The 136,768-nt window shown below is 50.0% G+C and overlaps 8 protein-coding genes across 14 annotated transcripts; 5 read left to right on the forward strand and 3 right to left on the reverse strand.

The window, feature by feature from the left end:
- Nucleotides 1-7,376: 7,376 nt before the first annotated feature.
- On the forward strand, nucleotides 7,377-30,749 carry EVPL (envoplakin). 2 transcript variants are annotated; one of them, XM_040081672.2, is made up of 22 exons: nucleotides 7,377-7,539; nucleotides 13,309-13,408; nucleotides 13,850-14,004; nucleotides 14,674-14,797; nucleotides 15,461-15,586; nucleotides 15,893-15,931; nucleotides 16,669-16,830; nucleotides 17,393-17,500; nucleotides 18,146-18,241; nucleotides 18,479-18,604; nucleotides 19,476-19,622; nucleotides 19,767-19,921; nucleotides 21,199-21,296; nucleotides 21,849-22,030; nucleotides 22,761-22,939; nucleotides 23,350-23,488; nucleotides 24,072-24,265; nucleotides 24,603-24,753; nucleotides 25,335-25,418; nucleotides 25,504-25,614; nucleotides 26,232-26,324; nucleotides 27,091-30,749. In XM_040081672.2, exons 1-22 carry the CDS (start codon nucleotides 7,466-7,468, stop codon nucleotides 30,538-30,540), a joined length of 6,093 nt encoding a protein of 2,030 aa, XP_039937606.1. In that variant the 5' UTR covers nucleotides 7,377-7,465; the 3' UTR covers nucleotides 30,541-30,749. The 2 variants fall into 2 exon arrangements, with proteins under 2 accessions (XP_039937606.1, XP_039937607.1); XM_040081673.1 differs by lacking the exon at nucleotides 7,377-7,539 and adding an exon at nucleotides 9,313-9,365 and having other exon boundaries at nucleotides 27,091-30,743.
- Nucleotides 30,750-33,257: 2,508 nt separating this feature from the next.
- On the reverse strand, nucleotides 33,258-66,299 carry LOC120760931 (uncharacterized). 2 transcript variants are annotated; one of them, XR_005703511.2, is made up of 2 exons: nucleotides 63,552-66,299; nucleotides 33,258-37,314 (listed from the first exon to the last, which is right to left on the reverse strand). XR_005703511.2 is itself a non-coding variant. In XM_040081712.2 (2 exons), the coding sequence occupies exons 1-2, from the start codon at nucleotides 66,257-66,259 to the stop codon at nucleotides 37,872-37,874; spliced, it is 1,818 nt and encodes a 605-aa protein (XP_039937646.1). In that variant the 5' UTR covers nucleotides 66,260-66,299; the 3' UTR covers nucleotides 33,258-37,871. The 2 variants fall into 2 exon arrangements, 1 of the variants encoding a protein (XP_039937646.1); XM_040081712.2 differs by having other exon boundaries at nucleotides 33,258-37,919; nucleotides 64,490-66,299.
- Nucleotides 66,300-67,909: 1,610 nt separating this feature from the next.
- On the reverse strand, nucleotides 67,910-72,791 carry CDK3 (cyclin dependent kinase 3). Of its 2 annotated transcripts, XM_040081335.2 has the most exons (7): nucleotides 72,632-72,791; nucleotides 71,655-71,732; nucleotides 71,192-71,312; nucleotides 70,528-70,698; nucleotides 70,012-70,113; nucleotides 69,166-69,369; nucleotides 67,910-68,769 (listed from the first exon to the last, which is right to left on the reverse strand). In XM_040081335.2, exons 1-7 carry the CDS (start codon nucleotides 72,757-72,759, stop codon nucleotides 68,644-68,646), a joined length of 930 nt encoding a protein of 309 aa, XP_039937269.1. In that variant the 5' UTR covers nucleotides 72,760-72,791; the 3' UTR covers nucleotides 67,910-68,643. The 2 variants fall into 2 exon arrangements, with proteins under 2 accessions (XP_039937269.1, XP_039937270.1); XM_040081336.1 differs by lacking the exon at nucleotides 70,528-70,698 and having other exon boundaries at nucleotides 67,916-68,769.
- Nucleotides 72,792-74,078: 1,287 nt separating this feature from the next.
- On the reverse strand, nucleotides 74,079-78,309 carry TEN1 (TEN1 subunit of CST complex). 2 transcript variants are annotated; one of them, XM_040081339.2, is made up of 4 exons: nucleotides 78,260-78,309; nucleotides 76,433-76,535; nucleotides 76,152-76,309; nucleotides 74,079-74,921 (listed from the first exon to the last, which is right to left on the reverse strand). In XM_040081339.2, the coding sequence occupies exons 2-4, from the start codon at nucleotides 76,516-76,518 to the stop codon at nucleotides 74,782-74,784; spliced, it is 384 nt and encodes a 127-aa protein (XP_039937273.1). In that variant the 5' UTR covers nucleotides 76,519-76,535; nucleotides 78,260-78,309; the 3' UTR covers nucleotides 74,079-74,781. The 2 variants fall into 2 exon arrangements, with proteins under 2 accessions (XP_039937273.1, XP_039937274.1); XM_040081340.2 differs by lacking the exon at nucleotides 78,260-78,309 and adding an exon at nucleotides 77,970-78,201.
- Nucleotides 78,310-78,357: 48 nt separating this feature from the next.
- ACOX1 (acyl-CoA oxidase 1) lies at nucleotides 78,358-99,822 on the forward strand. Of its 2 annotated transcripts, none has more exons than XM_040081337.2 (14): nucleotides 78,358-78,551; nucleotides 79,604-79,763; nucleotides 88,890-89,050; nucleotides 90,772-90,879; nucleotides 91,365-91,484; nucleotides 92,613-92,728; nucleotides 92,927-93,096; nucleotides 93,400-93,562; nucleotides 94,267-94,457; nucleotides 95,059-95,238; nucleotides 95,837-95,942; nucleotides 96,028-96,171; nucleotides 96,954-97,160; nucleotides 98,082-99,822. In XM_040081337.2, the coding sequence occupies exons 1-14, from the start codon at nucleotides 78,437-78,439 to the stop codon at nucleotides 98,130-98,132; spliced, it is 1,992 nt and encodes a 663-aa protein (XP_039937271.1). In that variant the 5' UTR covers nucleotides 78,358-78,436; the 3' UTR covers nucleotides 98,133-99,822. The 2 variants fall into 2 exon arrangements, with proteins under 2 accessions (XP_039937271.1, XP_039937272.1); XM_040081338.2 differs by lacking the exon at nucleotides 88,890-89,050 and adding an exon at nucleotides 85,168-85,328 and having other exon boundaries at nucleotides 78,377-78,551.
- Nucleotides 99,823-100,883: 1,061 nt separating this feature from the next.
- On the forward strand, nucleotides 100,884-106,268 carry MRPL38 (mitochondrial ribosomal protein L38). The gene is made up of 9 exons (XM_040082060.2): nucleotides 100,884-100,962; nucleotides 102,123-102,302; nucleotides 102,856-102,984; nucleotides 103,069-103,277; nucleotides 103,606-103,678; nucleotides 104,383-104,428; nucleotides 104,755-104,913; nucleotides 105,261-105,397; nucleotides 105,682-106,268. The coding sequence occupies exons 1-9, from the start codon at nucleotides 100,896-100,898 to the stop codon at nucleotides 105,816-105,818; spliced, it is 1,137 nt and encodes a 378-aa protein (XP_039937994.1). The 5' UTR covers nucleotides 100,884-100,895; the 3' UTR covers nucleotides 105,819-106,268.
- Nucleotides 106,269-107,943: 1,675 nt separating this feature from the next.
- On the forward strand, nucleotides 107,944-123,317 carry LOC120761121 (uncharacterized). Its single transcript, XM_040082024.2, has 12 exons — nucleotides 107,944-108,483; nucleotides 109,078-109,173; nucleotides 109,245-109,478; nucleotides 109,754-109,925; nucleotides 110,196-110,336; nucleotides 111,438-111,965; nucleotides 113,731-114,578; nucleotides 116,286-116,381; nucleotides 116,907-117,137; nucleotides 117,687-117,882; nucleotides 118,568-118,642; nucleotides 119,783-123,317. The coding sequence occupies exons 1-12, from the start codon at nucleotides 108,037-108,039 to the stop codon at nucleotides 120,406-120,408; spliced, it is 3,690 nt and encodes a 1,229-aa protein (XP_039937958.1). The 5' UTR covers nucleotides 107,944-108,036; the 3' UTR covers nucleotides 120,409-123,317.
- Nucleotides 123,318-124,946: 1,629 nt separating this feature from the next.
- WBP2 (WW domain binding protein 2) lies at nucleotides 124,947-132,808 on the forward strand. Of its 2 annotated transcripts, none has more exons than XM_040082062.1 (8): nucleotides 124,947-125,073; nucleotides 126,776-126,884; nucleotides 127,390-127,525; nucleotides 129,100-129,192; nucleotides 129,407-129,523; nucleotides 129,736-129,858; nucleotides 130,957-131,033; nucleotides 131,215-132,808. In XM_040082062.1, the coding sequence occupies exons 2-8, from the start codon at nucleotides 126,783-126,785 to the stop codon at nucleotides 131,266-131,268; spliced, it is 702 nt and encodes a 233-aa protein (XP_039937996.1). In that variant the 5' UTR covers nucleotides 124,947-125,073; nucleotides 126,776-126,782; the 3' UTR covers nucleotides 131,269-132,808. The 2 variants fall into 2 exon arrangements, with proteins under 2 accessions (XP_039937996.1, XP_039937995.1); XM_040082061.1 differs by having other exon boundaries at nucleotides 124,947-125,068.
- The last annotated feature ends 3,960 nt before the right edge of the window (nucleotides 132,809-136,768 follow it).

Consider the following 136,768-nt stretch of genomic DNA (forward strand, 5'->3'; position numbering starts at 1 on the left):
GGGGAATGGGAAGACCCTGTCCAACTGCAGTGGGAGTAGAATTCATTCTTGGGAGCAGATGGATCTGCTGAGGGGTTTCTGTGCCCTCTCACAGCTCTTGTCATCTGTCCTGTCAGCACCGGTACCCTGTGGGCAGCAGCCGCGGTGTAATTGAGGTGTTTGCTCACTTAAGGAGCAGTTGATTTGATACTGACTGTGGCTGCTCCTCTTTCTCCAGGATGGGATTGCTGTTTCCAAACAAGAGCAGCTGGAGATCGGTTTTCCTGCCAAAGAAAAGCCCTCTGTGACCCGGCTGGGAGGGAGGGATGCTCGGTGGGATCCCGGCAGGAGAGGGCTGGGAGCAGCGCCAGCTCTGCCCGCTCCTCCCTCGCTGCTCGGCAAGTGCTGGGACTGCAGCTGCCCGTCCAGCCCGGCTGGGAGCCCGGGGTCTCTGCCCGGTCCCTCACCTCCCCTCAGCCCCGGCAGGGCTCGGTGACCCCGCAGGCTCCAGCGGGACGCACCCACAGCCAGGCTCGTGTTGGGCTCCGGCGTCTGCGGCTCACCCAAACCACGCCGAGGGTGAGCAGGTTTGAGAAATGCAGCCCCTCCCTGCCCCTCTCCCTTTGGGTGAGGTGTCCTGAGCCTGACTTGGCTGCTTTTGTGTCTGAGCAGGGGCTCGGTCCCGCAAAGCCACGGCGTGACAGCTACTGTCACTTGGCTCTCGGGGAAGCCGATCACGATGAGGTTTGGGTGGGGACAAAGCAGGGAAGTCCTTGCTCGGGAGCATCCACCTCCGGAGTGTGCTCATTCCCTGTGTTTGCTTTGGGGATTTTGTGACCAGCAGCGCCCTGCTCAGTGCTCGGTTCCAGCGTTAGAGCGGAGCCCAAGTGCAAACTCCGTGTGGGAGGGAGGAGGCTGTGTCCATCCCCAGCCCTTCCCTGGGCTGCTGCAAGGGACCTGTGGTGAAAACCTTCCCACGCCTGGTCTAAAAAGCAGTAATGGCTCAGAGAGGGAGGTTTAAAACCACTTTCAAAGGGTGTCATGTACGTGTCTGTTGTTCACGGGCAGCCCTGGGCTCAGCTTTCACGTTCCCCGGTGCCATCCATTCAAATCCAGCCCCAGGTCTGAGCGTGCACTTGGCATTCCCAGGCACTGCCACAGTGGGATCTCCATCAAACTCTTCCACTGCTGAGCACCTGAGGTGCTGCTATTAAGGTCAAAATTCTCGCTCTGGAAATGATCTTGTCCCTGCCTCGCTGGGCTGCAGGACGTTGCTGGCCGTGCACAGCACAGACACGGCGCTCTGCCCCAGGCTCACACGCCGTGCATGAGGATTAGTGACTCCCCTCCCTGCCCGTGGTCAGTCTCGGGAGCAATGCCGGGGCTGTGGTGCCTGGTGCCCGAATGACTAAAGAGCAGCATCAAAGCCTCTGAATTACCTTCAGTGCTTGCCTTTTTCCACAGAAGCAGGAGAACGTCTAATTTTCTCTGAGCATCAAATTAAGTCAGGGAAGGTGAGGCCTGGCCACACAGAATTAGCTGTGGCAGACACATTCATCCTGCTCTGGTCCCTGCCTGTGACACAGAAGCACTTGCTGCTGAGTCAGGCAACAGCAGCTCACAAATGGAGCTTTGCAGGAGGTTTATGTGTGATTTGAGGAGCATCTGGGGCTCTGGGCTGGAACCTGCAGATTGCAGTATGAGCTCCCTTGGCTCAAAGGCTCAGAGGCTGCTGCACCCTCTGCCCTCACAGATGGGTTGGAAGGTGTTTTTGCAGGAGCTGTCACCATTCTGTCCCCTGCCTGGAAGGGTTTGTCTCCTCTCCCTGACAGCCCTGTGGTGCAAGCAGAGCCCTCCCATGAGCTGGGTTTGTTTTGGAGGGTGTCTGAAAGCACGATCCTTCCTAGCTGGTGTGAGCACCCTCCTTCCTAAGGGACTCCAGGTCTTGCTGGATGGATGCTCCTGCCTGGGCCCTTCTTCTCTGAACACCTGCTGCTTCAGCCAGCTCTTTGTGTTGAGGTTGTTCTCCCAAGCAGGAACATCAGTGAGCTGTTCAAGCACGTGTTTCAGTGGGGCACCACCTGCAATACACCATCCTGCAGGTATTTTGCACATTGCAGGGCCTTTGCCTTGCACCTGAGTGTGGAGAGCAGACCTGCCCTGGTGTTTAACTTTCCATCATCCCAACACGGGCTGGCTGCCTGGTGCTTTATCCTGGCATTTGCAGGGGATGGTTCCTTCTCCAGGGCGCTCCCGTTTGGGCTCCAAAAGCTCTGATCTCCCACCCTGATTCCATGAGTTCCTTCTCTAGCTGTGCCATGTGTGTGGAGGTGCCTCTCCAGGCAGGTGTTTAATTACCTCATTGCCTCGTTAATGATCTAGGACACATCTTGTTCAGATCCAATCGCTCTGTTTGGGAGCAGCTCCCTTCAGCCGTGTCACCGGATAAGAAAGCCAAATGTGCAGGCTGCATCCTGTAAGTTATAAGCAAGTTTTCCAGACAAAGTGTCCTGAGAATCTGCCATTAGTGAATTTATTTAGTGCTATTACAGCCTTGCTAATCCTCTGGGGAGAGGAAAATTAGGCTAACGCGTTGACTGCTGCAGGGAATTGCGCTGATGTCCTGCTCGTTAGCTCTGGGGCTTGAACTCAAGAGGAGCTGCGGGATGCTGGAATGAGCCCGGAGAAGCCGTGGGGTGGGAAGCAGACAGATCCTTTTGATGTCTGAAGGGGATGAGTAGTCCACAACAGCCTTGGGACTGGGCTGTTAAGGAGATGGCGTAGTGGGAATCTCTCTGTATTTAGAAAGATCCAAAGGAGCAGGACAAGAGCTGCCCATTTGTGCTGTGCTGGATTGGGCCACCTCTGGTTTCTGGGGAAAGATCCCTTGGAGCTGAGCTGGCTCTGCCGACCCTGGCTGAGCCTGCCCCAACCTGGGGAGCTTTTTAATGGGTCTTAATTCCACCTGCAGGGAGGAGTCCTGGGGCTTTTGCACTTCCCCTCTGCTTATCAGTTGGCAAAGATAAGGTAAAGCAAAACAAGGTTTGAGGACCCAGTAATTTTAGACTCCAGAAAATCAAGTGTCCTATTATCCCAATGGTGAGGCAGTTATTCCAGCTAGGCTGTTCTGAGGCTCTGGAGATTCACTTTGGCTTGTGGAGTATGAAAACTGCTCCAGAAGGGGGGAAAAGGCTGGAATGGGAGTTGTATGAAAAGGTGCCGTCCTTGGTGAGTGCCAGGCAAGCAGAAGCTGATGAGAGTGTGGGACCAGGCTCTGCTTCCTCCCAGGGTGGTGTCTGAGGGCCCTGATTTCACACTCCACTGTTCTCCCTGGCTTTGGAGACACTCAGGAGGGTTTCCCTGTGGCTGAGGTCAGCTGAAGAGTCACAGGCTGTCTCCAGCTGCAAAGAGCAGGTATCCTTTGTAAGCCTTGGCCTGGCTGCCTGTACCTGCTGGTCCTGTTGCCAAACAAACATCTCCACAGAGCAGAGCATCCCTCGTGGATGCAGAGGGGTGCACACCTGGGGGTGCTGCTGGTGAGACGGGCCCTTGGTTTTATTAGGTGTAAATATGGGTCATCATGAGCAGGGACCTTACAGGTCCTTACAGGGTGAGGAAATGCACAAGCTGCTTTTCCACAGGTATTTTATAAACAGCTCCAGGCTGTTTCCAGATGCCAAACAATCGGAGACCAAACCCCAACCACGCTCTGCATCTGTGCTCACTGGTGGTTCCTGTGTTTCTCCTCCTATTTCCCAATGGAAGTATTATTTTATTTGTTGTAAAGATCCTCTTTTTACTCTGCTGTGGTACCCACTTCTGTGTAGAGTCATTCAGGACGTTAAAAGTGACGTTTCCCCTGCAGTGTCTGGCCAGAAGCAGCTCTGGGTGGTGTGATGACACAGGAGGTTTATACAGTGCTTTGATTTTCTTGCATCACGTCCCAAGGGGGTGAGCTCAAGAATGAAAAAGTTCAAAAGCAAGGAGGTGGAAAGAAAACTGATCCGGAGGAATGGTGTTCAGGAGGGGAGAGGCACAGGGGAGGCAAGTTCGTTGTCATCCAAGAAGGCAAATGGTCTTCACAGGTAAATCATTTATGGGCCATGTTCACCTGCCGTGCCCTCTGTAAAAACCCAGCAGAGAGGCCAAGCTGATAATGATGGCGTGCCATCCTCCAGCCTCTACCAATCTCTTATGAAAGGTTAGCCCAGGATGGTTTCTGAAATCGTCCTGCCCGGAAATGTTCTGTGCTCACCGAGGTCCTCTAGGCAGCTGTGCCTGCTATCTGTCCCTGCAGGCAACTCAGCTGTGTGAGCAGCAAAAGGCAGCTGCTGATTGTGTGAGTGCCCTGTAAAACCAGGCATCTGCATCCTGGCACAGCTCCCAGCCGTGGGGATGAATCCTGTCCTGGAAAACGAATGAAGTGATTGTGCTGTGACTCCCCAGAGCACCTCCTGTTCTGTCTGGAGCCCTGCAGGAACAGCCAGCCCCAGGTGTATTCCCCCAGGAGATGCATCACAGCCCCCAAACAGAGCTGCAGCCCAGCTGGGAATGTGTCTGGGCAAGGAACAACCTACTCTGAGATCGGCTTTGCCCCTGGATCAGTGTTTCCAGGCTGGAACAACTGGGATGAAAAGAAGGCTGCCCACCCCTGCCCCATCTCCCGTGGGGACAGCAGCTCTGCCAGCTGTGGCAGGAGGGAGCTTAGTCCCCATTGCAGCACGGAGTGATCCTGCTGGAGGTGGAGCTGGGATGGGGCTGCCAGGCTGGAGGGGTCTGGAGAAGGGGAGCCCTGGCAGTGTGTCGGGATGATCTCCCAGACCCGTGCTCGGGTCTCCAGCTGCACGGGGGCAGGGAGATCCTGCCCAGGTCCCAGTGCCAGGTGCAGCTGTGTGGGTAGCTGTGCTGGAGAACTGGTTGAACTGGTCTCTTTGCCTGTTGTTTCATGCAGGGTCTGGGTTAACCACGGTGCTCTGCCCTGGCACAGCTCGGGCCAGCCTGGGCAGAACCCGCGGAGGATCTGGAAGTGACCTGGGCTGAATCCAGCAGTGCCTGTCCCAAGTGTGAGGATCTGTCATCCCTGAGGATTCTTGCAGCCACTTCCCCTTCCCCTGAGCAGATCTTGGTGTCCATCACAGAGCAGGGGAGGCCGAGCTGGCGGCAGCAGAACATTCCTCGTGTGCCACAGGTGTTGGGCAGCAGCAGAAACTTCTGGGCTGGGTGCTGTGCCGGGGCTGCTGGGCTGGTGAGACCCCTCACCCCAGAGCCATCCTCTGGCTTCCCCTGCCAGCCTTTCCTCCTGAGGCTGGGATGGGGCTTTGCTGAGGGCTGGGCAAGCCCTGCTCTCCGAGGATGAGCAGGCAGCCAGGAGCTGCCCCTCACATGGACTCTGCCTGTCCTCCTCCCCTGTCTGGCTGAGCGAGGGAGAGGCAGCTCCAGGCAGGCTGGGTGCTCAGCATCACTCCTAGACTCGGGCTCAGCACCAGGCAGGAGCTGGCCTCGCTTCCCAGCCCGTGCCTCATGTGGTCTGTGAGCAGCCAGGTGCCTGCCAAGGACGCTGCTCTCCTCCCAGGGATTATCCCGGTGTTTGTCTGTCCGTCTGTGTGGCACAGAGGCCGCTGCTGCCTGCCAGGGCGTGTGTCTGTGTGTGCACAGGGCTGACAGCAAGGACTGTTGCCTCTGGAGCACTCTGTCTTTCCGAGGGCTCGTGGCCAGGGGAAGGATCACAGCTTGTCACACAGAGGAGAGGGAGGGGCTGTCTTGGAGCTGTGCAGGTGAGGAGCCCCAGCAGGCTCCGGGGTGATGGATGGCTTGGGAAGCAGGCTGTCCGAGGGCTGTCTTGGTATGTGCTTAGTTTACTCTTGATGCTAATTCTTAGAACTTCCTCCACGTGCCAGGGGCTGTTTTCCAGGGGATTACAGGCAGTTGATCTTGTCCAATTTAGTTTCCTTTGAATCTCCAGGGAGCCAATCCCCTCCTGGGCCATGCAAACAGCAGCTCCCCACGGAAGAGCTTGTCCCATGCTCTGGGTACAAAATCAGGCCTGTGTGGAATCAGATGCTTTCAGCTCTCATCCCTGGCAAGGCTTTGGGTCACCTGGAGCCTTTGGATGCCAATGACAGGGACTGGCTCTGGTCTGGGGGAGCTCCTGGGGCTTCCAGCAGCTCTGGCCAGAGAGCAGGGATGTCAATGGCAAAGGAGTGATCTTTCAGCAACCACTTTCCCTCCTGTCTGTGTCTTTCCCTCTCTCCTGAGAAAAGTGTGATTTAAGTTCAAAGAGGACAAAGTGGTGGCCCAGGAAGGGACAATGGACCCTGAGCCTTTTCCTCTGGTCCTGGGCTGTCCTTGGACCACACAAAAGAGGTGAAGAACAACCACAAACTTCTGTTGGCATCACTGGTGTCTCACTGGTGCTTATGTGGGGGCTGTGACCCCCATCTTCTCCTGTCCCCTTCCTCCTCCATCCTCTGCCCTCCCTCCCTGGCCCTGCACTGGGTAAGATCCCGTGGTGCTGAGGGATCCAGGCTGGATCAGCCTGAAACACGGGGTTCCTGCTCTGTGGGGACCTTTGTACTTGGCTTTGTCTGAAAGCTGGGAGCCAGCCCTGGCTGTGTTAGGGAGAGCGGTGGGGCTGGGCAGCTCAGCCTGGGTGGGCACCGCAGGAGCCGCAGCGATGCCAGGGTGCTGCTGAGCTTACGGGGAACCACCTGGGACTCTGCAAGAGAGGGGAAAGAGCTGCCCAGAGGCAAAGCCTGGTCTAAGGTCTTGTATAGACAGGGTGCCTGGGCAGAGCCTCAGACACAGATCTTTGGGTCTGGATTTTTTCCAGAGCCCGAATCCCGGTGGCTGAGGCTCCTGGGATGCTGTGCTGCAGCTGCTGACTTTCTCTCTGTGTTTTCCTAGGAGCCAGGGCCACCTTGTGCTGAGCCTGGGCCAAAAGTTTGCCCAGGCTGCAAAATAACATCGCGTTCTGAGAATTGCTGATTCCCAAAGTGCTGCTGCCACCTTGGAAAACGCTTGGTTGGCTTTGTCTGTGGGGATTCTGCTTTTTCTGTAGCATTATAAACATGCAAAGAGATGCTTTAAAATGTGCTTCAGTGGCTGCAGTGCACTCCCTCCAAGTTGTGTTCCCAAGTTTTCCTCCCTGCAAAGTGCTCTCTGTCCCTCTGCTGGGAAGCTGCAGCTCGGCTGCGGCTCTGTGAGCCCGAGCGCTCTCCGAGCCAGGGCGAGGTCTCCCGTTCTCCCTCTGGGGCTCTGCTCTTTCCACCCTAAACTGGTTTTTCGAGTCATTTTTTCAGAAGTGCCTCCATCTCTGCTGCTGCTGCTCACCTGCGTTCGGGGAGGAGCCTCCCAGGAGCTGCTCTTTACTGCTCCGCCGACCGTCCCTCCCCGAGTCCCGTCCTTCCATCCCGACAGACCGGAGCAGGGAGCCGGGAGCCAGCCACGACCGTGCGGACCCCGGGACAGCAGCTGGGACCTGGCCAACATGTTCAAGGGGGTGAGCAAAAGCTCCCCGAGCAGAAATTCCCCCAGCAGAGGTTCCCCTGTCAAACCGAGCAAGTAAGTGTGACCCCGCTCCTCTGCCTGTGCTGTGTGACCCGCGGGGAGGACAAGGGATGGGTGATCCGTGCCTTTAACCCACCCTGAGCGCCATCCCTCCGTGGAGCAGCAGAAGGTTGGGGGTTGCTGGCAGGTGATACCAAAAGGCTCTGCCTGGCTGATATTCTGGTCTTTGGTGGGCTTTGTGCTCCTTCCCAGAAGTGTCCTGCAGCGCCTGGGATGTGCGGCGCCTGGGATGTGCTCAGAGCTGTGGCCATTGAGCAGGGAGGTGCAAAAAGCCCCTTTTGGGCAGGTAGGAGCAGGATAAAAGCAGTCTCTGCGCTTGGGCAGAGCGGGGTCTGCTCCATGGTGGAGCAGATCCCAGCCTGGGTCTGAGATCCTGGGATTCCCTGGCGGTGTGAGGCTGGTGCGATGCTGCCCCGGGATCCCTGGGGCGGGATGCTGCGTGCCGCTGCTCAGGTGGAGGTGCGTGAGGATGGCTTTGCTGGGGGCTGCTCTCACCCAGCCTGGGTCTCTGCAGGTCCAATCGCTGAGTTTGCCTCTCTCAGACCTGCCTGGAACGACCTGGTCTGCTGGAAGGTGTCCTGCCCATGGAAGTGGATCTGTAAGGTCCCTTCCAGCCTCTGTGATTCTATGAAGAGATTCCCTCAGTTCTGTGTGATGTTTCCCTAGGATCAGGGAGCCCTCTGGGAGGGAATGTTCCTGCAGGGAGATCCCATCCCTCCCTCCAGCTGCTCTTGTTAACTCGGGATTATTTTCCACCTTCCTCAGCAGTTTTGCATATTGGCTGATTCCGTGGGAATTCTCTGCCCTGCCATGGTTGGAAGTTGCCAGGAAGGTTGTGCTGAGGAGAAGGGCACACAGGGTGAAAGGGGTTTCTGGCCACATCTGGGACCACCAGCAGCAGCCCAGGACAGTGTTTGTGTGCGTGTGTGGACACCTGGGTGGTCACAACACGGTGCTGGCTCCCAGATGTGCTGTTTTAGGGGCCAAACCCCAGGTCAGCCAGCACCACGGAGGTGAGGGGTGGCTGGGCAGGGCAGCAGGGGCTGGGCACGAGGTGACCCCACAAGGGCTGGGGCAGCCTGGGGGGATGTGGGAGCTGGACCCCTGCCATGGGATGCTTTGTGGAGCTGAGCACGCACAAACTCATCTCAAAGGCAGGTCTGGGGGCTCTCTGAACACCAGGCTTTGCCTGGGGCCTGGCTGCTGTGAGGCACCTCCCCAGCAGCCTGGGAGCTGTGTCAGGCTCTGGTTTATTCTGCCTTGCTAATGCAATCTCTCCACCTTCCCAGCCAGCTTCCAAAGCAGCCTGGGGATTTCTCAGGACCCTGCAGAGGGTTTGGGCAGGCTCTCCCCCGGCATGAACCTCTCAGAATAACTGGAGCTGCATCCCAGCAAGACCTCACAGCTCTTCCCCATGGAGGCTGGAGCCAGGGGCGCAGCGATTACCGAGCTAGTTGTGCTTGTTTCAGGAGGCACCAACCATCAGACACAACCTAATTCGCTTGGCCATGGCCTGGGGCTTGGTCAGTGCCCAAAGTAGCTGAGAAAATGAAGGTGGATGAGTTGTCTTGGGAGCAGCCACCAGCACACGCTCTGCAGATGGCCCCAAGAAAGTGTTGGTGGCCCACAGCTGCTCGTGGTGGCCCCAAGGCCAGAGCCTCAGCAGCTGAGTTTCCCTGTCTCCAGGGTTCATAATTAGCAGCTGGACCCCCACAGAGGGCTCTTGTTCCCTGGGGCTGTGCTGTTGAGCCTCCTGGCTGTCAGGGCCCTTTGCTGTCTGCACTTGGTGGGTGCATCCCAGGGAGGAACAGCAAGCACAGGTTTGTCCTCGAGGAGCATCCTGGATGCGCCCTGCTCTAGGTGCAGGCACTGTGGGGCTGAAAGGGAAAACTCCTGAGAAGGTGGAATTGAATTGGATCTGGCTGGACTGGCTGTGCCTGGGTGTGATTTTAACAAAGCCTGTGGGTGGTTTGGGAGGTGGATGGCAAGTCGTCTCCTGGGATTTAAGTGTCTCCTGGGATTGATTGCTGCTTCTTCCACCACCTCCCTCTGCTTCTCCCCAGTCAGCGTGGAGCAGTGTGGACCCTGGGGACAGGCAGGGGCTCGGGGACTGACCCAGCACTGGCAGGGGGTCAGCAGTGGTCTGCTGGGATCTGCTGGCAAATCAAAATGTGCCAGGACCTCTCCGTGTGTTGGAGCAAACAGACCCAGCTTTGGGCCCTGTGGCCACGAAGCAAAGTGGGGAAGGGACAGAGGGCTCAGGGACTGCAGTGGGTGCTGCTGTGGTCCTGCCCAAAGTGCCCTGGCAGGAGTGACCAGGGGTGGGGGACAGTCCTGCTGCTGCTGAGAGACGCCGTCCCTTGTGTGCAGCTGGCCTGTCCAGGAGGCAGAAAGTGGTACGAGGAATGAACCAATTAATAATGATAATGATGGTGCTGTGCCTCTCCTAGGCATGAGATAGCCCTAGGGAGGAGGCTGACCTGGCTGCTGAGGAGGAGGAGCATTGCCAGCCTTGCCCTCAGCCGTCCCAGGACTGTGGCTGTACCACACTCTGTGTGTGGAGCTGGACCCGAATTTCGGGAGGCTGAGGGGTGTCCAACGTGAGCTTGTGGCTGCCCATATCCCACCTGATGCCAGGCTGCCTCTTTGCAGCCCACGTGTCAGCACATTCACCCTGAAATGCAGGGTCCAGCTCTGGCTGAGTGAGAGCTCCTGCCCAGGGGCAGCAGGAGTGGGGCAGGGATGAGCAGGGGGACACCCCGAGGAGGGACAGTGATGCTGTCACCATGGGCTGTGTGGCCGGGTGTTTGCACAGACTCCTCTCAGCACAGCCCTGCTGCTCCTGAGATGATGTTCTCCAGGAATCATCCCCTCTTCCCTGAAAATCGGGCTGTTGGCAGCAGCATCCTGGTCTCCAGCCTCCGGTGCCCTGTGCAGCACGGGCTGGGCTGGGCTGAGTCCCTGTGACCAGGAGGTTGCTGACACCTCTTCAGCCCACAGTTTTGTTGTGGTTCAGCCTAAACAAAGCAGATTCCTGTGCCCAGCCTTAGGAACTAAGGGATGGAGTGTCCCAGTGTTTCCTTTAACCAGAAAGGGAGTGCCAGCAGGAATCAACAGCATTCTGTTGGTGATCCACCATCCCTGGGGAGGATGGATCCTCACTTCTCCCCTCTTGGAGCCGCACAGTTATCCACAGCCACATGACGAACGGGATGGGCTCGAGCAGGACACCCCATCCACTCTCCTCAGGCAGGAGCTGATTTCAGCCAGACCTCCTGGGGGGACGATGCTGCTCCCGGCGCCCTGGGAGAGGCTCTGTCCCCCGGGACAGCGGCCAGCCCAGCCCGTGACTCACATTCTCCTCCCTGCGCAGAGAGCCCGGGCAGGAAATTTGGGTGGTGCTCAAGTATTTGCTCATGGGACACCACCTCATTCCAGGCGTGTCAGGGATGATTGTGCAACCACCTGGGGAGAGGGAACCTCTGAGATCTTCCAGCCTGCTGCACGCTCAGGCTCACAGGGACCGAGTGCTGCTCCCATCCACGCTGCCGTGCATCTCCCTGAGCACTGCAGTTCACACCAGGAAAAGGCACGGATGGAGCAGGAGAGACGATTAACGGGGTGTAAAACACAGGTTGTAACAGGGAATGATGCTTTGATGGTGATGGATGCTCTACCTGGGCTCCACAGTCCCTGGAATTAGACCCTGCAGAAGGGGCGCTGCCGCAGCACGGCAGCCCCTCTCACTTTGCTGATGTGCGTTCCAGGCAGCAAATCTGGAGCGTGGCTGGGAGATGCTGCCAGCCCCAAACCTCCTGAGAGGGCAGCTGAGAGCTGCTTTGTGCAGGCCCACGCTTGGGAAATTAAAAACAAGGGAGGAGCAGGGGAAAGGGGACAGGAGGATGCTGTGAGCAGGATTGCTGGGGCTGTGCCTCCTCTGGAGCCACACGGGCTGTGCTCAGTGTGGGCTGATCTCACTTCAAACAGGAGCTGTGGCATCTGAGTGCTTGGCTTGGGGTGACCGAGTGCCCCCTGACACGTTACAGTCACTTGGGGCTGTAATAAATGAACGTCCCAGCCTCCGTTCCAGCCTTTGGGATGAGCTGTGGAACAGCTGGAGCTGGAGCAATGACACAGCCATTAAGGGAATCATTTCCCCATGTCCTGTGTGGATTCAGGGGCTGGGAAGGAAAGCACCTGGCTAAAGGGCAGACGTGGTGGCTCTGCTGCAGGACGTCACCTTTCTCCCACCTTCTTCTTCCACCCAAGAGGCACCAACCTGCCCTGAGGAAGTGTCCCCCCACTCCAGCTGACCCCCAGTGATGTCCCATTGCTGCTGCTCAAACTCTTTCCTCCTGGTCTCAGATCCCAGCACATAATGCTCTCAGCCTTGGCTGAACTTTGTCCCATCAGCAGCGTTCCGAGGGCTCTGTCCCTGCGTGATGCCATCACTCCACACCCTCCTGCCTCTGCCCACATCCTGGCAGGGCTGTGCTCTCCCTGCCTGCAGGGCAGGGCCAGCGCTGTCCTCAGGGGCAGATGCTGTTAGAAACAGGACACCAGGACAAAGGTGGCACCGAGGTTTGTGCTTCCTTGTCCGCAGGGAGCGTTGGGAACCGTCCCACGCCTGGCTGCAGGCTCTGCATCCAGCTGTTCAGCAGGGGAGCTCCTTCCCAGGGGGGCCGGTGGGATAAGGGCTGTGATGGCACCATTGGTTGTGTGGTGGCACTGAGGTGACAGCAGTGGGGAGTGGTGTGTCAGGAACCTTCAGGGAAGCCTCTCTGGGGAAAGGAGGTCAGGTAGGTGTGCCATGGCCTTGGGAGATTGGGGTCTTGGAATCATAGGATATCCTGAGTTGGAAGGGACCCACCAGGATCATCAAGTCCAACTCCTGGTCCTGTGCAGGTCACCCCAAGAATCCCACCATGTACCAAGAACATTGTCCAAACATTCCTTGAGCTCAGGCTCAGTGCTGTAACCAGCTCCCTGAGGAGCCTGTTCAGTGCCTCAGCACCCTCTGGGTACAAAACCTTTTCCTGATATCCAGCCTAAACCTACCCTGACTCAGCTTCACGTTGTTCCCCAAGCTCTGAAAACACCACAACAGCCTACAGCACCCAGAGGAGCCTGTGGCCTGCACAGCAAGTCCTTGTCCCCTGCAGCCCAGTCTTGGGGTGGCACTGGGCTCTCCAGTGTCTCAATGGGCCCAGCTGTGGAGAGCTTCATGTGGGATGGGATGGCAGCTCTGGGTTGGGCTGAAGGGCCACCTGTGCCAGCAGCCGAGGGCAGGCACCCAGGGAAGCACCTCCAAACAGGGTGAGCACGTTGTGCTGCCTCTGCAGGGTGCTCCCCTGGCCTCCAGCTGTCTGTGGCTTTGGGTCTTCCCACCCCAGATGCGGTGTTGGTGCTTTTGGGAACCCTACAGCAGGTTTTTTTCCCCCCCTTTTCTTTTTTCCCTATTGTTTTTCCCCCTCTGTTTTTTTTAATCCACACAAAGCTTTGAGCCTCTGCAGCAAGGAGTTGTGCAGAAGGGCTGGGTGGTGTGCAAAATCCCAGCGCCACTCGCTCTGAACGCACCAGCCAGGCTCTGACCACTCGTGTGCGTCCGTGCCCGTGGCCACGGCTCAGACTCTTTCTTGAGAGACCCAAGAGTGGGCGTGGGGGAAAGGGTCGAAGCACCAGGCCTGGGGCAGGTCCTGGGCAGTGATGGAGGGGCTGAGCTTTGCTCTACCCACCCCCCTGCTTTGCTCTTCCCTCTCTCAGGTCCTCCACAAACGAGCTGGCCGTGCTCATCTCCCGCATGCAGACAAATGCTGACCAGGTGGAGAAGGACATCCTGGAGACTCAGTCCAGGCTCAAGCAGGTCAGTCGTGGCAGGAGGGGGTGGGAGGTGAAAGGCTTTGCCTAGAAAAGCAGCGTCTAGGACAATAGGTCAGGTGTCTGTGCACGCTGCTGCGGGTTTGGGGGCTGACTCGAGGCTGGGGAGGAACAGACACCCCAGAGAGCCTCCCAGCCCCTGGGGCTGCATCCCAAGGCCTCCCAGATTCTTTCTGCTCAGTGCCTCAGGCTCTGCAACAGCCAGGGCTGTCTCACCCATGGCAGCACAGCCCTGTGCCTCCCAGAGGCTGCCAGCCTGGCCCACAAAGCCCCTGGGAGGGAGCTGGAGCTGGAGCAGGGGGCTGAGTTCCAGGGCTACTCTGTGGTTGTTGTGGGGAGGACCCAGAGCCTCTGTGCTGGCCAAGGGAAGTGTTGTGATGTCCGTGTGGTCCAACCAGGCTTCTTCCTCTGTCTGCCTGGCCTCCAGGATTCCAGCAATCACCAGAAGAACAAGGCTTTTGAGTTCCAGACAGAGAATGCCAGGAACCTAAAGGAAGCTGAGACGCTGCTGAAGGATCTCTTCCTGGATGTGGACCGCGCCAAGAGGCTGAAACACCCACAAGCTCCTGAGATAGAGAAAGAGTGAGTCCAGTGCCGGGAATGGAGGGCACTGAGCAATCGGGAACCTCCTCAGGACGCAGGATGAACTCCAGTCCTTGCCATGAGTGCTACTTCCACTCTTCTCCCCACAGAGTTTAGCCTTAAAATCATCTATTCTGCCAATTTATTATAAAGATACGGTATGCAGAGTGGATGCCAGAGTGACTGCCCAAGAGGCCCCAGTCTTTTGGGAGCCCCTATAAAGGTACTAGAAAAATGCAGAGCTAAACTGTGGCCTCACTCTCAGGGCAGACTCCCTTTTCTCCACCCTCCCTACAATAAATACCTTTAATTTGGGCCAAGCACAGAGTCAGAGGTGGCTGTTGGAGTGGGAGAAGAGCTTCAGTTGGCCTTTGGTGCTTTGCTCCCCTTCACTTCCAGCCCTTCTATGTAGAAATCAGGAGGGAAGTTTCCTAGTGGGAAGGGACAGCCCTGACCTCCCTGCAGCATCCTCCTGGTTAGCAATTCCTGAGACATCCCTGACGATGGAGAGCAGCAGGACAAGTGCTGAGCGCTGCTGAAGGAGGCCAGTGCCGCAAAGGGACAGCAAAGTACCCTGGGTGTTGCGAGCGAAATTTGGGCTCCCCAAGGCCCACCTTGGTTCTGCTGCTCCCCAGCTGACACAGGGCCCTGTGCCTTTCCCCTTGGCAGCATCCAGCAGCTCCATGACCGCGTGACACAGCTGTGTGCAGAGTACCGGGCCCTCTATGAGCAGCTGAACATCCCCGAGGTGGGGCCCAGGGTGGACTGGGCCAGGATCCTGGACCAGAAGATGGTAACAGCGGCTGGGTTTGGATGTCATCTCCCATCTCCTGCCAGGCCAGATAATGCTCAATGTTGTCTGTAGGGCTGTGCCAGCCACTGCGTACTCAGCACAAGGCAGGGGTGTTGGAGGTGGTGGGAATAATTCAGTGGCTCTTGGTGGAAGACAGACTCTCCTCCTGCCTCTTAAAACCCTCTGGAGCACCCTCTGAATTAACCTCTTCAAATTAAGGGTTACCAGAGGGGGATCAGGTAGAGAGTCCTGCTGTGGGATGAAAGGATGGAGCAGGTGAGGTTTCCTAGGATTTTACAGCCCTACCTTTCAGGGTTTCACGCTGCAAGGTTTGGGTATGTGGAGTGCCCAGATTGGAGACAGTTTGGATTCCCCTGAGAGCTGGATGGCAATGAAGTGCATCCCATGCACGGCACCATGGGCAGGGGCTGCCTCAGCTCAAGTCTCTAGCCCAGGGTTACAGGGTCTGGTTGTCTTTGCCCCTGCGTATGGCTGGGGAAAAAGCAACCAACAGCAATAATGGGAAACAACTAAAAAATCCCCTCTCTACTCCTGGAGTGCTATCAGACACCAGATCTCTTCATGCCCTGCCAGCACTGCCTGGGGTTTCCCCCTCAACTGAAGCCTTTTGCTTTAGTGTCTGCCCTGACTCCTTTTGCACAGAAACAAGTCGATGCAGGACAGTATGGCCCCGGCATGTCGGAGCTGGAAAAGCAAATAGCTGAGCACAACATCCTCCAGAAGGAGATCGAAGCCTACGGGCTCCAGATCAAGAACCTCCGCTCCGGGGTAAGGCCCCCTCTGTCCTGTCCCCTCCTTGTTCCTGTCCCTGCCCTGGGGACCCTGCTGGCTCTGCTCAGCATCTGGCCGTGTGTCCATCTGCTCCTCGGCACGGTCAACATTCACCCTTGTTCTGCAGATGGTGTGGGGGGCAGGGAGGGGGCTCCTGGATGGTTCCTAAAGCACATTCCATAAATCAGTTCATCAGCATTCACCACATGTTTTGCTAACAGCTCTTCTTTGTCTTTGTCCTTTTTTTTTTTGGTTGTTTTTTTTTTTGTTCACCTCCTTGGTCTTGTCTGTGTTGCAACCCAGGATGTGGCAGATTTGAAAAGCCAGTACAAGGACTTGCTGGTAAGGTTCTTGGTGGTTTTCTGAGCAGATGGGGTCTTACAGCAGAGTAACACCATCCCTGATGGGCAGGGAACACCTAGTTCAGAATAGGAGCTACCCCTGGGCTTGCACAGTAAAGCTGTGTCCCTCCTGTCATTTCCTTCCCTCCTTGGGATAGGTGTAAATGGAAAGAGCTCTTGCTGTCCTCAGGGCAGTGCTGAGGGTGAGATCCATGTCTCTCCTCTTCATGGGTCATGGATCTGCAGTTTCCTTTGTGTCCATGAGCAGAAGGCAGCAGGAAATCCAGCCCAGCCCACACTGCTCCAAATCAGGACTGCAAATGGGGAGGCTCACCCTGGTCCCTAACAAGAGCTCCAGAGAGGAAACGAGCAGCCAGGGCAAAGGAGGTAGTGGCCAGGAAGAAGATCCTGGATTTATCCAGCTGGGCCCATGAAGGTTGATGCTGAAAATGGGATTTGTGTGAGAAATACAGCAGAGCTGGGCCAGCTCTGAGACTGCCCCGGGCACCAGCCCACACCTGGGATTCTGGTTAGACAAACATACCTTGTCTGTGGGGTGGGAAAGGGAACAGCAGCCCCATCAGATAAGAGCCAGTGGTGGCAGATTTCTCACCGAGGTTTCTGGGAAACTCTTGCTGGATGTGCAAACAGGAGTGTGGTCCTGGGGAGGAAGAGGAGGAGGGGAAAGGGACTCCCCAGGCTGAGCACTGACGCTGTCTCTGTCCTGTGTGTGGGCAGAAAGCTTCCATCTGGCGAGGACAGAGCCTTGGCAGCCTCTACCACCACCTCCAGGGCTGCACCAAGGAGCTGGGCTACCTGACAGACCAGCAGACCAAGATCCTGAAGCAGGACTGGAGTGACCAGATGATGGATGTCCAGAGCGTGCGCCGGGAGTATGAGGTGAGCCCCAGCGTGTCCTGGCCATGAAAGGCTGGCCAAGGCTGGCACGTGGGATCTGCAGGGTGCGTCCCAGCACATCCACCACCGGCCCCGAGCATCAGGATCCCCAAAACAGAGGGGGAAGCACGCCCTGGGCCATGCTGGAATTAGGAACGAGCCGCTCTGTGTGACCCCTCCAGCCCCCTGAGCTGGCACGTGGGATTATCCACTTGAGAGCTGTCAGGGAGGATTTCCATGGCCTGGGAGAAGGGAAGGGCCCAGTGCCACATCAGCCTCCATGGCCACAGTACAACACCCAGTGACTGCTGTGTGCTGGGACACAGAAAATGAGAGGGATAATTGCTTAGGAAAATGCTCTTTGGACAAATGCCCTGATGCTTTCTGAGGCTTAAGTGTGTCTCATTTGTTTTAGCTCTGCCTAGGCCCTTCTGTTTTAAAAACAAGCAAACAAGCAAGGATGTCTGCGCTTTGGGAACCTTATCTCTGTTATGTTTGTGCCCTAGGAGAGCACTCTGTGCTCCCTGCGTGCTCTCAAAGTCAGGAAGTTCCTTTTCCCCTCCAGGATTTCAAGTCCAATGAGCTGCTCAGCCAGGAGGAGTTTGTGAACCACCTTCAGGACGATGGGGACAGGATGATCGAGCTGAAGCACCCAGCCATCAAACCTATCCAGGTGGGGAGAGAGGGGCTCTTCCCCAGCCCTGTGGGAGAGTGAGAGTGTTTCTGTGCCTCGAGTGGGGGGTGTCACAGGAGACCCCTTCACCTCTCCCTGCAGTTATGTTACTCTTTCCTTCCACATTGCACTGGCTGCACTGCAGCATCTTTCTGCCTGCCCCAGCCCTACAGGGAAGCTGAGGGAAGTGCAGGGTCTTCACCCTTTGCAAAATTTCCAGGAGACAGCGGCCAGCATCTGTATGCTGGGAGCAGCTCCTGCTCAGGTGCTCACACACGCCAGTGCAGCCACCCTCACGCTGTTAGGGAGTTCCAGCTTTGACATGATGTGACTTCTCCCAAGTGAAAGCAGCTCCCAGCCTCCAAGGCTGTTATCTCCAAGCCTGCAGATGCAGTGCCAGGCTAAGATGGGATCTCAGTCCCCAACACCACTGGAGATGAGACCACTTGAGAAGCGATGGCTGCTGCGTATGAGCCAGGTCCTTCTCGAGGGGTGTCCTCACTCAGGCCCAGCATCAGGCAGTGCCTGGGCACAGCTTTGTCTCTGCTCTCCCTCTGATCTCTGGGACTTGTGAGGAAAGGAGACCTGTGGTGGGGGAGGTAGAACCAGCTGGAACCCACTGAGGTGTGCTGTGTTCCACCACAGGCTCACCAGGAAGCCTTGAAGAACGAGTGGCAGAATTTCCTGAATCTCTGCATTTGCCAAGAGAGCCAGCTGAAAAGTGTGGAGAGCTACAAGAAGGTAAAAAGCAAATTCGTGGGCCATGGCTCTGCAGGTCAGGCCAGAGTAGCAGGCTGGGAAGAGAGACAGCAAAGGGGTGAGGATGGGAGTATCTTGGCTTGCACCTTGTAAAGGTATTTTGGGGAAATTCCCCTCAAAATATAATATTTTAGAGGTGCTGGGAACTGAGAGACCCCACTGGACTTGGAGACAGTAATGTCCCCCCATGCCTGACTGTTCCCCTACCCACACCTCCAGTTCCAGGATGATGCTGAGGCTGTGAGCCGCTCCCTGAAGAAGATGAGCTCTGACCTGGACACCAAATACAGCAAGTTCAACAAAGACAGCCCCGGGGTGGTGTCAGATCTGCTGCTTCAGCTGGAGGTGAGGCCTTCAGGAGGTGGCACCAGCCAGATCTCAGGGCAAATCCAAAGTTAAAAACTCCCCAATAAATGACGGAGGGGAAGGGGAAGAGGTGGGTGAATAATCCTACAGCGATAGCTCGCCCCAGCTCTGTGCTAGGGAGGGGGAAGCCCAGAAGATCCACGCTGCTCACAGTGCCCTGAGATGGCACTGTCCCCACCAGTGACACACAGCCTGGCCCCAAGTCACCATCAGAGTAAAGGAGAAGCGCAGGGAGAAGCCATGTGCTGTCCCTAACATAAGAGACACCTGGATTAGAGGGCCTGCAGAGTGTGAGCCCCTGGCATCCAAGCAGGGAAAGATCCTCCCATCAGCTCAGCACTCTCATGAGCCAAGGGCAAGGGAGAGAATACAGAAATCTGACCTCAGGGGTGAGATGCAGATAGGAAAGGAAGATTTGCCCTGGAGAGAGGGAGGGGACACATTCACCTTGCTATCTTCCCAAGTACAAAACACATTTTGCTCTCAAGAGATGCTGGAATCTTGGTACTTTCTGACACTGGAATGTGTTGTTGGAACATCCACCACCTTGCGGCAGTTGTTCCATTTCTGAAAGGGAAAACTTCTTCAGGATATTTGATATGAAAGCGTGGGTTCACCTAAGGTTAACCCAGGCTGTGTCCTCAAAGGCAGATCAGTGAGCAAAGGAAACTGAGGAGAGTGTTGGCGATGGAAAGGGGAAGAAGGGACATGGAGGGATCGAGAATGGAGAAACTCCCGACTCCACCCCACAAGGACAGATAATCATCCCCAGCATACCTGCTGTAGTGTGACCCTCCCCTTGCTCCTTATCAAACCTGGTAACAACCACTGTCTCCCCTGTTTTGTCTAGAGCGAGGAGAAGGTGTTGAAGCAGGCAGAGAAGAGCATCACTGACCTGAAGAGGAGGAGCAAAGAGATCAGCCCACTGAAACTGCGCAGGACACGTCCCTCTCAGCCCCTCACCCTGGACACCCTCTGTGACTGGGATGCTGGGGAGGTGAGGGCTGGACTAGCAGCACCCTCAGAAGGGATGGAGAACTGGATTTTTCTCTGGTTGCTCCAGATCTTGGCTCCATGGTGTGAGGAACTGTCCTAGGGCCAGAAAGCCAAGCCTTTCACTGGGTTTTGTGTCCTCTCCCAGGTACAGCTCACCAGAGGGGACAAGTACACTCTGAAGGACAACAGCAACCCAGAGATGTGGGTGGTCCAGAGCAGCACTGGCGTGGTCCAGGAGGCACCTTCTGCTTGTTTCTCCATCCCTCCTCCTGATCCTGAGTCCATAGACAAGGTCAACAGGTGAGTGTGCAGCAGAGACCCTGACCCAGAGAGACATTTAGACTCTCTTGGGTCAAAACCAGCCTGATTGCAGGAAACAGCAGCTGGGACAGGCCTCTCTACTATTTAGTGCTAAATCCCTCCTGGAGAAGGATTTTTCCCTGCACCCAGGTATCTCATCCCGGTGTCTACCATTCCTCAACATCCCTGCACACTGCACAGACCTCACTGTCAATGAGTTTTCTGGCAGTCAGTCTTGATTTCTTCACCCAAACACGTGACTCGCATAGGTTTGACTAAATCCATTGCAGAATCAGTCTGGAGCTTGGGACTTGCCAAACAGGACAGAGTTATCTGTGGTATCTCCTCTCAGCCAGCCCCAGCTGGAGACTGAGCAATGCTCCTTCAGCCTGTGTAGGTTTGCTGCCTGCCTGCTCCATCAGCTCCTGCCGTTCCCACAGGATGGGGTGGTGGTGCGGGGAGCTTGGCATTGCCTTTTTAATCATGGCCCCGGGGGGTTGGGTAAATCAGCGCTGCTCAAGTGCCCAGGAGAGGCCACAGCCCAGACTCGGAGCTATGCAGGCGTGCCCAAAGTGGGAGCTTGGGTCCCCAGTGCCGGGGGTGTGATTGCTTCATTGTGTTCCCCAGTGTGTAACCCTCTTCACGCATCCCAGACTGCTGAATCCTTTGGATTTATGGGTTTTGTGAGTATTTTCAAACAGAAATTCAATTCTTCTGCACAGAGGGACAGCCCTCATCTGACAGCAGCCAGGCAAGCTGGGAATTGCTGTTTTTAACACACAGTGTTTAGCTGGAACAGTCCACAGAAAGGATGAGAACTGGTCTGGTCCTTCCTGTTTCCCCTCCTGGTTCCATGAGTCTTTTCTCACCCAGAAATATCTTTCAGTCCTCCCAGCTCTGGCAGACCCCAGCCCCAGTTTCATTAGGTAGGAACCATCCTTACAAGAGAGACGTGGCATTTCTGCAGCAGCCACAGAAGCAGCCACTTGTACTTGTTTCCTGCAAGGCTGCAAAGCACTGCAACCATATGAAATACATTTCCAGCTTTGATAGCTTCTGCTGGGAGGAGGAAACACTGGCTGCTCAAACCAACCAGCTGCTCTTGCTGCTGCTCCCTTTCCTTGGGAGGTCTCCGAGTTACAACAGGCTGCAAGCTCCCAGCCTTTGAGGAAAACTTCCCTTGCCTTTGGGGACACCTCCCCAGCACAGCCCTGCTGTGCAGGGCTCTGTCAGTGCTGTGTCCCTTCCTGGCTGATGATGCCCCTCTCTGCTCACAGGTTGGAAGGGGAACTGAGCACGGTGAAGCAGAGGCGAGCAGCGGTCCAGAGCAGCCTGAGACGCAGCCAGAAGGAGCAGGTCCAGCCCAGCCAGCAAGGTTTGTCACTTGGATAGTCCAGCCCTCTCCAGAGGCAGCTCTGGAAACAGACCACACACCCAAGGGTGGGCAGAGGCACCTGCAGCTCACACACAGACACCTGCAAAGGTCCCTGAGGGAGGATGCCTTCTTCTCCATGGCAAAGAACAGCTGGCAGGATAATCTGAACTCCTGCCTCAGCAATTCACTTAGAGTCTGCTGCCCTTCTCAAGCCTCTGAGACTGACCCCCCAGCTCCATCAACAGCTGGAGGGTACTCAGGATTTCAGGGGGATGTGCCTATCCAGAAACCTTAATTAAACCTGCTTTGTAATCTGGGTGCCTTGCAGTTCTCTTCCCTAGCTGGGGGCTGTGGGATAAGCAGGCAGCCATGGCTAAATCCCAGCCCTGGCTTATCTGTGTTATTCCCACAGCTGTAGTTCAAAGGCTCCCAGCAGAGCCGAGAAGGGAAGTGTCTGCATGGCAGCACTTGGCTTTGTCCCTCCTTTGGGGCTGTGGCTCACCATGGCAGAGCTAAAACCTGGGGATTAACCTAAGGTATGTGCCTCTGCAGCTCTGTCCAGGAGCCCTCCAGCAGTCCAGGATGATCCCCAAGCTGACCGGCTCCTCAGCAGCCTGGATCGTGTTGGCAAGGACCTGGTCCAGGTAGAGAAGGAGGTCTTGAACCGAGTGAGGACTCCTGTGAACTACAGCGACCCTACAGATGACCTTGGCAGGAGGATCAAACAGCAGCAGGTGAGTTGGAGCAGGAGCAGTTGGGTAGAGAGAATTGTGTTATTTATATATATATAGTGTGTTATTTATATATATACACACACATATATATTTTTATATAAATATAGAGAGAGCTGGTGCTCCAAAGGAGAAAACCATGCCGCAGATTTAAGAGTTTCAGGCTGGCTTGAACCCTTGAAATGGGACTAAATGAAACCCTCAGGAAATGCAGGCCCTTCCCTTGGCTCTGGAGCAAGAGGGTCCATTTCAGAGCTGTGGTCCGGGAGCCAGTCTTGGGAATGCTGTCACCCTACACTCTCAAGCCTGTTACAAAGAGACTAAGGGATATAGGGAATTAATCCAAGCTTCATCTCACCTGATGTAATGTCAGTGAGACAGGAAAAGAGGCAGTGCCATGGAGCCCCGCTCCTTTCCTCTGGGTCAAGGTCTGGGTTTTGCACTATTTCAGCTTGTTACATCTTCATCTGTGGGTATTTATCCGGCTCTGGCAGCAGAATGGGCTCAGGCAAGCAGGTTTTTTCCATCTCTGTCTACGTGGATCTCTTTCCCACACCGTGCCACTGCCAGACAGCCGCAGTCTGGATGGGGCTGTGCCCCAAGGGCCAGCTCCTTATGAGAGGGGCACCACACCCTGAGCCCCACAGCCAAATCCGCCCCTGAGGGAAACACATTTCCACAGCAGCACTGTTATGGCTGTGTTGGGTGACTGTGCTTCCATCTGGTGTGCCAGGAAACAACAAAGAAACTTGAGAACCTGGGGGCAGCCAAGGATGCCTTGCAGAAGGAGTGTGAGACCTACCTTTCCAAGAAACCCACCAGCACCTCGGCTTCTCAGCTCCCTGTCACGCTGAATGCCCTCAGGAGCAAATACAACGATGTCAATATGCTCTCCAGCCTGTACAACGAGAAGTGAGTGATGGGGATGAGGGAAGGAAGTGTCCTTGCACATGTGTGCCAACACAGAAGCATGACAGAAAATGCTTTTATCTATATGAGTGTTGGCTGAGGTCCAGCATAGGTTGGAAACCTCCCATCCATCATCAAAGGCACCTCTGAAGGAGTTCTTGTGTGTAATTTGTGAGCAGATTCCCCCACCATGGAAAATCCACCACAATGGGTGTGTGTCCCAGCTCTGCTGTGTGGTGAACTGCAACACATCTGACTTGTGAGCAGCATGACAGGGGTGTGAGTGCACGTTGCTTGTTCTCTGACATGTTGCAGAAGCTCTAATTTTAAGTAAGGTTAAACATCAAAGGGAGAAAAGAAGAACAACGAGGTTTCTATAAACTAACCTTGTCCTTCGTTTTCCTGTTTCCCAGAGCTAAGGCTGCCCTGAACCTGGAGACTCAGATTGAGAACACTGACAAGATTGTCAGCACGTTTGAGGCCAAGCTGGCTCAGGACAGCATCATTCCTGCATCCCCCAATGCCCTGCAGGATCGAGCCAATGACCTGCAGGTAGGGGACATCAGGTTTCTCATTAAAGATGGGAGATCCCTGCGCTCAGGGAGCAATGTGGGAGGAGCTGGATTTATTTGACCACCTTGAGGAACAAATGATGAAGCCATTTTGAGGGCTTGTTCCTTGAAGATTTAATGTTGGTGTTGCAGGCTGACCTGCTCTCACTGGATGGCAAAGCACTCTGTCCCTCTGTCCCTCTGTCCCTCTGCCCCTCTGTCCCTCTGTCCCTTCCCTTTGCAGTCCCTAAAATGTATCCTGTCCCCCTTAGCGTCTGATCTCAGTTGCTCTCCCTTACACCTATCCCTAATCTTTCCAGCTCCCAATCTCCTTGCCCCATCCTTGGCACCCACAGTGACCTGACGTTTTGCCTTCCCCAAAACTTCTCAGTGCACTGTCCAAGCCTCCTTGGTTCCCAGCTTCCCTGGTGAATGAGCCTCACTGCTCCACCTCTCCCACCTTGCACGTCACTCAGAGAGCCTGACCAGCCCCCAGTGCTGCCCAGTCAGTGACACATCAAGGAGAGTGTTGGGGTGTTGCTCTGACTGATGCAAACCCAGGTGTCTGTTTTTCCCCCCTGCAGAAGATGAGGCGGGACCTGGTGGCCCAGGAGGGCTGTGTGCTGAAGCTGAACCGGGGGCTCAAGGACGCTGAGCACAGCTGCAGTGCTGTGCAGAACAACTTCCAGGAGTACTGCCCTGACCTGCCCCGGCAGAAGAGGGAGGTGCAGCTCCTCAACGATCGCTACCACGCCGTGGCAGACCAGCTGGATCAGCGGTGAGGACCTGTGGGGTCATCTCTGCTCTGCTTAGCTAAGGTGGCCTGGGGCAGGGGTCACAGCCCTGAGTGTGCTCTTCATTGCAGGACCCTGATCCCGACCACAGCCCCGTAATACTGAGGACCAGGGGTGTCCTGCTGTGTAGTTGCCTCCTTCCTACTCACAGCACAGGCTTTGAGTTTCCAGAGTTGTGCTCCCCACTCAGTCACCCCCTTGTTTTTGTTGCCCTGGTGTTTGCTGTGGTGATATTTTCACCTTTCACCTTCCTTCCTAGGAACTTGCACACGAATCTTTGTCCTTCCCCTTAACGTTCCTGTCCACTTTTGTGCTGCGCAGAGAGAAGACCCTCAGAAACATCAGCCTCACCTACCAACAGTTCCAAAACTCCAATGAGAACCTGATGTTCTGGATGAACAACCTACCCAAGCACCAAGTGAAGACCACTGATGGGCCAAGCCAGATCAATTACAAGCTGCAGGCACAGAAGGTGTGTTCCAGGGCAAGAATAGCCTGTAACTTTACAGGGGTGGGACAATTTGCTTGTGAACAGCACATGCAAAATAGCACCAGCCAGCTCCTAGTTGTGTGCTCCCCCATCACAGTGCATGAACTAGAGAAGGATTGCAGCCCATGGATGGTGTTACCCAGTGTATCTCACCTTGCTGGGTTTATCTCCAGTGCTGGTGTCCTCATCTGCGCCAGTCACCTCCAGGTTGAAATCTTCCCCATGGAGAGGACACTTTCAGATCCTGAAATACTGCACCTTAGGCTGCATGTTGCATCCAGATCCTCCATTTTTCTCTCCTTGAGCAGACTCCAAGCTCAGACAAGGAGCTGTGGAGGTCTCTGTGTTGGCTGCTATTTATCTTATTCATGATAAATCAGTGTGGGAGGTACTAGGTAAGTTATAGCACTGCTGAGGTACCCTACCCTAAAACCCTGGAGACTCTTCTTAAATGTCCTCCTGTTCCCACTATTCCCTCAGCTGAGCTGATTCTCTAGGCTGCAAGAGAATTACTGGGCAGCTGGATTTCAGTGTGTCCTTAACACCACATGTGTCTCCTGCAGAGGCTGGTGGAGGAGATCCAGAGCAAGGAGCCTGAGAAGAACGCCCTGATCAGGCTGTCCCAGAACGTGCAGTCCACACTCAATGTAAGGATGGGTTTTCTCAGTTATCACTCCCTTAGCATTTCACCCAGGAGATCCCACCTGACTCTCATGTGTCTGCTCTGAACAGGACTATGAGCTTGAAGCAGGCAAATACAGCTCCTCTCTGGACCCCTCCCTGACCGACTCTGCTGCAAAGAGGCTGCGTGTGACCCCCCTGCAGGAGAGCATCCAGGCCCAGGTAAAATGTTAAGATGAAGGCATGGAAACCATTGTACAGCTCATTACCCACGCCCCAAAGTCCTCTGCAAGGCCTCAATCCACTCTTACAGCCACCACTGACCATGGTCCTAATGCCAGAGTCCTCAGGGATCCCTTTGTCCCTGGGGCAAAGCAGCATGTGAGACCCTGAATTAGGGCAGTGCCTGGCACCTTGGTTGAGGCTGCTGATGCTGCCTCCTCACCATGTTGTGCATGAAGATAAAACTCACAGGGTAGATGTGTGGGGAGAGGAAGGAGCCAGAGCTCCTCTGTGCTCTTCCCAGTTACACCCTAGTTCTCCTGCATCACTTTGAGGATTTTGTCAGTTGCTCTCCATCTGTGAATTTGGAAGACTGGACCCTGTGTAGACCTGCAGGCATCTAACAGGCATTCAGATAACAGGGTTATTTGAATAACTCTCCTGCATGAGTCCTTAGACTCTGCGTCTCTCTGAAGAGTCAATGGGAAGACACTAACCCCTAGAACTGTGCCATACACAAAACCCATCCAAGTGAAAGGAGGTGTGGCAGAGTCTGCCACACAACATGGCAGTGTCTGAGGGAGGGCACGAGGCTCTCACCACTCTTTCTTTTGCAGGAAAATGATGTCACCAAGCTCTACATGGAGCTGGCAGCAGAAAATAAACAGCAGCTCAGCCGGCTGGAGTTTGCCAAGAAGATCATTGAGAAGGTACCAGCTTTCAGCTCACTGCAAGATTTGGGTATTCTAGATTGGGGCTCAAATCTGCTCAGCCTGGGGCTCCCCCACCCCTCCCTGGGTCTCCAGATCCAGGTGTGAGGAAGGACAGGAATGGAAACGCCTCTGAGAAAAAGACCACAAAAAACCCACGGTTTCACTGACACTGATCTTGAGTTGTGACCCTCATCACCCCTGGGGGCCTTCAGCTTATTACTGAAGCTGTAGTTTACGCTTGGAAAAAAAAAAAAAAAAGATTAAGGCTTTTAAATCCAGTTCTCTTAGCCATAGCTAATCAACAATCACAGACTGAAATTTTCAGCTTTGTTTGTGGGTGTGGCTGGAATTTAGTGCTCACAACCTTCTGGAAACAATTCAAAGCAATAGGATTTTTAAACGTTTCTAAGGTTTGAACCACCTGTAGGAAAGATCTCAGGACCGGGTGACTTTTAGTGGGTTCAGGAAGCACAAGAGATTAAACTGGAGACTGGCTGTGTTGCTCTCCCTCGGCTGCAGATACAAGAAGGCAGCACAAAGCACTTTTTTGGGCTGCTGCAGCACCTCCATCTCAAGGGGAAGACCCACCAAGTCAGTTGCTTGAGATGATGGGATTGTGTCCTCGCTTTCCATTTACAAACAGCCTTATTTGAAGACTGCCTGAGAATTCTCTGCCAGTTTTTGTCTCCCACCATGCCATGCCATCTAAAAGATCTCTGAGTCACCTTAAAAGTGTGATTTTTTTTTTTTTTTTCCCTTGCAGAAGGAAGTGCATGAGGACATTGAAGCTGTACATGAGCAAACCCAGAAAGCTGAAAACAAAGCCACAAGAAACAGGGAATCTGAGGGGTTGAAATCACAGCTGGAGGAGGAAAGGAGGAAAGTGGCCAGGATTGAAGAGGACCTGGAGGAACACAGAAACAAGCTTCTGATGTTGAAAACTCAGAAGCCCATTGAAAGAGTGGAAGAAAAAGAAGTGATTGAATACTACAGAGACCCACAGGTGGAGAGCAACCTGTCTAGGATGGTGCAGCAGATTGAAGAGGAAGGGAAAAAGAGGCAGCGCCTGCAAGAAGACATTGATGCGATGAGCCGTAAGCTTGCCCAGATGGAAAGCGAGAAGAAGGTCGCTCCTGCCCAGCTCCTCACCAAAGAGATCACAAAAATTGAGAAAGATCCAAGCCTGGATGGCCAAGCAGCCAGTCTTCGTCAGGAGATCAAGCGTCTCCAGGAGGAAAGCTTGGCTGCTGCTTCTGAACTTGAGCAGCATAAGAGGGAGCTGCACATGCTGGAGCGAAAGCAACCCAACATCCGAGAGAAGGTGGTGGTGAAGGAGCTCATCAAACTGGAGAAAAACCCAGAAATGCTGAAGTCTGTTAGGACCCTGCAGTTACAAATTGATGAGGAATCCTTCAAAAGAAAGTCTGCAGAAGAAGCAATAGTGAAAGTGAAGAACAAGATTGCAGAGGTGGAAAGACTGATTGAAACAGCAGAACCCAAAATTATTGTTAAGGAGGTGAAACAGGTAGAGCAGGACCCAGAGTTATTGAAAGAGACTTCCAAGCTTAAAACTCTGATTGAAGAAGAGAGGAACAAGAACTTGATGCTGACAGGTGAGCTGGGAGAGCTGCAGAGCCAGTACAGCATCGCAGAGAAGCAAAAGCCCAGGATAGAGGTGAAAGAGAGGGTCAATGAGATCTTCCTGGTGGACCCTGAAACAGAGCGGCAGATTGCACACCTCAAAAGGGAGCTGCAGGAAGTCACTCTGAAAAGAACAAAGATTGACAGTGAAGTGGAAGAGGCCTTAGCAGAGCTCAAAGTCCTCAGGTCACAAAAACCAGAGGTGGAGCTTAAGGAGGTCATAGAGGAGGTGGTGAAACATGAAAAGAGTCCAGAGATTCTCAGAGAAATTGACAGGCTGAAAGAGCAGCTCAATGAACTTGTGAACACCAATGGCAGGACCCAGGAGCAGCTCATTAGGCTGCAGGGGGAAAGGGATGAATGGAAGAGGGAGAGATCCAAGGTGGAAACCAAGCTGGTCAACAAGGAAGTCATCCGATATGAGAATGATCCACTCCTGGAAAAAGAAGCTGATCGCCTGCGTCAGGAGGTGCGTAACATGTCCCAGAAGAGGAGAGCTGCAGAGGACGCCATCTATGACCTGCAGAATAAATACATGCTGCTGGAGAGGCGGAAGCCAGAGGAAAAAGTGGTTGTTCAAGAGGTGATACTGACCCAAAAGGATCCAAAGCTCCGAGATGAGCACAGCAGGCTGAGACGCAGTCTGGATGAGGAGGTGAGCAACAGGCGTCGCCTGGAACGCGACGTGCAGCAGGTTCGTGCGCTGGTGGAAGAGCAAGAGAAGCTGCTCAACTTTCAGGAGGATCGAAGCAAGAGACTTGCACTGGAGAAGGAGATGAGACAAATCACACTGAGAATAAAGGAGCTGGAGGAGAGCCCAGCTCCAGTACAAGAAAAAATCATTATGGAAGAAGTGGTCAAGCTGGAGAAGGATCCAGTCCTGGAACAGTCTGCCAGCAACCTGCGCTTGGAGCTGGACCGGGAGAAGATGGAGGTGCTGAGCTTGCAGAGAGAATGCAAGAACCTGCAGGTGCAAGTCGATGTCCTGCAGAAAACAAAATCCCAGGAGAAGACCATCTACAAGGAGGTGATTCGAGTGGAAAAGGACAGAGCGCTGGAGAGTGAACGTGCACGCATCTGGGAGCTGCTGAGCAGGGAGAGGGGAGCCAAGCAAAAGGCAGAAGAAGAGGTACGGCGGCTCCGGGAGAGGATCGAGAGAGCTGAAGGCATGAAGAGGACATGGGCTCGTGAAGAGACAGAGCTGCAGAAAGCCAGGAACCTGGCCATCCAGGAAAGAGCCAGCTTGGAGAGTGAACTGCGGGAGCTGGAGAGGCAGAAGCAGCAGAAAGTCCTCTTCCTCCGGGAGGAATCCAAACTGCTCAGCCAGCGGACTGAGAATGACAGGCAGAAGAAGAAGCAGCTGGAACATGAGGTTTCCCTGCTGGAGGCAGACATCCTTAGGGAGAAGGACCAGATCTACAACAAGGAGAGGTTCATTCGGGATCTCCAGTCAAAGGTCAACCGTGAAGAAATCAATCACGAAACCCAGATGAGAGAGACGAACCTCTCCACCAAGATCTCTATTTTGGACCCTGACACAGGGAAGGACATGTCCCCTTACGAAGCCTATAAGCGAGGTATCATAGACAGAGGCCAGTACATCCAGCTGCAAGAGCTGGAGTGTGACTGGGAAGAAGTCACCACCCTGGGCCCAAATGGGGAAATCTCGCTTCTACTTGACAAGAAAAGTGGGAAGCAGTATTCCATCGATGATGCACTAAGGCTGAGGAGGATCACAAAGGAGGAGTACCAGCTGTACCGGGATGGCAAGATTCCCATCTCTGAATTTGCCTTGCTGGTGGCTGGGGAAACCAAGCCTCCCTCGTCCCTCTCAATTGGCTCCATCATCTCCAAATCCCCACTCACATCACCCACCACCCACCAAACCCAAACCTTCTTCCCCCCAGCCTCACAGAAGGGCATATGTGATGACACATCCCCCATCGCCGGGGTGTATGACACCACCACCAACACCAAGTACAACATCAAAACTGCCGTTGCAAAGAAGCTGCTCGATCCCATGACAGCTCAGAAGCTCCTGGAAGCCCAGGCTGCCACGGGGGGCATAATAGACCTCATTTCCAGGGACCGGTTCTCGGTCCATAAGGCGATCGAGAGGGGGCTGATTGACAGGACCTACATGCAGAGACTGCTCAATGCCCAGAAAGCTTTCACAGGCATTGAGGACCCAGTGACCAAGCGAAGGCTGTCTGTGGGGGAAGCAGTTCAGAAAGGCTGGATGACCAAGGACAGTGCTTTCCCCTACCTGCAAGTCCAGCATCTAACTGGAGGGCTCATCGATCCCAAGAAAACCGGTCGCATCCCTGTGCTGGAAGCCGTCCAGACGGGCATGATAACAAGCAACTTGGCCAATAGGCTCCAGGATGAGTCCAACTATGAAAAAGATCTCGTTGACCCTGTCACTAAAGAGAAGATAAATTACAAGGAAGCCATGGCCCTATGCCAGAAGGATTCCCTGAGCCACCTCCTGCTGCTCCCGGCCGCGTCAGAGGGCTATCAGCGGTACCACCAGGCGAGCCGTTCCCCCAGGCTCTCGCGATTCAGGCATTGAATGGACCAAGGCAGAAATTGGGGCTGGTTCCTTCAGGAGTTCCTCCCTTCAGAACACCTCTCCCCACAGAGGCAGCAGGCTCACAGGAATGGAGCATCTAGAATTTAGGGCTGCCCACTCTTCTCTCTTAGCTACCTGCCTCCCAACAGAGCTCGGCTGTGCGAGGAAGAAAACGTGGTCGTGGGCCTGCCATGGAGGGGTCCCCACAGTGCTGCTCCCTAATCAGCCCAGAGAGGGGTTGATTGTGAGAACTTCACAGGCAGTAGGTTAAATATGGCTAAGCCCAGAAAGTGGGGGGAGCCAGAGTGTTCTCCAGTTGGGTCATTCTGCATGCAATAAACATAGCAAGTGAGCGTCTGTGGCTGTGTTGTCTCTGCAGGCTGTGGCTGAAGGCACAGTTACTCCTCCCCCATGCAATCCCATGCCCTGCAGCCCAATCGACACAGGATTTGTACACTCTTGCTCTCCCCGATCTCCCAGCCCTGAACCCCCTAAAGTGTCCTTCTGCCTAATGAGTCCATATTTTTAAAGATTTTGTTATATTTGTCTTTAAAACTGAAAACCAACGGGCCTTTGCTTCCTGGTCATTTGGCCACTTCTAAAAGAAGGACCTGAACCCCAAAGGGGTGCAGGCCCACCCAACAGTACTGGAGAATCTGCACTTGATATTTCTTTAGGTGAACTAAAAGGAAGTTACTCCTCTGTGTAACTTCCACCACTAAGTACTTCCTGAAACAAGCAATTCTCATATCCCAAATGTTCTTCCCTAGTATCTACCCTGTTGTGGAGCATATGAGCTTATGAGAAAATTTTTTTCTATTCATATCAGCTACTCCTTACCCTATCCCAAGGGCTCTTTTAGCTGATGCTATTCAGGAACTCAAACATGCCCAAAATAATCCATGAGAGCAGAGGTTTTCTCAACCTCCTTCACACAGCAGACTAGCAGCAGAGTCTCTACTTCCATACAGCCTAGGTGGAATTTGAAGTCTGGGCTCCAGGAATAAACTGTTCCAACTCTGGCAGGCTCAGCACACTCAGCTCCCATTACCTTCCTGCTGGTAGGTAGTGCCCAGCATCAGTAATCTCTAACAGCAAGTTTCCAGTCAGATCTGCCCAGGCTCTGGCCCAGGCTCTGCAGGGTCCCTGGTCATTGTCAGGCCTATGGCTGCTGTTCGTGGCCATCTCAGCTGCCATGATCAATGCTGGGCTATTTGTTGGTTTACAGGAGGGAAAACCATTGCACACAGCCTGGAGCATCCACGCCCAGCCTGTTTCCTTTGGTAGAACACTGCTGGTCTGGACCAGCAGCAAGGCCCTGGAGCTGGGCTCTCATGGACCAGGAGAGAAAATGCCCAACGGCCCTTGAAGCACAAGGAGCATGGCCAGGTGAGGATCCTGTCCCAGCACAACCCAGGAGCCCTGGAGCAGCGTGATTCCCAGGAAACCTCGGGTCACGGCTCTTCAAAGCTGCTGGGAGCAGCCTCACTGTGCCTTGGCTTTGCTCTCCTCGGCTGGCTGAACGCAGGAGCATCCATCAGCAATGGAGCTGTTGCCTTTCCTGCAGCTCAGCTCAGCCCAGCAGGTGAGTTTGCTGCCAGTCTTCCTCACCCTGCTCTGTGGGGTGATTAATGGTTTGGGGGAGTGCTCTGTAACTCTGAGACTTGGAGCTCTGGTAATTAGGCAGGCAGTTAATTTTGGATAAAACTGCATGGAGGGAGAGATTTACCTGGGGTTGGGTGAAGTTGTTAAGAGATGATTAGGTGGCTGAGCGGTTTAGTCTAGTCTGAAAAACACTAAAAATCCTTTTGTTTGCTACCAAATGCCCCTTATCTGCAGAAAGTATTTCATGTCATATCCTGAGGCGCCCATAGGAAGCACCAATCAACCATGGGGCTTTCCCCAGAGCTTTGCTGCCTGGCAGGGTTGGGAATTGCTCAGGAGGAGCCAGGTAGGACTTTTCCTCCCTTCCCAGGCACAGGGTGATGGTGCTGCACAGTGGCCTTCCCAGAGCAGTTATTTCAACACAGCTGCTCTTCATTCCCTTTGCTGGCAGTGGAGTTGGTAAGAAATGTTTAAAGTTAAGCCCGTTGCTTCAATTTTTGGGCTAGGTTTGCTCTAGTGTTTTATTTATGTTTCTGGACTGGGTGAATGTCCTTGGTGTTCACTTTTTACTGCAGATCTTTTATAAACAAAACAAAAAGGAAACTCTTCTGCAAACAGATTTTCTGGTACAACATGAGCATTGTTTGCATAGAGCAAACAATGGAGCATTGACTTTACAACAGGTATACAAAGGCAGGGAAACGATTCCCACAGCAGAATTCATCCATGTCTCCATGGATTCATCCACAAATATGTGCCTCCAAGCTGGCTGACACCACAAAGAGGCCGTGAGATGCAGGAGCACAGCTGTGAGGTTTTGCTGAAAATGGTTTTTTGGGATTGCAGTTACTAGGAGAGCACACGTGTGCATGTTCATGAAAAACAGAAATGTGGAAGTTTAGCTTCTGTAAATTAGATCTGTCTTCTGAGTACTTAAGTAGAACAGAACTCTGAAACAGTGTGTGGCAACTTCTAATGCAAAGAAACCACACACTGAGACATCACTGGGTTGCAGAACCATCAGCCCCTCATTCTGTCACTGAAATTCACCAAAACCCAAGTAAAATAAAACACTGATATAGTGTTAAGAAGAGGAATCATTTATTACAGGATAAGCTCCACCCAATGTGCATACGATTCTCTACAAGTGCATTGCTTATATACAGTCACCACATGCATATTTTAAGTGCCCATTACCATAAAACCCTCCCTATGCTCCCAGGTTCAGGTTTTTTATAGCCTTGTTTTGGCTGTAGCTGCATTCCTAAGCCAGTTGTTTTAGGAATTCAATATATCCTTGCTGAGAAAGCAGCTCCTGCATACCCCATTTCTTTTTGCTAAAAGTACAAACACACAGCAGAAATTGGATTAACCCCTTTGGTATCATTTCCCTCGTTTGAAACATCTCAAATTCCTTAAGGCCATTTGATAGGTTCCAATTCAATTTCTATCTATAGTCACCTATAGACCAGCAAGATTATGACTGATCATTTTGCAAACACAACCAATAGCAATGGCAATAATTATTACAACTACAATTGCAGTTACCATGGTTTCCAGCATTCCAGCCAGCCTTCCTTTCAGGGACTATCAGGCTATTCGTTGAAGAATTTTATTGAACCAATTAGTTTCAGGATAGCATTGCTCTCCTCAGCAACTGGCTACATTCTGTGGTCTTTTGAGATCTGTTACATTTGGGATGTGTACACAACGTTTTCTATCCAGTTTTAAATATCCACTACCCCCTTGTTCTTTGGTCAGCAATAGATCTAAGGCCGTTCTGTTTTGTAATGTCAGATTATCATATTGAATCACCATTGACAGAGTTATAGGGACAATTCCCCAGGAACAGGTTCCCCTGCTGAACTGGGGATAGGGAGGCAGGCTGTAATGCTGGACAGATTGTGCATCTCACCAAACCCTTGGGTTCAAGACAACATTACATTTTCTTCAACACCTCCACCTAAAGACAAAATAATTCCCATAAATATTAGTCATTACATTTTGCTGATTGTTTACAGATGTCTTCAACATTTTCAGCCACAAGGGTCCAGTGTTTTCCACTGTCCACTCTCAGCTGGGAGACCTCTGAATTCAAGTGCCGTGTATCCAGGAGTTAATTCCTTTCACTTTCACAGCTGGTCTTGTAGTCACCCGAAGCAGATACGGTCCTTTCCACTGCTCCTGAAGTGGATCAGGTATCCAGATCTGGATGTGTATGTGATCCCCAGGCTGAAATGAGTGAACTGGGCCATGTAGGGTAAGAGGTTCTGAGAGAACAACAAACCTTTTTTGTTCATTCAAGGGTTTCCCTAATAAAATTAAATATTGTTCTATTCCCTGATTCCTAAATTATTCCTCAGATCCAGGGAAATTTGCAGCAGAATATGATCCCCCAAACATCAATTCATATAGGCTCACCTAGGTTAGTTTGGGGCTGTACTCTTAACTCATAGCAAGCCTAGTGGTAACAGCTGTGGCCATTTTAAGAAAGCTTCCTGACATATTTTGCCAATCTGTCTCTTTAAAGTTTGATTCATTCACTCAACCCTTGCACTAGATTGCAGTCTCCATGGAGTATGTAAATCCCAACTTACACCCAACTGCTTACTAAGTTGCTGTAACACCTCAGATATAAAATGGGGTCCCCTATCAGATGACATCCCAATAGGAACTAAAAACCAGGGTATGATCTCTTTGAGGAATAGCTTAGTAAATTTCCTGACCTTGTTGGTGCAACAGGGGAAAACTTCTGGCCACCTGGAAAAGGTGTCCAATAAATAATACAGGAGATAACCTGCATTGTTGTTGTTGTTGTGTTAGCTCAGGAAAAACAATTTGCCAGTAATCCCTGGAGGTGTTTCCTCTTTTAGTGATCCATGGAGGCAGTCTTTTTGAATTTCAAAGGATTACTTTTAAGACGTATCAGGCATTTTTCTGTAACAGACATGGCACTTTTTGTCATAGGGACACTGGTATCTGAGTCCTCGGACCAGTCACCAGAGCACTGATTCCCCAGTGGGTTTGCTGGTATTTCTCCTTGACAGTTTGCAACATGACTTGTGGTGGGACTATGATCTGGGTGTTGGGAGTTACCAGCCATCCACCCTCCCTGTTCTGGGCTTTTAGGTAAGTAGCTAATTTTAAATCTGCCTGACTATATCCAGGGCTAACTTCTGGGAGTGAAAAACTTTCTTAGGTATTAATGCCAGGATGCCTTTTTGTGCAATCTCTTGCAGATTAATCTGCAAGTCTGTTTCCTACAAGGATTTGGGAATCTCCATGCTGGTATGCCCTGCAGTGTAGTACAGACATTCTCTGGGCAGCTGGGTGGCATCAAGGAAGGACAATATTTCTTGTGTATATTAATCAGAGATCCCTGTGCTGTTAATAGACCTCTTTCCTTCCATATGGTTCCACGGGCATGAACAACTCTTAAAGCATATTTTGAATCAGTCCATATGTTTACTCTTCCTCCTGCTGCCAATTCCAGGGCTCTTCACAGCACTATGAGCTCTGTCTTTTGTGCTGAGGTGTCCATGGGCAGTGGTGCAGCTTCTGTTACCTTGGTTGGTGTTACTATGGCATAGCTAGCTTTTTATTTTCCATCTTGCACCAAGCCACTTCCTTCTGTAAAGAACTCTGGATCTTCAGTTGGTGCCTCTTGTAGGTCTGGTCAGCTCACATAAACTCTCTCCACTGTGTGTAGGCGATCGAGGGTCTGCTGCTCTTCTTGCATCGGGATGTTCAGGAGTTGGGCTGGATTTGCCACTGTGGTTACTTTCAACTCCACATCTTCTTGCTCCACTAGAACAGTCTGATATTTCAGCATACAGCCCGGGGAAAGCCAATGCCCCCCTTTTTGGCAAAACACAGTGGTTATGGTGTGTGAAGGATACTGTACTATCATTTGTCCCAAAGCGAATTTCATGGCCTCTTGGATGAGGAGAACAGTCACTGCTACAGCTCGCAGGCATCTGGGGCATCCCTGGCTGACCTTATCCAGTTGTTTTAAAAAGCACCCCACAGGCCTCTTGAAGTTTCCCACCTTCTGAGCCAGAACTCCAGAGATGAGGTGCTGTCATTCCCGGCCAAAAATCTCAAAGGGCTTTGTTAAGTCTGGAAGTCCTAAGGCAGGTGCAGACATCAAGGCCATCTTTAGAACACGTGTTCACTCTCAGGAGTCCAAATCAAAGGTCCTTCCAGGGCCTCTTTTGAAAGCTCAGTAATTTGACCAGAAGTCCATAATTTAAAACCCACAATCTTCACCATCCAGCCATAGCCAGGAATGATGTTAAATTTCAGACAATTGCAGGTTAGGGAATTGGCCAGATGGCCTCTTTTCTGTCCATTCCAAATTTCCATGGTCCTGGTATTATTTCAGACCCTATTATTCCAGACCTAGAAGGTAAATTGCTGCCTCATGATTTGAGCTTTTTCCCAAAATACCTCGTAACCTCCCTGGCCTAGGAAATTTAGAAGACTGATAGTCAATTCCATGCACTTATCATTAGTTTCAGTTGCTAGTAAGATATCAACATACTGCAGGAACAAGCCTTCAGAGGACTCCTTTTTCCAGGTCTCTAATTCTTTTGCTAGTTGCTTCACAAAAATAGACTATTTTTAAATCCTTCTGGTAACACAGTCCAAGGTAAGCTGAGTCTTCCTACCAGTCTGAGTATTTTCCCATTCAAAGGCAAAAATGCCCTGGCTTTGCTTATCAAGAGGTATGCAAAAGAAGGCATCCTTCAAACCTATCACTGTAAACCATTGGTGATACTCTGTAAGGGATGTTAACAGGGTAAAGGGATTGGCTACAACAGGGTGGATATCCAGAAATATTTGATTGATTGCTTGTAGGTCCTGTACCAACCTGTACTGACTCATCCCAGGCTTTTTAACTGGCAAAATGGGAGTGTTCTGACTTATATTCTATCAATAATCCAAATTCCCTGAAATCTTCAGTTAGATCCTCGATTCCCCTCCTAGTTACTAATTTTAAAGGATATTGTTTCTACTTTATTGGTTTTGATCCAGGTATTAGGGTAACAGTTACAGGCTGAGCTTGTTGGGAATGGTCTGGAGTTCCACTGGTCCAAATCAAGGGTGTTTTACTGCATTTTCTGTTGTTTCTGGTATTCCTCCAAAACTGTCTGGTCCCAGTGTTCCCTGCAACATAAAAGTCTTTGCCTCAATGGCTTTAGTCTCAGGTACCAATAATTGCACTCTTCCATCTTTAAATAAAATCCGTGCCTCCAAATTACTTAGCAGGTCACTTCCTAACAGAGGAACTAGACGTCCAGGCATAAGTAAAAATTGGTGTTATCCACTCTTGGCCGAACTTAAAGTTAATAGGGTTAAAAATGTTTGGTTTTCCTCTTTCCCTGTTGCACCAACAACATTTACAGTTTCTTGTTTTAATTTTCCATGATTTGTATTTAATACCTGTGATAGGTGTTTTGAGATAAATTCGTGTTCTATATGTTATAAACTATAAACCGTATTACAAGCAGAGGGTTCCCACCAAACTGTGGAAACTCTCCCACTTGCCAAGACTGATTTGCAATCGTAGAGACTCCAGACAATAGCAGGGCAAAGCCCAGGTTAGCAACCAAAAGGAATGGCCAAACAGGAGATGTCCCATCCATCAAGGAAGAGCCACCTGCCTCCTCCGCTGATTAACACATGATACCAGTCTAGAAGAGGAAGACCCAGAGATGTCGCTGTCAGCATCCCAATGCCGACTTCTCGGAACCCCATTCAGATGCCTGATCCTGCTGGGAAGAAGCGTTCAGAACCAAGTGGCCAGAGAAAGAAAACACGTGAATATGTGCAGCAGATATGAACTAACAATAAAACTGCCTTGGGGGAGAAAAACTCTATGAAACCTGCCCACTGGATCTAGGCGATCGTGAACGGGGAGAACTGGTTCATTCGTGACCATCTCTACGTTCACCCAACTTCGATAACTCGGGATTAAGGTTGTCTCTTTTATTGTGGTGTTGCGGGTTAAGTTTCCTGTAGAATTTTTCCCCCCCCCAAGTTGCTAGGAGACTAAATGCTGAGTGTTTAACCTGGACAAAAAGAAGCTGATCACTCAGTTTGGGGGAGGGAGAAAAGCTCCTGGAGAGAGAGCTGAGGGTGGGGGTCTCGCGGCTCTCGTCTTCTGGGGAGCACGGATCGGGGACGGCTGGCTGCTGGAGTCCGCGGTTAACGGAGGAGTCTGGTCCTGGGAATTCTACCATCTGTTGGAGCACCCAGGAATTCGGAGTTTTCTTCGCTGTCCTGCTGGATTTTGGGTCAGCCGGGTCCAGCCGCTGCGGCTTCTCCAGCACTGCCAACTTTGCCTGCCGAGGACACCCCCTGCCTGCGGAGGACAGTCCACCGCGCCCAGCTTCCAGCCATCAGCGCCGGAGCTTCCACCGTTTGCCCTCGGGGTTCTTGGTTCTGTTTTACTATTATTATAATTGCTGTTAGGTTTTTTTGTCTGTCCTGTTATATTTACTAGTAAAGGACTGTTTTTCTTTTTCCCCATAGCTCTGACTAAAAAATGTTTTTTTAATCATCCAAATTATAATAACATGGAGGGAAGGATTTGAATTCCTCATTTCCTGGAGAGGCCTGCCTCTCCTTAGCAGACACCTGTCTTTTCAAACCAAGACATGTGGCTATTTCAGATTGTTATTTTTAAAAATGGCAAAATAAAATTACTTTATATTAAATTGGCTGTTGATTATCCATAACAGTTGGTGCCATGACTCGGATGCAATTTTGGTGCTACAGGATCCAATCTATTCAGGGGGTGCCCCGCTGATTTCAGTGGCCTGACAGTGGGAAACCCCATAGAACCGATTGTATCATGAACCACTTTAGGCCAGAGCCACAATAAAAGAGGAGGGGCAGGTCAGAGTCAAGAGCTCTCAGAGAACTCAGGGAAGACTAGGAAGGTCTTCAGGAGCCGCGGCAGTCATTTTTACTTGTAAAATTCTACGTGCACGAAGAGCCCACGCAAGAAGATGAACTGTGAGTATTGCTGGTTGAGTAGGTGTGATTGAACGTGTGAGTGAGACACGATATTACCACGGAGCAAGTGTGGGCCCCACGGTCGCAGTTCCACTCTCCCGCGAGGGACGTGGTCGGCCAAGGAGGAAGTGTTCACAGCGGGGTAAAACTCATCTCACGCGTCAAGCCCAAAACTCGGGGAGTTCGGGGGATCGGTCACGGGAAGCCAAAAGGGAAGGGACGTTCTTTGGAGTTTGGGAACGCGTAAACTTTTTGGCTTAGGACTTAGTAAAGTCCGGAATGGGGAGGAGGAGGAGGAGAGATAGAGAGCTCATTACCGGCTGAAAACCCGCAGTCCAGTTCACTGAAGGGGTAAGTAGTCCGGTAATTCAGACCCCACTTAAGTTAAAAGATTCAGGTAGAGAACCTAACTTTGTTCAGGCAGCCGAGAAAAACACAATGCAGGATCTCTAAAAGGTAAGTGAACTTCTAAATCTAAGAAAAAGATGGGACAATAAAAGAGCAAACCCCAGAAAAAGACACAGGAAAAACATGTGTGTCCTAGGGTGACTGTGTATCCCCCAATCGTCTATTGGGTGCGAAGGGGAGGGGAAGCGTGGTTTGTTTTCCCCCAGGAAAACTCTGCTCCTTGGAGTGACCTTGGAGCAGGGGAGTTAGAACACTGCAAGATGAAAGAAGCTCTGTTTATTCGTTTTTTTCCCTGGGAGTTAGTTAGTTTAGTGCTAGCATAGTTAGACGCTGTAGAATAGCTGATTTTTTTTTTCTTTTTTTTCCCCCTTTTTTTGCCCTCTCCTCGGAACTGTTCCAACCTCTCCGGACTAAGGACCTGGGGGAAGCAACGGGGGCCTCCACAGGGGACCCACCCCACCAAGACCAGCCCTGCATATCCCCTTTTCTCCCAGCACCAGCAGAGACGGAGAGGCAGAGCACAGTGACTATCTTCAAGAGGAGACTTTCTCTTTTTAAGTTTGTTATCCCTCCGTAAGCGGCACAAAGCTCTTGTGACTGGGTATTGTGCTGGGAGTGCTTTGCCTGTTTAATAAACAGGTTTTTTCCACTTCCCTCTGAGGAAGTCTTTTCCCAAACCGGTTGGAGGAAGGGAGGGGGCCTCCCCGTGAGAGGGTTTCTCCCAAATCTGCCTGAAACAAAAAAAAAACTTCCTGGCGCCCAGACGTGGGGCTCGAGAGAGTGGAAAAACCCTGTACTGATTGGTATTTAGCAGTCAGTAACCATGCTGCTTGAACTCATGTCTCTTGGGGTGGGGGCCTTGATGTGTTTTGGACCCTTAGGCTTCTTTGAGGTCTTAATACCTTTGTGGTCCTTAGGTTTATTTGCATATCCAGAGATAGCCCCAATATTGTCATTAATACGCAGTTTTTACAGTAGAGGGACACGGATTAGAGTAGCTATTGGCCTTGGTTTAATGATTATGATTTGTAGGAAGTTTATAAAGGTGCTGAGATCTTTTCCTGGTATGTATGGGTCATGGTTATGGTTATTTACCCTGATTGTGGGAGGAGGAGCAGAGGATGAAGCGTTGCAGTCTTTTGTTTCCTTCTTCTCCTCTGAATCGGTTGAATCAATGTTGGAGAATGCTGAGTTTCCCCTGAGTGTTAAAGAGACCATCTTTCTGGTATGTCATCTGGTAAGCCTCCTCTATAGAGTCTGCAGCTTCTCTAGAATATGGGCTGAGATTTTGTCCTAGGGTAACTTTATGATGCCTGTATCCCCAATCGTCTGTACTGTTTGTGCTGTACATTGAGTCCTGTGCCTTTAAGACTGGTTCTAAGAGCAAGGAGAAGCGCGGAGTTTGTTTTGAGAAAACTGCCCGACTCCTCCACATTCTTCTGCGGATGGGGTGTTCAGCGGAGGCTTGGAGAGACTGCAGGACAGAGATTTTTTTTCTTTGCTTTTAGTTAGTTTCAGCTAGCTAGGGCAGAGAATTTCCCTGGACTGTTTTTTTTTCCTTTTTCTTGGAACTGTTTAAACCTGCTCTGGACTGAAAACCCAGGGGAGCACTGGGGGCTGCACCTGCGGCCCACCGGGGCCTGGCCCTCGGCATTTTCCAGCAGCGCCGGAGGGACCGGGACTGAGGAGACGCTGAGAGAGAGCCGAGCTATACCCACGGCAAGGACTTTCTCAATTTGCCATCTCACTTCAGAAGGAGAGGTTTTATTGTTTCATACTATTCATTCTTTATACTTGTATGCACTTCATTTGTTTAGTAAAATAGTTTTTTCCACTTTTCTCCAAAGAGGGTTTTGGTTTTTTTTTCCGGACCGGTTGGAGGGAGGGGTCACGTGGGTTTGCTTCCTTAGAGGGATCCTATACAGGGGTTTTCTCCCAAATTTGTCCCAAACCAGGACAGATTTCTAGAGGGGCTGATGAAACTCCTGACCCAGGCAGAGGAAATCCTGAGTGGTGTGGAGAATGGGGGGAAATGGGCCAACTCCTCAAGGAATTCTCTGACCCTGTAGTCTGGGATTTTCCATGGGAACAAATTCAGAATCCAGTGGAGCTGGGGAAATACCTGAAAGAGAGGTACCATGATGGCTCTAAGGGGGAAAGGATCGCTGCAGTAAGCTGGGCCCTGGCATATGCTTATCGCACATTGCTAGAGACTGTAGGGCAGCAGACAGAGGCAGGGGGGAAGGGATACAAATCAACAGCTACCCCAGTCACTCAGGCTACAGCCAACACCCCAGTTATGGAGCCAGCAGCTAAACTAGAACCTGAGCCTGAGTCGGCAGCTAAAGCAGACAGTAAGCCTAAGCCCTGGCAGTTGCTCTGGCAAAGAAGCACACAGTCAAAACTGATCGACCAGTGGACAATGATGACCCAAGAGAAGGACCTTCACCAAAATCAGAAGCCAAAGCTTCTAGCACAGGATCAGAAGCGAATATTGATTCCTTTTCCCTGAAGGACCTTCGGGGCCTAAGAAAGGATTACCGGCGACAACCTGATGAATCTATAATTAGTTGGTTAGTCTGTCTTTGGGATGCTGCAGGCGAGGCTACAATTCTGGACGGCACTGAAGCGAGACATCTGGGATCCCTGTCACATGATCCAGTCATCGACCAGGTCAAAATCTGTGGTTGGTACAGGTGTATGTGACCAAGTAGAGCCCTCCAAAAAGGATGTGTCTGTACAGACCCATTCCTGCCCGGAGTGTTTGAGCTTGTCAGTGGCTTCAGGGGATGTTGTGGAGAAGGCCTGCCTACAGTGTGAACAAGTGAATGACCTCCTTTCGCTAGTGGCTGAGCTTAGGGAGGAAGTTGAAAGATTAAGAAGTATCAGAGACAGTGAAAGGGAAATAGACTGGTGGAGTTCAGCCCTTACATCTTTAAGGGAGGCCCACCAGGAGTCAGAGGACCCATATGCCTCTCACTCTCGGGCAATAGAGGGGCACCTGGTAGATGAAGGGGAATGGGAACAGGTCCCTGCTCGGGGTGGTAGTAACAATAATCCCTCCTGCCCTCCATCCCCTAGCCAGGTGCCACTTCAGAATAGATATGAGGCCCTGGATCTAGAGAGCCAGACAGATAATTTAGAAGAAAATTATCTGCCCAGTGAGACTTCCAATTACGACTCGTCTAAAAAACGGATTATTACCTCTAACATCAAGAAAAAAAGAAGGGTGATCGTAGTGGGTGATTCCCTTCTGAGGGGGACAGAAGGCCCCATATGTCGACCTGACCCATCCCACAGGGAGGTCTGCTGCCTCCCTGGAACCCAGGTACGAAACATTACTGAGAGACTTCCTAGGCTGATTCGGCCCTCTGATTATTACCCACTGCTGATACTCCAGGCTGGCAGTGATCAGATTGAAAAAAGGGGTGTCAAGGCAATCAAAAGGGAGTTTAGAGCACTGGGTCAAGAGGTTGATAGGACAGGTATACAAGTAGTGTTCTGCTCAGTTCCTTTGGTGGCAGAGAAAAATGATGAAAGAAATAGGAGAAACCACATCTTTAACAAATGGCTCAAGGGTTGGTGTTATCGGCAAAATTTTGGATTCTTTGATCATGGAGCAACCTTTATGGCACCTGCTCTACTGGAATCAGATGGGATACATCTCTCTGTTAAGGGCAGGAGGTTTTTAGCCCATGAACTGGCAGACCTTATTGAGAGGGCTTTAAACTAGTGTCCTGGGGTGACTGTGTATCCCCAATCGTCTGTTGGGTGCAGGGGGGTAGGGCAAGCGCAGTTTGTTTTTCCCCAGGAAAACTCTGCTCATCGGAGTGACCTTGAAGCGGGGGAGTTGGAACACGGCAAGACAAAAGAAGCTCTGTTGTTTTTTCCCCGGCAGTTAGTTTAGTGCTAGCGTAGTTAGACGCTGTAGAATAGCTGAAGCTTTTTGCCTTTTTTTTTTTCTTTTTCTTTTTTTGTCCTTTTTTTCCTTCCTTTTTGCTTTTTTTGCCCTCTCCTCAGAACTGTTCCAACCTCTCCAGACTAAGGACCTGGGGAAGCACCGGGGGCCTCCACAGGGGACCCACCCCACCAAGACCAGCCCTGCACATCTCCTTTTCTCCCAACGTCAGCGGAGACGGAGCGGTGGAGCACAGTGATGACCCTCAAGAGGAGACTTTCTTTAAGTTTGTTATCCCTCCGTAAGCGGCACGAAGCTCTTGTCATCGGGTATTGTGCTGGGAGTGCTTTGCCTGTTTAATAAACAGGTTTTTTCCACTTCTCTCTGAGGAAATCTTTTTTCCCGAACCGATTGGAGGAGGGGAGGGGGGCCCCGTGGGAGGGTTTCTCGCAAAATCTGCCTGAAACCAGCACAACTAGGTTTGAAGGGGGAAGGGGATGCAACTGGGCTGTGTGGAAGCAGGCCCAAGGATGATAAGACTGTGTTAAGGGAGAAATCAGTAGCCCAGCTAAGGTGCATGTATACCAATGCACGCAGCATGGGTAACAAACAGGCAGAGCTAGAGGCCATGGTGCATCAGCTGAACTATGATATTGTTGCCATCACAGAAACGTGGTGGGATGACTCACATAGTTGGAGCACTGCGCTAGATGGCTACAAGCTCTTCAGAAGAGACAGAAAAGGGAGAAGAGGTGGAGGGGTGGCCCTTTATATTATGGGAGTTTTGGATGTCATAGGTATTGAAACTAATGATGGTGAAGTAGAGTCCCTATGGGTAAAAATTAAGGGGAAAGCCAACAAGGCTGACATCCTCCTGGGAGTCTGCTATCGTCCACCTAATCAGGATGAAGAGGTGGACAACTTATTCTATAAGCAACTGAACAATGTTTCAGGATCATCAGCCCTTGTTCTTGTAGGTGACTTCAACCTACCAGACATCTGCTGGGAACTTAATACAGCAGAAAAACAGCAATCTAGAAAGTTTTTAGAGTGTGTGGAGGATAACTTTTTGTCACAACTGGTGAGCAAGCCCACCAGGGGAGGGACTATGTTAGACCTATTGTTCACAAATAGAGGTGGACTGGTGGGTGATGTGGAGGTTGGAGGCCGCTTGGGGCACAGTGATCATGAAATTATAGAATTCTCGATAATTGGTGAAATAAGGAGAAATATCAATAAGATCTCTACACTGGACTTCCGGAGGGCAGACTCTGGCCTATTTAAGAGACTTATTCAGAGAGTTCCTTGGGAAACAGTCCTTGAAAACAAAGGAGTCCAGGAGAGATGGGTGTGCTTCAAGACGGAAATCTTGAGGGCACAGGAACAGACTGTCCCTGTGTGCCGAAAGATGAGTCGATGAGGCAAACGTCCAGTCTGGATGAGCAATGAGGTTTTGAAGGAACTTAGAAATAAAAAAAAGATGTATCATCTTTTTAAGGAGGGACTGATTTCTCAGGAAGTATTTAAGGGAGCTGCTAGGGCATGTAGAAAAAAAATCAGGGAGGCCAAAGCCCAGTTTGAACTTAACTTGGCAACTTCTGTTAAAAACAATAAAAAAAGTTTTTACAAATATATCAATGATAAAAGGAAGGGTATAACCAACCTCGGTTCCTTATTGGATGAGGCAGGCAACTTAGTAACTAAAGATGAGGAAAAAGCGGAAATGCTTAATGCCTTCTTTGCCTCAGTCTTTATTGGTAGGACAGCTTATCCTCAAGACAACTGTCCTCAGGGGTTGGTAGGTGGTGCCAGGGATCAGAATGGTCCTCTTGTTATCCAAGAGGAGGCAGTCAGAGAACTGCTGGGACACTTGGATATTTATAAATCAATGGAACCAGATGGGATCCACCCTAGGGTGATGAGGGAGCTGGCAGATGAGCTTGCGAAGCCGCTCTCCATCATTTATCAGGAGTCGTGGCTCACTGGCGAGGTTCCAGGCGATTGGAAACTGGCCAATGTGACACCCGTTTACAAAAAAGGTAGGAAGGAGGATCCTGGTAATTACAGGCCAGTTAGCCTGACCTCAGTACCAGGTAAGATAATGGAGCAGTTCATACTGAGTGCTATCACACAGCACTTACAAGATGGCCAGGGTATCAGACCCAGTCAACATGGGTTTACAAAGGGTAGGTCATGTCTGACCAACCTGGTCTCCTTCTATGACCAGGTAACTCGTCTGGTAGATGCAGGAAAGGCTGTGGATGTTGTCTATTTAGACTTCAGCAAGGCCTTTGATACTGTCTCCCACAGCATACTCCTAGATAAGCTGGCAGCCCACGGCTTGGACAGGAGCACTCTTCGCTGGGTTAGGAACTGGCTGGATGGCCGGGCCCAGAGAGTGATGGTGAATGGTGCAGCATCCAGCTGGTGACCAGTCACCAGTGGTGTCCCTCAGGGGTCTGTATTGGGACCAGTTCTATTTAATATTTTTATAGACGACATGGATGAGGGCATTGAGTCCTTCATTAGTAAATTTGCAGACGACACTAAGCTGGGAGCTTGTGTTGATCCATTGGAAGGGAGGAGGCCTCTGCAGAGAGACCTAGATCGGTTGGATGAATGGGCAGAGTCCAACAGCATGAAGTTTAATAAGTCTAAGTGTCGAGTTCTACATTTTGGCCACAAAAATCCCCTACAGCGTTACAGGCTGGGGACAGTGTGGCTGGACAGTGTTCAGGCAGAAAGGGACCTGGGGGTGCTGGTCGACAGCCAGTTAGATATGAGCCAGCAATGTGCCTTGGTGGCCAAGAAGGCCAATGGCATCCTGGCCTGCATTAGGAATTGTGTGACCAGCAGGAGTAGGGAGGTCATTCTTCCCCTGTACTCGGCACTGGTGAGACCACATCTTGAGTGCTGTGTCCAGTTCTGGGCCCCTCAGTTCAGGAAGGATATTGAGATGCTTGAGCGTGTCCAGAGGAGGGCAACGAAGCTGGTGAGGGGCTTGGAACACAAGCCCTATGAGGAACGTTTGAAGGAGCTGGGGTTGTTTAGCCTGGAGAAGAGGAGGCTTAGAGGTGACCTTATTACTCTCTACAACTTCCTGAAAGGAGGTTGTAGACAGGTGGGGGTTGGTCTCTTCCACCAGGCAGCAACTGACAGAACAAGGGGACACAGTCTCAAGCTACGTCAGGGAAGGTACAGGTTAGATATTAGGAAAAAAATTTTCACTGAAAGAATAATAAAGCACTGGAATTGTCTTCCCAGGGAGGTGGTGGAGTCACCATCTCTGGATGTGTTTAAAAAAAGACTGGACATGGCACTTAGTGCTATAGTCTAGTTGAGGTGTTAAGGCATAGGTTGGACTTGATGATCTTAGAGGTCTCTTCCAACCTCATTATTCTGTGATTCTGTGATGATGAGAGAGGCTAGTCCTTGCAGTCTCTGGGTACGGGTCCTAGGAAGTGTGGCAGAAAGATATTTGTGTGCAGATGATCTCTATATGCAGCAAACCCCATGGAAGACCATAAAACAAGGGACTCAACGCTTGAGAGAAATGGCAGTAGCAGAGATGGTCTTCTCAGATGACATAAACACTAGGAACCCAGACTTGGTATCATGTACATCTGTGATGTGGTGAAAATTTATACGACTCAGGCCATTAGAATATGCTTCTGCTTTAGCAGTAATGAAGCGGGAGGACGTGGAGGAGACGGTGCTTGATATGGCAAAGAAGCTCCGAGCATATGCAGATGTTGTGCATGGCCCAACACACGCCAGGATCGCAGCTGTAGAAACACGTCTACAGAAACTAGAGGATAAGATAGATGAGAATCATAAGAAACTCAGGGAGGAGACTAGAGAGGACCTTCTCCAAATCTCAGCAGTACAGATCAGAGGTTCTGGTACCCAACGCAGATGCTCCCCGGGTGGGGAGAGAGGATACACTCCACGTGCTGAGCTGTGGTTCTTCCTGCAGGATTGCGGAGAAAATATGAACAGATGGGATGGGATGGAAAATCTATGGCTCCCCTGGCACAACGGGTGTGTGAATTGAAGGAAGGCAAGACTCAAAGAGGGAGTTCCACCAAAAGGGAAGCGGCTCCAGTTGCCTGTAGCTGAAGTGCCAGGTATGACGATCATGACATGTCCAACCCCCTTGAAGGAACTTTTAAGACATACGCTCAAAGGAAAGAAGGATAACCAGGCTTAGAGGGGCCCTGCCTCTAGCCAAGTAGAGGCTAGGGAAAACTGCGTTTTTTGGACTGTGTGGATTCGTTGGCTTGGCACATCTGAACCACAAGACTATGAGGCCTTGGTTGATACTGGTGCACAGCGCACATTAATGCCATCAAGACATGTAGGGGCAGAATCTGTCTCTATCGCTGGCATGACAGGGGGATCACAAGATTTTACTTTGGTGGAAGCAGATGTGAGCCTAACTGGAAATGAGAAGAAGAAACACCCTATTGTGTCTGGGCCAGAGGCCCCATGCATTTTGGGCATAGACTTCCTCCGAAATGGGTATTTCAAAGACCCAAAAGGACTCAGGTGGGCATTCGGGATAGCGGCTGGAGTGACAGAGGGCATCCGGCAATTGAACACCTTGCCTGGACTGTCAGAGAATCCATCTGCAGTAGGACTCCTGAAAGTACAAGAGCACCGGATACCAATTGCCACTTCTACAGTGCACCGCCGACAGTACAGAACAACTCGAGATGCTGTGATTCCCATCCATAAGATGATTCAAGGCTGGAGAGCAGAAAAAAGTACATTGCAAAAATTACCACTAGGATGATTTAAAAGTGATGAAAAAATGATGGTGGTAGGTGCAAAGGGGGATCCGTTCAAAGTACCTGTTAACAGAGATGTAGAGATAGAATCTGAAAATAAAATATGCCTAGGGAATCTGTTACTAGTAGAAGAAGCAGACTACAATTTATTAGGAAGAGATATGATTACAGCTCTAGGAATAAATTTGGCTGTAAAGGATTCACAATTAGTGGTAAGTTTATACAAATTGACTACCAGAGATGAGAATAAAGTTGATCCTAAAGTATGGTTTTCATTAGAAAAAGCAGGAAGACTGGATATAGACCCTATAAAAATAGACATAGAAAGACCAGAGGACCCGATTAGAATTAAACAATACCCTATTTCTATGGAAGGGAGGAAAGGGTTGAAACTGGTGATAGATGACCTAGTAAAAAAAGGAACATTAGAACCATGCATGTCAAGGCACAACACTCCCATCCTAGCAGTAAAGAAGGCAGATGGGAGTTACAGGTTGCTTCAAGACCTTCGAGCTGTAAATGAAAGAACCAAGACCCGATTTCTGGTGGTTGCAAACCCATACACTCTCCTGAACCTAATTTCCCCAGAAGATGTTTGGTACATCTTACACCCCAGAAGTGTAATAGGTCTGAAGGATGCCTTTTGGACTTGTCCTCTAGCTGAGGAAAGTAGGGATTACTTTGCCCTTCAGTGGGAAGATCCTGAGACAAATAGAAAGCAACAATTCAGGCGGACTTCCCTTCCTCAGGGGTTTGTGGATTCTCCACATTTATTTGGGCAAGCTCTTGAGCAATTATTGAGCCAGTTTGTGCCCATCAGAGGAACCAAATTATTACAATATGTTGATGATTTGTTAGTAGCAGGCCCAAAGGAGGAGGAGGTAAGGGAAAGCACTGTAGCACTGTTAAATTTCCTGGGAAACAAGGGATTGAAGGTGTCCAAATCAAAACTGCAATTCACAGAATCTGAGGTGAAGTATTTGGGACATGATCTCCAAAGGAAAAAAGAAACTGGACACTGAGAGGGTGGCAAGTATCGTTGCCTTACCTTATCCACGAACAAAAAGGGAAATTAGGCAAGTATTGGGACTTCTGGGGTACTGCAGACAGTGGATTGAGGGGTATAGTGAAAAGGTAAAATTCCTATATGAAAAACTAACAACTGATAGATTGAAGTGGTCAAAACAAGATGAACAGGGATTCAAGATATTAAAAGAAACACTGGTAACCGCTCCAGTGTTAAGCCTCCCCGATGTGAAAAGACAGTTTCAGTTATTTGTAGACGTTAGCAATCATACTGCTTATGGCGTTCTAACTCAGGACCGGGCAGGGAATAAGAAACCTGTGGGATATCTGTCTAAGCTTCTAGATCCTGTGAGCAAAGGATGGCCTACTTGCTTAGAAGCAATTGTGGCAGTTGGTAGAGGAAGCGAGGAAAGTGACCTTCGGAGCCCCATTAGTAGTGTATACTCCCCATAATGTAAGGAGCATTTTACAGCAGAAAGCTGATAAATGGCTCACAGATGCCCAACTCCTAAAGTATGAAGCTATTTTGATTCATTCACCTGGTATGGAATTATGAACAACCACTGCTCAGAACCCAGCCCAGTTTCTGTTTGGTGAAACATTAGAGAAACCTACTCACAGCTGTGCATAGTTAATAGAACTTCAGACAAAGATAAGGCCAGATTTGGAAGAAGAAGAATTTGAAGACTGAGATAAATGGTTTGTGGATGGGTCAGCAAGAGTTGTAGAGGGGAAAAGAAAGTCAGGATATGCAATAGTAGGTGGTGTGATATATGTGCTAAAGTTAATTCGTGTTATCAAATTATAAAGGGTAAATGTTCACTGTATAAATATGAGTGTTAAAGATTTGGTCAAACTAATATGGGTAAAGGTAAAATGGAGAAACCAAAATAAAAGAATTTCCTCAACTCGGGAAGCATGGGAGGGACACGAGGAAAGTATGATTGGAATTACCAGAAAGGGAGCCTAGAAACTATCGCTGCCGGGGATCCCTGAAAGGATACAAAGGACAACGGAAAACGGAGATACAAGTCCGGAGACCAAGATAATCACTTCAGATGGATATCTCTGCTCGTCTCCGTCAAAATTAACATATCCACGACACACCCGGGCTCGGCCATCAGCTGCATTGTTCCACCCTACCGGTCCATTCAGACTCCCGATACCGGGACTTGCATGATTAATGAAGACGCCTCGGAGGGAAGAACGTCAGAATCCCGGACTTCACTCCACGATCTAGTGTATAAAAAGGGGCGGCTGGAGACCGAAGTTGTGAACTTGGGGGGGTAACAGACTGGCAGAGTCTGATACCCGTGTTCACCCAGCGGCGATCCCGGGCTCGACGCTGTCCTTTTAATTGTGGCTTTCTGAGACTGATATTTTGTCTCACAATAAAATTCTAAATTTCTGATAAATCGAATCTGGTCGATTTTATTTATAACAATTCTGGTGACCCCGACGTGATTGGAGTGATACCGGGACCCCCGTGGGACCCCCGTCTCTGACCAGGAGGCGCCCTGCTGAATTCAGCGGCCTGGCAGAGCTGGGGTAGCCGTGTGGAACCGATCAACCACACAACGAACAGAAACCGCAAAAGTCACACTTAAAAGGGAGATAGGCGAGGTCAGAGCTCTCGGGGAACTCGGGGAGGTTTTTCTTTGGAAGCAGAACCTCCGGAGCTGCGGCGAAGAGATCTACTCATAAAAATCTACGTGCACGAAGAGTCCACGCAGGAAAAGGATCATAAGTATTGCGTGGTTGAGTGGGGGTGACCAAGCGTGTGAGTGAGACGTGATTTTATCACGAAGCGAGTGGGATCCCAAAATCGCAGTTCCATTGTCCCGCGAGGGGCGTGGTCGGTTGCGGGGGAAGCGAAAGTTTCGGGGGTAAAACGCACCTCACACGTTAAGCCCTGAAAACTCGGGGAGTTTTCGGAAAGGGGGGATCGGTCACAGGAAGGCTGAAAGGGAAGGTTACGTCCTTACAAGAGTTCCGGGGACTGGTAAACCTTTCAGCCTTGGACCAGGAACGATCCGGGGAGGAAGTAAGGAGAAGGGAGAGCTCACACACACCAGAGAAACCCCGGGGGGGGAGCGATCACCCACAAAGGGCAAGTATCTGGTAAACCCACACCATGGGGCAAACAAAAAGCAAGACCAGTAAAAGGAATTTAAGAAAAACAAAACGGGGGACCGGTAAAGGACTCCCCGAAATCCCGGTTGAGAGCCCGCTGGGATGGATGTTAGAACATTGGGAAGAATGTCCCATAAGGGAAAGAAAATCCAAGAAACAGATGATACACTACTGCATAGAAGTGTGGGGAGGGATGAAAATATGGGATCACGTAACTTGGCCCGTGTTTGGAACATTTGAGGAATGGATATGTAAGGCACTGGTGCTTTATGTCAGAGAGAAGGGAAATGCGGAGGAACAGGAATATGCTGGGGTCTGGGGAAAAATAGATGCGAGACTGTTACCTGTGAAGATAGAAAACCCTACCGCTGTCTCAGGGGATAAATGGGAACCCTTAGACAATTTACCCCCACCTTACATCGTGCCCTCGCCCCCTCCCCTCCCAGAGCAGAATAATCCGCAAAACCCTGGGAGATTAGGACCTCCTTTAGGACGAGGAATTCCTATGCCTCCGTCTCTTCCATCTGCCCCTCCGCTAGAATCACAATCAGGGGCCCCGTTCCCACCGGTTGGGCTCCCTCCCCCGCTAGAACCTGTACAAGCCCCTCAGCCACTGGGAGGGAGGACACAAAGTACACACACCCCTGCACCAACACGGGATGACCTGCTGCCTGATTTAGATTTGGCGGCTTTCTTTAGTTCCCCTGCAAATACACAGCAGGGTTGGGCAGAAGCAAAACACTCACCTCCCGCTAGGAGGACAAGGAGACAGCTAAAGAGAATGAATGAGGTGGAGAGTGAAGGGGAGGGTGAAAAGGCTAATCTTCTCCCCCTAAGGGAAATACCCACCGCTCCGGGAATCATCGGGTACGTAAACGTCCCGATTAATACCAGCGATGTAAGAGCCTTCAAAAAGGAGATGGGGAAGCTTATGGATGACCCTTTAGGGGTCTCCAAAAGGCTAGACGAGTTTTTGGGAACTAGCATTAATTCATATGAGGATCTCACAGCCATTCTCAGGTCCTTGTTCAATACAGAAGAAAGAGAAATGATCAGACAAGCGGGGATAAGGGAATGGGAGCGGAGAAACCCTCAGAGCACTCCCGGAGATCAGAAATGGCCAAGCCAAGATCCCTGATGGAATGCTCAGACCGAGGAGGGTAGGAGAAGTATGATTGATACGAGGAACATTATCATACAGGGAATCAGAGAGGCCGTGCCCCGGGGACAAAATCTGAGTAAGGTTTTCGGGGAATGTCAGGGGAAAGATGAGACTCCCACCGAATGGTTAGAAAGATTGAGAAAAAGCCTCCAGATATATTCAGGGACAGACCCCGATTCTCCCATGGGGGAGGTACTGTTGAAAACCCAGTTTGTAGCAAAATCATGGGAGGACATCAGGAAAAAGCTGGAAAAGATTGAGGGGTGGCAGGAGAAGGGATTGCAGGAGTTACTGCGGGAAGCCCAGAAAGTCTATATGAGAAGGGATGAGGAAAAACAGAAAATACAGGCTAGGGTGTTAGTGGCTGCTGTAAGGGAAGCCCAGAAACAGGAACGCCCACAAGCTTCGGAGAAACCCTTAAGGAAAGCACCACCGAAGGGGCCAATACGTCCGCAGAAAGGGACCTCAGGGAATCGAATGGAGGGGTTGGAATGTTTCTATTGTAAGAAAAAAGGACATATGAAAAGGGATTGTCCAAAGAGGATAAGGGATGAAAAGATGTTTCGGGAGGACTAGGGAAGTCAGGGGCTCTATCTTTTGGGGTCCATAACATCGGGAGAGCCCTTGATAACATTAAAAATAGGACCCCAAGGAACAAAAATGGATTTTTTAGTAGATTCGGGGGCTGAGAAAAGTACATTTAAACAGTTGCCCCCAGGATGCCAAATAAGCAAAGATTCTATGGTGGTTATAGGAGCTAAAGGGGAACCGTTTAAGGTCCCCATTGTAAAAAATGTGGAAATTGAATCAGAGAATAAAATTTGTTTGGGGGACATGTTGTTAGTAGAAGAGGCTGATTACAACCTGCTGGGTAGGGACCTGATTGTTGCACTAAGTATTAACCTCATTGTAAGGAATTCACAGATTATGGTTAGCATATACAAACTAACCCGTGAAGATGAGGACAAAAATAACCCCAAGGTATGGCATACAGGGAAGGAAGCCGGGAAATTGGCTATGGAACCTATATCAATTGAGATTGAGAAGCCTGAAGATCCCATAAGGATCAGGCAGTACCCAATCCCTTTAGAAGGGAGGCGGGGACTGAAACCTATAATAGAGGATTTAATCAAAAAGGGCGTATTGGAGCCGTGTATGTCCAGACACAATACCCCGATACTGGCCATTAAAAAGGGAGATGGGAATTATAGGTTAGTGCAAGATTTAAGAGCCATAAATGAAAGGACAAGAACTCGGTTCCCTGTAGTGGCTAACCCCTACACCCTTCTGAATAGGATTTCCCCGGAGGATACTTGGTACAGTGTTATAGACTTAAAGGATGCATTTTGGACTTGCCCTTTAGCTGAAGGCAGCAGGAATTTTTTTGCATTTCAATGGGAGGATCCAGATACTAACAGGAAACAACAGTTAAGGTGGGCCTCACTTCCCCAAGGATTCGTGGACTCCCCAAATTTATTTGGACAAGCATTAGAACAGTTGCTAAGTCAGTTCTCCCCTAGGAAAGGGACAAAGATCTTACAATATGTAGATGATCTATTGGTGGCTGGTAAAACAGAGGAAGGTGTAAGAGAATGCACTATTGATTTATTGAACTTTTTAGGGGAAAAGGGATTGAAGGTAGCAAAACAAAAGTTACAGTTCACTGAATCTGGGGTGAAATACTTAAGGCATTGGTTAGTAAAAGGGAAAAAGAAATTGGATCCTGCAAGGATAGCTGGGATTATAGAACTGCCCCCCCCCTAAAACCAAAAGACAAGTACGTCAGCTATTGGGGCTGTTAGGTTACTGTAGACAGTGGATAGAAGGGTATAGTGAAAAGGCTAAATTTTTGTATGAAAAATTAACTGCAGAAAAGATAAAATGGACAGAACAGGATGATAAAGAATTAGAGCAATTAAAGAGTGCTTTGGTAACTGCCCCAGTATTAAGCCTCCCTGATATAAATAAGAAATTCCAATTATTTGTAAATGTAGGGAACCACACAGCACATGGGGTATTGACACAAGAATGGGCTGGAGATAGAAAGCCTGTAGGTTACCTTTCCAAACTATTGGACCCTGTAAGCAGGGGGTGGCCTACATGTTTACAGGCAATAGTAGCTGTTGCCTTATTGGTAGAGGAAGCCAAAAAGATTACTTTTGGGGCTCCCATCACAGTTTATACCCCACATAATGTAAGAACAGTTTTGCAACAAAAAGCTGAGAAATGGCTCACGGATGCAAGACTTTTGAAGTATGAGGCCATTCTCCTTCATGCTCCAGAATTAGAATTAAGAACAACACAAGCAAGTAATCCTCTGGGTTCCTGTTTGGGGAAGCTTCATCTGAGCCTATACACAATTGTACAGACCTAATAGAATTACAGACAAAGATTAGAGAGGATCTGGAGGACGAGGAACTTGAAGAAGGGGAAAAATGGTTCATAGATGGGTCAGCCAGGGTTATAGAAGGAAAAAGAAAATCAGGATATGCTATTATAGATGGAAAAACTGGGGAAGTAATAAAATCAGGCCCCTTGGGCACTTCCTGGTCAGCTCAGGCATGTGAATTGTATGCTGTATTGCAAGCTCTCAAAGAACTTAAGGGAAAAATAGGGACTATCTTTACTGACTCGAAGTATGCTTTTGGGGTAGTGCATACTTTTGGAAAAATTTGGGAGGAGAGAGGACTAGTGAACACTAGGGGAAAAGGTTTAATACATGAGGATTTAATAAGGCAAATTCTCAAGGCAGTAAGGGAACCAAAAGCTATTGCAGTGGTATATGTGAAAAGTCACCAAGCTGGATTGCAGTTCAGAATACGTGGAAATAATCTGGCTGATCAGGAAGCTAGAAAAGCAGCTCTCCTAACCCTGGACACCCCGGAAAGCAGAACAGAAAACCTCAGAGAATTTTCTCCTCATCCCACAGAAAAGGAGATTGAGGATTTCAAGAAAATAGGGGGTAGTTTAATAAATGGAAAATGGAAATTGACTGACGGTCGGGAATTAATTCCAAAGGCTTATGCCAGGAACATATTGAAGAGATTACATGCACAAACCCATTGGGGAACTCAAGCTTTAGCAGAACAATTTCTAAAGTTCTTTGGATGCAAAGGTATTTTTGAGTTAGCAAAGCAGGAAGTTCAGAGTTGCTTAGTATGCCAAAAAATTAATAAGTCAAAGGTCAGGCACAGTGCGTTGGGGGGACGCCCCTTAGCATATCGTCCTTTTGGAAGAATACAAGTGGATTTCACAGAGTTACCAAAAATAGGTAGATATAGATATCTGCTAGTGATAGTAGATCAATTAACACATTGGGTGGAGGCATTCCCTAGCCCCAGGGCTACAGCTCAAACAGTAGCACGCAGGTTGTTAGAGGAAATAATTCCCAGATATGGAATCCCTGACTCCATAGATTCAGATCAGGGAACCCATTTTACATCTAAAGTCATAAAAAACCTGGCAGAAGCTCTGGGAATCAGATGGGAATATCATACACCTTAGCATCCTCAGAGTTCAGGTCAAGTAGAGAGAATAAATCAAACTCTGAAGGCCCAGTTGTCAAAACTTATGCTGGAAACTAAAATGACATGGATTAAATGCCTCCCTCTAGCCCTCCTAAATATCAGGACACAACCTCATTCAGGTTCGGGATTATCTCCATTCGAGATGCTGTACGGAATGCCCTATGAGCATAGAATGCCAGTTGGACACCCCCGGGTAGAGGATTGTCAGATCCAGTCTTATATTGTTTTGATTAACAAAAATTTACAGGAACTCCGGAGACGTGGACTGGTAGCACAAAGCACCCCGCTGGGGTTTGCTATCCACAAAATCCAGCCGGGTGATCGGGTGTTGATCAGAGCATGGCAAGAAGCACCGCTGTCATCGCATTGGGAGGGACCTTTCCTCGTCCTCCTCACTACAGATACTGCCGTGAGAACAGCAGAAAAAGGCTGGACCCATTCCTCCCGAGTGAAAAAAGTAGAACAACACAGCAGCTCTCCGCAGTGGAAAATCACCTCAGCGCCTGGAGATTTAAAGCTAAGAATTCACCGAGACACCCAATGACCAGCACTTATCGGATAAGTTGCACTCAGGCAGGATGTCCCTGCTATCCTTTTGTTCATTTTAAGTGCGGGTATTGTGAGCAAGTTTGAGTAACTCATTGTGTCCGGGGAGCTAGACCTTGGAATTTGTGTGTACCTTGTTACGAGGAGGAAGTCAGGCTTACCAATCTATTCCTATACGTTGCCACAGAATCGGGATTGTTCGAATTGGATTCTCCTGAGTGGTTCCACTATTTCACTAAAGGGATAAGGGGAGGATTAAATAAAAGGGCGGATCCACTCGTAATTGAGTGCAGGAGAACGTTGAAAGTACCCTGTAGAGCAGATCAAATAAGGAGAACTAGGTGGGAGCAGTACAAAAGGCGATACGCTCAGAGAAGCACCGGCAGGGACCCGGAAGAATATCCCTGCTGCCAAGAAGATAGTTTACCCCGCCGCTGGTGGCAACCCAACGGGCGAAGGGTGGAGCAGAGGGATAGGTCTATGGGTAACCCTGGTGATCCTGAGTCGAGCCATGTACCCCACGAATGGCCTCCACAAACCCCAAGAGGGGATGGGGAAGGGAACTAATCTCCCCACGGTCCCTTCAAACCTTACCAAGAACGGAGTTTTGGAATCCAGGGTACGAGTAGACTGGCTTACACTAAAAAGGGGGGAGAATCACAAATGGAATGAAAGGGTTAAATTGAACCAATCCAATCACCCGATGGCAATAGCTAGGAAAAGAAGGGAGGCAAGCAGTCTTCCTTTGATCACAACCTGCAAAGAATGTAACAAAACTGTCTGGATTGGAGGAAAAAGAGAGAGTACTTTTGTGGGATATCTACAAGTTAACCCCTTATGTTATGATAAGAGAAAACTGAAAATGTGTGCCTTGAACGGGAAAACATATTGGGTGGGACAAAATGAGAAATTACAAACAGCTGCTTTAGCCAATGGACCTATATTACTCGATATGTTGGGGGAAAATGATGAAAGGGTTTGTTTAAGAATGGACAAAGTTTTTTGTTTTTCTAAGGATGAAGAAGGGTTAGACCCTGAGAACAAGACACAAAAGGTAGCCCTAGAATTTAAACGACAGGAATTGGCAGCTAAGAAAAAGAGAATGGAGCAGGAGAGAATGAGAACACTAAGTGAACAATATGAACAATTGGAAAAACAATCTAATGATTGGAGTCTGGCTACTTCCAGCAAAAACCTTTTCCTGGATTTAGTACAAGAAATTGCTACCGAATTAGGGCTGACTAATTGTTGGATCTGTGGAGGATTAAAATCTGCAGAAAGATGGCCCTGGAAAGGTGAGAGTTTAACTCCTGAACAGTTGCTAAAATGGGATAACAAAATCTTAAACACTTTAACCCGACCAGGAGGGTGGACACTGGATGAACGAGTAATAGAGACAATCTGTATAAGCAGAGAAGGAAATGTTTACAGTAATGTAGTGAGATACACTCCTTGTCTATCCACTCTAGCTGTAAATTCCAACAATAGATCCAAAATATGGCAACCAGAACCCCCTAATGGGTACTGGGGGAAGGAAAAGCAAGAAAAATGTAACTAGGTAGAGGAAATTGAACTCTGTTGGCATGAATTCACTAACGCTAACCCTTATTACTCCTTAACTGAGTTGGTGGAATTTTGGGACAAGCCGGAAAATATAAATATTAAATGGAAAGCACCCAGCGGAATTTATTAGATCTGTGGGAAAAGAGCATACAGTGAGCTACCCCGGAGATAGAAGGGGTCTTGTACCCTAAGTATGATTAGACCCTCTTTCTTTACACTCCCCAGAACTGGTAGCAATTTACTAGGGGCTCCTTTGTATGAAACCTTCAGCAGGAGAAAGCGAGAGGTGAAGAAAGGACTCCCACAAGTAGGAGGGAATCAGAAATGGGGAGAGGAAGAATGGCCTGCAGAACGCATCATAGAATACTATGGTCCAGCCACCTGGGCACAGGATGGAAGTTGGGGATACAGAACCCCAGTATACTTATTGAACCGGCTAATCAGGTTACAAGCTGTAGTAAAAATAGTGTCTAACCACACCTCAGACGCCCTGGAGTTGTTAGCCAAACAACACTCGCAGATGAGAGCTTTCGTGTACCAAAATCGAATAGCTCTAGACTATTTATTAGCAGAAGAAAGGGGCGTGTGTGAGAAGTTTAATGACTCAGAGTGTTGTATCGAAATAAATGACTATAGAGAAACTATCAGAGATTTGGCTGCAGAAATCTAGAAAGTGGCACATGTCCCAGTGCAGAAATGGAATTCGATACTAAAAGCATCATGGTGGGATCAAATATTTGGAGCAGGAGATTGGTGGAAAAAGGTGGGATTCTTTATCCTGTGCTCTGTAGCTGGATTAGTGTTCTTACCCTGCTTGATACCCTGCCTGATAAGACTAATTCACACCGTAGTCCAAGGAATGCAAATAGCAGCCCTTCCTATGGACCCCGAATTAGCTTCAGGGGGATTAGCCAAAAACAAAACCACCTCAAAAATTATGAACTTAACTGAGGAAAAGAGTACTGCTGCCCAGGTGTTAGAGAAATTTGAAGCTCAGATACAGGAGGGAAACACAGAAAGAACATATTGGAACAAAACGACAGGGGAAAGGTTAACCGAATAATGGTTAAGAGGCTTTTTTATCTTGACAGAGAAAAAAGACTATAACCAGAACACGAATTAAATTGGTGAATTTGGAAGAGGGGGGATTGTAATATATGTGCTAAAGTTAATTCGTGTCATCAAATTATAAAAGGTAAATGTTAAACTGTATGAATATGAGTGTCAAAGATGTGCTCAAACTAACATGGGTAAAAGTAAAATGTAGAAACCAAAAATGGAAAATTTCCTCAGCTTGGGAAGCACAGGAGGGACACGAGGAAAGTATGATTAGAATTACCAGAGAGGGGGCCTTGAAACTATTGCTGCCGGGAATCCCTGAAAAGAAACAAAGAACCACGGAAGACGAAGATACAAGTCCGGAGACCAAGATAATCACTTCAGATGGATATCTCTACTCGTCTCCGTCGAAATTAACATATCCACGACACACCCGGGCTCGGCCATCAGCTGCATTGTTCCACCCTACCGGTCTATTCAGACTCCCGATACCGGGACTTGAATAATTAATGAAGACGCCTCGGAGAGGATAACGTCAGAATTTCGGACTTCACTCCGCGATCTAGTGTATAAAAAAGGGTGGCTGGAGACCAAAATTGTGAACTTGGGGGGATACCAGGCTGGCAGAGACTGATATCCGTGTTCACCCAGCGGCGATCCCGGGCTCCACGCTGTCCTTTTAATTGTGGCTTTCTGAGACTGATATTTTGTCTCACAATAAAATTCTAAATTTTGATACTTTAAATTTGGTCCATTTTATTTATAACATTTGGGAAGAGAGGGGTTTAATTAACACTCGGGAATGAGGGTTAGTTCATGGTGAAATAATACAACAAATTCTGGAGGCTGTTAGAGAGCCCAAAGAAATATCCGTTGTGTATGTAAAGGGACACCAGGTAGGAATGCAATTTCAAATGAGAGGGAATAACCTGGCAGACAAGGAAGCAAAAAGAGCAGCATTACTCACAGTGAGTACACCTGGGGTTGGGGAAAGTGAGACTCAGAAGTATCCCCCATGTCCTTCCAAAAGAGAAATTGAGAGGTATGAAAAAATAGGAGAAAGACTAGAGGAAGGGAGATGGAAGCTGCCTGATGGGAGACAACTACTACCTAAGGAGTATGCTAGAAAGATCTTAAAAAGATTGCACCAGCAGACTCACTGGGGGGCTCAAGCCCTCGCAGAGCAATTTTTAAAATGCTTTGGGTGTAAAGAAATTTATGAATTAGCAAACCAAGAGGTGCACGGATGTATGATCTGCCAAAAGGCTAACTGGGCCAGATCAAGACAAACTGCCTTGGGAGGGCGCCTTTTGGGGGTTAAGTTTTCCGGTGGAATTTTTTCCCCCCCCCATAAGTTGCTAGGAGACTAAATACTGACAGTTAAAGGGTGATCAACCTGGACAAAGAGAGTTGATCACTTAGTTTTGGGGGAGGAAAAAAGGCTCCCGTGACCTGAGGGTGGGGGGGCTGGCTGCTCTTGGTTTTCCGGGGAGCACGGTCGGGCGACTGGTAGCTGCCTGGAGTCCACGGTTAACGGAGGAGTCTGGTCCTGGGAATTCTATCATCTGTTAGAGCGCCCAGGAATTCAGAGTTTCTCTGCTGCCCTGCTAGATTTTGGGTCAGCCGGGTCCAGCCGCTGCGGGTTCTCCGGCACTGCCAACTTCGTCTGCCAGGGCACCCCCCTGCCTGCCGAGGACAATCCACCGCTTCCAGCCATCGGCGCCAGAGCTTCCACCATTTGCCCTCGGGGTTCTTGGTTCTGTTTTACTATTATTATAATTGCTGTTGTTGTTTGTCTGTCCTGTTACAGTTACTAGTAAAGGACTGTTATTTCTTTCCCCATAGCTCTGACTGAAAAGTTTTTTTTTAATCTTCCAAATTAAAATAACACAGAGGGAAGGATTTAAATTCATCATTCCTAGAGAGGCCTGCCTCTCCTTAGCAGACACCTGTCTTTTCAAACCAAGACAAGAACAAATAAAATTGGCCAGGAGGGGCACTTATAAAAGGCGATATGCTAACAGGACAGACTATGGAGGTCCGGAAGAATACCCTTGCTGCCGAGAAGATGGTTTACCTCGCTGCTGGTGGCAACCCGGTGGGCAGAGGCAAAGGCAGAGGGGTACACCTATGGGTAATCCTAGTGATCCTGAGCCTAGTCGTGTGCCGCATGAATGGCCTTCCCAACCCTAAGGGACAAATGGGGCAGGAAAGAAAGTGCCTGAAAGAGACTCAGCAAGAGCCTACCTGGGGCCAGAATGTAGCTTTTCAGGTACATTTTAATTGCCCAGGAATTCAACAAAGAGGCCTTTGTAACCTCAACGGAAGTTGGTTTAAAATATGTGAATTGAAAGAAAAGACCATATACCATGACCCAGTGGCAATGTCTGGAAAAAGGCGGGATATAAGTAGCGTGCCCATAATCCCCATATGTGGTAAGTGTAATAAAACAGTGTGGGTTGGGGGTAAGAAGGAATCCACATTTGTGGCATACTTCCAGGTGAACAAACTATGTTATGACCAGAATAAATTGGGGATGTGTATGATGAACGGAAAAACCTATTGGGTAGGGCAGAATGAAAAACTTAAGACAGCTTCCCTAAGCAATGGGCCCATCATCCTAGATCTGTTAAACGAAAATGATGAAAGAGTTTGCTTGAAGTTAGAAGGAGCCTTCTGCTTCTCCAAAAATGAGGAGGGGATGGACCCAGAGAGCAAAATACAGAAAGTGGCCCTGGAATTAAAGAGACAGGAGGCGGAAGCAAAAAGAAAGAGGATGGAGCAAGAAAGGATGAGGTCACTCAGCGAACAATACGAGCAATTAGAAAGGCAATATAGTGATTGGGGTTTGCCAGCCTCCAGTAAGAATCTTTTTATAGAATTGATGCAGGAAATTGCCACTGAATTGGGACTGTCAAACTGTTGGATTGGCGGGGGACTGAAATCAGCTGAGAAATGGCACTGGAAAGGTGAGAGTTTGGCTCCAGAACAATTTCTAAAATGGGACAATCAAATAATAAAAGCCATGTCACGACCTGAGGGGTGGACCTTGGACCAAAGAATAATAGGGACCATATGCATTAGTAGAGAAGGGAATAAGTATACCGAGATAGTGGGATATACCCCTTGTATATCCACTCTGGCTGTCAATTCTAATAATAAGGCTAAGGTCTGGCAGCCTGAGCCACCTGCAGGATACTGGAGAAGAAAGAAAGAAAAAGAATGTGACTGGATTAATGAAATTGAGCTATGTTGGAATAAACTCGCTGGAGCCAACCCTTACCAATCGTTAGGGAACTTAAAAGAGTTTTGGGAAATACCGGAAAGCACTGAAATTAAATGGAAAGCCCCAAGTGGAATCTATTGGATATGTGGGAAAAAGGCCTATAGTGAGCTACCCCGCAGGTGGAAAGGATCCTGCACTCTGGGGATGATCAGACCCTCCTTTTTCACGCTACCCTGATCAGAAAGCAATCTACTAGGTGCTCCGTTATATGAAACCCTAAACAGGCAAAAAAGGGAGATAAAAAGAGAACTCCCAAATGCAAGGGGAAGCCAGAAATGGGGAAGCGAGGAATGGCCGGCAGAATGAATAATAGAATATTAAAGTCCTGCAACTTGGGCCCAGGATGGTAGTTGGGGTTACAGAACCCCGGTCTACTTACTAAACAGGTTGATCAGATTGCAGGCCGTAGTGGAAATAGTCTCAAACCACACCTCAGATGCCTTAGAGCTATTAGCCCAGCAGCACTCACAAATGAGGGCTTTCGTGTATCAAAATAGAATTGCTTTAGACTACCTGTTAGCAGAAGAAGGAGGAGTATGCAGGAAATTCAACTGTGATATATGTCCTACAGTTAATTCGTGTTTAATGTTATAATATGTAATTCATTCTCTGTAAGATGTAAGTTTTATTTCTAATCGAGTATACAATGGGTTAACTGGGACTGAAACAGCATGAAGGGGGACACAAGGAATTCTTTTGCTAAAAGATTGCACGGGAGGGACATGAGAAAACTATGCCAAGAATTACGCAAAAAGGGACACGAGAAAACTTCTGCCGGGGATTGTTAGAAGAGAACAAAAATGATGGAAAAGGGAGATGGAGAACTCGGAGAACCGAATGATTACATCAGATCGATATCTTATCCGTCCCCGCCCGACATTAACATCTCTACACCGTACCCGGACACAGCAATTACAACATTGTTCTCCAGCGCAAATCCATTCAACCACACCAGAACCCGAACATGAATATCTAATGAAGCTACCTCGGAAGGGGGAGTCTTGGGGTCCCGATTTTCTCTCAGCGAACCAGTGTATAAAAACTCTAAAGTGGAAAAAGTACTGTTAGTAATGTAGTGGAACATAGAAATTAGAAGAGTTTGTTAAAAATATTAAAAGAAACACGAATTTAACATGTTTATAAAAGAGGTAGGGGACTGTGATAGGTGTTTTGAGATAAATTCGTGTTCTATATGTTATAAACTGTAAACCGTATTACAAGCAGAGGGTTCCCACCAAACTGTGGAAACTCTCCCGCTTGCCAAGACTGATTTGCAATCGTAGAGACTCCAGACTATAGCAGGGCAAAGCCCAGGTTAGCAACCAATAGGAATGGCCAAACAGGAGATGTCCCATCCATCAAGGAAGAGCCACCTCTCTCCTCCGGTGATTAACGCATGATACCAGTCTAGAAGAGGAAGACCCAGAGATGTCGCTATCAGCATCCCAATGCCGACTTCTCGGAACCCCATTCAGATGCCTGATCCAGCCGGGAAGAAGCATTCAGAACCAAGTGGCCAGAGAAAGAAAACACGTGAATATGTACAGCAGATATGAACTAACAATAAAACTGCCTTGGTGGAGAAAAACTGTATGAAACCTGCCCACTGGATCTAGGCGATCATGAATAGGGGAAGACTGGTTCATTCGTGACCATCTCTACATTCACCCAACTTCAATAACCCAGGATTGAGGTTGTCTCTTTTATTGTGGCTATTTCAGATTGTTATTATTAAAAATGGCAAAATAAAATTACTTTATATTAAATTGGATATTGATTGTCCATAACAATACCAAATAAGTAGCCCCAGTGTCTATTAAAAAGTCAATTCTCTCTTTCCCCCAGCTCTATTGTAATCAGGGGTTTAGCTGGCATTTTTGCTCCCGGTTCCCATCATTCCTGCTGCAGGGTTAGCTCGGTTACCTTGGGCCCTTTCAGGTTCTTGGGGCATTCCCGTTTCCAGTGCCCCAGTCCCCTGCAGTAGGCACACTGATTCGGCGGCAGCCCTCCGCGGGCAGAGCCCCGCTCCGTCCTGCGGATAAATAACGCTCTCTGCAGGGCTGCACTGAGCATTGCATCCCTACAGCTTTCTCTTTTTTTTCTTTCCACCTCCCGTTTCTTTTCTCTCTCCTCCCTTTCTATTTCCCATTTCTTTTTCCTCTCTTCCCATTCCATTTCCCATCTCTTCTCTTTCTGCTCTCTCTCCTTTTCTCTCTCCCGGATCTTGTTTTCTTCCTCTTCTCCCCTATTATTAAAAGCTATCCAAGCCACTTGTAAGAGTTCTCCTAGGTCACGAGACTCTGCTCCCTCCAGCTTTTGTAACTTCTTTCTAATATCCGGTGCTGAGTTCCCTATGAAAATGGAAGCCAGTTGTACAGCTTCCTCTGGTTTTTCCGGATCGATATTAGTGTATCTCCTGGCAGTTGCCCTTAGGCGTTCCACAAATGCAGTTGGAGTCTCATGCGGTTCTTGTTTCACCTCATAAAGTTTAGACCAATTGATTGCTTTTGGCATTGCATGTCTAAAGCCAAATAGTATCCATTGTTGATATTGTCCCAGAAAAGCCCTCCCCTCCTTTGTATTGGGGTCCCAGTGGGGGTCCTGGGAGGGAAAATGCTCTTCCACAGTTCCTGGTAATGCACCTGCTGTACCTATCCTGTCCACCTCTTTCCTAGCGGTCCTGAGTACCATCTCTCTTTCTGTGGAGTCTAATAGAGTATCTAATAGAACCTGTATAACCCCCCAATCTGGGTTCTGGGTCTTGAGGATGGTTTCAAATACCCTAGATACCCTCTCTGGATCTTCTCTGTAAGGCCCTGCCAGTCTCATCCATGCCTCTAGATCGACAGGGGAGAAAGGTACCTTCACCACTATCAGGCTGTGAGATCCCACCCCTGCCCAGAGCTGAGCTATGGCCTCCTGCTTATCCCACTCCTGCTTTCTCACCTCCTGCTCCCCTACCTCCTTCTTTCCTTGCTTATCCCTCTCCTGCTTTCTCTCATCCTGCTTATCCCTCTCCTGCTTTCTCACCTCCTGCTCCCCTACCTCCTTCTTTTTCACCTCCTGCTCCCCTACCTCCTGCTTTCTCTCCTCCTGTTCAGCCTGGGCTCTCCCCACCACTGGGCTTGAAATTAACTCTTGCCTCCCCCTGGGCTGCTCATCCCCTCCTTGTGCTTCCCCCTTATCAGGCACAACCCAGTTCTCTATCCCCCTCTCCCCTGCATCTGGTGCCTCTATTATTTCTACATCATCCTCCTCCCATTGGCTGTGGCACTTCAAACAGTGCTGCCCAATACTACGAGAACAACATGGCTTTGATCTCCTATCCCTTTCCCCTTTCTTTCCAGGAGCTAACACGAGAGAGTTTGACAGACTGGGTAGGCACCCCCTTTGCAATTCCAGATGATCTCTTAAAGTAAAGAACAGGTCTATGTAAGGCATCTCACTCCACTTCTCCTCTCTTCTACAAAACAGCCTCAGCTGTAACATGGTGTGATAATCTAAGGTGCCGTTCTCTGGCCACTTCGCCTGATTGTCCAGTTTATACAGTGGCCACCGGTAGTTACAATATTGGATTAGTCTGGATTTCAGAAGTGAGTCTCCCCCTATCTTTTCCCAGTGGTTCAATATACATTTCAACGGAGAATTCGGGATATCATTTCCCACGCTAGGTTTGGAACAGACCGCCCCCATCCTCAATAATACAAGTATATAACAACGGCTGGAAGGTCAATACAACGATTACCTGGGCGCAGGGAGGAGCCGCGGCTGTTTCTGGGCTGCAGCGGGGTGGCGACACTGCCCAGGAGACTGGTGCTGGAGCAGGCGAGAACCCGCCGGGCCGGGGATGGCCTGCTGTGCTGCGAGCCCGCTGGGTTTCTTCTCTTCTCCTCCTCCTCCTCCCCGAGGCAAGATGACGGCGGGGGAACGGCTGAGCTGTAACTGGGGGTGCCCCTGCCGACCGCTCCCACTCGCGCCGGGAATCCCACTGGCACGAGAGGGCGCTTCGCGTCCACAAATGCGATTTCAGCCGCGCAGACAGAAAAGAAATCAAGGCTCGATAGCAAGCACACACCCCCCCCCCCGATTGCTTCGAAACCCCAACAGTCAGTTGTGTTTCAACACTCTTCCAGCAAACGAGCTTTATATCACAGGCGTCCAAATGCTGATTTTACAGGCCGGCAAACTGAAATCAACACGCAACCCACTCACACACACACTGCCCAAGACCAAACCTAATTCAGATTATCTACGCAAACTCCACCACAAAAGCAAGTAGAGCAATGCTTAGGCTCCAGTGTTATGAGCCTGTTTTTCTTCTCCTCGGCCAGCTACAACACTGCTTTAAGTTTCCTGCTCCAGGGGAACCCCTCGGAGGGAACTCGAACCCCTAGTCCTGAAGGACTGGAACCCCAGCAGTCCTGGGGGACTTGAAGCCCCGGACAGTGAGCTTTCCCAGGGACTTGAACCCTATTGGGTGACTCAACCCCCTCAGCAGTAACTCTGTGAAGGGATTTACCCCTCATCAATAACCCCAAGATAAACTATTTCAATGATGCCCTTACTCACCCTTGCTCGAGGAATCTTGCCTCGAGCCCCTGACGGTCTGAAGCCGAGGTTCTCCCCAAGAACCCCTCGGTGCCGGTTGGAGATCTGTCGACAGCAGATCCGTCGAGGCTCAGAGGTGCGCTCCCATGCGGGCGGCCAATAACCCTTACCGAAATTCACCGAAAAGAGGGTAAAATCAAACCCCTTACCACCAATGTAGCGTTAAGGGGTTATCGCGGGCCTGGTGCACGGGGATAAGCTCCACCTGGTGTGCACACGATTCACTACAAGTGCCTCGCTTATATACAGTAACCGCGCGTGTATTGTAATTGTTCATTACCATAAAACCTTCCCCGTGTTGCCAGGTACAGTTTTTTTCTATAATCTTGTTTTGGCTATAGCTGCATTCCTAAGGCAGATGTTTCCCCCTTATCTTCCTTCTGTCCTTGGTGAGAAAGCAGCTCCTGCATATCCTGTTTCTTTGCTACAAGTACACAGACACAGCAGAAATTGGATTAACGCTTTGTGTACCAGTTCCACAACGGGACTGAGACCACATCTCTGCACCTGCCAAGGATTTGGGCTGGAAAGGATAAAAGAAAGAGTGCAGGAGATGAGGAACGGAGAAAGGTCCTGTGGAAAAAAGGACCAGCCAGGCTGTCCTGCCTTACCAGCCTGATGGGCTTTGACAAACAACAAACACCAAGGTTTCTGAACAAATGACAAGTATTTATTTTATACAGATGAAATAGAAATTAAGATGTCAACACCACACCAAGAGTCAGAGACAATCCCCCAAACATTTGAACAGCAAAAACATTTCCAAGACAATAAAGCAAAGGAAACAGCATTACATGTGGAACAATGATGAAAAGCCAGCAGTTTAGCTGCTCCCTGTTTCCAGTCATAAGCAGCAAGTGCTTTATCCTAACTGGATCTGTTTTATGCTAACTGGATCTTTTGGCTTCTTAGTCTCAGCTAAGGCACAAACTAAGGTACAAACTAAGGCACAAGCTAAGGCACCTGATAGGGCTCTTCAGCTTGTGAAAGAGCAGGATGTCAGCTCTGTAAAACAGCTCAGACTAAACAGCTTGTCAAGTGCTGAGAAGCATGGCTGATAACAGCAGCAAAGGGCTGAGCAGAGAAGTGCCCCCCTTCCCTTGTGCCAGCAACTGCCACCAACAGACCTGGGGATGCTCCACTGCTGGAAACAGAAATCATTGTGTATCACTTTAGCTCACCAGTGGAAGGACAAACCTCAGAGGGATGCTCTCTTCTCTACATTTCTGTGGTTTATGCTGATAAATTACACCCCCCTTTTGCACATGACCTTTTCAAAACAGCTCTCCTGGCTGTAACCCAAACTTTCCCCCAGCGACAGACTGAAAGTCTCTAAATGCTAAGAATGTCCCCTTCCAGGCTCCTTAAGAGAAGCAAGACTGGGTTCCAACCAGGCCCTTGCTAAAAGCCCCAAACCAGATCTGCAGTGCTACCTGGAGGTGCAAGAGCTTGGGGAGAGTTGTGTTCTCTCATCTGCAGTCTCTCCACAGCACAGGTCGCTGTTCAGGGCTCCCAGAGTTTCTGCAGAGGAAGTACTGGTGGTTGAGGGCTGCTTTGGCTGAGATGCGCTTGCTGGGATCATACAGAAGCAATTGCTGCCAAGAGAAAAAACCAGCAGATTTAGGATTTTAAAAACTGGGTGACTGATTGCATCTGCATGCAGCTGGGCCCAGTTGCAGATGTTGGTTCTGCCTTTTTCCTTCTCTGGGCTTCAGGAGTCACCCACAACTGAAGCTGCTCTGGGGATTACCCTAGAAGAGTTCCTTGACTCCCAATGCAGTGGTTCCTAGAGGAACCTGCAATGACAGTCCTTCTTCAGAGTAGGACTGAGCCTTATTCCATGATCTGGTGCTTCTGCAATATCAGAGGTGAGCATTCAACCCAGATCAGCTAACACACTTCCAGGTAATTAAATCTCAAATATCCCTATTCCTTGCCCAGTTTGAAAGCATCCTGTCTATCCCCAGGCCCTGTTCTGAGCCATCACTCACCGTCAGTAAGTCTCTCCCATCTCGATCTAAGTTTGGGACAATGTCCTTCATCTCCTTCCTTGGCCACCGTGGAAAGCTGCTCTTGTAGTCAGGGAGCTGGGTCACACCAGGCCAGGTCACCTCAGTAGGAGTGCCCAGGGTGCGAAAGATCTGGAAGAGCTGATCGATCTCAGAGTCCCCTGGAAACAGGGCCTTCCTGGTCATCTGGGGGAAGAAAAGAAAAAGCCAGTTCCCACCTTTCCATCAGTTGTGTGCCCTACTTCCTGTTGCAAGCAACCCTCTGTCCCAGCAGGTGCAAACAGCTGCATAGACCAGGGCAGTTACAATGCAGTGATTCTGCCAGGCAGTGGTTGGGACATCACAGGTTCCCACTCTTGGCTAGCTCCCTCCTGCCTACTCCGCGGCTCAGGGACTTCGGGAATGAGGAAAAGCGCTATTATACTGCAGGGCTAATCAGGGCTCTTCCAAGGGGAGTATGGACCCTTAGGAGATCTATTCTGCCATGCCATGAGAGTGCTTTTCTCTGCAGCCCACCATGGGGACATCTGAAGAGAGTCATCTCCTCCCAGGGTCAAAACGCTGCAGTAGCAAGGCTCAAGTTACCCCTTTTGCAAGGAAAAGCATTGTGTTCCAATGGACTTGGAACTGCAGCCTTCTGCCAGACCCCCAGGGTGATAGATTTCCTTCTGAGATAAGGACCAGCTAACCCTTAGGGTGGACCTTCCATAAAGCACACCCCAGGACAGGGTGGGAGTGCAGTATCCCAGATGTTCTGTATCTCATCCCTCCTTCCCACTGCAGCTGCCTCCTCTGGCTCATTAAAGAGATTATTTAAACCCATCCTACCATTTCTGCAAAGATGCAGCCGATGCTCCAGATATCCACAGGGGTCGAGTAGTATCTGCATCCCAGCAGTATCTCAGGGGCTCGGTACCACAGAGTCACCACCTGGAAAGGAACCAACAAACAGGCTGTGTCTGGTTTCCCTGGATGAAACCAGAGGTGTGGGACACTCCCTTCTCAGCTGTAAGGCAGTGAGTGTACAAATCAGAGACTAAGGCCTTGCTGAATTCACAGACAGTGCCTGCAGGGTTGGGATTAACAGAACATTCTTCAACAACACACTCTGGAACAATTCAATGTACCCTGTGGAGAGAAGGTGGGAGCCCAGCTGGCAGCCAGGCTCCAGCAGAGACAGTCAGCACACCTTGTGGGGACATGGAGGTCCCTTAGCTGCAGGTGAAGTTAAGAGCACATTCCTGGTGTGGTTGTGCCACTGTTATGGATGAGCAACTTGTGCTGCTGCTGCTGCTGTTCACCCACTCAGGATTGTGTACCCCACTCAGGGAGCACCAACAGTACCTCATGAGTGTATGTGCGTAGGGGGACCCCATAAGCTCTTGCCAGTCCAAAATCAGCCAGCTTGATTGCTCCTGCTTCGTTAATGAGCAAGTTCTGCGGCTTCAAGTCCCTGTGGATGACCCTGTGCGAGTGGCAGAAGCTCACGCCCTGCAGCAGCTGGAAAAGGTAGTTCTAAGGAGAGAAGAGATTTCAGATAAGGCCACTATGAAAACACTTTGAACTCTGGATTGTGCAAACCAACACACTTTGGATCACTTATAGATCTGAATGGGAAGAAAACCCTTGTTACAGTGCAACATCAGGCTTACGGGCCACTACTCAGAGATACACACAAATTGCTGCCACACCAAGTGGGGACAGAGAGAGACTAATCCAGGCACTGTCAGTCCCTTCCACCCACCAATTACTGCCTACAAAGACAATTATCTACAGATCCTTCCTTTGTTCTGCAGCAAGATTGGCTGGAGAGCCTGGAAAGAGCTGGGAAATAAACATTTCTGAGCAATAGTGCTATGAGGGTTTCCCAGCTGAAATGTTTGAGATCTGGGAGGCTGAAGAATCATTTCCAGGCCCAGTCTGAGCAGCTCTGAGATGGCTCTGCCCAGCAGAAGGCAGCAGGGACATGCTGTCTGCCCTGCATGTTGGCATTCCTTCCACACCATACCTTGACCAAGCTTAAAGGAAGCTCTCCAGATTGGCATGAGTCCATGTACTTCTTCAGGTCCTGATTCAGATACTCAAACACTATATAGAGCTTCTTCTGGCTGTGTATGACATCCAGGAGCCTGTAAAAGAAGTGCAGGCTCTCCCTTCGGTATCTGCTCCAGACCTCAGCAAATACCCAAACATCCCTCCCCCCACATATGCCTCTGATCTGTTGGTCCTTTGGAGAAGAGAGGGGCAGTTTAAGGGCAGAATCTAGTATGGGGCAGCAGCAGTATGTTGCTGAAGCGGCAGACCCATAAGGTATTGCTGAAAGCCAGGGACGTGCAAGGGATTAATGCATTTTCCTGTGTTTTTTGCTCCTGCCTATGCAGTTGGGGAAGGACAGAAAAAACCCCTTGCTGTCTGCTCCTGGAGCAGGAGCTCATGGATGAGCTGGTGGGGAGGGTGCATCCAGGTCTTACCTGACTATGTTAGGGTGCTTCAGCTCCTTCAGCAGGGAGATTTCTCGGATCGCAGTGCTGGGGACACCCTCTGACTCCCTGCGGCAAAGATTGGCTTTACTGCACCCCATAACCCAGGGGGATCCTGCAGCCCAATGGGGCTCTGTTTCCCTTCCTTCTTCCACTGTACCCCAAGGGAGCATTTGAGTTTGGGGTGGAGCAGTGGCTGGGGTGAGGAAGGGGGAAATGGATTTGTGGGCAAGGAGAGGGAGGGGATGACCTAGCTATGCAAGCCTTGGGGCAGAGCTTGTTTGAAAGCACCTAAAGGTGCATTTAGAGAAACAATAATGTATTAAATACCTAGGTCTTTCTTTTCGGAGGTGGGGGAATATGAAAGCTGTTTGCCCCTCAGGCAGCCACTTCCCCCACCCTGAGGGGCCACCATGGGGTGCAGCCCCAGCATATTGGCTCCCAGTCCACACAGACATACCTCGCTGTGCACACAGCTCAGGGCTGACCCAGGGGAACAGCAATAAGCTTTTACCGGCTCTGTCCCACCCTGGAGGGCCGGGACTGACCCTGCCTGACCCCCACAGCACAGCCCTGAGGGAGACACGGCCTCATAACATGGCAGCTGCTTCCCCCTGCCCTGTGCCATGGACCCGGCGCCAAGTGGTGCCAGGTCAGGCCCTAAACACTTGTACTCAAAGATTTTGAGCTGCTGGCTCAGCAATGGGTTAAATTAGCCCTTTTTTAGGCCACCTGAAAGTTGAGGTCTTCCCTGTGCACCCACACAGCTGCCATGCCCATGAGAGATAGCTCCCCCAGGCCCTCCAGAGAACATTCCGTTTGGCTCTGCCTTTCCTGGTGCCACAATACGTAAGATTTAATCCTAGAGACACCCTTTTTACCCCTCATGTCAGGCTTTTTCCAGTCTCTCACACCATATCAAGCATAGGCCTGGCGCCATGGCAGGCCCAGGGCTTCGCCCCACTCACGCGTCCAGGCGGATCTTCTTGAGGGCCACCAGCTGCCCCGTGCGCTTGTTGCGAGCCTTGTACACCACGCCATAGGTGCCCTCCCCGATCTTCTCCACCTTCTGGAACGACTCCTGGATGGCCTCCATGGGGCTGCCTCGGCCCGGCGATGGCAGCGGGGGCGGCTGGCACCGCACTCTGAGGGGAGGGGAAAAAAAAAGCGGGAAGTGAAAAGGTGAATGTGGGGAAAGCGTTTGAGCCCCCCAGGTGTTCCCTGAGGTGCTGCCGGGTGTCTAGGTCCCAACTTGCTGCTCCCTCAGCCTTGAGGGATCCCTCAGGGACGTGCCTGGCACAGCTGTGAGCGGACAGGGCGGCCTGCTGGGGTCTGGGGTGTCCAGGGAGCTTCAGGTGGACAGAGCCACAAAGGAGGCACCCAGGGTTGGTTGTTCTGTTGCCCAGGTTGTGCAATGTGCTGGCTACTACCAAAAATTGAGGAAAATTAATGTAAAGAGGCATTTTGGGGCCTGGGGAAGAGCATGAACTGCACAGGGGCTGGGGAAGTTCTCCTGCTGCATCTGCACAGTGCTGGGCATCAGTGCAGTAATTGGGTTCATAATTATGGCTCCATGGGACATGTTGAAGGCAAACACTCGGCAGAAATGTCTTTTTTATTGTTTGTTTGGGGATATTTTTTGAGGGGAGGGGGGTGTTTGGTGGGGTTTTATTGTTGTTGTTTTAATTTGTCTTTTCCCCCCGCCCTTTTATTTTGTCTTGCACAATAGTCCCTTGAACCTCCTCAATATGGGCTGTGCTGCTCGGTCAGCCTTTTGGGAAATGTCCTTGAGGGGGAATTAATCATTGACTTGATAGCCAACAGAACACAAGACTAAAATAAATTTATGTATGTGGTACCAGGAAAAGCAGAGGCAAAGGGAATTTCATCTGGGGAATTTGGGAGCTCTGTGACTGTGGATGAGCATGGGCATTGCAGCTGCATGGGTCCACAGGGACGACCCCAACTTTTAGGTGACCTAAAAAAGGTCTGATTTAACCCATTGCTGAGCCAGCAGCTCAAAATCTTTGAGTTCAAGCAGAAAAGGCTGGAGATGGCTGCATTTCCTGCAAACAGGCATAGCTCACTCCAGATTTGGGGATCTCTACAGTACAGGAGAATCTTCTCTTCATTGCACAAACATCTGATTCTCATCTGCCATTAGCAATGTTCTGTCCTTTTGTCAGTGCTTTAATTCAGCTGTGTGGGTCTGGCACCATGTTCTTTAACCAGAGTGGCTCTGATGTAACTTCATCTCCTTTTCTCACAACTTTTTTAAAGCTAGCCACTTCCATACACACCCAGTACTACAGAGGAGCAGGAAAATGAAATTTTCTTACATCATCTATAGGGTTTGTGCAGGGTCTAACACATATGACTTGGCAAGAAAGTGGGATTTAATCAATAAAAGACAGGCTGCTTTTTTATTTCATCTTTATTTAGGAAAAAATTAAATCAAAATCTTTAGATACTTCACAAATAGTGATTTAAGGTATCTTAAACTTAGTTGCATCAAGGAAGAAAGTCAAGTACTCAGGGTACTGCAAATATTTATTTTAGAGTTAGAATTAATCCTCCCCTTAGATACCAGTTCTTCCTACCGGATGCGGCAGGTGCTACTGAAAATAGGGACTCTTTGTTCTTCTTGTCTCTCTGGTCAGCCCACATACGTGAGTGCTTTGCCAGGAATGTTCCTGCATGGTGGCTGAGTCAGGGTACCCCAACACAGGCACTCATGGGCCCTCAGCCAGGCAGAGGTAATGAACTTTGTGCTAATACCCTTTTCCCCCATCTGCCAAAGCTGAGCTACTTAACTCCAGATTCAGAGACTTCTGCCTTCTTCATGTCGTGCATTACAAAAGGATCAGTATAACCCAAGTGTTCCCTTTCCTTAACCACCCTTTCAAGAAAACAAACCTGCTTCCCAGAGCTATTTTCAGTCATGACACCTGGGGCAGGAATGGACAGCCCACAGTCACACACATTGGCTCACAGTCTTCGTATGTTTCCCTGCTCAGTGACTTTGCTGTTTGCCACAGCAAACACGCCTCCTAATTTACTTTTAACATATTTGTTGCAAATGGCAGTGCAAGGACCAGCGTGTGGCTGGTCTCTGCTGTCAGGATATGCTGTTTTCCTTCTGCTCCTGCCTCTCATTGAAGTATTTTCTCTGCTCCTGTATGGCTTGTTCCAGCAGAGGCACGTTCACCCCTTCCACGCAGGTCAATATTCGTGCTTTTACCACAGGACTGGCAGTTTCTGGAGAAAGGAAAACAGAACAGCTTGGAGACAGAGAGTTCCCTCAGGCAACTTATGACTCAAGCTAGGCAAATAACAATAGCCTGAGAACTTCAGGAGACCAGACTGGCTGCATGATGCCACTGATGTGAGTGGCAGGAGCAGCTTAATTTAGTGACGTGCTTTTCCTGTGCACTGATGGCTACAAAATGCTGGTGACTGACACTGCACTCCCCTTGCACTGGGGAACAGTGCCAATGCCTGCCATGCAGCATCTGCCTACTCAGTGGCTGGATGCACTTTGGTTTTCGCTTTCTTTGAAAAGCAGCAGTGATGGGTCTGAGCTCATTTCTGAATGCCCCTGTGCACACAAGAGGGCTTAGAAGAGGCTCAAAGCTGACTACAACCAACAGTTCATTGGTGGCATTCAAGTGGCAACATGGAGCTGCACACAAGGGGCCAAACCTTGGTAACACAGGCTTGGTGACACAGCCACCATCTCAGCCTACCCCTCTTCCTCCCCTGCAACTCCCTCCTAGGCTGGGATGACCAAAATAACAATTTTCTGAAGGAATTTTGCAGCAGTGGCTTAGCAGGTCACTCACTAGAGGCCATGTGAAGTGTGGCTTTCCACGTGCCACTGAGGATTTCTATGCCATGAATGTGAATGCTTTTTATCAGGTGTGGCCAAGATAACAAAGAATTTACTTCACTATCGCATGGCCCAACTCAGATCAACTCCCCACGCAAAGCACCAAGCAGCTGGAACACAGGGCACCCCGGGAAAAGACAACAGGGTGCCCTGCATGACAGAGCCTGCCTGCATTCCTCACATGTCTGAGGGCAGGGATAATAATTAGAGCCTTTCAAGGATGGCAAAGACCAACCCAGCCACTTGCAATGAGGTATTGCTGCAATCTGCCGTTTGGGGTGAAGATGGTGTGGTGGCTGGCAGTGATGACAGAAGGCTTTTTAGCACAGGTTTCACAAGCCCAGCAATGCTGCTGAAATGGTTCTTGTGTCTAAAAAAATCTGTGCCAGAGGACCAGATTTTCACTAAAATAATGATGGCTCTTCTCACGGTCAGCAGGGACAGACAGGCTGCTCCTACCTTGAATCACACATTCGTGTGACTGGACAAGCTGCACGAGAGGAGCCTTGGCCCAGGCTGCCCTCAGTGACTCAGGGAACCCCAAAAGAACTGATGTACCATGAAGAGCAGCAAAGGGGACCAGTTCCTGGACCATTTACCTTCCCTGTGTTCAGCCTCTCCCAGAACCAGGTAGAAAGATCCCACTTGGGCTTGGAATGGCTCCACAAACTTGGTGTCAACACACACTTGGTACTGAGCCAAGTTGTGCTGTGCGGTGAGAATGGCTTCAGATCGGGCCAGGTCATAGCAGCATAACCTGGAAATGATCGATTTGGGAAACTCAGCTGTGCAGAAATCCAATTACAAACCAAAGGGGAAGGGGTGCTTAGCCAGTGAAGGAAAGGCCTGGCCTTCAAGGAGAGCAGAGTACCCTTCTCACCTGCCAAATGTTCTCAGTGTCTTCCCCTCAGGGACCGAGCTGTTGATCTCCCACGGGAAGTAATAGACACCAGCACTGGGCAGCATCTCACACAACAGCTGGCCTGCAGTAAAGCAAAAGGTCTGACTCCATGCTTCTCCAGTACCTGATCCAAATTTTAAGTGATACTGCCCTTCAACTCCTTCCTTGCTCAGGTTCCACCATCCAGGGGGCTGCAAGAGCCTCACAGCTTCCCTGCTGAGTCCTCAGTGCATGTGCCAAGCCCAGGGCATCCTGGCACAAAGAGGAGCTGCCTAGTCCCACACAACCCAGCATGAACTACAGGCAGCCCACCAGGTCCTCTGGGTCTCCCACAGGCTGTGGACAAGTTGAGAAAGATGACTGAGCAGTTCAGAGAGTGTGGAGGACTGAGATGCAGGGATAGCCACAGCTGCTGGGATGACAGGGCACTATGCAACAAGATTTAAGGAATGATCCCGAGCCTGTTCTCTTACTGCAGCATAAAAAGTTCTGGCAGTGTCTGATCTTGCAGCTGGAGAACAATAAATTTGATCTAAGCCAGCCTGGTTTCATCAGAAGTCTGGCAGAATTTAGCAGACAGGGATGAGTGAGAAGGATTAATTCCAAGACAAGGCTCAGGTGGGACCTCCTGGGAGTTCCTGTGGTGGAGCAAGACTGGCATAGGCAAGTCAGCCACAGCACGGAGCACACAGAAAGGCAGGAATGCAAAGCAGCTTCAGCAAAGTTCTAATCCTGCCTAGTCAATGTCATAGCTAGGCTCCTGGCTGTGCCCAGAAGTGGTTTTTTTGGCATAATTTTCCCTCTGATTTCCCTTGCAAGCTGTCTGTGTTTGGAGTATTTCAATGCTTTATTTACTTTTTCTCTCCTTTTTTTTTTTTTGACCTCTCTGTGGGGGACCTCAAGAGCTGCACAACAGCCCAAGCAGGGACTCCTGCCACTCAGACAAGTGGGTCCATTGCTGGGTGTTCAAGGATCCCCAATACTGATTACTCAGCAGTGGAGACACGGAGCTGACACACACGCAGTGGCTTTAATGCTTGGTGTCCTTTGCCCACCCGAAGCACTGCTCGCGGGATTGCAACCTCGCAAAATGCCCCCCGGAGGACTCCGTGGGAGGCTGCCGAAACCAGGGCGATCCTGGCTTACCCCGTCCCTGCACACGCCTCTCTCTCTGCCTGCTGCCCCACAGTCCCATGCCAGGCTGTGGACACTCAGAACGGGCTGAAAAACCCTCTCTGGCAGGGTGGGAACCCGACATCCTGCCCTCTGCAGCTCCCCGCATCCCCGCCGCACCTAACATTTAAAAAGCGGGATAAATTCTGCACCCCCGGCAGGGCAAAGACTGTCCTGTACCGCTCGGGTTTTGCTCCTGAATCACACTGTGCAGCAAGGTGGATCAGCCAGGGATGCAAGATGCTCAGCGTACACTTAATGCGCTTTTTAACGTATAGAGCCATTTAGGTTGTAAAAGCCACATCCCAATGGCCACACACCCCGTGCCCATGCAATGCGCTACCTAATGCATGCGCCCCCTGCACCGCAGGACCTTGCAGGGAGATTTACGGCAGGCCCAGCCCCAAGCGCAGCCCTTCATGCGCAGATCCAGAGCACCGAATTTAAAGCGCCTTTAACGCCGTATTTAACGCGTGCACAAACGCAGCCCTCTAACGGCATTTAATGAGCTGTTTATTTAATTAACTACTCCATGCCGATGCCGCACGTGCCGGGCGCCCTCCCAGCGCCGCTCCATGCACACCACAGCGCGATTTAAGGCACCGCTCGCAGCACGAGTGAACGCTCCCTCACCGCTCCGCCATCGCCTCCCGCGGGAAGGGCGGGCACGGGGCGGGCCCCTCGTGCTCAGGAACCACTCGGCGTCGCGGCAGTGGCGTCAGGCCGGGGCGGTGCCTGCGCGGCGGGGACGGGAAGAGGTCGGGGTCGGGACCGGGGGTCGGATTGGGATCGGGCAGAGGCACCGCCGTGATGTCGGTGAACGCGGACCTGCGGAGGGAGCGCGCCGCCGCCACCTTCCAGCCCGAGCTGCTCACACACATCTTGGACGGCGGCTCTGAGCGCACCCGCCGCCGCAAGGAGATCGGTGAGGGAGGGCCCGGGCCGTGGGGACGGGCAGAGACGGCCCCGGTCAGGGCTCGCAGGAGGAGAAGGATATGCGGGGGTGGGAAGGGGAGAGGCTGCCTGGTGGGGGGAGACCCTGGGGGCACCTCCAGGGAGGGGGAGAGCGGGATACAGGGCGGGGGAAACGGGGTGAGGAGCCTCCGGGAAGGTAAAGAACGACGAAGTTGTGAGGGGGTCATGGGGCGGGAGAGGGTGTGGAGGAGCTTTTGTGGAGAGGGAAGACCCCAAGGAGAGGAGAAAGCTGAGAGGGTTTGTAGGTGGAGGGTCAGCATAAAGGAAGGGGTTAGAGGGGAACAAGAGCTGCGTTAAGTCCCTGGTCCCCCTCTTCTCCCCATAAAGGATTTAGGGTGACCCTGGTAGAGCAGTGTCCTTTTACTTCTGTTTCCCATTCCTCCAGAGGGTCAGAGGCAGCTTCCCACGGGCATTTCTCTTGGGCTCTGTCCCCTCCTGTTTCCTTCCTCGCATGCTCTTGCCCAACAGTACAAATGTCATCTGTTTGTCACCCGGCACAACGTGGTTGTGAGAGATTAATGTGCTACTTCCAGTCCCTTCCCTGGACTGGGACTGTCGGAGGCTGGTGTTGTGTAACTTCAGTGCCAAAGGGGGGACACAGAAAGTCTGTGGTCTGCGGGCACTTTGTTTTCCAGTTGGCGCAGTGGGAATAGTAACTGTGCCCTTCTGCTGGAGTTACATGGGGATCAGAGTTCACGAGGCTGCCTGAGCCTGTGAGGCTGTTGCTGAGGGGCCTGCAGGTCTTACATCAGTGAATTGCCCTTCTGCCAACTCCAGAGTGCTTTGAACTGAAAATGGGGTTTATGTGTGGAACATGAGTGCCAGGAGTTGAGCTCGCAAAGAGCTTTGATTTCTTTCTCATTTTGCTAACTTCTAATTTTATTTTTTTATTTTCTGATACCTCTGCCTTGAGGTAGAGCAGGTAAAATGCTGGGTTGTTGCTCACCCCCTGCTGAGGTTTGTGGAAACTGAGCTTGTTTTCCTCTCCTCTTCTGTCCCCAGAGGCCTTAGTTCTTAATGACCCTGACTTCCAGCACGAGGATTTGAACTTCCTGTCCCGTAGCCAACGCTATGAGCAAGCCATCAGGAAAAGCTCCTTGATGGTGATGAAGCTAAGGGAATACGGAATTGCAGATCCTGAGGAGATCTACTGGTTTAAAAGGTACCTAAAAAACGCAGAGTTTGCTTCTTGTACATACTTTAATCATCACCAAAGACATTAGGGTTATGCTTTTTCCCTATGTTTTTTGTTAAGGGAAGCTCAAGACAACTCAAGTCTGGCTTCGGTGAATTTTGGATGAAACCCTGAATTCCTGAATGTTGTGTTTTCTTAGGGTTTTTTGTTTGTTTGTTTTGGTTTTTTGTTTGTTTGTTTGTTTGGGTTTTTTCACAGAAATGCAACATTAACAATTATACTCTGTTCTTTATACGTGGTGCAGAAACTAAAAAAGAGAACTTGAAATCAGATTTTTTTTCCCAAAGGAATAAAAAAATTATTCTGAGTCTGAATAGATCTGATGAGTTTTCAGCTTCTAATGGAATCTCTAAAAGCTGATTACTTCACTTTGCACTTAGACCCAAAAAAATGACATTGCAGGGTTCCTTGAAAATATTCCAAGATGGCTTATAAGTTCTTGTTTATCACTGTGTGTTCTGTGTCCCTCCTTTAAGCTACTGGTGCTATAGAGGTTTTCTTTGACCCAGAGGCTTTTTGTTTTATCTGACCTTTGGTTTATCTGATAATATGACCTTTGGATCAAGTTAATCAAAGTAAGAATATCTTTACATCTGAGTTTTCATTCCTCCCAGAAGGAATTAGAACTCAGTTCCTGATTTTGATACATTTGTCCCCCTAATTCTGTTAATCTCTTTCTGATTTAATGAAACAGAAACTGATAACAGAGAGGTTACACAGATCTAGAAATCTGTTGTAATCCCATGGATATATCCTCTGACACATCAAATAATGAACCACAAGCCTTCTCTCACTTGTTTTGTAGAAAAGCTGTCATGGGCCCCAGGGCATGATCATTGGCACTGGAAATTGAAATCATCTTGTCCACTGTGGTTTTACTTTCAGAGAAACAGGTCTGCACTGGCCTGTGTCATGAAAGTTCTCATAGAAGTGACATAAATAACTTGAAAATTATCATTGGTGGACAGTGATAATAGGGAACAAGTTCAGTGACAGTAGTGCACTATTCAGGTGCTGCACAGCCAAAGTTAATCATTAATTTTTTTTTTTTCCCTACACAAGGTTCACTGAAAGTGACAGGGAAATTTCTTTGTTTATTTATTTATTTCTACAGAGAAAATCCAGCAAAGTCTATGTAGTCTATCAGATGGAAAATTTTAACAAATCTTCTGTCTTTTTGTAGCATTAATGACAATACTATATGAAAACGGACTTTTCTGAAGTAGTCAAATAAGAGATTCTAGTTTTGTCTTTCCAAAACTTTCTTTGGAATCAGGAATTCTTAAGTGGATGAAAGTGTAATATTTCATAGAGATACCAAATAGTATCTCCATATCTAACATGACAAAAATGGTCAGGTGTGACTAGTAAGAATTCACAGTCCAAAACCAACCAAAACAATGAAAAAGGCTTTTTTTTCCCCCCCAAAGTAAAATCTAATTGCAGCCATTCAGCATTTCAAAATATAATTGCAATTACTGTAGACAGACTGTATTTGCCATTTTTTACTTATTTTATATACCATATTCATTCTGTAATAACATGTAAGAGAATGAAGAGCAGTGCATAAACTTCTTGCCTGCAGGTGAAGTGTGTTTGTTCTAAGAACTGTACACTGAATATTCTGAAATGACTTCTTTACTATAATGTGTAGCGTTGGCAAGGGAGGATGTGGGCTTGCCGCTGCTTAAAAAATGGGTGAAATTAAAGGATTATTTTTTCATCCTTTGATTTTATTTGCATTTTAACATCTGTCCCCACTTTCCCACCTGTTGAGTGTTAAAGATTTTTTAAAATTCGGTGAACTTCACCCAACTCCCCAAATTATGTTTATTTCTATCCCATCTCCAAATGTGCTAATTGGTGCTAACTGTGAGTGATTTCATTAGTGTAAAAGCTGACGTGGAGAAAGTGTGCTTAGGCTTATTCATTTTTCCAAACTAAAAACTGAATGGATATGGTGTTGCAACATGCCTCAGATGAAGTTTATGAAATAGACTGCCATCCTTGATTCAGACATCAAGTTGTATTTATTGTGATTGACATTTCTACTTATGGAAGCTTAAGAAATTTTGTCAGTTATCCCCAAAAGGCAGGGACAGATTTACACAGGCAATTTCCAGGAGCTTTTTCCTGTGGCTTTCCTAAACTGCCAGAACATCTCTAGGTAGCTTTGCACATGACTCCCCAACTTTATAGCTTGATTTATGAGTAGGTGAGGAGAAATGCTGCTTCCTTCACTGCCCTGAAGATATACTTAAACAGGTGCTGCTGCTGCTGTGACATGTCCAAGTGAATGCTCCTCCTTCCTGTTTCCAAACGGCTTTGTTGGGACTCCAAATCATAAGAGGATCTATTAAATGTACTTAATTGCTTTTCATGTAGTAATTCTTCTATGTCCACACTGCAGTTGCAGCTGTTGTGACTACAGCTTTGAAGGCCATCAGCCTAAAAGTGCCAATATTTCAGATTTCTTTTGCAGTCTAACTGCAGAAAAATGTAAGTCAGCATGAAAAATGGGAAGTGTTTCTGGTGTGGTCCTCCAATGCTTTTGGCAGAGAGCAAGCTGCTCAGTTTTAATTCACCTTCAACTTTAATTAACCTTCATTGAGGAAAATGGGATTAAAGAAAGAAGTGAAAAACGGTTGAGATAAACTGGGCCATGGAAGAAGAGAAGATCTGAGAGCTGCTGGACACCAGATGATTCCTGTGTTCATGAGCATTGCATGAATGTGCACTTTCCCTGTTGGAATGTGTTCTTACATCTCTAAATTAGGACTTGGAGTAGCTTTGAGCTAATCAAAGTAGAAAAACTCTACTCTGACCCCTACTTGCCACTGCTAAATTAATGAGAGTGGATGAGTCTGGCTTGATCTTACTTTGATGCAGCTGGAACAGGAGTTTATTGCCATAGTAGTTGTTAACTCTGAAGCCCAGCTAGCACAACTCAAACACAGTTCTTGCTCCTTCTCCACTGGGATGACCCTTTGTGCTGGTCCTTGAGAGAGTGACTTCAAGAACCGCACAAAGCAGAAAAGTTTGCACGCACACTAATATAACACTAATATAACCCCTGTTCTGCGACTCAGTTCTGCAGCCTGAGAATGGCTTTGCAGTTATTCCTGTAGCTTCGGAGTCTCTGAACACACAGACTTTGCTTCTGTTGTCCTCTGTGCACTTTGAGGCAGTGACACACCTGTCACACAAGTGCCTTTTAGTGTGTGGGTGGCACTGTGAAATCTGGGAAGATCTTTATTGCCAAAGCACGTATTACTACACAGCCTTCTTCCAGAAGTGGATTTGGTGCTGCAGCCTCATTGTGACACTGGTTGTTGTCGCAAGGCTGATCTCAGAGCAGCTGGTTGTTGATCAGATAGTAACTGCCACCATCAGTCTTGATGGAGCAGAGTATTTGCACAGTTACACGCTGCAGCCTTTGGAGAACAGCCAGTCAAGGTGCTGGGAGTGTTGAAATTGAGATGGGAAGCAGTAAGAGTTCAGAGAAAGAAAAAGAAGGGAAGAAAACCTGTTGTTCCTCCCTTCACAGGTGGTACCTCTTCTGTTTGCCCTGTGTCTTGAGAACAGGATTCTCTCTCATTGTCATTCAAGTTGTTAGAAGGCACATTAAAGAAAACCTGAATCTTCAGCATGGAGTACGCAGAGATGAGCAGTGTCTGCTGTTATTTAATTCTCAGCTTAGTTAATGCAAGAAGCTGTTAAAATGCTGTATGATTGGCTACTGAAACATCATGACATTCTGACACAAGGGGTGTTAAAGCATCCACTTGCAAAAAGTCTGTTGTCTTCCTCCTGTCAGAGAAGGTGATAGTTAATTGTGAGATATCTGGCACTTGTGATTAAACTTTCTCATAGGCGGTGAAAGTTGCTGGTGTGACCTTTCAGAATCTGACCTGGGATTTTTTCCTGGAGCATTACCTTCAAAGAAGCAATGTCTGACCTGATTTTTCTGACAGCAAAGCATGGGCTGCACATTTTTCTCAAGTTCTTTCAACGACTGCTGAAAATACACGAAGACCCATTCAAGCTCTTCCCAAGCTGCCCTGACACTTTGTTTCCAAATCAGCACTCATTTTCTCCCTGTAGATTTGTCCTTTTTGGGTTCAAGGAGTAGGTGCAAAATAATTGTGCTGTAGGCAGTGAGGGAGAAAAGGGTGCTGCTGTTGCTGTATAGGTCCTGGGGTAAAAGAATGACCTACTTAGGAAACCACAAGAGTGCTGAAAAGTTCTGTCTTGCAGCATTTTTAAGGCCTTGGTCACCCCGAATGCATCAGTTTTGGTAACATGTGCTGCTGTAGGCGGGAGTATTTTTTGGTGGAAGAACTGTGTGACTCAGTTCCAGGAACTTGAGACACTGTACCTGCACCCACACCAGCTTAAAGCACAGTTAATATATTAATTACCAGCATTAGGTTACAAGTTTTGTAAAAATCCATGGCTCATTTAGTCTTGTTCATTTAAAACAGGCAATGTGCAGTTCAGTGGTGCTTTGTCTCTCACTCTAAGGCTGGTTTTCACAGCCTGTATAGCACCTACTGTTGAATTATCAATTATTTGCTCTGCATGGAGCAAAAAGCCAGACACAAATGCTGCTGTAATTTACAAGATATCTGCAGAACATCCCTCCCTATGGCATTTGTGCAGAGGGCTGGTATTTTCCTCCTCTGTCTTAGAATTTAGATGGAATAAGCATTTGTGTACAGTAGATTGAAGATGAAGCTGCAGAAGAGAGATGTTTTAATTGAGAATGTACTTTGCCTGCCATTGTGGCTACTAGATAATTAGAATTTTCTTTCATGGAATAACTTCTGCTTCGGTGAAGCACACCTAAAATATCTGATTTTTCTTTCCATTCTCTCCAGCACTAGACTGTAATGGTAATTTTAATTGAAGGTGAGTTCCAGATCTCACAACTGATAGAAGGAGCTGCAGGTAATACAGAGCTGTTCCGAAAAGGACTCAGTTACAAAGAAACCTTTTAATTTTAAATACATATTTCTTCTAACTAATAATGCCCTTGTTGTAGGCTGCCAGCAGCAGTGGGATTTATTCCCACAAAGCCTGAGAGATGGGGGAGAAAATAATTTGGTTTTCATATAATATTTTTTCCAGTTACATAGCAACAGCAGGAACCATGGGGTGAAGAAGATGCCTGGAAGAAACATCTGTTTCCCCATTAGCATTGCTTGTGATGCCTCCACATTTGGAGGTTGCTTGTGGGACAAAAAAAAAAAAAAAAAAGGTTGAATGAAGCAAAGAGATAATTTATCTTATGTTCCAGCTGGAGAAAAGCCTTTCAGGTTCATGGTAACAGTAAGACTGAGATCCAGATCCCTCTATTTCTCTCCTGTAGAACATGCTTGGGCAATTTTCCTGAACCTTTGGGTCTCCACTTCAGCATGTTTCACAAAACCATAGAGACCCAAACGACTGCTGCTCAGAAGGAGAAGTGGCTGCCCCTGGTCCGTGGAGTCAAGATAATTGGCACCTACGCCCAAACCGAAATGGGACATGGTTAGTTCCCTTCAGGGATCAATGGGTAACCTCTTTTCTCTAACTCCAGTGGGTAAATTGTTAATGTTCCCTGGGTCAGTCTAAAGGGGGAAAGGTAAAATTCCTCAGTTAATGGTTTGATGTCTATAGCCAGACAGCTGCCTCATTTCACATCCTGACAATCCCGGGATTCCTTTTGGTCTTTTCCAGAATGCACCTCTTAGCTGATCTCTGCATAGGTAGTTGTTACCTTTGTTTTGAAATGAGGAAGTTGTTCTAAGCCCTGAGAGTCTGAATTTCACTTGAGCCAGCTGGAACATGTCAATGAACAGTACTGTGGTTTTTACTTTTGCCTGATTTTGGGACGTGTATGCCAGAGCCCTCAGTGCACGGCTGGCCTGCAGAAACAGGTCAGGAGCATTCCTATAGGAGCAGTGGAGCAAGATTGTGAGTTTTGGGTTGAAAGTCAGGTGTGCTTTGCCCCAGGCACTTCTCTTCCAGATGCTGCTCGACTGCAGCTGTACAGCTTCTTGGAAACGTCTTGTTTACAGAGGAAAAAAACCATCTTATTCTTGCTGTTGTTGAAAGCAACTTTCACTGCTTCAAATGGAAGAACATTTAATGGATCAAAACACAGTCTTTTAGCCCAGAACCTGGAATTATGGCTGTTAAATACCAGCAAGAATAGTTGTCTTGGTTTGGGACAAATTTGGGAGAAAACTCTTGTATAGGATCTTTCTAAGGAAGCAAACTTACGTGGCTTTTTCTTCTAACTGGTCTGGAAAAAAAAAAAAACTTAAAACTCTCTTTGGAGAAAAGTGGAAAAAACTATTTTACTAAACAAATGAAGTGCATACAAGTATAAAGAATGAATAGTATGAAACAATAAAACCTCTCTTTCTGAAGTGAGATGGCAAACTGAGAAAGTCTTTGCCGTGGGTGTAGCTCGGCTCTCTCTCAGCGTTTCTAGTCTCAGTCTCTCCGGCGCTGCTGGAAAATGCCGAGGTCCAGGCCCCGGTGGGCCGCAGGTGCAGCCCTTAGTGCTCCTCTGGGTTTTCAGTTTAGAGCAGGTTTAAACAGTTCTAAGAAAAAGGAAAAAAAACAGTCTAGGGAAATTTTCTGCTCTAGCTAGCTGAAACTAACTAAAAGCAAAGAAAAAAAAAATCTCTGTCCTGCAGTCTCTCTAAGCCTCCGCCGGACACGCCGTCCGCAGAAGAATGTGGAGGAGTCAGGTAGTTTTCTCAAAACAAACTCCGCGCTTCTCCTTGCTCTTAGAACCAGTCTTAAAGGCACAGGACTCAATATACAGCACAAACAGAACAGACGATTGGGGATACAGGCATCATAAAGTTACCCTAGGACAATAGTTTACAGACAAGGACTCCAATTCTTGTGCTGACATCTGAAGTGGGAAAGCCTGAGGTGTCTAAGTCTGGACACTGCTGGATGGCAATGCCAGCTGCCTGGTTGTTCAGTTATGCCACAGAAACATTTGTACAAGATTCAGTGGAAGAAATCCTGACCTGCTCAACAAGCCCAGCTCAACACCAGAATCTGAGAGATAACTGGATGTCAACAATCAGTGCCTGCTGGCCTTATTTGCTTTCTCACACCAGCTGCTATTTGCTTTCTCACACCAGCTGCTTGAAATCAGTCACATACACACTGCAGTGATTGGTTTTACTTCTGATTTCACATTAAATCGTTGCACTTTCTTGCCTGGTGATGGTTGATTTCCTTATAGTTCTCATGTTGTTTCATGGTTAAATTGGTATTTTGGCACTAAATGAAGCTAATACAGTGAAGTAGATATACTTTCTATGCTGAATAATCAAAACACAAACATTTGGCATTACTGCTGTGAATGTTGAGTATCTGATATTTCATCAATGAAGCTGCTGCAGTAATTGTCATTGAGCTGTGCTTACTTTAATCCTGATGTATAAAATCTGGTGATGTCGAAACAGACCTTTGGATTATTGAATTGAACTCTGGCCTGAATAGGTAGTTACTCAGTTTGAACTCACTGACTATGTGTGTGATAGCCTGTGTTGATTTTAACCTGTTTCATAGTGAAGAAGTCTCTCTCTCTCTTAAAAAAAAAATCAAAGAAAGAAAAATAGCACAGGGCTGAAAATGAAACAAGAAGGAGCAGTGAAAAAATGAAAATGCTGTGCTGTTTCTATCTGGTTTATAAGTACTGCTGGTAAATAAGGATTTTTTTTTCCCACTCTTGGCTGTCAGCTGTGTACTTCTCACCAGTACTGAACTCACTTAGAATCTGCTATTCCTGGCAGGCCATTAGTCCCTTATTGGGCTTGGTCACTGCACAGTCTGAAAGCTTAGAAAATCTTGCTGCTGGGTTTTTTAGATAGTAGAATTTATTTGTAGGAGTCTGAGAATATAAAAAACCAGTTCTTGGGATGCCCTAGGGACAGAACTAGTTGATATTAATGTGTATTTAGAGAACACAAGGATGCATTGTTCCCACTTCGCCTAAAATGTCAGATGAGTTTCAGCCAAACTCAGACCAGTGCTCTTTCCATAATGCATATCATTTAAATATATCTATATATTCTTGTTAAAGTCCAATTAAATTTATTTCACACATAAATGAGCCAGGTGGAGGTACTGGTCCTCAATCTATTCTCCCACTATTTTAATATTCAAAGCTGTCAATATTTTAAGGTTTAATGATTAATTAATTCTTTATATTGAAATCTTAATAGACCACTTAATTACCTCACAGTGGTGTTTGCCAGAACATGGAGAAAAAGTAATTAGAAAGAAAGATGTTTAATTGGAGATAATTTGTGCTGGTGATTTACAGATTGAAAAAATGTTGGCTTTCTTCCCAAGTTTTTCATGTTCACAACTTTGACTTACAGGTACAGAGCACTGTCCTTTTAAGAAAGTTCTTTAAAACAGAAGAAGCTGAAGGGAGTTGGTTTGAAATGCCATGTACACTAACTGTGTCTGATACTCAGTTTTAAAAAATTAGCGTAAATAGCACAGCCAGTTAGGATTTGCCTTTTTTAAAAAAAAGAAAGTCCATTGAAAACCTAACTTGTTTAGCTGGATAAACTGGGATTTCCGCCAGGTTCTACCTTCAAAACATGGAAAAGAAAAAAAAAAAAGATGGATTTACTATATTTGGTTGAAAGCACACTGCATTCAGCCACATCACATCTCCAACAAACTGACATTCTCAGCTGACTGCCTCAGCCCACTGAACTTAGGGATGCTCTGATATTCAAACCAGAAGGTCTGGTCCATCATTTGGGTTGGATTCATCCTTTTTTTTAGTCAATCATAGCGCATCAAAAATAGGGGAATGTTGCATGATTACAAAGAAATGCACTACAGCATGTTTATTTCAAAGTGAGTGCAATTTCTTGTTACTCAGGCCTGAGAAAAGGACAGTGCTCTGGCTCTCTAAAATACATTTGCTGAATTCTGATTGACATGTGAATCATTTTTTTTTCTTTTTGTCTCTTCCTGAATCTCCACCATGAATCCTCATGCTTGCTTCCCTCCCATAACATTCCCTTCACGCTCCCATCCCATGACAATTCTTCACAGCTTTGTTCACCGTGGACGGCCTGAACCTCTGGACCTTCACCTGGGCATGTTCCTCCCCACTCTTCTCACCCAGGCCACCCCAGAGCAGCAGGATCGCTTCTTCATGCCTGCCTGGAACCTGGAGATCATTGGCACTTATGCCCAGACTGAAATGGGCCATGGTACAGTACATTCAGTAAATGCTCTTTCTAAGAATGGCTTTGTGTACAGAGGATTCCCGTGCCTGGGAAGAACAGTGTGTGTGTATCCCACAGTTTTACACATGCAGCTGTGATTGTAGGGAAAAGTGGACAGCCTCTGAAAGGGTTCATAGATCATTATGTCATGTGCTGCTTCCCTCTCTTCCTCAGAAGGGAGGGTTTGATGTCTGTAGCTCTGTAAATGAGCGCCTGGATGCTCCATGTGCCATTCAAACCAGTATCATTACTGACCATCACTGGTGCTGTCAGTTTGGTGACATCTGTTCATTTTATACTTGCTGTTCTTTCCAGTTTGAGTTCTGCTTTGCTCTAGTTAATGTTCAGTGTAAAGACAAAAGGACAGAGCTTTGAGGTAGTGAAAGACATGCCAAAAAATTAAGAGTTTCTTGTTCACTTAAGGATTAACCTTGGATCAGATGGGTCAGGATTAACTTGGTTCCAATGCTCGTGTTCTGTGGGGAGCTTTTTCCCCTTAGTTCGCTCCCATGTGTTCTTTTTAACTGACCATTAAAAGTGTTGGGCTTTTTGAGTTCTCTGTCTCATGTTGACTTTGTTTTTTGTTGCTATTCCTTTGCTTTCAAGCTTTGAAATGGATTTTGGTAACTCCAACAGTATTGCGATTGTAACACTTCTAGTTCAAGTTTCAAAGGGAGGATATTCTGCCTTGGGAAACTTTAATTTGGGTCATCTCAGAGTTGCAGATGAGAATTATTTTCTAAAAACGAGCAGGATTCGCCTTTGTGTTGAAGGGAAAAGTAGAGACTGTGCGAAGCATAAAGTAACTGCAAGTCTGAGGAGAATTCTCTTGGAACTAGTGAGGTTTGAAGATCCTTTGCCAGCAGAGTAAGTCTGTGTTGAGCTGCCTGTGGAAGTCTGCCATTATCTCCATGCTTTGAGAACGTGGTTGCTGCGTGATCTCGTTTTTGCTGTTGGAGCTCTTGTCCTGCCCTGTCAGTCCAGACTCTCAGGAGTGTTCACAGCTTGTCTAGTTTAAGCAAGTAGGTCTGGTGATTTTGGGAATATTTAAGGCATTCAGGGGCAATGCCACTGCTCTGAGACAGGTGTGTGGGAAGTGAAGCAATGGGGGCAGAAGACAAAGACTGTTCCTGGAATTACCTCCATCTTTTTGCAGTCTCATCATCTACCTACGTCAGTACTTGGCTTACATATGCCATTACTTGCTGTTTTGGAGCTATGGATGATCTATTCTGGGAGATGAGCTCCATCAAGTGAGGAGAATGTAGCTTGATGAGGGAATGACGAGGTGATGGGCACTGTTTATTTCGTCTTGTGGCTGAGAACTGGAGGGATTTGTTTTGCAATTTAATCAGATTGCGTTTTAGTGGAATTCAGGTGAGTGTGGAGCATTTCAGCTGAGAAAGGGCTTCTGGTGTGTGATAGCAAAAAGGTTTCAGATTGGAGGTGCTTGGAAAACTAGTCTTTGACCACTGGGAAAAATAATCAATGTTTTCTGAGAATTGGCTTCCGGTTCCAGAATGTGGTCTGGCTCTCACTTGTTCTTCCTTAATTGGTTGATATTTAGCTTTCTATATATATAGCCTAAAAGCAAAGTTAAAATTTAAACATTACTACTAGAGTTCTACTTTCCATTGTCCGGTTCTGTCCTTGTCTCTGTTTTGTGACTGACTTCCTGCCAAAGCAATGTGTTCTCTTCTTTCCAGGGACTCATCTTCGGGGCCTGGAAACTACAGCCACTTACGACCCCTCTACGCAGGAGTTCATCCTCAACAGCCCCACTGTCACCTCCATTAAGTGGTGGCCAGGTGGACGTAAGTGTGTCCTAATCTGGAAGACATCTGGAAAAACTCAGGGAGACGATGCCACGTGTGTTGTATCTACAGAGTGATGACTGAAAGTTGATCCAAAGAATTGGCTGAAAGCCAGTCACTCTTGCATAACAAGCAGACTTACCAGAGCCTGCTAAATGTTGCCTGTGTGCTCTGGACTGTTGCTCAGAACCATTCACACTGTGGATTTGGTGTAAATTTTTGATTGCTTGTATCAAAGTATTTATAGTTCCTTCAGCTTCACTGGCAGGTGTGCCAAAGACTTGGTGTTTTATAGTCAAGAAAATTGTGTTGTGCAGCTTCCATTGACTTGAACAACACTTTGTCATAGAGATGTATGACTGGGGTGACATCCGGTGGGGTCGGTCTTGATTTTCTAGTGTATGATATGATGAGGTTATCTCAGAAAAAAGACTCTGTGTGTCTGTCTGACTGTGTTTCTGTGATGACTCCTGTTCCCGTTGCAGTTGGGAAGACATCGAACCACGCCATTGTTCTGGCCCAGCTCTACACCCAGGGGGAGTGCAAAGGCCTGCACGCCTTCATCGTCCCCATCCGGCAGCTGGGCACACATGAACCTCTGCCAGGTACAAATTCACACTCGGGCAATACATGAAATCTGTTTCTCTCTGACTGTATACGTCTCCTGTGTCTTGTTAAAATCCATGGCTTGTTTCATAAGCTGAATTCAGCTGGTAGATCATAGGGCTTAAATGAGTCTTTTTTGTGACTGAACTACCACTAAATCATCTTTCCTACCAGGCCTTCAATGCGAAGTTTAGTTTGTGATTTGGTTCTGCTCCTGTGAAGTTAGTTTGGGATTTGGTTCTGCTCCAGTGTCTCCCAGCTATGCATTCCACGAGCAGCACATCCTGCCTTCTGAAAGGGGAGAAAGAGCTTTCATCACTCTTTAGCTGGAAGTGAGCTGGATGAACTTTAGAGACAGCTCCCACAATGAGTGGGTAGTAGGGCTGCATGGAAATTATGGAGATTCCCACGTTTTGATGTCCAGTTGTTGTGGTTTAACTCATCAGGCAGCTAAACACACATAGCCATTCCCTCCACACAGAGAGATGGGGGAAAGAATTGTGAAAAAGGTAAAACTCATAGGCTGAGATAAAGACAATTTAATAGAACAGAAAAGGAAGGGAAATTAATAATACTACTTGCACTAGTAGAATATGCAGAGCAAGTGATCACTGTGTGATTGCTCAGCACCAGCCAGTCCCTGAGCAGGGGGCTGTTGTCCCCCCCCAGCTGGCTTCACCCAGTTTTATTGTTCAGCATGATGCCACGTGGTGGGAAATATCTCTTTGTCCAGCTGGGATCAGCTGTCCTGGCTGTGTTTCCTGCCAGCTAGCTTCTTTTGTCCCCCCAGCCTCCTCACTGTTGGAGCAGCATGGAAATTGGAAAGTCCTTGACCTGATGCAAGCGCTACTCGGCAACAACTGAACCATCAGTGCATTATCAATGTTGTTCTGCCAAATCCAGAACACAGCTCTGTACCTGCCACTGGGAAGATAATTTCACTTTATCCCAGCCAAAACCAGGGGATTACTTTTCCATCAAAGAGATTAAAGTCCCTGTTAACTCTTACTCATAACACTGCCAGGACTTGCTAGAAGACTAAATCATCTCCTTATTGGAGAAGGCTGGAACCTCTTGTGTGGTGTTTAATTCCTATTTCTTAATGGGAATGGCTTTGTCTGTGACAGGTATTACAGTGGGTGACATCGGCCCCAAATTTGGCTATGATGAAATGGATAATGGCTACCTGAAAATGGACAACTTCCGAATTCCTCGGGAAAACATGCTGATGAAATATGCCCAGGTAAAGCAGTGAGTTTCAGCATCTGCTGTTAGAAATGGGCACGCTGAATGCTCCTGTGAGGTTGAGTACTGCACCAAAAGCATTGTGGGTGGCTTGTAAATGCTGCTTGATAAGTTCAGAGTGTGAACATGTAAAAGGGAGGAAACTTCACAAATCAACAGGCTGTATTTTTTTTTTTAATCTTTTATTTTTTGGCAGGTTGAACCAGATGGCACCTATGTGAAACCAGTCAGTGACAAGCTGACCTATGGCACCATGGTGTTCATCCGTTCCCTCATTGTGGGTGACTCTGCTCGCTCGCTGTCCCGGGCTTGCACCATCGCCATCCGCTACAGCGCCGTCAGACACCAGTCTGAGCTGAAGCCAGGGTGAGTGCAGGGAGACCCAGAGCAGCCCAAACTGCTGAGGGAAAATCCTGAAGTACTGGGAGGAACAGGGGCTGTGGCTGATATTTGCTTTGGCACTTGCTATGGTTTCAAAACTCTGTTTGTCCTGGGGAGTGGACAAACCTTTCATTCTTGGAATGTCCTCCCCTGCCAGAGGCTTTTGCTGGATGGTCTTAGGGAGTCTGGCTTGATATGGATGGTGAACATACTTAGTGTAGGGATAAATGGGATTTCTGCAGCAGTTTGCTACCACTGACATGCTAACTCATCTGTGTTTTGCTCTAGGGAACCAGAACCCCAGATCCTGGATTATCAGACCCAGCAATACAAACTCTTTCCTCTCCTGGCAACCGCATACGCCTTCCATTTTGTGGGAGCCTACATAAAGAACACCTATCATCGTATCAGTGGGGACATCAGCACAGGGGACCTCAGTGAGCTGCCAGAGGTATTGTGTCCTCTGGAAACCAGAGTGTTTGTTGAATTAGTGTGAGATTTCTTTACAGAATGGAAAAAGAGGCATTGAGCCTTTTTGGCTTTCATGAGAAGACTCATGAGATGTCTTCTACTTCTGTAGTTTCAGAAGCCCCCAAGTCCAGTATGTGCTGGAGACATTTATTTGCTCTATTCTTTAGTACTTTATAAAAAACAGGGAGTAATGAACAATGAGAAAGCTACTGGGAATATATTTTTATTCAAAAGGTGCATTTCCAGGATTTATGGAGTATTGTTTGGGAGTTACGATTGGTCTTGTGGTTGTGCTCCTAATTTATTAATTGTTTTTCCAAGTGCCATGGGTAGAATAGGTGTGTTGATCAAAGTATCAGTACTATACTGAGGAGTTAGGGTTGTAAAACATTAATTTTCTATTAGGGTTTGGGACAATGGGCAGTTGAAAACAGTCTTGTACATAAAATTCGTAGGGGCAGAAGAAACAGTGTACTTAAAAGAAGTCTTTTCATGTACAAGGGCTTTCATATAAATATTTGGCTCAGGAAAGAGTTCCTTCAAGAAAAGCAAGACCCTGTGGAACACCACAAGAATGGTGTTGACTCTGCTTTTTTTTTTTTTTTCCTGGGAGTTGCAGTCCTTAACATGTATTTGTACAAGCTAAGACTGGAAAATAAACCTGGCTTTGCTGTTGCCCCTCAGCTGCACGCCCTGACAGCGGGGCTGAAGGCGTTCACGTCCTGGACTGCCAATGCTGGCATTGAGGAATGTCGGATGGCCTGCGGCGGGCACGGCTACTCCCGCTGCAGTGGCATCCCTGACATCTATGTCACCTTCACCCCGTCCTGCACCTATGAGGGGGAGAACACAGTCATGATGCTGCAGACAGCCAGGTATGGGAGCTCTGCACAGGGATATTCCAGACTCTCCTCCTGGTCCTTGTGGCTGAAGTTGGAACCAAAAGGGTTAATTCAATTTCTGCTGTGTCTGTGTAACTTGGAGCAGAGAAACAAGGCAGGAAGAATCTGCTATCCCAGCAAGGACAGTTGGAAGATAAGGGGGAGACATCTGGCTTAGGAATGCAGCTACAGCCAAAACAAGGACTGAATCTGGGAACTTGGGGAGGGTTTTATGGTAATGAGTGAATTATAATACTCATGTAGTGACTGGATGTAAGTGACACGCTTGTCAAAAATCACATGCACACAAGGAGGAGTTACCCCCATGCAACCAGGCACCCATAATAAATTATTCCCTTCTTAACACTAAATTGGTGTTAAGAGTCTTTATTTGACTGGTTTGCAGTGAATTTGGTAACAAAGTGATGAGCAGAAGTGTCTGCATTACCATGTCGTGTTTCTGTCCCCTACCCCATTTTTGACAGATAACTGTGTGCCTGCAACGGTTCTTTCTGGCCTGAGCCTCAGTGAGATTACTTTTGTCCATTCAGACAACTCATGAGTAAGAGCTGCCATCTGCTGTCTCTATTTTCAGGTTCCTTATGAAAAGCTACTCCCAGGTGACTTCTGGACAGCAGGTCACTGGCATGGTGTCCTACCTGAACGACCTTTCCAGGCAGCGCTTCCAGCCCCAGCATGTGGCTGCCAGGACTGTCTCCGTGAGGTTCAATGACCCCACCAGCTTGGTAGAGGCCTACAAGTCACGTGCTGCCAGGTGAGCTCCCACTGACTGGGCTGAGCCCAGTAAAACTGGGTGAGGTGGTGGTGATGCACTGTTTGTGCTGGATTCTCGAGGCGTGGCTGGCAAAGCTTTGATCCGTGTGTTGCTTTCAGGAAGTGACACACTTTACTGGGTTGGGGTCAGGGTTAAGTGCTTTGAGGCTGCAGGAGGCTGCTCACAGCCTGCTCATAGCCTGGTTACTCTGCTCCCCATTCCTTTGGGATGTCTCTTTTTCTTATTTATGTGTAAAGTATATTCAAACTTATAAATACCAAACTGCTCAGAGATCTCTGTGGAGAGAAACAATATTAAAGTTCATTGTGAGGGAAGTGGGAGAGTAGAACAGACTTGTGAGTAGGTATTGAAGCACCACGTGTGCTGTCAGAAGTCCTCTTACCCCTATGTAGCTGTGTTGTAGCTGCAGCAGTGATTATTGGTGTTTTAGAGGCACAACTTGTCACTCAGACACTGTCTTCACTCACGGCACATGAGAAGAATTCTGAGCTCATGTGCCATGACTGACACGTATGAATTCAGTGTGTGTCATCCTGTTAATGTGGTGCTATTATGTAAACTTTGTCATATGAAACAGGCTTGTAGAATCTGCAGCGAAGAACCTGCAAGCTGAGCTGAACCACAGAAAGAGCAAGGAGGATGCCTGGAACAGGACTTCTGTTGATCTTGTGCGGGCATCAGAGGTCAGTGATGTGTCTGCTAAAGAAACGTGCTGTGAGAGCTCCTGATCCTTCTGTGCCCCTGACTGACCCTCTTTGGTTTCTGCAGGCCCACTGTCACTATGTGACAGTGAAGCTGTTCACAGCCAAGCTGGCCGAGGTCAGTGACGCCGCCGTCCACGCGGTCCTGACCGACCTGTGCCTCCTGTACGCCCTGTTCGGCATCAGCAGGAACGCGGGCGATTTCCTGCAGGTTGGTGTCTTCCTCCAGCACTCCAAATCTCTGAAGCCAGGTTCACTGCTTGCCAATATGCTTTAAATGCCAAGCTGTATGGATGTTATAGGTGTAAATTCATGGCTGTTGGCTGCCAGAAATTCATTAGCAGTGCGTGTCTGGTGGAAGGCTCTTGTCGGGTTTCCCTTGTGTTAAATGGAAACCAGGAATGTGCCGAGGTTTAACTCAAATGGTTTCCAGTTGGTGACAGCTGCTGTGTGTTAAAAAACAATGAATTAATAAAGGAGCTGCAGTTAGACATGGTCCACAACTAATATCCCTCAAAGGGGATCTTGGGCCTTCAATGAATGGCTTTACATTGTCAGGCACTGCTTTTGTTCTCTTCATTCTGTCAGTTTGAGAATGCATTTGTGCAGCAATGTTTTGTTTGCTCTTCAGGCAGACATGGCGTGTTTTTTCTTCCCATTTTCCTCTTTGCTGCTTACTAAAAATTTACCTGAAGCCAAGGCACAATTTAATATCCTTATATGCATATTCTCCAAGAAAGCTTGCTGCTGCAGTTAACTTACAGATACAGAGTGAGTATCCCACCCAGGATTAAATAGCTGGACAGTATGGAGGGCTGTGCTAGCATCTCCTTTGGCTCGTGCATTGTGGCAAATTGCCAATTTAATTACTTAGTGAAGAAAAACAACCCTTGGTGTTTTATGAGTGCTGCACTTTTGTGTGTGGGAAAGCTGACCTGTGTGAGACATTGGGAAGGATTTGTGATTTGTGTAATCCTTGTTTCCCCTCTCAAGGCGGGTGTCTTGAGCAGTGCTCAAGTAACTCAAGTGAACCAGCGTGTGAAGGAGCTCCTGGCTGTCATTCGTCCCAATGCAGTGGCACTGGTGGATTCCTTTGACTTCCATGATGTCCATCTGGGATCTGTGCTCGGCCGCTACGATGGCAATGTCTACGAGAACATGTTTGAGTGGGCAAAGAAATCCCCACTGAACAAAACACAGGTAAAGAAACCAATTTTTCTCACATGACCAGAGAAATAACTCAATTTAGGGTTGTTAATTATGCTCCAGTGATCTCAGCACGTAATTGAGGAAGGGGGAAGAAAAGTCTCAAGTAGTAATGGACCAAAACTAACATCATTCTTTCAGTTTGCTCTCTGTAGTTTCTCTTCCAGGTGTACCTTGCATTCATCCCTGTGGGGTCTCTTGAGCCTCTCAGTTGAGGGAGGAAACAACTAAACTATCTCAGTGAATTCAAAAGCAATTATCACTTGCTGTTGATTCTGCTTAGTGATAGCAGTTGTGGAAGCCTTGCCCATTTTCTGGCAAATCTTCCAGTCTTCAGGCAGCAGCAGTGAGTGGAGAAGATAAATTGCTCCCCTGTAGTGCTTAGGTGTCAGATGTTGTATATCTGGCCTAGGATTGGAGCTGCAGCTGAGCTAAAATAAACTGAAGTGTCCCTGCTCCATCAGCCAGAATGGTAAATCCTGCCTCCTGGTGCCTTCATTTGATGAGGGCAGACTGTATCTCCTACAATGGGCAGCCAGAGACTGCAGCTGGAGTTAAATCCCACCACAGCTTGCTCGGTGTTCTGTACTTCTGAAGTCAGTGGGGCTTAGGAGCTTCATTACAGCCCCTTAGGAAACCTGTGCCAGTTTTCTTGTAATTAAAATGCCAAACAATTGCATGGATATAGATACTGCATTTTTTCTTAAAAGAAAGCTAGTGGGCAGGCTGTTTTTTATAGCCTCATGTTTTGTATCATGTAGACCGTGAAACACAGAAGTTATCTGGCTGTTTTAAATTTCCAAAGTGCCTCTGATCCAAATTTAATTAGTATAAAAAACACTGCAATATGTGAGGAGGTAAAACTATTTCAAATATCAAACCTGACCTTGTAACCACTGTCTTGTTGTCTTGCAGGTTCATGAATCTTTCCATAAACACCTGAAGCCACTGCAAGCCAAGCTGTGAAGCCTGCAGGTTTTTTAAAATGCACTCTTGTCCTGCCCTGAAAATTGGGTGTTTGCATCCTTCCTTCAGGCACCTAAATCAAACTTTTGAATCCTGTAGCTGTAGGACAGTGAATAATTGTAGCCTTTCTATCCTCTTTTTAAATGGAGGAGATGTTTGGGAAGAGTGCGTAGGGATTGATGCCTGTTTTTAAAGTGCAATTATAATGGTAAAATTAACCTTTTAAAAATCTGGGAAAGCTTTATGGATTTATACAAGGATTGCTTTTGTGAAGCTGCTAACTAGAGAGAAGTTCCTGTCAGCTGGAAAAGGTGGCAGGACTTTACTCTGATGTAGACAGCCCTCAGGACAGTAGCTTCTGGTGAGCAGTTATGTTCTCCCCTCAAAAAAAAGCATCAGTGTCTTGATTTCATTTTTTTTTTTTTAAGATTAGCCCCACCTCTCTCCGCATTTGGCAAATGTTTGTGCTGCGTGAAGCCTTCTGCAGAGCTCTGTGCATGTGAGTCTGCGTGTGGCACTGTTTTCCTGATGGATCTGGGAAGTAAATACCCGTCCTTCTCTGGAGCTCTGCTTCAGGCATATTTCCAGAGGAAATCCTCGTGTCTCTTTTGTTTTTCTTCTTTCACTGCCCTGCACAAACTCCTTTTTCCCTTCGTGCCAGCTCTTGGTTAATAGGAGGTCGAAGGAGAACATAGTGATGCTGCTCTGAGGATAAAAACCAACTCGTAGTAATCAGCTGGGTGCTGATGACAGATGTTCTGCCCCTCTTTTCACTCTTAGCATTTTCTAGCACTATCTCAAAGCACTTTACAAATGTTACTTATGTTGATTTGGTGGGGGGAAAAAAACACATGTAATGGTAAAAACTGCAAATTTGACCTGGAATGATGAAGCCAGTATTGGAGGGCAGAAATCAGTTGACCAGCATCTTCAGGTCTTTTTTTTTTTTTTTTTTCTGGGATGTTGTCCTGGTTTTTTAAAGGCATTTGTCAAGAAAATGACAATCCCAAGTGAAGTGTCCAGACTTTTTTTTCCCTACCCATGCATTTCCAAGGAGCTTTCTCTGATTTGCTTAATTTTCTTTTGATACTGACTTGGGCCTTGCATGGTGCTGTCTGACTGAACAGGAAGAATTTAGCTTGGAAGAGAACATCCTGCTGCCCAGGCAAATCAGTGCAACAGCTACAACCAAGCAAAATCATTGCTACTTTTCCACACCACTAACTCTGTCCAGTAACCATAAAACCTCTTCACACTAAAGAAGAGTAACTCTGAGCTGAAAATGGTAAAAAGCTTCAGCACAAACCCAAATCCTGCATTTCTGAGGCAACACTGGAGAAGCTGCTTCTCTGCAGCTTTTGGTCTCTGTTAGTCTCTAATTTTGAATCAGTTTTCTGGCACTAACAATGATCAGACACAAGGTTTGGCTCCATGTGCAGTAGCTGAACAGAAAGAAATGTTTAATTTTAAATAAACTAATCAAACTTGCCTTTTGACTGCCGAGTGTTTCGGGTCCTGTGGAAGTTCAGGATGCCAGAGGAGGCTGGGGGCTCTGCCTTCCCTATGTCCAGTGGAACAGGCTGCTGGCCTAGGGAGGGGGGATGGAGGAACAGGTTTGAAATAATGCTAATGAGAACAGCACTAGCTGTGTACAGATCTAATAAATTAAAAAATGTGTTTTCAGACAAAATGTCTCTCTTTTCACACACTGCCTTCAGTGGATCTCAAGTAAAGTCATGGGGGATGTAGAATGAAGTATTCAGAAGACTTCAAATTCGTTTGATTTTGATGTTTTATATAGTGTGACCTCCGTGGCTCTGCTCTGCAATGTTGTCGGGCAGCCAGCCCCATCCCACAGGGATCCAGCCTCTCCTGCTGGCTGTGGCGTTTGCTCGGTGTGACTGCAGCTCCAACACCAGCAAAAGCTGATCAGTGCCCACAGCAAGGGTCTGGCTCTGGTGCTGAGCAGCAGCAGCTTCAAGTCACAGAAGTTGTTTTCTGTTTATTTTTGGAGTTGATGTATTGGGAAACACTCTTCTTCCTTGCTCTGGGTGAGGATTTGTGCACTTTTTAACTTGCTGTGGTTGGTGGTAATGCCTGAATGCCACAACCTGGTGTGATTTGCTGCGTCTCAGGGTCAGCAAACACTGCTTAAACACTGCCCAACGGCCCTGCAGCCTCATCCATCACAGGGCAACACGCTGGTGCCATTTCCACAAGAGCTAAGCCTTTTCTGGCACAGGAGTAATTTCAGTGTCAAGCAATGACGCCCGTAAGCAACTCTGCTCTTGCAGAGTCCTGAAACAAGCGCGATGGACCCTTAAAAATGTCACCTTTTGTGGGCGGCTTCACAAGGAGCCCGTGTTCCCAGAGGGGCTGGCAACATGTGTGGTGAAAGCCATTGCAGGTTATAAAATACCAGAGACAGATGATTCGCAGAGACTTGAGGGAAGCAGGAACTCGAGTACAAACAAGCCAGGAGTAGGGCTGGCTTTGTCCTATACTCAGCCTTGGTGTGAACTGCCCACAGCATGAAGGAGGTTTGGGACGCTTCCCTCAGTGGGGCAAGGCGGGGATGGGGAGCCCGAAGCGAGGGAAGAGTTGCGGCTGTAGAGACATTTCTAATCAGGCTCTAGCACGGACACCCCCGAGTCAGGCGGTGTGAGGGGCAGCCCCATGGCGGGGGGCCTTCCAAGCCAGGTCTGCGCGGCGCAGAGCCCGTCACGATGGCAACGGGGTCCTTCTCTGAGCGCGGCGCACAACATGGCGGCGCCCCTGCTGAGCGCGGCGCTGCGCGGAGCCCGCGGCGGGCGGAGCTTCGGCACGGCCGGTGAGAGACGGGAGAACCGGGGGAGCCCCGAAACCCGCCGGGGAAGTGGGGGCGAAGGGCAGGGTGCTCTCGGACGGCTGCGTCCCGAACGCCAGGCCTTGTCAATAGTGATGTCCTCCAGAGTTCAATACTGCGCCCAGTGTTGGTTAATTTGTTCCTCAATGACTTGGATGAGGGGTCGATGCCTCCTCAGCAAGTTCGCTGATGGCACAAAGCTGGGAGGGGTGGCCGATAGCCCAGAGTGCTGTGAGCCCTTCAGAGGGACCTGGACAGGCCTGGGAGAAGGGCAGAGAGGAACTGTCTGAAGTTCAGCAAAGGCAAGTGCAGGGTCCTTCACCTGCGGGGGAACAACCCCAGCACCAGCACAGGCTGGGATTGACCGGCTGGAAAAGGGGAAGGAGCTGGGGGTCCTGGTGGACAATGAGCTGTCCGTGACCAGCACTGTGCCCCAGGGGATGAGAAGGGCACTGGTGTCCCGGGGTGCATTTAGAAGAGCATTTCCAGCAGGTCAGGAGTGATGCTGCCCCTCTGCTCAGCCCCAAGGCCTCCCCTGGAGCAGTGTCCAGTTCTGGGCTCCTCGGGATGAGAGACACGGAGCTCCTGGAGGGGGTCCCGTGGAGGGCCACAAGTATGATCTGGGGATGGGAGCATCTCTGTCCTGGAGAAAGGCTGAGGGTGCTGGGGCTGGGAGGGGCCCTCATCCCTTTCTGTCCCTGTCTGCAGGGAAGGGGCAGAGCAGGGCCCAGGCTCTGCTCCAGGGGGCCCAGCAATGGCACCAGAGGCCACGGACAGGAAGTGATGCCCAGGAAATTCCACCTGGACATGAGGCAGAACTTCTTCCCTGTGCAGTGCCCAAGCCCTGAACAGATTGTCCAGAGAAGGTGTGGAGTCTCCCACTGGAGATGTTCCAGAGCCGTCTGGACACAGTCCTGTGCCCTGGGCTCTGGGATCAGGGAGCAGGGAGGTGGGATCAGATGACTCTGGTCCCTTCCAGCCTCACCCATCCCATGACTTCCTGAACGTGGCTGCGGAAGGTGGGGATGGCTCTGGTGGCGTCTGTGCTCTGCCCGTCCCAGAGCAGATTTAGGGAGGCTGCAATCTTTCCGTCCCAGACTCGTTTCTGTCCCTCTGAACCCCCTGGGATCTGTGTTCCCCTCCAGCCGTGCTCTGGAAGAGGGCAGCCCCGCTGGGGCCGATGCCCAATGAGGCCGTGGACGTCGGGAAGCTGGAGGTGCTGGAGAAGTACCGGAGCTTCACGCGGTACTTGCGGCAGGCGGAGCGGGAGAGCCGCACACCGCGCTGGTGGAACACCTACCACAAGCACACCAACCCCCCCACAGGTACCGCGCTGGGAGCACGGCTTTGTCCCCAAAGCAGCGGTGAGGTGCTCTGGCACAGGCTCAGCCCTTTCCCGTGGACGAGTCTGCGGAGTGCAGGTGTCTCCGGGGAAAAGGGGTGGCAGTTTTCCAGAGGGAGGGAGGCTGGCCAGGACCTGCCGAAAGACACAGAGCAAAGAAGGAATTGCTTGGAGCCCCAGTGGTGCCACAGAGAGCACACAAGGAGCCAGAGGTTCGGGCCTGCAGCAGATAACACAGCTGGGCTGCTCAGCAGGCGGCAGAGCTGGGAATGGGAGGGCCGTGAGCTGGGGAAGGAGGCAGAGGGGACAGGATCAAGTCCTGATTGTCCTTTCAAGTGTTCTCTAGTGGGAGGTGTCCTTGTCCATGGCAGGGGTTGGAAGTGGATGGTCTTCAACGCCCCTCCCAACCCAAACCCTCCTTTGATCCTGATCTCTGGAAGTCTCTGTCTCATGCTCTCAGACGTTTTGCAGAGGTTTGTGTTTGGGTGCTCTGGGTGCTCACGTTTCACCCCCTCTCTTTCCACCCCTCTCTGAAGAGCCCCCGACAGACATCGGCCTGCCACGGGAGAAGCTGTCATGGGCAAAGGAGGTCAAGGAGAGAAAGAGGATCCTGAGGGAGAACCACCAGAATGCTGAGATGGAACGAGCGGCGCGGCTCCGGACTGGTCAGTGCCCCAGCACCCCCCTTCCTGCTCCAGCTGCTCTGGGTGTCCAGCTGCTGCCTCTGCATCCTCCCTCTCTCCTTGCAGTGCTCATTCCCCTTGACGACGTCAGGGCTGAGTGGGAGAGGACCAGCGGGCCGTTCCACAAGCAGCGCGTGGCCGAGCACTGCGGGGTGTTCCGGGACCTGTTCAAGGGGGCCACCTTCACCCCCTGGGTCGCCCTGAGGGTGCAGTACAGCCAGGAGGGCGAGCACCTCGTGCCAGTCTACTATGGGAACATGGTGACTCCGTCAGAGGTGCGTGAGGGGAGCTGGGAACAACCTGGAGCCCCTGGAAAACCTTTTTCTGCCGGGGGCTTCCAACGGGCATGGTTGATTCCAGGGGAGACCTTTTACAAGGGTGTTTCCTCTGTCCCGAGGGATACTGTTTTATAGATGTGATAGGGACAGAGATTGTAGGTTGTCTGTCAGGAGGCTGATGGTTATTTATGCCCTGGAGCTCTCCAGGTGGATTTCTCAGTGGCCTGGAGTGCCCAGTCTGTGGTTGTGTCCAAGCCTTGCCCAGACACAGTTCACAGAAGCTGTTGTGTGAATGATTTATATTCTCTTTATGTTGCTCTTTTAGGCTTCCAGTCCCCCTGCAGTGTCGTACGAGGCAGACAAAGGCTCCCTCTGGACCTTGTTGCTCACAAATCCAGGTGAGCAGTGAGTTCTTTAAAGGAACATATTTAAACTGGGTTGTTTCACTCAGCTTTTGGCTAACTCCTGATTCTTTTGGCTAACTCCTGATTCTTTTGGCTGCACAGGTATGATGAACAGTGGAAGGGTTCAAGGCCAGTTTTGAGCAACCTGGTCTGGTGAAAAGTGTCCCTGCCCTTGGCAGGGGTAGGATGAGATAAGTTTTAAGGTCCCTTGCAGCCCAAACTGTTCTGTGATTCTATATCTGTTAGACTGGGACATATTACATATGGAGGAAAGATTGCAGCCTCCCTAAATCTGTAGCAGTTGAGAGAGGGGACAGTGACACAACAGGACCTGTGTCACACTGTAGAGGAAATAATTGCCTGGCTCCCATCTTCGTTTACCTCCAAACTCCTCTTCCTTGGCAGTCTGCCTGGAAGGCAGCTTTGCTGACACTGTTCACCCTGAGGGACCAAGACACAGTGAAGAGATGCAGCTGCCCAAGAAGATTTCAAGAATCTTGGAATTAGATCTGCAGAGTTCTTTGCTCCTTATATTAAACTCTGTCCTAGAGGAATGAGTTCCTTTTCTGCTAGGGAAGGAATGGTGGGAGGTCTTGAGCTGCTCCCTCTGGTCAAAGCAGGTCTGAGCATTCTCACTTTGGGGTCGGTGCTGGCACCAGGGTGTCCCTAAGTCACTTTTCTCTGTTGTGTGTTGGCAGATGGACATTTGAGGGATGCAGACTCGGAGTACCTCCACTGGCTGGTGTGAGTATATCAGAGCCATGTGCTCTGTGCTTGTGGACTGGGCAGAAACTCCTCTAACAGCTCAGAATCCATGGCTTTTCCTGGTGCTCCTGCCATTAGCTCCTTTAGCCCTGTGTTCTGGGTCCTGCTGAGGATGCAGGAGTTCCAGATGTTGCTGTTGTTCAGCATTCCGGTCACTGGGTGGGATTTTTCCTGTGGTGAAAGCAATCTCTACTATCTGTTCCCTTATCAAATGGGGCAGAAATCACATCACAGCATGGCAGAGTGATTTGCAGCGCTGGATGAATCTGCTGGAGGGAAATGAGTGTAAATGTGTTTGTCTCCAGGACCAACATCCCAGGCAGTGACATCGAAGCTGGTAAGGAGATGTGCCATTACCTGCCCCCCTTCCCTGCCATGGGGACAGGCTATCACCGCTTCATCTTCCTGCTCTTCAAGCAACACCGTCCCATCGACTTCAGCCAGGACGCTCGGCCGACGCCGTGGTAATTTCTCTGCTCACGTGCTGGGCTTGGCTGCAGCTGCTTGTGGGGTTCATGTGCCTGTCTTTGCAGTAGAGGAGCAGCTCCTCTCACTCTGCAGAGTTCTCCAGGGCTGCTCTGGGTTTGTGTGTCCTCTGCAGCCACAATCGCAGCACTGCAGTGTCCTGTTGTTACAGAACAGGCTGTTAGAGGGTGGTTTGTCCTGCCCAGGAATGTGTACAGAGCTCGAGACACTGGGAAATTTCCTTTTAGTGGCTTCCTTTTCCGCCTCTTTCATACGCCCTGGGGTGATGTGGAGCAGGGTACTGCTGCAAAGAGGGGTTCACCTGGTACTTGTGTCTTGTTTCCAGCTACAGCCTGAAGATGAGAACCTTTAGCACATTTGACTTCTACAGAAAGCATAAGGACGCCATGACCCCGGCAGGGCTGGCATTTTTCCAGTGTCAGTGGGACAGTTCTGTCACTTCCACCTTCCATCAGCTGCTCAGTAAGGAATGGGGATGCTGGAGGGGGTCTGTGGGTGGGACATGGCCCTGTGGCTGCAGGCTCTCACTTGGTCTTGGCACTTGTCCAGGATCAGCACAGACTAAGCCCTTCCTGAGCCATCCTCCTCCAAACTCACAGCAGCCTGAAGGAACAACCCCTAATCCTTGGATGAGGATTTTAAAATAACTCCAAGGGCGTGTTTGAGCAGCCCCTGTCCCGTGTGGGTGGAGGGGGGTGTGTGGTTCAGATGTGAGCCCTCCTGCTGACCCTGTCACTCCCTTGCAGACATGAGGGAGCCCGTGTTCGAGTTCGTGCGGCCGCCCACCTACCACCCTCCCCAGGTGAAGTTCCCTCGCCACCAGCCCCTGAGGTACCTGGACAGGTACCGAGACACAGAGGAGCCCACCTATGGCATTTACTAGGAGCTGTCCCCCTCTCTGTCCGTGGGATGCTGGCTCCTGGATTTCCTGTGCTCCCCTCAGTGCCTCAGGAGGGAAATGACAAAGTCTCAGCCCCTCAGCTCCCGGTTCCACGGTGCTGGGAGCCGGCATTGGGTGCTCACAGGGCTGGCAGCTGCGTGGTCAAGAGGCTGCTTAACAAGAACATTCAAAGTGAATCCGTAGCTAGGCTGAGACCTTGCTCCTGATTGTGCAGCAGAGCTGAGCAGTGGCTGGCAGGTTGCATCTCCCCAGAGATGCTCTGCCTTGCTTCCCTGCAAGGATCACAGTTCTCCTCTTGCCTGTTTATGGAACAAACAGAGCCAGATCAGCCTGGATTTCCTCTTCTCACAGTGCTGTGGTTCAGGACTGTGTCAGATTTTATTTGTGCAGTCCTCCTGGAGAGATGAGTCCGATTAAACACTCTCAGCAGTACTGGCAGAGCTGTCTTTATTGGGAAGAGCCAGTTGGCAGAGAGCTGTGAAGCTCAGCAGGGTGCAGGGGAGATGGGCAGCCCTTCACTGGCCAGAGTCATTTCCCTTCTTGGATGTCGTAGTTCGGGAAGAGTGTGGCTGCACAGGTGGTAGACCTGCACACGGTCAGTGTTTGTGGAGGTGGCTTCAGCTACCCAAGCACATGGACCTCAGTGGCCTTCCCCTCTCTCCCTGGACCTGGTGTGGGCAGGTGGAGCAGAAGCAGAGCTGCTTCTGGTGGTGGCCTGGCACTGCTGCTGCTGGTCCTGTTCCCAGGCCTTGGAGAGCCTCTGCTCTCTGCTGTGCTCCACTGTGTATCTCCTGTTCACAGGGACCCCCAAATACCAACATGTTCCTGCTGCTGCAGTACAGCTGCCTCTTCCCAGCTCTGGTTCCCTGTGCCTTTTTCTGAGGTTCTTTCTACCAGGAAATTGGAGCCTTCAGCAAAGAGCTGAGATAGGGCTGAAGTGCCCCGCTGCTGCCTGTGCTCAGGGCTGTTACCAGTTACCCCAGAGCTCCCTGAACTCCCCTCCCAGCCTGAAGGGTTCTGGGGTGTGCTTTAAGGTGGGGTGAGTGTAGTGGGGAGGTGCCCACAATGGGGACACAGGTTCCAGGCAGGCACACAGCTCGTGTTACATCTCTCTGGGCTTTAAATATTTGGCCAGAATTGACAGATGCAGCCCAAAGGAATGTTTTGGAGCTGGAGCTTGCTGGGACATGCAGGGAGTTGTGCCATATCCCAGGTCCTCTCCTGTGGTCAGGGGCATGGCTCTGAGCCTGCCTGTGGCATGGAAGCTGGTGTGGATGATCCACCAGAGACCTTCTCCCTGCTTGCCCTCACCTGTGCAGGTGGAAGGGAAGCTGCTCCTGAGGGGAGGCTGCAGAGCTGCTGAAAAACAAGGCCATGCCAGCAGCGTCAGTGGCATGGGAATGTGTGCCAGATAGCACGAGGGCCTGGTTCAGAGATAAGGCTTGGGCTGGGAAAACAACTGTGTGACAACGAGGTGAAGGGTTACAGTGCACAGGCACAGCACTGGCCTCCGGGCAGGAGACTCCACCTGCCACCTGAGCAGGGACAGGTGGCCCAGGTGGCATCTTTATTGTGTTCCAGGGTGCTGATGTGCCCAGGTGTTGCAAGGAAGTTCGTAGGAAAAGGTGTGGTGGGTGTGCATGGGGACATGGCAAACAGCAGGATCTGTGGTTTAAAAGATGCAAGGAGAGAACGTGGTGCTGTGTCACAGCCTTGCACTGCACAGGGAGGTGACGTGTGGCTGCAGCAGCAGTGGGTGCCTCTGCTGGTTCCCAGGAGCTCTGTACAGAGGTCTCTGTGCCAGGGGGGACTGCCACCCTGGCAGAGCTGAGGATGCCTGGAAGTTCCCTCAAAGGGCAATAAAGGAGTGAAAATACAATTGCACATCGATGTGTGCCCGGGAAACGTGTTCATGGAAACACACATGGCTCCGATCCCCGTCAGCCCCTGTCACTGCAGCATTCCATCCTCTCCGGGGTCACCCACTGTGCTTCACAGCCCTCCCTCTCCACGGGGGAACAGCTCCAGCCCTCCCTATCGTCTCGTCTCCGTGGCCTGCGGCAGCCGCCGGGTGTTCCTTTAGAATCGCGCCTGGCCGGGAGCCCTGCCCCGCCTCCGGGCACGGCGTCACCACCTCTTCCTCCGCGCTCCTGAGTTTCTATTTCCCCGGCTTCTCGCCGCGATCTCCGGCACAGGCAGGATGGCATCACCCATCTCGCAGAAGCTGGAGGAGAAGCTGGTGTGCTCCATTTGCCTGGAGCTGTTCCAGGTGCCCGTGACCTTGCCCTGCGGCCACAACTTCTGCAAGCGCTGCATCAGCGACCACTGGGACAAACAGAAGCAGGCGCCCGCCGGGAGCGACGCGAGCTACACCTGCCCCGAGTGCCGCAGGGGCTTCGAGCGGTGCCCGGAGCTGGAGAAGAATGTCACCCTGTGCAGCGTGGTGGAGCTGGCACGGGACGGTGACGCGGGGGGCTCGGCCACGGGCCGGTGCGAGGTGACCCCCGCCGAGTTGTGCCGGCAGCACGGGCGGCCGCTGGAGCTGTACTGCGAGGACGAGCGGCGCTGCATCTGCTGCATCTGCACCGTCCGGGACTGCCAGCGGCACCGGCGGGTGCTCTTCGAGGAGGAACGAGCCAAAAAGCAGGTGGGTGACGGGGCCGGGGTGATGGGAGAACAGGGGGTGTTGTGACAGCTCAGGCACGCCCGACATCCACCTCCGCTGCCCCGTGTCCTGCTGCTGGGACGTGATGTCCCACTGTGTGCCAGACTGCCCAGCATCAGCTGGATATGGGGCTGGCCAGGGAGATGCCACCAGTCCTCAGCCGCTCCTTGAGAACCGAGTGTTGTCAGGAGCAGAAGCGAGCTGGGTAAATCCAGCAGCATGAGAGGAACAGCGCCATATGTCTTTGTTACCCTCTGATCTGGAGGGAACAGCCAAAAAAGGGGTGAAAGGCAGCACAAAAAAATCACTTCTTTGTTATCCTGACACAGAGTCCCCTTCCCAAGCTGCCTCCTTCCCTGCTAGCCTTGTCCTGCAGCCCTGAGAGGGTCCTGGGGGCCGCGTGGGCAGCACTGGGCTGTTCCATGGGATGTGCAACTGGACACAACTGGGAGAGATGACTGGGTATGAAACTCAGTGCTCTGGGCTTGTTGAGTGTGTTCAGTCATAGGTCGAACTCGATGATCTTGGAGGTCTTTTCCAACTATAATGATTCTATGTTGGTGCCTCCCTTCACAGACCTTTTTGAAAGAATCCTTGGAAAAAGCCCAGGAGGAATCGGAGAGGATTGAGCTGGCAATGAAGGAGCTGGAGGTGCAAACACAGAGCATCAAGGTAACGCTGCAGCCTCCCTGTGCTGGCCTGTGGGTGGGAGCACACTGGTTCTCATGGCTCTTCCTGCCCAGGACTGCTCTGAGGAGTTCATAGCTGGGATTCGGAGCAAATTCACCCACCTGAAGAAAGCTCTGGAGGATTTCCAGGGTCAGACAGTGGCCAGGATTGAACAAGAGCAGGGGGCGGCACTGGAGCATGTGGACAAGAACTGGAACCTGTGGAAGGACCGCCTGGATGTCCTTGGGCAGCACAGGGAGAGGGCTCAGAGCCTGCTGGCCTGCCCTGACCACAGGACCTTCCTCCAGGTACCATTGGCGCTGTGTCCTTCCGTTTGCTTGGGCCTGCACCCTTTTGTTGACAGCAGAATCACGTTCAACCCATTCCCACTGGGAATGCATCCTCAGTTTGGCTCAGGGATGTGATGGGGCTATGGGGAAGAGCTGGTTTTTGGGTGTCCCTGAAAAGCTGTGTGGGCAATGCTGGGATGCCCCTGTTGCCCATTGGGGAGACACGGTGAGTGCAAATGGGTTTGCCCAGTCCTCCCCAGGCTGGTGCACAGTGTCTGTGTGTCTGTCTGCAGGAATTCCCCCTGCTCCCCCCTCTGGAGAGCCCAGAGGCGCTGGAGCCCGTGGAGTTTGATGTGGCTGCTGTGATCAAGCCCATCTCTGAGATCCTCACCAGCATCTCCAGGCTCCTGCTGGAGGACCTGCCTGCCTCTGTGACCCCCAAAGCCCCAGACTCTGCTGGCCAAGGTAACCCTCTTACTCTCAGGGGCACTTTGAAGTGCTCTGAGCCATGCTGAAGATGAACCTGGCCTGTGTCACTGCTGGGGACACAGCTGCTGGGCACAGGGGTTTGGGATGGGACACACAATTACTGTTCAGCAGACGAAGTGGGATGAGCTGGGGGCCTCCCTGTGGCTCCTTGCTGGGAATGCTGAACCATGGTGGCACATCCCTGCTCCCAGGTTTGGATACAATGGAGTTCCTTGTCCTTCTCCTTTTCTTCTTCTTCCCATGAAGCCAGGAGGAAAGAAGTTTTTGGGTGGAATTACTCAAAATGCCTGTTCCCATCCTCCACAGGCCCAGTGCATCCCCAGGAGCTGGCAGTGAAGGCTGTGGCTCCTCTCCCCAGGTGCCAGCTCCGAGCTGAGCTTCTGAAGGGTAAGAAGCACACAGGGCCTGGAGGGACAGCACCTCACTGAGGTCCCCAGCAGGAATAGATGTCACCAAGCCAGGTTCCTTCTCAGGAGGAAGGCGGTTGTGGCTGCAGGGGCTCCTTCCCTGGTTCTTCCAGTGTATCTCTCTAAATGCAGAGAAGCGTGGTGTAGGGACAGGGTGGATGGGCTGGGATGGGAAAGGACTCTTTAGGGAGATTAGCAGCACCAGGAAGTGCTTTCCCATGGAACTGAGGCTGTCTGGTATTGGATCAGTCACTGCCCAGCATGGCATAGCCCCAGTCCGGGGCCCTGCCTGCAGTCATTGCTCTCTATCCAGTGATATGGCCTTAGCATTCCTAGCTACAGTCCTTCATGTCTCCTTTCCTCCCCAGGCCCATCCCTCTCCTGGTTTTAGGAAATCCCTCTGTGCTCCTCTTCCCACCTCCTCCCTGTTGGGAAGAGGGTTGGGTAACGTTCAGGCCGTGTTGGACATGTCATTCTTGCCAAGGAGGGAATTGCTGCCTGTGGGACCTGTAGGAATACCTTCCATCAGGCCCCACAGAACATTCTTAGGGTTATTAATAGGAAGCCTCTGTTATTTATGGGCAGCAGGCAGAAACCCAGCCAGCTGCCAGGTGTTGGGGGAGGAAGGTGGGGTGCTGGTGGTCAGTGAATGCCTACGGCAGGAGCTATCACAGCCCATGCAGAGGAGAGTAACTCCCTACAATACCATATTTTCTCACTTAACACGTGGTTTTCTCCCCCTCTCGCAACCCACACTGGTATCTTCTGCTCTTAAAACCAAGCACATCCCTGCCAAAATGGCCACAGAGCCATTGTGGTCACAACGGCCACTCATTGGTTGTGCGCTGGGTTGTGCAAGGGCTGAGCAAAGCATCGTGTCTCAGTGCCTCAATAGCTATTTCTGGGCATTTCCATTCCCTCTAGGGCAGGTACTGCATCCACCCCACTCCCCTTCCCCTTCAAACAACGTTCCCTTCCATTTTGGGAGGCAGCCCCGCAGAATTTAAACCCCACCACTGCTGGGAGGCCATAAATGTCTGATGAAGCATTTCAGCCCCATGCATGCCCTTGCTCTCCCCAGACCACCGCAACCTGACCTTCGATCCCGAGACAGCCAACAAGTACCTGAAGCTGTCGAAAGGAGCCCGGAAAGCCAAGCACAGTCCCGGCGCCGTCCACGGGCAGGAGCAGGGCCCCCGCTTCAAGCCCTGGCAGGTGCTGTGCACGCAGAGCTACGGCCCTGGCCACCACTACTGGGAGGTGAACATCTCCAGCCACTCCATCATCCTGGGGGTCACCTACCGGGGGCTCCCCTGGGAGCAGCAGCAGGGCCACAGGTTCAACATCGGGCTGGACGGGGGCTCGTGGGGGCTGCAGGTGCGGGAGGATTGTTACCTGGCCTGGCACAAGGGCCAGGCCCAGAAAATCCGGGAGCAGCTCTATGAGAACCTGGGGGTCAGCCTGGATTATGGCAAGGGGCTCCTCTCCTTCTACGGCCTCGGGGAGAGGACGAAGCTCATCCACTCCTTCCACGGCATCTTCACTGAGCCCCTGTACCCTGTGTTTTGGCTGTGTGAGGGGCGAGTGGTGACGCTGTGCCAGAGGGACTGAGCCAGAGCCACCACACTGAGCCATAGCCAGGCTGGCAAGTCCCGGGCTGGTGCCATAGTGGAGCTGCAGCTGAGGCTGCCGTGGTACAGTGGGACCTCGGTGCTGAGGCACGTGTGGAGTGCAGTGCTTTAACAAGAGCTGATGAGAACAGACGTGTAAATTAACCTGTTTGATTTGCATATGCCAATATCACACTAGCGACGCATGGCAGGGCTGGAGCTCTCCGTGGGAGCAGACAGAGCAAGGGAAGGGGGGATAAGGAAGGTGAAATAGAAGAGATTTTCCTCTTTCTTCTATCCCTGCCAAACTTCCCAAACTTGGGGAAGGTTTGGGATGAGGGGAACCCCTGAGGGAGGTGCTGCTACCACAGAGTGCTCTGAAACAATTGGGAGGGATCCCTGTGCTCACATGCAGGCAGGTCCTGCTCCCTCCACCGCCCCTTCTTGGTTTCCTCTTGCCATTCTCAGACCTGGCAGAGCAACTTCTCAGGGTCCTACGCTGCAGCTCTTCGTACAATGCTGCTTTTCCCAATAAAATTCTATTTTCTTACTGTTTTGACCGTTCTGCTGTTGGGAGATGTGGGACCCAGCAGCACTGGGGGTAGGGGGGAGCTGGGTACCCCTGCTCTCACAGCCATCCCTGCAGGGCCCCATCCTGCCCCTCCGTGTCCTGTGACCAACCCTTGGAGTGACAGCTGGCAGCAGAACCAGAAGGTGCTTTATTTACTGTAGCACTGTGATAAGGAAACCTGGTTTCCTACTGCTCTGCTCCAAGGTTAATTTGGCACAGAAGAAAATCTAAAGTTTTCCTTGATGTTTTTCCAAGGGTGAGACCGCAGGTCCGGTGTCTCCTCCTGCTCCTGTGGGAGTGCTGGTGAGGATTAACAGGGTGAAACTGGGCACTGGGTTCAAAGGTGCTAGGCATGTGAATGCCTGGGGAATGAATCACATCATTTCTTTTGGGGACAGAAAGCTTAAAAGGATCAATCCTCCTCTTCAAGAACAGATGTGATTTGTCTTGTGCTTCCTGCTTCACTCAACACCTCCCTGCTCCTCCCAGCCCTGTCCTTGGGTGAGGCCTTGGGCCAGCATGCACCTGGGAACTTATCCAAGTCCGAAAATTGTCTGTGTATCCTGCACAGAAGGGGTCCAGAGATCTCACGAGGCAGATCTTGACTCTAAAAGCACTTTGGGGTCTCCCATCCCTCTCAGGTGCCTGCCAGCTCCTGCCAGACCCCAGAGGAAAAGGGGACAGTGACTGAGCCAGGACCTGGGCACTGCAGCCCTTTGTGGCCGTGGGAAGAGCTGATGCGGGTCCATCGAGGGCTGGCAGGAAAACACCTGCACCTCTGCACCGAGGTGGGGTCAGGACCTTCCCTGTGGCCTCAGGGTGGGGAGCACCTGGGGAGCAGTGGAGGAGCAGCAGGTCCTAGAGGGGGAAGGAATGTTCGAGGGGAGCAGCAGATCCCTGTGAGAGGGATTGGAATGGGCTGGCAACAGCCTCCCCGGATGGGAAATGTGGGGAAGGTCAGCGGCTTCCCTTGGGAGCCGTAGAACACCGGGGAGGGTCCAGATCTCAGTGGGGCAGATCCTTTAGGAAGCGGCAGACCCTGGGTGGAGGGCAGCCCATCCTCAGCAGGGTGACATCCCCCGGGGCTGATCTCCCCGAAGGCAGCAGATGGGAGCAGATCCCATTTGGGATGAGACCCTTGCCAGGAGGGCGGGTGCCTGGGACGAGGTGCCGGGGTTGATGCCGTGGGGCAGCGCAGCAGCCCCCCCGGGCACCGCGAGGAGCGCAGCCCCGGCTGCGGTCCCGGAGAGGCGGAGCGGGCGGGCGGGGCGCGGCTGCCGCCCGCCTCCGCCGGGGCTGGGACCGGGGCCGGGGCCGGTCGGGGCGTTCAGGGATGGATGCTGCGCCCGGGAGCGCCCCGCCGTCCTCCGCCGCGGCGTTGCGGCTGGCGCTGGCGGCTCCGGGGCTGCCCGAGGGTCCCCTGGGCTGCCCCATCTGCCTGGACGTGCTGCGGGACCCGGTGACGGTGCCGTGCGGACACAACTTCTGCCAGAGCTGCTTGCAGGAGCTCCGCCAGCGGCCAGGCCCCCCCGACGGCAGCGGGGCGGGCGGGGCCGCCCGCTGCCCGCTGTGCCAGGAGCCCGTCCCCGCGGCCCTGCGGCTCTGCAAGAACCGCGCCCTGTGCGAGCTCCTGCCGCTGCTGGCGGCCGCCACCGGCGGCTCGTCCCCGTCGTCGCCGGCCGCCCCGTCCCCGATGGCCCCGGGAGCCGAGGAGGAGGACGCCGCGGGGGAGGAAGGAGCGGCGGTGCTGTGCGATGTGTGCCCGCCCGGGACCCGCGTGGCGGCGGAGCGGTCGTGCCTGGTGTGCCTGGCGTCCTTCTGCGGGGCGCACCTGGAGCCGCACCGGCGCGCCCCGGCTTTCCGCGCACACCGGCTGGTGGCCCCGCTGCGCCGGCTGGAGGAGGGGCTGTGCCCCCGCCACCTGCAGCCCCTCGACGGCTTCTGCCGCACCGAGCAGAGCTGTGTCTGCGCCCGCTGCCGCGCCCACGAGCATCGCGCCCACGACGTGGTGCCCCTCGAGCAGGAGCGAGAGCACAAGCAGGTGCGTCGGGTGGGCAGGGGCGCGGAGGACCCCGCGCGGGTGGGATCCTGGTGTAGGGGTGTGGTGGGTGGGATGAGGAGCGGCATCCCTCGGAGGGGTTCATGCGGCACCCGCGTCCCCTCGGGGAGCCCAGTCCGCACGTGGGGTGCGTGCAGGTGCAGCGCTGGTGGAATGCCACGCGGGGGGAATGCCGTACTCTCACCCCCCGGGGGATTCCACCCCAACATATGGACAGGGGGCTGCGCGGTCAGGGAACCCCTGGGGCTGGGGCAGGATGAGCAGATGGGGACGGGTATCGAGGCAGAGCCGCTGCCAGGGGCGTGGGGAGTTGGGGATCTTCCCGCTGCGGAGCCGAACTCGCAATCCCGTGGGTGTCGGGCTGGGGCGAGGCTGCCTGGGACACCCCACAGTGCCACCCCCGCGGTCCTGGGGCACCCGCCGTCTCCGTCTCGTTCCCACAGCTCAGCCGAGGCGGTTTTTCTGGCCGCGCTGGCAGCCGGCCCGGCCGCCGCTCCCGCTCCCCCAGCCTTTTGTATCCTGCCGTTTTGGCAGCGGGGGTTTTTCCATCACTCCCATTCCCAGATGTGACTGAGTCACCTCCTAAACTCACACCCACGAGCCTTCCCAGGAGCCGGGGCTCCAGTCCCAACGTGGTGCTGCCTTCCTGGGCACTGCTGCCTTAAAGATGTGGGGTCTCCGTGGGGCTGCAGGCAGAGGGGAACCCGTGAGGCTCACGGTGTGGTGGCATCTCGCATGGCCATGAGGCATTTGGAGACCTTGGGATAGTTTGCCTTTTCCAAGGAGGAGCCCATCCCCAAGTAACAGCCCCAGTCCAGCTCCCACTCCTGACGGGCTGCTAGGATTGCAGGACAACCCTTTTATCGGCATTATTAGTCATGAGGCGCCTTAAAATAGAAAGTGTGTGTAATCCCAGCCCCGAGGAGCTGTCAGACCTCGGCGGGCGCTGCTTAATGTCGCCTGCACGACCTCTGTGACTGCCCTCGGCCACCGCCCTCGCCCTGCAGGCTGGGATGGATGCACGGGGAAGGCACCGTACCTGCTCCCCGGGCACATGCACTGCAGGGAGCACAGCCAGGGGGCTGAGCATCAGCAGGGAGCTGTTGTGGCTCGGGAGTCCCCTCCTGGCTCCCGAGGGATCCGACCTCGTGATGGGCAATGGCTGAGCCAACAATAGCGTCTCAGGAAACGCCGTGTTCAGAAGGTGCTTCCTTTGCAGCCCGTGCTCCAGAGCTGGTTTGCTTCGCTCCTAAACAGAAACCTCCAGGGAACTCTGAGTTTCTGAGTGCTCCAGGCCTGCCTTTCAGCTTCTGCACCAAACCCAGGTGGATATTTCCCAGCCCTGGGTACTCACTAAGAGCACTCGCTTAGCTGTAATCACTGTCTGATGGGTTTGCTTTCAAATTCCTGTTTTGTTTGGTTTCTGCTGGGACCAGGGTGGAGAACATGGAGCTGGACATGACCCTTTCATTTTCCAGCTGAGTGAGAAGGGATGTTTGCAGGTTGGATATTGCAGGGAAGGAAAACAGGAAAACAACTCATGGTTCCCCTGGCATTCTTCACCCAAAGCCCGCTAGCGAGGTCACGGTCAGAGAGGGTCTGTGGCTGGAGCTTAGGGAGAGGCTGAATGTCCTATGGCTCCCACTGGGACCGGGGGTAAAGCTCAGTGTTTGTCCTTCACGTCTGCAGGCCCAACAAAGCAAATTCCTCAGCGATGTGGAGAACGAGCTGGAGGAGCTGGCAGTCACCATTGCCCAGGCCAAGAAGATGGTGGAGCTCATTAAGGTGACTCTGCAATGGCTTTGTTCTGTTAGTGCAGCTCTGCTGGGCTGAGGGTGGAGGAGAAGGGGCTGTAAGATTTTGGGGTGCGTGGGGTATAGAGATGCTGCTCACAGGAGCACCATGACACAACAGCAGAGATCCCTGAGGATTCTTTCTCCTCATCTCTGCTAACACTCACATCTCTGGTTGCTTTAGTTTCTAACACGGAAAAAGGAACAGGACAAGGGACATGCCTGGGCATCCTCTGGCTCTTGCACCTTCTCTGCCCAGGCTCATGGCAGGGTTGTCCCCTTTGGCCCTTGTGCAAACACATCACTTTCCACACCAAGTGTGGTGCAGCAGTAGGTGGCAGTGCCCAGCCAGGTCCCTTGACAGCTGTGCTGTGAAGTGATCTGAGTTCCTGGGTGAAGGGGGTGATGGAGTGTTGGGGGGATTCCACAGAGCTGAGAACTGGGTGCTGGGCAGGGCACAAGGGTGGTCCTCCTGCACCCTCCCCTGGGGGACCTGACCCCTCTCTCCTGCTCTCAGGGTGCTGCCACAAAGGAGAGGGAAAGGGTGGAGAAGCTCTTTGCAGAGGCCTCTCAGGTGCTGGTGACCTTCCAGAAGGAGGTGATGGGATTCATCGAGGATGGGGAGCGCTCCATGCTGGGGGAGGCCGAGGCTGATCTCCGCTGGAAGGAGGAGAGACGAGCCAAGCTGGCACAGTGCAAGCAAAACCTGGAGAACGTCCCCAGCACTGACACCATCTACTTCCTCCAGGTGGGATGGGGCAAGAAGGAGCTGACAATGTTGTGTTTTGGGGTTTTGTCCCACTTCCCATGGAGCTGGGGGCCAGGAACCCTGGGATGTGCAGGCTGCAGTGTCTCACTCCTGTTGGCACAGTCCTCTCCCCTCCCCTCTCACAGGGAGACCAGCCAGCCAAGATTTCCCCCTCCACTGTCCCCACCTCTGTCCTGTCTGTGACTCAGGAGAGGCTGATGTGCTGCCCAGAGTGGGTACCTTGGTGTGGGGGAGAGCGAGAGTTTGGGGTGCCCCACTGCCTCCTCCAGCGTCCCGGCCCTCCCTGACAGCCCAGCAAGAGGAGACATTTTAGGCAGGAGATGCTGCTCCATGTGAGGTGGGCATGGTCTGGGTCCGGCTTTGAAAGGGAGTGAAGAGAAGGTGCCAGGAACACGTGGCTGGGAAAGTGCTCTCCTCCCTTATGCTGTCCTTGGGCCAAGTCCTGAGAGCTGCCAGATCCCAAATCCTCCAGGGCCGGGTGGGGTTGTGGAACAAGAGACAGCTGACACTCTGTCTTTTCTGGCTCAGGAATTTCAGGCCTTGAAAGTAGCCATGGAAGAAAACCTCTCTCCACCTTTGAGCTTCCAGAAAGAGCTGAACTTCACTAAGTGCACCCAAGCCGTGGGAGCCGTGAAGGATGTGCTGTCCACTGCCTGCAAAAACCAGTGGAACCACTTGCAGGGGAAAGGAATTGACGGATTGAATTGCCAGGAGATGGAGGAAGGTTTGTGTTCACCCAGCCCCTCTGCCTGGATGGTTCCCTGTCCCTTTCCCTCTTCCCTGCGTGGGTGGGAGGTGGCTGCAGGCTCCATGGCCCCTGTGAGCTCTGGCCCCTGTCCTTCCAGCCCTGGAAGCTGCTCAGCACGGGTTCCCTGCACGTTGCACAATCCCCGTCTGGGTTTACGCCTCTTTGAGGTTTTGTGAATTTTTCCACAGAGACCGGAGACTGGAGAGGCAACAAACAGCCTGGGAGTTAGGCAGGGCCCTGTGGGAGGGGGCAAATGGCCAAAGTGGCTTCCTGTGAAAGGGGACTCTTCTTCCCAGGACAGACAATCCTCCTCACGGGGCAGGCTGTGGGCTCCCAAACATGCCAGGGTTAGAGAGGTGATGTGGCAGCTCTCTCTCACGCTGTCTCATTTAACCTGAGCTCTCTCCTTTCTCATTTTCTTGGATGCCCAGGGGAATTGCAGCTGGTTCCTTGCCCCGCTGCCCACCTTCTTGGGGTGACAAAAGTGGTGTCTGTCCTTTCCTGTGTGGGAGCCACTGGGGATGTGGAGGGGGAGTGGGGATGCTGGCTGGGGCTGTGACAGCTTGGTGCCATCAGGGGCAGGGGATGATGCTCCAGTAACCCCCTTGTTGGTGGTTTGGTTCCTCTGCTGATGCAAACCCTTCTGTCCCTGTCTCCACAGCACTGGCCGAATCCCGATTTCCAGACAAGTCAAACAATCCTGCCTGCCTGGAGAACCGTGATTATTTCCTGAAATGTAAGCAGGGGACTTTTGCTTTGGCGGTTGTTGCTAGGGCCCATCTTCCCTTTCCTCTCTCCCTCCCGCCTGCCCGGCAGCAAGGATCCAGCGGCTGCGGGAGCGCTGCCACCAGCAGAGGAAATAATTGCTTGGCTAACAGGGCAGCCTCCTGGCTCTCCTGACAACAGACATAGCCTGGTTAGGTGATGGGTTTTTTCCCTTCTCTGGGGTTCTGCTGGCCCAGCTGCCCCAGGGGGGCTGCAGGCGTCCTGTGTAATTCCTGCTGCCTTCCAGCCCTTGGCAAATTGGATCCTCTTTAAATTAGATCAGAGTTTGTGCATCTGCCTTGTTTGCTGCAGGACCCTGGGCTGGTGAGGGTTGTCTGCAGCAGCAGAATGATAGGGATCATGCAGTGGTGGAGCAGAGTGGGGCAGGAGAGGCTGAGGCTGGAGGGTGCAGGGCTGGTCTTGAGCTCCCACACCCCACCTGTGTGTCCCCAGTCTTACAGGGGATATGGGATCACCTACTGACACGTCCATAGGGGACAAGATTTGCCTCAGTGGCACAGAGCAGCAAAACCTGGGCTCAATGAGCGTGTGCCCTTCTGCTGTCAGGCTGGGGCACGCCATGGTTCAGACTGCAATGCAGTTGATAGTAATCCATGTCCAGGGCTGTTTCCTGGAAGAACTTCCTTGGGCATCCCCTCTGTTTGGGATCCATCAGTGGTTCTCACATGGCCCACGGTCCCACTTGCTGGGGGCTGCCTGTTTATAGCTGTGGCACACCCGGCTATTCTCTTTTCTTGGGGTCTCTCTCGACTGCATTTATCTGTGGTTGCCTGAAATACGCTTTTATGTGAGATTTTCTTACCACCAGTCTGTCAGGTGGATTCTCCGATGTCTGGTGTCACAGCTGAGCTCATCAAGCAGCCCCCCTGCTCTCTCCTCTGCCCAGTCACCTGTATTCATCTTGCTTATGGGAGCATCAGTTTTCAGCCTTTCATCCTCATTGCCTGAAATTTGCCATGGGGCTTAAAAGCAAGGGGACAGAGTGATGGGAAAGGTCAGAAAGGATCACGCTTATCACCAAAGGCTGGGGCGGGGAGGATTTCCTCGCATTTCCCTCTGCATGCTCACTTCTCCCTCTTGCCCCACGCAGTTGCCTTCATCATCGACCTGGACAGCGACACAGCCGACAAGTTCATCCAGCTGTTCGGCACCAAGGGGGCCAAGCGGGTGCTGTGCCCCATCCCCTACCCGGAGAGCCCCACCCGCTTCATCAACTGCGAGCAGGTGCTGGGTTTGAACCTCATGAACAGGGGCAACTACTACTGGGAGGTGGAGCTGATCGACGGCTGGGTCAGCATCGGGGTCATCGCCGAGGACTTCGACCCGCGGGAGGCCTACAACCACGGCCGCCTGGGCAGGAACGACAGGTCCTGCTGCCTGCAGTGGAACGGCCAGAACTACGTGGCCTGGTTCGGTGGCTTCGAGTGCACCGTCCAGCAGCCCTTTTTCCACACCATCGGCGTCTTCCTGGAGTATTCAGAAAAGGCTTTAACCTTCTACGGAGTCAAGGACTCCAAAATGACCTGCCTGCAGCAGCTCAAGGTCTCTCCTTCAGCCAAGGGGAAGCTTGACCCATTCCAGAACAAGATCAACCGGCAGTTTGCCTCTCTTTTCTCGTGCAAGCTGAAGCCGGCCTTTTTCCTGGAGAGCGTGGATGCCCACCTGCAGATCGGGCCGCTGAAGAAGGATTGCGTGTCGGTGCTGAAGCGCCGGTGACTGCCGGGGGAGAGGGGCACGGACAGACCCACAAAAGTCTCTCCTCTCCTGCAGGTTATTGCCACCTCTCTTTGGTAGCCCTGTCTGTCTGTGGCAGCCCTCTCTCCTTTCTGCGCTGTTGGGGACCCAGGGCTGGGTGAAGCCTCCTGATGGGCAGGGCTGGGGCCAGGATGGGGCTGGATCCGAGTGCCAGCTCTGCTGAGTGAGCCTGGGCGAGTCCCTGTGCTGCTCCCTGCCCTCGGCTTCCCTTTCTGGACATCAGGGACCGTGACAGCCTTTCTTGGTAAAGTGTGCTGCTCCGAAGTGCCACACGGATTTGGAGCTGTGCCTTGGCCACCTGCCCAGTCCCTCTCCTTTCACCTCTGCTTGCTCTGCCCCGGCAACTTGTACAGATGCTTTGTGCCTTATCTCAGGCTCTGTTGCTGATGCTTTTTTTAAGTGCTGCCTCACTGACACTTTCTGCATGCTCCTCACAAAGTGCCTTTGATGGAGCAAGCCCTGGGTGGACCAGGTGAACCCCCAAGGCAGACGTGGTCGCTTCCCTAGTGCCACATCGCTGCTGTGCCCTGGCATGGGAGAGATGGTGCTCTGGGGAGAGGGACGTGGAGGAGCCTGGCTGGGTGCTGGGGTGTTGCTGGGGTGATGCAGCACCTCTCCTTGCAGGGCTGCCCACCCATTAGTGCTGCAAATGTGAAACAAGGATCTCTGCCCAGCTGTGAAAGGGAGAAACCTCCTGTCGAGAAGCAGCACCACTGAACTGAAAATCTGCCCCTTAGCTTAGAGATTTTTAAGTGACAGAGGTGCTGTGAATATGTCCCAGAGATAAATGGTCTGGTTCTAGGGACAGCCGTGAGTGCCTCGATAAAGGTGCAGCATCAGTCAGCTACTAAATGACCCTTTAGACTCTGGGAATAAGTAACAATTAACAAAAACTACTCTCAAGCGAGAGGGAACACTGTTTCCTTCAGGAAAGGTGGAAACTCGAGGCTGAGAGGCAAAACTGCCAGTTCACATGTCCCGAGGGAGCTTTTTCAGAAGGAAAACACAGAAATACTGCCTGTGAGGTCGGCACAGAGCAGCCCCTGTCTCAGCACAGCGTGCCTTTCCACAAGTTTATTTTTTCTGGGGTCATTTTGCTACCTACCTCCCAAAGCTTGCTTTACAGAACCGTGGTGCTGTGTAATGTACACCTGGAGAGAAAATACAGAGGGTCAGGTCCTTCACTGGCAGGAGTGAGTCAGGGATGATGCAACAACCATCAACGAGGATAATAAACAGCCCATTTAGCTAAATATATGAGATATATATATATATATTTTTCCCCCAACGGATAAGCTGGAAATCATAGTGCTGTATTCAAGTGGAGCCAAGGGAAAAATGTGAACATGAGTCAAAGGCACGCACAAAGCCGGGAGGTTTGAAGTTAAAGCCACGTTTACATGCTGAGGCTCAAAGAGCTCCTTTACTGTGACTCCTTCGCCAGTGCTGCCAATTTCTGCTGGTGCAGAAAGAGCTGCCAGTGCCCTGAAAATTAGGATATTTGACTGGATGAAGGGTCTGAACGCAGCCACCCCTTCTTCGGGGCAAGGCTGGTGAGTGAGTTTGGGAAGGGACTTGCTGGCATCTGTCTGCAAATTTCTTCTCTTCCTCCTCCTTCTCCTCCTCCTCCCCTGCACGAGGTGACTCCTAAACTGCTGCGAGCAGTGGGAAAAGGAGCAGTAGGGCTTCCAGAGTGAAATCTTCAGCTGAAATCTTGGCCTTTCCTGGCTGGTGGGAATGCTGCCCAGACTTCTGTCCGGATGGGAATTCATTCCCTGCATCCTGAGCTCCAAACCCTCTTTGTTTGGCTGGCGCCAGCGGCCCCTGCAGAGCTCAGCCCTTGCACGAGATGTCAGCAGTGACAGAGAGCAGGCGTCGCTGCTGCTCTGTGCACACGGGGGGAATGTGGTGTCAGGAATTCCTGATGGAATGAGAAAGTTAGAGCTGTGCCACAGCCCGTGCGTGGTCACATCCTGGGAGGACGAGGAAGGGAAGGAACCTTCATCTCTGCAGGAAGAGCTCTCCCATGTGGGCCCACATCTGCGCCCTAAATCTCATTTATTCAGGCTAAATTCCCACAGTTTGCAGCAAGGAGTTTTGCCAGAGTAAACACAGCAGATCTGGGTCTTTGCCCTGTTTCATTTCGCCGTGGGCAGATTGATTGCTCCAAGGGGAAACCCGCGCTGGAGAGCACGCGTCCCACCCTTCTCCACTTTCCCAATGCACAGACACAAACCTCTGACCTCCTTCAGGGCGTGGGAGGCTCACAGGGATCCTCTCTTTCCACCCTGCCACCACGTGGGAGCAGCTCAGGAGGCCGCTGGGGTGTCTGGGCATGGTGTGTGGTTGTGCCACTGCTTTGGGTGGATTCGTGGATGCAGCTCCACGGAGCATTTGAGGGGCTCCTGTGGATGTGCCACAGTTGGGGAGCGCTGCCCAGCCCTCTTTTTGCTGCTGCTTGCTTTTATCCTGGTTGGGAGTGCTAAAACCCCTCCTGGTTTAGGGATGTTTGACAATAGGAGCAATCCCCTTGGGTGCTGGGTCAGTGGTTGCTCTGTGCTGCCAGTTATTTGGGCTGTAAACTGGAACAATCAGGGAACGTGCACTGTGCCAGCTCTGGATCCCCAATTTTGCTGTAAACAAAGGGTTAAATGCGGGGTGAGATGAGATGAATCGATAGCACTTGGTAATTTAAACAACCTTTTCTTGTTGCCTTGGGTTATTTCTGCTGTCACAGAGTGTTCCTCTTTTTAATTAGGAGTTTTTAAATACAGTAACTGTAGGGTGTTTTACAATGTGTGAAAAAACTGTAACAGAATAATATAATGGTGTTAGAGATTATGATTTGACCATTAAATATGATACAGTCATTGCCCTGGGTTGTCTTTCCTTTAAATACCAAACCATTTGAGTTGTCCCATTATCTCGCGTTTACTTTTCTGTGTCCTGTACATCTGGCATAAAATAACACAGATTTTATTTTCCAAGTGAGTCCAAGGGAATTCTGCCATATACACATTTTTATGGCAAAAGGAGCGGAAGAACCTTAAAATCCAATAATAATTGTCAGCCCTGGGCAATTCAAAACAATGAATTGTCTCAGTTCTCCCTTCTATGTCTGTCCTCTACCGGCAAATAAAAAAGATTATCAGATTAGGTATTTTTTCCTTAGTGTTTTCAAGTTTTAGAGTATAAATTTCCAAGGTTTTCTCTGTGATGAGGATGTCTAGAGCTTCACACACACACAGGCAATGACAGCAGCATCTTTTTTAAGTGAAGGCTGCTTTTCTTGATGCCAAATGTCATCTGGAGCTAGGATAAAAATGTTATTTGGTGAGCCTTAGTTCATTTGAGGTGCCAATGCTCCATCTGGGCGTTTCAGTAGAAGCTGAGTGGATTCTGCTCCTGACTTTAATAGGAGAAGAATCAGAACTGTTTGTTATGGCTGTTTCTTAAAAGGGAAACTTACTGCTTATTGAAAAAGCGGATATGAAAAGCACAAACTTGTTCTTTTCTTGCCAAGGAACTGTACAGATTATGTCATTGCATTTATTTAAATCTAGTTTCCATTATGTAGTTTTTCTGCTTTCCTCCCCTACCCCCATCTGGTTCTCAGGCACTCAGACCGGACTGGGCTGCAAATCCAGGGAAAAGCTCAGATCCAGCTAAAAGGAAATAATAGAGGGTAATACATGCTGTCATTTATATATTATTGATATACAGCTGTCAGTTATTGATCTGAGGGAGCCCTTCAAACAGCGCTTAGTTTTGCAGAGTTCCTATTTTAATTGAAGTTATTCAATCATTAATTTTATTTTCTTTTTTAATTCCTCGTACTTGCATACCTGGAGGCAAGAGTTTAGACCCTTCCTGCAGATCTGCAGATGCCACAGCTATTTTCTTGCCCCCAGATCCCTGACAGACACAGTCCTGGCTTGTATACAGGGCAACCGGTTACTCCTTCTAGTGTAACACACTTCAATATAAAGTGGTAATTTTTTGGATGTGCTTGATTCCGTCACTGAAAGCAGCCAATAACAGGATCAAAAGTCTGTTTGCAAGTGTGTGAAACGGGAAATGCACATCAAGTGGGGATTTAAAAAATTGTTGCGAAGTAAACATCTTCGCTGTTTAAGGGGCTGAACCTCACTTCATGTGCAGAACCGCCAGATATCCGGGATTATTTTTATTTTACTCCACGAAAACAGCACAATTATATACAGGGTGCCAGGGCCTGAAGGGGAGAAGGGAGGGTATCCTGGCGGCCAGCCTACAACTCCCGGCATGCACCGCGGGGCCGACACGGAGGGTGTTAACACCGTGCATGGATGGACTACAGCTCCCGGAATACACCGCGCGGGCAAATGGCGCTGCGCTAAGGTAGTGTGAGGGGGCCTACAACTCCCAGCATGCATCGCGCGGAGACGCCAAAGTAACGCTCTCCATTGATGGCGATGACTACAACTCCCAGCATGCTCCTCGGTCCCAAAGACGCAGCACCTTTTTCCCGCGCAGGCGCAGAGCGGGGCCGATGCTGTGAGGAGGAGGCGGAGGAGGCGGCGATGGCGCTCAACAAGAACCACTCGGAGGGCGGCGGCGTCATCGTTAACAACAGCGAGAAGTGAGGTGCTATCCCCTTCTCCCCTCCTCCGGCCTCGGGAGCCGGGGGATAGCGGCGAGTTGCCTTCGCCCCCCCCCCCCCCCCCCCCGCCCTCCTCCTGCCTTCCCCCTCAGGGGGAACGGTTGTGTGGGTCATGGGGGGGGCGTGCTGAGGGGGCGAGGCGGGTAGAGGGGGTGATTTAACCCTCTCGGTGCCGGCGTTGCTCGTCCTGCTCTCATCTCCCTACGGCTTAGGGCTGTACGTATCCCTCTCCCCCTGCCTGTGCGGGGGGGAGCTCTGCTGGGCTTCAGCCGCGGGCCTTGCACCCCCTGCTCCTCTTCCCTCAGCATCCAGCCTGTCCTCCAGCCTGCTGCTGGCTCTTGCTCTGGTGCCCAGCCTCTCCCCCGAGGGCTCAGGAAGGGCTGGCAGAGCTCAGCTCCCGCCCAGGTGATCTGGCCCGGACCCAGGCCTCCCTCCTCAGGGGTGCTGCACCTGCATCGTGCCTCAGCTCAAAGGCTGCCCAGTGTGGTTTGCCGCGTTCCCGGAGCACAGCCCCTTTCTGTGTGTGCGGGAGGGAGCAACAGTGTTGGAAAAAGGTGCTGGGATATAACCATGGAAACGGCAAGCCTGCACAGAGCTGCCTCTGTCTGCATGGCAAAGGGCTGTCCGCACCCGCTGCCAGTGTGGTTCTGACGTGGCAGTCATCTGCTTTGGGGACAAAGGAGTGCTTCATCCTCCAGCGCTTCTTAACACGGGGCCACTTAAACATTGCTGTAGGAATTCCGTGCCCGATTTCCATTTGGGATGTGGCCTTTCTTAGAAGGCTTTAGTAGAATCAACTCAGGTACTTAAATTTGCTTTCCCTGAGAGAATTGCAGCTGCTGAAGGTGTTGCTGTTTCCAGCTGTCAGCCTGCCTCGCATCAGGGCCTGCCTGTCCCTGGGTTGATCCAGCTGAAATGCTGCAGCGGGAACAGATTTGGTCCTGCTGCCCTTCCTGAGCGGTTCCTGGAGGGACTGGTATTTACTGGCAAATGACTGAGGATGGAAACATGTCAGCTGCCAAAGATAGAGGTGGTAGAGATTTCTGCAGCTTTAGGGATTAGAGTCCCTAATGTGGGTGCTGTAATGTCCATACGAGTTACCTGCTATGTCCATGCAAAGGTATAATCAGGTCAGTTTGTAATTGAGAATTAAGGAATCAGTGCAGGAAACACAAGTTAATGAAGTCTTGTGGCAAGGAAAGGGAGTTCCTCTGGATCACATTTTTATGTCAGAGGTGCTTGAACTGTGGTGAGACCTTCAATAGCCATGTTGCATAAGCTAGCCTGAGCAGTTTCTTCTCCTGTAGTCCTTCCTCTGTCATGTTAGTTTTGGGTAACTGAAATGAGGGAGCTGATCCAGCAGAAATGCAAAACAATTAAAAAAGACCAAACAAACCAAACAAAAAGATCTTGAGATTTCGATCAGCTCACTTGACCGGGTTTGCTGCCTGGTTGTGCAGACAGCAGCAGCTGTGTCAGCACATTGGGAAGGGAACAAGCAGCCAGTGCTGCCTCACTTGGTGCTGCCAACAACAACAATAAAAGGCAAACTGGAACTGATTTTGTCTGCTAGGCATCTCCATCTGTGCTGAGGTTACAGGTGGTTTTGGTAGGTCGGTAAACTCGTGTGCATCCTGCACTTCTGCCTTGAGCTGTAACTCCTTTCTCTTCTGTCACCGTTTGCAGTGTTTTGATGACCTATGACCATGTAGAAATTACCTTCAGTGATCTGGAGCCAATGCCAGAGGCCTTCAAGGGGACCAAGAAAGGGAGTGTTTTCCTGACTCCCTACCGGGTAAGTGGTGAAAGGCTTTATCTCATCTAAGGAGATAACAGCCCTGGAGTCTGTATTTAAATGTCCTCAATGCATGAAAGTCAGGATAATCTACTCCTGCTTGAAGTGTGGCTCATCCTCTCCCTCTGGGAAGCATTATGAATTCACGGCATATCCCATCTATTTGTCAACAGATAATAAATCTGATTAGTTTTTGTACAGGCAGCTGGAAATTAGCAGTGGTCTGGAAATGCTGAATGCAACAGCACAGCTACTGAATCATAGCTGTGTGGAGCAGCAGGTTCTCTGGAAGCTGGGAGGAGCATTATCTGAGCAAGGGACTTCCTGGAAGGCTTTAGTACCTTGAGGATTTGGTTTACCCCTGTGGCTGTTGTGTGTAGCTTTTGACTTGTGGAACTGGTGATGTGGGAGAGAGTTTCAGTCCATGGAGAAGTCTCTTATAATAAATTAGGGCTGTGTTTCCTGTTTGTTTTGAATAGCTCTTGTAACGTTATTTTCTTTTCAGGTTATCTTTGTGTCGAAGGGGAAGGATGCTATGCAGTCATTTGTGATGCCCTTTTATTTGTTGAAGGATTGTGAGATTAAGCAGCCAGTATTTGGAGCAAATTACATCAAGGGCACAGTGAAAGCAGAGGCAGGAGGTAGGTATCACATAGTGTATGTTTTGTGTCTCAGTTCAGCTGCTCAATTTATAGCAAAATCCTGGCTAACCAAACCTTGACACTGTCCAAATGGGTTTTCACACTCCTGCAAAAATGTGTTTCTTTCATTGGCGACTAAAAATATTCCCTTTATCAGCTCCCTGTTCAGTTACTATGAACAGATGTTCTTTGCAACCCATCTCATTCCTGCTCTCTGCAAAATACAAAGTTCAATCAAACAAATAGCAAATCTCAGCAAATAAACATCAGAGTGGAGTCAGCAAGAACAAGGATGTAATTTTGCTTTGATCACTTGGGATCACCTATCCCACCTGCATCCAGGTTCTCCTGTGCCAAAAACTCAGATCCTTTCTGGCTCTGGGTTCAGGTGCAGATCCCCAGAGCACTTTCTCCGTTGTGTTTCTTGTGCAGTTCAAGGACAGGTGTGCTATTGCTGCATCCTGGCAGTGAAAATGGCACTTGGAGAGGAATGGATTGTCTTAAAATCAGGGAATTTAAGGAGCTGCTTCACATTAAACTCAACGAGAAGGCTGTGGCAGACATGTTCAAGAATAATTTTGGTTTTGACTGGTTTATTTGTTTGTTTGTTTTTTATCAAAGGCACAAGCGTTCAGCAAACTTTGATCCTCATCTTGATTCAGTCTAGTAGTTGTGGCACAGAAATTACAGCACAGGGTGTAAGAGCCTTCATCTGGAGTTCTGAAATCAGGATTGTAGCTTCTGCATGGGAGCTGAGTGGGACAATCCAGCATGAGAGGGAGCCTGAGCATTAATGACAAACTAAACTGTGTGAAAGGCAAAAGGCTTTAGCTAAATCTTTGTGAATTTTCCTCAGAGGCCTTCTCTTTTAATGATGATGTTGTCTTAACAGCCGTGAGAGTCTGGTTTGGCTTAAAAGACTCTTTAATCTACTTGTTTCTGTTTCAGCACAGCTTCTGCTTTGATGCTTGCTTTCTTGGGACTCTGGGCTGTGCATGTTTTTTTTTTTTTTATACTGTAATGTGAGATGTCACTAATATATTTGTTTTTTAATTATTATTTATCCTGACTTGAAATATCTTCCATGGGCTCTAATGTATTTGCGTGGACCTTGTTTTTCATTAAGCTCTCTGCTTTGTGGGGCACTCTGACTCCCAAACTAATTTGGAGCTGACAGTTAGGTGTAGTTGCAAAGGCTTTTTAGCAAACGGGATTAACACAATCCCTGTCTTCTGCACTAATCTTATCCAAAGCAAGAGCAAATCCAGCACTCCTGATAGCTTGGCCTGTGACAGCTACTGTGACAACAGCCACAACTCCAGAAAGCTTTTGAAGCTCTCCCTTGTGGGTGTTTCTGCCTCAGTTGTCTCTTGGCCTGACAAATACCCCAATGTGAATTTTTCTGATGATACATAATTCTGCCACTTCCTCTGCCTTTTTTTTTTTTTTAATTTGTATTTTTGGGATAAGCTCTTTAAAGAATTATATACAGATCATCTGTAGATGCAGCAAGTAACCTAAATAGCATGGAAATGTCTTCTCCTTGCTCCTTAGTGCTGTCTTTCCTCCCTCAGGTGGCTGGGAAGGATCTGCCACATTCAAGATGACCTTTTCAGCTGGGGGTGCGATTGAATTTGGGCAGCGGATGCTGCAGGTGGCATCACAAGGTAGGGAAGTTTGGGGGTGTCTGCCAGAGTTCTGTGGTTTCAGGAGCCCTTGCCTGAAGCTTGCTTTAAAAAATACTTTTTTCACATCCAATGAACAGATTTATTGGGATGACACTTGTTTTTCTGATAAGGACTCTCTAAGTTTGTTGGAGTTCTCGGACTGTATTTGAGGGAGGCTTGATGTTCTGATGAGGTCTTGTCTTTGCTTTTCCAGTCTCCAGAGGTGAAATACCCAGTGGAGCTTATGGCTATTCCTACATGCCAAATGGATCCTATGCTTTTGCACCACCTGCAGCTAACGGGGCCTATCCATACCCTCCTCCACCTCCAGGTAAGCCTGGAAACTGAGGCTGGGGATCATTCCAGTAAGTAAGAGTTAAAATAAATAAAAAGGGCAATAAACACTGATTTTACACAGTGTTTTAGTGATGGCTTGTGTAGGTTTTATTCCTGAGTTTAATTATGTTTGCCTTGGCTTCTTTTGGTTGATAACTCCACCCAGAGGAGTTAAGTCTCTTGCTCTGTGATCTCCTTTCCTGGCAGACTTTTATCCTGGTCCTCCTGGAGCAGATGGAAACATGGGCTACATGCAGCTTCCACCCCCCCCATACCCAGGGCCCATGGAACCCCATGTCAGTGGCCCAGACCTGCCCTCCACTCCTGCAGGTAAGGAGCGTGTCCAGTGAATGAGCTCACAACAGTTTTGTTAGGAATGAAACAGACTTTGTCTCTTTGGGGAATTTCGAAGCTCCACTTAGAAGTTTAGAATTTGTTTAGAAAATGGATTAGGGAGCTCCCCTAATCTCCTGCCTTATGTATCCAGCTCAGTCTGGAGTCCAGCCTGATTCTCTCCAGTGTAGACACCATTAGTGGGCATTTTACAGATGGATTTCTTCTTCTTTTGACACAAAAAATACAGTTTGTGATTCTGCTGTGGTGGTAATCTTGCCCTAATGGTAAGGGCAAGGAAACTGATGGTGAAATGTGTCTGTGGTCCATTTTAGTTCACAACTGTGGCTTTGGTGGGTGGTATTTGCTTCCCCTTCCCCTGTTTCACCCTTAATGCGATTATTTTTGGTGAAACAATATGGAACAGGGTAAAAGATGATGGAAAGGAGCTGGGGAAATATCAGCCTCATTTTTCACTCATTTGGGATTTATTAAAATGAAAAAAAGAGCCATTGTGGTTGGGTACAGCCATAGATCTCTTGCAGGTAAGAGTATTTGTTTGGATAAGGATTTAACTTTTCGGTTTGAATAAGCAACCATTCATCTTTGAACTATTATTTGGAAAGTGGGACTGCTCCAGAGGGTTGTACAAGATTTTTGTGTTCTGCAGAAATGGAGGATCTGGATTATCCTCATAAAATACCATCTTCTATACACAAATCCCCTGAGCTGCTATAAACTCGTGCTGATTTTTGTTTTGCCTGTTGATTTCACTCCCAGGAAGGATGGTTTGTTCACTGCCTGTTTATAAAGGGTATTGTCTGTATTCAGGCAAGGCAGAAGCAAGCATTTATTTGTGGCTGACATGCAAATCCCAGGTGACATTTCCAAACTCAGTCTTCCTCTGTTTCACTGGGAATTGACAGTTCTGTGGTACCTGCAAGAGAAAATGCTCAATTCTTTGTTGTAGCTGTTTCACAGCTTGAGCACTGGTCATAGGGTGCTCTGTTAGTAACTCTTGATGGCCAAGAGTTCTTGTTTCATTTTAAGAGCTCTCTGTGTGTCCCTAACCTGTCACTCCTCTCCCTGTGACAGCTGAAGCCAAGGCTGCTGAAGCTGCTGCCAGTGCTTACTACAGCCCAGGCAACCCCCACAACGTCTACATGCCCACGGTGAGTCCCTGTTGCTCTGGGCTTGCAGGGGAGCCCAAGTGTGTGCCTGCTGGATCTTCTCTCAGTGGCACAGCAAAGTTGGTCTGAAGTGATGTTGGTGTCTCGGGTTTTTTGGGGGGCTTTGAGTTAAGTATTTTATTCTTAGCCATGCACTGATGTCCTTTTGTCATCTTTATTGCAGGACCAGCCACCCCCTCCTCCATACTACCCACCAGAGGACAAGAAAAACCAATAAGCTGACACAGAACTTCCCCACGACTCGTTGCTTTCTTTTTTTTCCATTTTGGCAGATTCTGGGGCACAGTCCATAGCACTGAGAAGTAGAGCCTTCCCCCCAAGGCACACTGCTTTCAGGGGCTCTAGGAGTAGGTCTGTGCAGAGCAAGGGGAGGGATTTGGGTAGCCTGGGTTATCTGTGGAGCTCTGAGGGTTTGCTGTCCTGCAGCATTCCCTCCTCCCTGTGCGCAGCATCGCTACACCTCGCTGTTCTCTTCATCTCTGGCTACTTCCCTTAGCTCTGCTTCTTTTGATACTTAAATTATACCTCTTCAGAGTCAGCATCTGCTCTAAACTGCTAATTAACGTGATCATGGTATGGAAGCAAGGCTCTTGGGGGTGGGAAGTGTCTTGAATTTACCTTAGCGTGCATTTAAGAGCACCTCTGGACGCAGGGATGCCTCTGGTTATTCTTTTTAATCCAGAGTGTCACATCCAACTCTTTGCTCTTGAGAAAGGACTTCAAAGGCAACCTTTGGGATCTCAAAGGAAATACACACCTATGACATTTTCCAGATATATATTCAGCTTTCTCGGGTTTCTTTCTTTTAAATCTAAGTCATTACTGACAATCATAGCAAATAATCTGGTAGCCCTTCAAATTTCCCTGTTGCTCACCATGTATGACCGTGCTGACCAACTTCGCTTCCTCAGACATGCTGCTCTTCACAGGGTTCTCTGGTAGCATCTGACCAGTTTAGATCCCATGGGAACACTAATAAATATTTCTGCAGTTTCTGTTTTCCAGTTAGATATGTGAGTTCACTAAGTCCTGAACATTCTCCTCATAGTCTATAATGCACTTAGGTTTTTTTATTGTTGTAACATGAGTTACACTTTATGGCCAGTGAAGCCTCTTCCTGCTGTGATTTACCTGGTGAATAAACAACTGATGGGCAGATAGCAGTTGCAGTTCTGCCCTGGAAGCACTTGAGAGAATATGCAAAATATTGGAATAAGGTGTAAGGTACAAAGTGTTGTTTATTGCTGTTTGTGTTCCTGGTCCAGCTGCGAATTCCCAATCACCCGAATGTGAACTCCTCATAGCATTCATTCCTTGGTCTCATTAGCAACAACTCCAGTGCAGAACCTCTGCAGGACTGATCAGAATCTGGGCTGTGAAGCTTTTGCATTGTACAAAGCTTTGCACAAGTCACACTTCACTGACTTCTGACAGCTGAGAGAGAAAATCCTTCCCAGCAAAGTGTGACAGAAGATCCTGTGCTAGGGAACTGCTGAGACTTGCTGCATGCAGCCTGCTCGGAGAGAAAAAAGGTCCACCTCCTGTTTTCTTTTTCTTTGAGTTTAGCTGATTAATGAAACTGCTACTGTTTGTGCACTGACTTTTCTAAAATTGCTACTGCAGTGATGTAAAGAAATGTTTATTTAAAATATATATATTTATTTTGAAAGCATTTGATTAATATATTAATGTGAAATGACTTTTGAATGCAGATTTGTTTTGCCAAGACTGTGAAGTAAAGAGAAATCAGCTCAAAACTTGGGGTGTTTGTGGGTGTGTGTGAATGGGCAAACTTCTGGAGAGTTCATAGCTTTGGATGCAGAGAGGTGGAATTAGAAGCAAAATCACTTGGATTTTATATTTCGTTATTAGAAGCAAAATCACTTGGCTGTTCACTGGTGACATCAGTTGCTTGATTTCCCTTGGGTGACTTTGTGAATGAAAATAAGATGGTAAAATCTTTCAGCAAACTCCCATTTCACAGTTCCTGTTGGAAGCTGGTGCAGCAGCTGCTTTACTTTACCCAGATGCGTCACCCAAGTTGTTTTTCCAGACCAATTGTCCTCATAAAAGTTACAACCCATTTACTATTTTACTTTGCAAGAACTAGCTCAGCAATGCAGCATAATTAATGCCTCTAAAATATGGCTAATTAGAAGCAAGCCACAATTTTATCCTTTTTTTCCCTGTAAGGGTGGTGAGGTGCCTGGGTGGTTGTGCCCAGTGAGGTCAGAGCTGTCCCAGGTGTGCTCCTGTCCCTGGAAAAGCTGGGGGTTGTGCTCCAGCGGCAGTGCCAGAGCTGTTCCTCCCTCTGTGCAGAGCCAGGTGTGTCTGTCTCACTGGGCAGGGCAGGAGTGTTCCGTGTGGGATCAGGTCCTGGTCAGTCTCCCTGGCTCACACTGACACCTGTCAAACAAAGTACCCAGAAGCTGCTCTCCAGGTATCACCCGAACCTCACTTGGTTTCATTCCTCTTCTCAGCAGCTGCTGTGGCTGCCTTCATTCTCTTGAATTCCCTGACAGCCAGCAGGGACATCTTCCAGATTCTGTTCATTTTTACATCCCTTTTGCCTCTCACATCCTCCCCCATGGCTGTTTGACGGCATTTTAAGCCTGGCTGAGCCACTTGGTTTTGTTTGCTATAGAAGAAGTGGTTGAAGGAGGAAAATATTGAGGTTTACAGTCCAGCAGGGGCTGAATAAATCCTGATTTGTGAATTAAATTACTTCAAATCAAGATTTCCTCAGTCACATATGTCCAGCTCTAAGAAGGTGCTGAAACCTTTCTGTTCTGGCTCACTCCCAATTACACTCTACTCTGAGGCAGAATCCTAGAAAACACAGATTGCATGAACTTTCCAGAGGCCTTGCCCAGCCCCACTCCCCGTGCAGCTCTTAGGCCAACAATCAGAACAAATCTGTGAGGTTCTTTGAAAACCTTTCCTCAGCTAAGTGTGCTTGAGAGAGAAATATTTAGATATCTGCTCCCATGGGAACTTGGCTCTATGGTTTGAGCTGAGTCACTTCCCTAGGAGTGGAGAAGTGGCAAGACCTCCAGAGACACTATGAGGTTTCTGTCTGGCAAAGGGAAATACACTCAAAGGATGAGTCAGGCTGGAATAAATGAAATATTCCTTAGCACGGGTGTCTGGGCTAAATCTGGGGTTGGAGCTGAGGGCTTTCCACAGTGGTTTGAGGTTGAATGTTCCCATTTCCCCAGGCTGGAACTGGACACGGTCTGTGGAGAGGGGAGGAAGAGCACGCCAAAAAAAGGGATTGGGCATGTTCTCTGTGTTTGGTGAGTGCTGGTAGGTGAAGCACGTTTTGGGAGCACTGAAACTGTGGGACCAAAAGTCTGGCCAGGCCACACAGTCAGCAGGGGTTAGGCAGGTATTGGGCTGAGTGGAGCAGCACAATTTGGGAATCCATATTTTTGGGTGCTGGTGAGAATCTCTGCCAAAACCCCCAAATTTGGCTTTGGTACTCAGCATTCCCTGCCATCCCCGTGATGGAAACTGGGAGCTGTTCTCTGCTTGGGAAAGGGCTCAGGGTGGGTGAGAGGGTCACCAGTCCTCCCCACACAGAAGGTTTTAAATATTAAAGCAGAGTAGTGCAATTTGAAGCAGGGTAGGGAAGGAGTAGGGCAGGAAGAAATTTTGTGCATCGACACGTCTCCAGGCCTGGTCTCTGCCTCAATGATTAACTGGCTGTGCAGCAGGAGGCTGCCATGTGACAGCCAGATTGGTACCATTAAGCTCCAATATTTGGATGGTATCATACTACTGAAGGAAAAGAGGAGGAATAAGGAGCAATTAGTGTTGGATCCTTTGGCAGAGGCAGATTTTTCCACCACCACCTACAGTTCTGCCTTTTTGATGTGACTTGGGCTCTTCACTTGAGAAGTCTCTCCCTGCCCCTGATGCTGGGAAATGCGGCTGCTTCCCTCCTCTGGGGTGTGTGGAGTAACTGGGTATTTCCAAAGTGCTTTGAGACCTTGTGCAAAGAAGTATTGCTGCAGGAACCGCAGGTGCTGCTGACAGATTTCCTACTGTCAGCCCTGAAATCCTGGTGCTACCCCTGGGGGCTGGGGACGGTCTTTACCTTGGAAGGATTAGCCCATCCTTAGGGATTAAGGATCCTTACCCTGGAAGGATTGCTCCATCCTGTCCTTTTCTTCCTCCACACCATTCTGCCCAGGTTTTACCTCAAGTGCTTCAGCTTCATGCATTAATTTCTTTCTGGCTGGGGCACGCACTAAGCAGTTGTAGGGAGTGGAATTAAGCCCATCTGAACAGCACCTCTGTGTGTGCCTTCCTTTGGAGATTGTGAGGACTTCCGAATGATGCCTTAAGTTGTAGCTTTCATATTTTCCAGATTCTGTACTGTATTAGTATATAACTCTGAACTTCATATAAACCGTTAGCAAGCTCTCCTCACAGTTCAGTCAGACAAAATAAACCTTTTCCAGCCCCAGAACCAAGGACACCATTGTAGCTTCAGGTCCAGAAGGTGCAAACAACAGCAAATTGAGGAGAGCAATCTGGGAGGATGGGACTTCATAACCTGTAGTGTAATTGGACAATCAACCCCAACATGTAAATGGACCAAAACTTATAAAAGTGTGAAAATTTGTGATCCGTTGTCCACCTTGGGTGGAGCCATGACCAGGCTCTTGTACTGCCCAAACTGTGTCCTTTGAAGGCTTTTTAATAAATACCTACTTTATTCTTTTAACACATCTAGCCTCTGTTCTAGGTAGCCTCCCAAGGCATCACCACCACTCTCAGAGCTGTAGATGGTCAAACTGCCTCTGCCACACGATGGACACTGTGATTTATCAGCTCTGGCACAGCACTGTCTCCCTTTGCAAGCACTGCTGAAGGTGGCAGGAGGTGTGGGGTGAAGTTTGGAGCATCCAGAAGCAGAGGCAGCCCTTGCCAGTGAGCAGCTCCTGTTGCACCACAGACACGAGCAGGTTCTGTAAAGGACTGCCAGGGGTGTGTTGGAGGTGAGTTTTACCAAGGCAGGCTGTGATCAGGAGGAGTTTCAGGTTCAGGCTGCACAGAAAAGCCCAAGTGACAAATGTGACGTTTGTGGGAGGGGATCTTTATTTCAGTCAAGGCTCTCTGCAGCCATAGCAGGTGTTACTCACCTGCTCTCTGGAGTGAGTCAGCTCCAAGAGACTGGAAGCAGTATTTCAGTCCCCTCCTTGCTCAAGGGCTGGCCCCAGTGGGACATGAAGTGGCCCACGGCACGGGGAGCAGGAGCAGGGACTCGTGCCTGCCGGTGGCTGCTGGAGCTCACACCTCAGGGTGCAAACGGACCGGGATCCCTCCCTGCTGGCTCCTCCCAGCCCACCTGCCATTCCCTGCACAATTCCTATGGTTTCTGGACGCTGCAGCAAAAGGTATCAGCTCAGCTCAGCAAATCCTGTTGTTCTAAACTTTTCCTTTCCCCGGCTCAAGCTGTGTCTCCTCCTTTTCCATTACTTTGCTCTGTGAGGGCTGGGCTCTGGCTGGGACACACTGGCTCTTCCCGTGGCACAGGCTGACTGCAATAATATTCCATGTTTTGGCGTGTCCCTCTGGAATGTGGGGGTGGTGGGAGGGGTTTTCCTGCAGCTTCTTCCCGTCATCCAAGCAATGTGGCTCCGTAGAGTTTGGTGGGCTCCTCAGGGGCTTTGGCAAGTGTGTGGGGAGAATTGTTGGTGGAAAAGCCA

Source organism: Hirundo rustica, chromosome 18 (assembly GCF_015227805.2).
Source record: "Hirundo rustica isolate bHirRus1 chromosome 18, bHirRus1.pri.v3, whole genome shotgun sequence".
In the NCBI taxonomy this organism is placed as follows: Eukaryota; Metazoa; Chordata; class Aves; order Passeriformes; family Hirundinidae; genus Hirundo; species Hirundo rustica.

Coding starts and splice junctions, on each gene's coding strand:
- WBP2 (XM_040082061.1), top strand. CDS start 125,010: ATGGCGCTCAACAAGAACCACTCGGAGGGCGGCGGCGTCATCGTTAAC. Junction 126,885..127,389: donor TTTTCCTGACTCCCTACCGG/GTAAGTGGTGAA, acceptor TTTTCTTTTCAG/GTTATCTTTGTGTCGAAGGG. Junction 129,524..129,735: donor ATACCCTCCTCCACCTCCAG/GTAAGCCTGGAA, acceptor CTTTCCTGGCAG/ACTTTTATCCTGGTCCTCCT.
- LOC120760931 (XM_040081712.2), bottom strand. CDS start 66,259: ATGGGGGCGGTCTGTTCCAAACCTAGCGTGGGAAATGATATCCCGAAT. Junction 37,920..64,489: donor AGAACCTGAAAGGGCCCAAG/GTAACCGAGCTA, acceptor TCTTCCCAGCAG/GATCAGGCATCTGAATGGGG.
- LOC120761121 (XM_040082024.2), top strand. CDS start 108,037: ATGGCATCACCCATCTCGCAGAAGCTGGAGGAGAAGCTGGTGTGCTCC. Junction 109,174..109,244: donor TGCAAACACAGAGCATCAAG/GTAACGCTGCAG, acceptor CTTCCTGCCCAG/GACTGCTCTGAGGAGTTCAT. Junction 116,382..116,906: donor AGATGGTGGAGCTCATTAAG/GTGACTCTGCAA, acceptor TCCTGCTCTCAG/GGTGCTGCCACAAAGGAGAG.
- MRPL38 (XM_040082060.2), top strand. CDS start 100,896: ATGGCGGCGCCCCTGCTGAGCGCGGCGCTGCGCGGAGCCCGCGGCGGG. Junction 104,914..105,260: donor GACGCTCGGCCGACGCCGTG/GTAATTTCTCTG, acceptor TCTTGTTTCCAG/CTACAGCCTGAAGATGAGAA. Junction 105,398..105,681: donor CACCTTCCATCAGCTGCTCA/GTAAGGAATGGG, acceptor ACTCCCTTGCAG/ACATGAGGGAGCCCGTGTTC.
- EVPL (XM_040081672.2), top strand. CDS start 7,466: ATGTTCAAGGGGGTGAGCAAAAGCTCCCCGAGCAGAAATTCCCCCAGC. Junction 17,501..18,145: donor CAGCCATCAAACCTATCCAG/GTGGGGAGAGAG, acceptor GTTCCACCACAG/GCTCACCAGGAAGCCTTGAA. Junction 22,031..22,760: donor GGAGGATCAAACAGCAGCAG/GTGAGTTGGAGC, acceptor CTGGTGTGCCAG/GAAACAACAAAGAAACTTGA.
- CDK3 (XM_040081335.2), bottom strand. CDS start 72,759: ATGGAGGCCATCCAGGAGTCGTTCCAGAAGGTGGAGAAGATCGGGGAG. Junction 70,114..70,527: donor TACGCACATACACTCATGAG/GTACTGTTGGTG, acceptor GTTCCTTTCCAG/GTGGTGACTCTGTGGTACCG. Junction 69,370..70,011: donor GCTGCATCTTTGCAGAAATG/GTAGGATGGGTT, acceptor TTCTTCCCCCAG/ATGACCAGGAAGGCCCTGTT.
- TEN1 (XM_040081339.2), bottom strand. CDS start 76,518: ATGCTGCCCAGTGCTGGTGTCTATTACTTCCCGTGGGAGATCAACAGC. Junction 76,310..76,432: donor ACACTGAGAACATTTGGCAG/GTGAGAAGGGTA, acceptor GATCATTTCCAG/GTTATGCTGCTATGACCTGG. Junction 74,922..76,151: donor AGAGGCTGAACACAGGGAAG/GTAAATGGTCCA, acceptor TCCTTTCTCCAG/AAACTGCCAGTCCTGTGGTA.
- ACOX1 (XM_040081337.2), top strand. CDS start 78,437: ATGTCGGTGAACGCGGACCTGCGGAGGGAGCGCGCCGCCGCCACCTTC. Junction 79,764..88,889: donor GAGATCTACTGGTTTAAAAG/GTACCTAAAAAA, acceptor AATTCTTCACAG/CTTTGTTCACCGTGGACGGC. Junction 89,051..90,771: donor CCAGACTGAAATGGGCCATG/GTACAGTACATT, acceptor TCTTCTTTCCAG/GGACTCATCTTCGGGGCCTG.